Source organism: Tiliqua scincoides, chromosome 2 (genome assembly GCF_035046505.1).
Source record: "Tiliqua scincoides isolate rTilSci1 chromosome 2, rTilSci1.hap2, whole genome shotgun sequence".
NCBI classification, from domain to species: Eukaryota; Metazoa; Chordata; class Lepidosauria; order Squamata; family Scincidae; genus Tiliqua; species Tiliqua scincoides.
Genome location: NC_089822.1, coordinates 6218043 through 6361191, shown reverse-complemented (window position 1 = coordinate 6361191; position 143149 = coordinate 6218043). Strand labels below are relative to the sequence as shown.

Genomic DNA, 143149 nt, shown 5'->3' with positions numbered 1-143149 from the left:
GCTGTTTTGGGAGAGCACCCAAGGCCCCTAAGACTATTGGTATTACTATTGGTATTACCCTGGGTCCCGTTAGGGAGAAGGGCGGGATAAAAATAAAGTTTTATTATTATTATTATTTCTTTTTTGTGCCACAGTCTTTATTATTTCACACATTTATCACAGCTGCATATTACATATCACAGCTTGCATATCACAGCTGCTCGGACTTGGCGTTGATCGCTAGTAGGGCCCCACCCAGGGGCCTAAGAGGTAGCGTATTTAAGAATAATGTGTGCTGAACCAAACAGGAGAGCTTTTTGAATTTGACCAATAGTAATTTTGTCAATGTTCCAATGCTTTAAATGCAGCTCAAGCATTTTTGGGACTGCACAGTGTACCAATCACAACTGGGATGACTACTGCTGGTTTGCGCCATTATTATTATCATTATCGCCACCACTGTCATCGTCATCAATATAGCAATACCAGGTGATAGCAGAGTAGAAGAAAAAGAACTGAAAAAATGACAAAATTCAAAGACAAATAGAAATTGAGAGGCGGTGGCAGAAGAAGGCCAAAGTGATCCCAGTGGTGATTGGCATCCTCAGCACCATTCCAAAACACTATGAAAAGCACCTGAAGAGCCGAGGGCCCACAGAAATTCCCATCCACCAACTGCTAAAAGCAGCTTTACTGGGAACAACTTACATTTTGTGGCAGTATTTATAATATTGTTGTTGGCAGCCTTCAGTCTTGGAAGACTCTGGTATCGCGCTCTGAATGGTGGTTCTGGAACAGCGTCTAGTGTGGCTGAAAAGGCCGATTCAGGAGTGACAATCTCTTCCACACTGGGAGCAAGTGCAGTCTGTCCCTGGTCTGTCTCCCTGGCTATGGGCCTTCCTTCTTTGCCTCGGTCTGTTGGGCAAGTGTCTCTTCAAACCGGGAGAGGCCATGCTGCACAGCCTGCCTCCAAGTGGGCTGCTCAGAGGCCAGGGTTTCCCATCTGTTGAGGTCCATTCCTAAGGCCTTCAGATCCCTCTTGCAGATGTCCTTGTATCACAGCTGTGGTCTACCTGTAGGGCGCTTTCCCTCCACGAATTCTCCATAGAGGAGATCCTTTGGGATCTGGCCATCGCCCATTCTCTGTTTCAGCAGTGCATACATGCTGGGGATTCCAGCTCATTCCAAGACTGTGTTGTTTGGAACTTTGTCCTGCCAGGTGATGCCGAGGATGCATCGGAGGCAGCGCATGTGGAAAGCATTCAGTTTCCTCTCCTGTTGTGTGTGAAGAGTCCATGACTCACTGCAGTACAGAAGTGTACTCAAGACGCAAGCTCTTGATCAATATTACCATAATAATATTATGTAATATTATGTAATTATGTAATATTATGTAGTGTAATATTATATAATAATTACAATATTATAATATATTATATTATTGTAATAGAAATAAAAGCCAGCCATCCCAGGCCCTAGTGAAGGACTCGCTGTCTGGATAAAACAAACCAGTCAATAACACCTACCTGACTGTGAAAAATCTCATTAAATGCATATCTTGCTGCCCAGTTCATCCTTCTGGGTACCCTGGCACAACTGTAAAGGTTTGGCGAAACAGTCCTTGAACTCCATTTGTAGGGAGAGTCTAATAAATGTCTACGCACACATACTATATGTAAGGGTTCTAGCAGCCTCAGGTGCACAGGACCACAATTGTTACTATTATTAACCCATTTTTGCCTAGTCCACAGACGTATACATTTGGCCCCTGTTGCATATATGCAATGTTGGGCAGAAATGGCTTAATAAATAAAATATTTCTTTCTAGATCTCTTGTTTTGTTTAGTGGGTTGTGATAGATTGTCATTTTTAGAAGTGGGTCCTGGTGCTAAAACGTTTGGGGAGCCCTGCTCTCTTGCCTTTTGTCCATTTCTCCTTGGTGTGGAGACCTGCCCTCATAGTCTGCAATCAGAGACACACTACCTGGGAGTAAATCTCATTGAATTTAGTGGGGCTTCCTTCTAAGTAGACTTGCATAGGCTAGTGCTGTCAGTGTCACTTGAATGTCTCTGATCTGTTTATATTTCTGTCTTTAAAAAATTATGTATATATATGCGCAGTTGCATATAAACAGATTTGGGTCCCCACCCCTGTGTAGGTGCACCAAGAAACTTGCACCAGTGGGAGTTGCAGCAAAATTAGCAGAGCCTCCCTCTGATAGGCTACCCGCATCTCAGAACAACTAGAAATAGCTATCATATCCCACTTCTGGTTTAATGATAGGAAACTCTGGGAGAGTTTGGGAATTACTGCTGTAAATTATTATCTTGAGATGTGGTATAAGACAGACAACTCATCAAGAAGTAGAATGTTTGTCCCAGTTTAACTCTTGGCACATCCCTCTTCCGTGTGCTCTTCCAGTCTTGAAGATGTATTGGCTTTTAAAGTATGCAAGATTTCTATGGAAAATTGAAATAGTCAGCCCAATCTTTGATCTTTTTTCCTATCTTCAAATAATTACTTAACATAATTTTAGTTTTGTAGAACCTTTCCTTTGTAACTGGTATCCATCTCAATTCATTTTTAAATGGATAATCTGATTCTCAAATAAGATGTAACAGTTTTTGGACCTCACATGATTTCTCTTTATCAAGGCACATTGCTCATTCATATGACTGGTGCATCATAATGAAAATTATCTGCATATTTACTTAAATAAAACTTATGTGTTATACAGTTGGCTGGGGAACCGACCAAGGGATTGGAGGATTTGGAGAAGACCCAGGCATTAAAGCACAATTAATGAATCTTATCCGATCTGTAAGAACTGTAATGAGAGGTAAGTTAAACATATTTTTCAAAAAAGAAAGTGTTAAAGTACTTTTCTCATAAAGCGTCTGTTATTGCAGGTATTACTGACACCCTTAAAAGCATTGTAAACTCATTTGAATTGTCTCATGTTGCTGCATCTGTGTAATTTCCTAGGTGTGCAACTGCAACACTATGATGCATGGCATTGCAGCAGAACAAGGGCCCTTACATCTATGTAATCTTCAACAGACCATAGGATCAGGCTGCAGTCCTATGAACTTAGCCCCATTGAACATAAGAACATAAGAAAAGCCCCACTGGATCAGGCCATAGGCCCATCTAGCCTAGCTTCCTGTATCTCAAAGCGGCCCACCAAATGTCCCAGGGAGCACACCAGATAACAAGAGACCTCATCCTGGTGCCCTCCCTTGCATCTGGCATTCTGACAGAGCCCATTTCTAAAATCAGGAGGTTGCACATACACATCATGGCTTGTAACCCATAATGGATTTTTCCTCCAGAAACCTGTCCAATCCCCTTTTAAAGGCTTCCAGGCCAGATGCCATCACCACATCCTGAGGCAAGGAGTTCCATAGACCAACCACATGCTGAGTAAAGAAATATTTTCTTTTGTCTGTTCTAACTCTCTCAACACGCAATTTTATTGGATGTCCCCTGGTTCTGGTGTTATGTGAGAGTGTAAAGAGCATCTCTCTATCCACTTTGTCCATCCCCTGCATAATTTTGTATGTCTCAATCATGTCCCCCCTGAGGCGCCTCTTTTCTAGGCTGAAGAGGCCCAAACGCCGTAGCCTTTCCTCATAAGGAAGGTGCCCCAGCCCCGTAATCATCTTAGTCGCTCTCTTTTGCACCTTTTCCATTTCCACTATGTCTTTTTTGAGATGCGGCGACCAGAACTGGACACAATACTCCAGGTGTGGCCTTACCATCGATTTGTACAACGGCATTATAATATTAGCCTTTTCTAATGATCCCAAGCATGATCCCTGGTCTGTCTCCCTGGCTATGGGCCTTCCTTCTTTGCCTCTTTGCCTCAGACTGTTGGCAAAGTGTCTCTTCAAACTGGGAAAGGCCATGCTGCACAGCCTGCCTCCAAGCGGGCCGCTCAGAGGCCAGGGTTTCCCACTTGTTGAGGTCCATCCCTAAGGCCTTCAGATCCCTCTTGCAGATGTCCTTGCATCGCAGCTGTGGTCTACCTGTAGGGCGCTTTCCTTGCACGAGTTCTCCATAGAGGAGATCCTTTGGGATCCGGCCATCATCCATTCTCACGACATGACCGAGCCAACGCAGGCGTCTCTGTTTCAGCAGTGCATACATGCTAGGGATTCCAGCACGTTCCAGGACGTTCCAGGATCCCAAGCATAGAATTGGCGAATTCTATGAATTCGAACATAGAACACAATAGGACTTCTGAGTAGAGACATCCTTATGATCAGGGTGCTAATTGTTCACAAGCATGGGGGTGACCACATGGAAGGAATGTAGTGGTAATGTGTGTGAACCAGTTCTAAGCCTTTGCCTATTCTTCATCATTTCTGTTCTCTCTGCTGCCTGTATGACCGGATTATCTGTTGAACTTCTTTGCTTTTCTTTGACCCCAGATTCATCACCTACCCCAGTTCTTTCTTTTCTTTGTGTAATGTGAGCCTTTCTAAATGACCCTTCATGACAAATTGATAATGAAAAACTGCATTTTTAAAAACATATTGTTTTTTCCCCTTTGTCAATAATGAAACATTCCTTACATTTAATCAAGTTACATGTTGCAGGAATTTTTAAAAAAAATTGTGCCTGCATGTGGCATGGTGCGTTTGACATACTTTACAGATGATGGCTGTTACTAGAGTGTTTAATTGTGAAAGAGGAGGCGGGAGGACAAAAATGGTTTCCAGATGTGAAGTATTTTATGGACAGGCCCTTCAAAAGTCTTTTTTACTGATGCTATTGTCCCTTAAACGTACATACTGAAATGCATCAAAATCCTCTGTTCTTACAACCCAGTCCTGCACTCCCATGGCACACAGCTGTGGCAGTACTGAAAACGGCCCCCACCACATCCAACACGCCCACGGCAGCCGCGAGCGGCACCTTGGGAGAAGGGGACTTTTATCCCCCGAAATGAGGCTACTGGATTCACCGCTGACCAAAAGGTTAGCAGTGAGGGAAGAGTGTTCGTGGAAGGCGCCAAGCCCCGCATGAATGCTCTGGATCTGGTGGAGAGGAGCTCCACCGGACCTGCCTCCCTCCCTCCCTGCTTCCTCCCCCCAGCACGCCTCCCACTTTCCTCATCATGCCTCTCCTCCACCCCCACTTACCTTACCATGGCTCGGCTGTCCGTGCGACCACCGAGTGGCAGAGGCTGGGCACCTGGCCAGCGCTGAACCAGCATGGGCACTCGCCCAGCAGTAAGCCTCAGTGCACGCCAGCGGTAAGCTGGAATGTTGAGCCCAGAATTGGACTCAGGTTGCAATTCTGTCCACACTTATCTGGAATTAAGCTCCATTGACTGTAATTGGACTTATTTCTGAGTAGACATGCCTAGGATTGGGCTCTTGATTTTATAATGAAATGTTCTGTTTGTCATTTGTGAGAAAGAATAATGCTCTTTTTGTTTTTCTTTGCAGTTCCGTTAATTGCCTTGAACTCAATTACCATTGTGTTGCTTTTGTTGTTTGGTTGAAGACAGCCTCTTCAGAACAACCTGCACAGCATCTGGAACAAATTGTAGACCAATTTGCATTATGTTTGTTGAGATCCAATCTGGCTCAGCTATCAAAGCCACACGCTGTCTCAATAAAGACGCCATTTCTATTTATTGTATTATTAGTATCTATTTCCATTTAATTACACCAGGGGATGGAATCAGTGCAAAAGCATTATAGCTACACCGACCGCAGAAAGGATTTTCTCACTTGACCATTAAAAGCATCACATGTTTACAGTATGTGTTGTAACATATTGTAATTGCTTAAAGGTGCTGTTGAATACCTTTTTGCTCAGGGCTGCATTTCCTAACAGTACAGTTTTGAGTTGAACTGTGCTTCACTAATGACCATGTTGACAAATAGACTAATGTTAAAGACTTTGCAGACAGTGAAATCTGGCTTGTGGGATTTACCATACCATAGAAATGTAAATGTTGAATATTGTAGCATGTGAGTGGATTTTGAGTAGACTTTTGCAGCTGAGTAAATGATTGATATTTTTACATGCTGATAACATTTTAAGCTGTCAGATAAGAAGAGTGGTTTGAAAATTAATTACACCTTGCAACTGTATGCAAAACGTACGAGGAATTAGACCTAAAGAACTAGAAACACATGACTTCTGAAAACTTCCTTTAGCAAGTAAAGTTCTTATTAGTAAATCTTACAGTTAATCTTTTTTATTTCTTGGGATTTCCAAGTGTAAAATGTTTGTATAAAATGAACTGTGGATACTGTGTGTAAACTAATGTTTTGATGAATGGATTTTTTTTTAAAAGTGGACAAAAATACCTTGCAACTTCCAAAAAAAACTCTCAACCCTGGCTATGCTCTGCTTCATTTTTTCAGAAATGATTTCAGCTCCACACAGACTGTCAGCCATAGACTTCGTGGAAGTTATGAGAGTAAATTATGTTGTTTTGAAGCAACATATTTAAGACTATAGGAGTATGTCAGTGCAGAGACATCACTAGGGTTCGTGTCACCCCCATGATGGACCTAGACCATATGGAATAAATTACAATATCCTACGCACAGGCCAAATGCAGTGGCATCACTAGGGTTGGTGTAACCCCCATGTACTTTGTTTATTTCAATATATAACAGTACAAGTCACCCAGCAAATCAGTAACCTGCAGAAAAACCAGTGACCAACTTGATGACACTCATACAGCTGAATAAAAGTTCTAGTATTAGCTCTTAGACATGGGAATGAGAGCCGATTCATACAAACACCTTGTTGGTTCCCTACTGTGTCATAACAACATCTCAGTGGCTCTTGAAGTCTCATTGGCTAGTTTTGAGTAATGAAAAATCTACTTTTTGTTACATAAGGCAGTTGCGTTTTCCTTTTCTAGTAATTTGGTCATAACATTTGATTAAAATATCTGTATTCTATGTGGTTTGTTTCATGGCATTCTGTATGCCTCAATTGATATATAACATGATGGTATTTGCAATTCCCAACATTTTTTACCATTTTGGCCAGTAGTGGTGTCACACACACCCCTGAGTGTGCCACCCAGGGTGGTTTGCACCCCTGTAATGACACCACTGGTCAAGTGAACTGTACTTTATTGTTTCTGTTTTTCTTACATAAGAACTAGCAAAAATATGAATTCTGTTCATACCCTATGCATATAAAGGCTGGGAGGCTGGCAAACAAGAGAGTCAGAAAGGAGGAGGAATTTATCCACCCCCTTCCTTCACAGGTCCTGTGTAAACTACTATTAGAAAGGCATTATGATAACTGCTCATATAAACTGCTGAATGTGTGAAGGATTCAAAAGGTCTTAACTATGCTACACATAGATGAAATACCTTATTGCACCAACTTCTGTTTGTACTGTTGACGATTTTGCAAATGTTAATTACGCACACAGTTTCACCTTGCTCAATGTAAAAATATGTTATATGGGAGTACAGTACAAAGTACTGTAGGTCATGAATGGAAACATGTTGAGGTCTGGGATATGTGCAGAGGGCTTTGCTGAACATGGTCCATAAACATTGCAAACAGCAGCCGGCTGTTTACAGGTGTGTAATTTTTGCAAGCTGTTTTGTGAATAATACCAAGTATGTGATAAAGGGGAAGAATTCTGTTAGAAGAGAAAAACAAGAAAGCATAGGCTTCCTAATTTGAACAATGCCTTTATAACATTTCCAATATGCCTGTTCTCTGCAAGTCACCTGTACCCTGCTGCTATTCCCCTTGTACCTGGCATTCAGAGATAGGCTACCTCTAAAACTAGGATGTTGTGTATAATCATTGCTTGTAACCTTGGATAGAGTTTTCCTCCATAAATCCATCCACTTATCTTTTAAAAGCATCTAGACTATGTGCCACCTCAACTTCCTGTGGCAAGGAGTTCAGATTCATTATATGCTGGATAAGACATAAGCTGCACCTTACCACCAGCTCACTGCTACTGCAGCCATCTCTGCTTCGAAGAACATAAGAACAGCCCCGCTGAATCAGGCCATAGGCCCATCTAGTCCAGCTTCCTGTAACTCCCAGTGGCCCACCAAATGCCTCAGAGAGCACACAAGACAACAAGAGACCTGAATCCTGATGCTCTCCCTTGCTTCTGGCACTCTGAGGTAACCCATTTCTCATGTCAGGAGGTTGCACATACCTATTACGGCTTCATAGAGCTTTCCTCCAGAAAAATGTCCAATCCCCTTTCAAAGCATCTAGGCAAGTGCCATCACCACATCCTGTGGCAAGGAGTTCTACAGACTAGTTACATGCTGGGTAAAGAAATATTTTCTTTTGTCTGTCCTAACTCTCCTGACACTCAGTTTGAGTGGATGTCCCCTGGTTCTGATGTTATGTGAAGACATCCAGGCCGGATGCCATCACCACATCCTGTGGCAGAGTTCCACCAACTACCTACATGCTGGGCAAAGAGTTTCACAAACTACCTGCATGACAAAAGAAACATTTTCTATTGTCTGTCCTGACTCTCCCAATACTCAATGTTAGTGGATGTCCCCTTGTTCAAGTTTTGTGTGTAGGGAAAAGAGCATCTTTATCCCACTGGTGACCAACCTGTGTGTGGACCAAAGGTGGTCTGCAAGACCCTGAGAAGTGGTCTGTGAGATCTTTGGGGGGGGAGGGGAATCACCTTTGATTACTTTTAGTGTCAGACCACCAGAGAGGGCAGAGAACAGCCCACCTGCAGCCACACACACTGAAGTGTCTGCTGTGGCTGTGGCTGTGGGTGGTCCATTCTCTATCTTTGACAGTCTGTGGGTGAGCACTCTGGGGACAGACTACCATAGAGGACAGAGATCAGACCGCCCACAGCCTTGTGGTCTGTGACAATTCCACTTTTTGCCCTAGTGCAAGAGTATGCAGGGGGTGGATAGAGTGGATAGAAAAGAGCATCCCTCCATCCACCTCCTACATAATGTTTTCTCCCATATGTGGCAAGGAGTTCCACGGATTAATATTTTCTTTTGTCTGTCCCAGCTCTCCTGACACTGAGTGGATGTCCCCTGGTTCTGGTGTTGTGGGAGAGGAAAAAGAGCATCCTATCCACTTCCTGCCTAACGTCTTCCCCCTTATCATGCGGCAAAAAGTTTCACTAATATTTTCCTTTGTCCTAACTCTGCCAACATTCAGTTTGAGTGGATGTCCCCTGGTTCTGGTGTGTGAAAGCAGCGAGACCAGGTGCCATCACTACATCCTGTGGCAAGGAGTTCCACAGACTGACTACATGCTGAGTAATGAAATATTTTCTTCTGTCTGTCCTAACTCTCCCAGTACTCAGGTTGAGTGGGTGTCCCCTGGTTCAGGTGTTGTGTGAGAGGGAAAGAGCATCCCTCCATCCACCTTCTGCCTAATGTCTTCCAACATATCATGTGGCAAGGAGTTCCACCGGTTAACATTTCCCTCTGTCTGTGCTGACCCTTCCAACACTCAGTGTGGGCGGCTGTCTCTAGTGGTCCTCTCTGCCCACCCGACACGGACACCTTCCTGGGAGGAAGCCCCACTGAACTCAACGGAACTGAGCCTCTGGGCGGACATGCCTGGGCCCTGCTTGGGCTGCCACTCACGCCCATGAAGCCTCTGGAGGAGGCCAGAGCAGAAGCCGCTCCCCTCACAGTCCCAGAGACGGGACTGGCCCTCTTCGGCGACGCCCCCAGCACTCGCCCGGGACGCGCATGCGCCGTTCCTCGCCGTTGGCCCCTCAGGCTGACGTCACAGGGGTGTGTACCCAAGTGCCTGCCCAACCGGGCCTCTACCTGGACGCCGCCAGAAGCGAGCTCAGGCCTAGAGCATCACACAGAGACAGTCGCACATTTTATGCCTCCATAAAATATTTTTGTGACAGTCTGAGGTATGGGTTTTTTTCAGGCATCCGCTATGGCCACCCTGGAGGCCTTCGCTCCTCCTCAAGCTCTCCAGAGGACCTGTTCCGCTAAGCCCCGCCTCCCGGACTGGCGCGTTGCTGGAGCGACCTGCAGGTTAGTCCCGCAGAGGGAGGATCCCCTTTTCTTCGTAATGGTACAGGCCGACTTGTTGGGGCGAGGGCAGTACCAAGTGTGTAAACAAGGGAGAACATGCAGTCCTCCTTACTTCGCAGTACAGGACGCAGTGGACCGGTCCATGACAGTTCTGGGGGGGAGGGCGAGACCATCTCTGCGGGGGGAGGTTCTCCCCTCCACGTAGCTCCTTCCTTCCCTGCTGGGGGAGTGATCTATACAGGCAGTGAGTGGCAGCTGCCTGGCTGGTGGGGAAGCTGCAAACCCCTAAAGCACTGTTTCTCAAACTGTGGGTCGGGACCCACTAGGTGGGTCCCCGTTCATTTCAATATTTTGTTTTTAATCTTGATGCTCCCATGGTCTATGACTGTATGTAGGCTGTGCTTTGAACAGGCTACCCTGTATATGAGTATTTCTCAAACTGTCGCTCAACTCAAAGGTGGGTCGCGAGCCAATTCCAGGTGGGTCCCCATTCATTTCAATATTTTGTTTTTAATCTTGATGCCCCCATGGTCTGTGACTGCATTTCGGCTGTGCTTTGGTTGCAAGGCAACTCGAGAATTACTCGGTACTCAGGAGTGAAGGTTCACAAGCTTTATTTGAACTGCATGCAGTTGGTCCATGGGACTCATGTCCAAAGCATGAACCCCTTCTGAATGCTGGTCCTTAACCTTTATACCTCTCACTGCTCTTTGTCCTCAATCTAGACTTCTCATTCGCTGAAGATTTGGCATCATAGATGGGGCTAATTCCTAATAGGATGCAGATAAGGCATACCATACCTGACAGGTACATTTCAGAGTTCATTTGCATTAAAGATGGGAAATAGGTGGGCAACAAGTGATTGGGTGGGATTTCACCTTAAAACTTAGCCAAAACTACACAATTTCCAAAAGTTTTCAAAAACCAGTAGGGTATGCTATAATTCCATTTACCCAGTACTTGTTCTCAATCCCCTCATTCATTTCAATTAAGAATCACTTTGACATGTCCCTTTGTTAAAAGAGAACACAAAAACACTTAAACCCAGGTGTGAAGACCTCTTTTTTGGCAGAACTTCAGACCCATTTCTTGGCATACATCCCCTTCAGCCTAATTAGGATGGCCTTGCTTGAGCTGCCTATCTTATCTCTTCTGCATTTCTTCTCCTGGGTTTAGTAAAACACTTTGGGGCCCTCTGCAAACCTCTGTGAAGCAAAGACCTTTAAACTTCCTTTAACAGTTTCACTAAAATCAAACATTTTGACTTCTGTGTCTTAATTCTATATAACTATTGTGACCGCCTGCGTTGGCTTCAAACAAAGTTCCAAACAACACAGTCCTGGAACGTGCTGGAATCCCTAGCATATATGCACTGCTGAAACAGAGATACCTGCGTTGGCTCGGTCATGTCGTGAGAATGGATGATGGCCGGATCCCAAAGGATCTCCTCTATGGAGAACTCGTGCAAGGAAAGCGCCCTACAGGTAGACCACAGCTTCGATAAAAGGACATCTGCAAGAGGGATCTGAAGGCCTTAGGGATGGACCTCAACAAGTGGGAAACCCTGGCCTCTGAGCGGCCCGCTTTGAGGCAGGCTGTGCAGCATGGCCTTTCCCAGTTTGAAGAGACACTTTGCCAACAGTCTGAGGCTAAGAGGCAAAGAAGGAAGGCCCATAGCCAGGGAGACAGACCAGGGACAGACTGCACTTGCTCCTGGTGTGGAAGGGATTGTCACTCCCGGATTGGCCTTTTCAGATATATATATATATATATATATATATATATATATATATATATATATATATATATATATATATATATATATATATATATATATATTGTGACCTTCTACTTTGGGTACCATAGCCAGGGAGACAGACCAGGGACAGACTGCACTTGCTCCTGGTGTGGAAGGGATTGTCACTCCCGGATTGGCCTTTTCAGATATATATATATATATATATATATATATATATATATATATATATATATATATATATATATTGTGACCTTCTACTTTGGGTACATACTTTGGTTTGGTATCAAAGGTTACTTGGTCTCCATATGTATACCTTTGCTCCTAAAGCATAAGAGAATAGTTATGTTTTCCTGGTGAACACAGGTGTGTTTTCTATCAAGTCATACATCTCCAGCCTGGTACTGTTTTCTAGGCTAAATTCCAACGTGTATAACACAGCCTTTGAGGCCCCAAAGTTCCAGCCTCAGTCAGACTGACCTTATTGCCTTTAATAAAATCAAGCAGCTTTTACTATTCTCTGTGCTTCAGACTTGCAAAATGATTCTTTCTAAACACCAAGCAGCTTTTTCACTTTCCCATGTGATGCTTATACTGGGGCTATCTAGTGACTTTACAGTCTAGGATCAAAGGTCACCGTGCCTCACTTTGAACAGGCTACTCTGTATATCAGTGTTTATCAAACTGTGGGTCGGGACCCACTAGGTGAGTCACAAGCCAATTCCAGGTGGGTCCCCATTCATTTCAATATTTTATTTTTAGGCCAAGGGTAAATGTCTGCTATAAAAAAGTTGATAAGCTTAATGACTGTATCGGAATATGTTATCAGAGCTTATCAGCTTTTGATACAGCAAATGTTTAACCTTGGTCTACCTGAAGATAAGTTGATTTTTCTTTGACAACGGACAAAAGTTAAATTGTCTGCAGTTATATCTTGTACCTTGGTACAGGTTTTAGTGACTGGTTTTATCTATGGAAGATGAGTGCTCTTTTATTCCTGGTGTCCTGATTAGATTAAAACATGCAATGGCAGCAGATTTTCTGGCAGCAGAAAAGTACTTGATATGCAAAATTGATAAAATGATGACTTCAAAATTTCTGAAAGCAGTTTGGTGCCCTTATAGTGTGTGCGCCTCTCTCGCTTTCATACACGCAAACAAATGGAATTTAAGTTTGCAAAGGACATTTGTCACTCCCTGCATCGTGTGACTTCCAGTGTGGGCATGCTGCAGCTGGGAATATAGAAGTGATCCCAGAAGCATGATATGGACTGTGTTCTTCCACCTGCTGTGTTCTGCGTGGTGGATGGAACAGAGAATTGGACTCGAGGGCCCTATTGCTGGTTTTATCATATCACGTGGCTCTGAGCAGGTTCCTTTTACCATCTGTGCATCCAAGTGGCCACCTTTAAAACTAGAACACTGTTCTGCTTGGAATGCACTGTAAAGAACTCCCAGTGAAAAGTCTGGCTTAATTGCTTTTTAATTGTTTCGGCAGTTGGCACAACTCTTTCCATTTTAGCAGGTAAAAGATGAAAGATTCAGAGCTTAAGTTAAGCTGTGCCCTGCCTCTTCAACCAAGTTTCAACTGGCATTCAGTTTCTCTCTCCGGGTTTTTGGTAAAATGTTTAGGCCTTTGTCAAACTAAAGCACTTGATGACTTCCGTGCAGAGGCAAGTTGGAGAAAATACCACTCTATCAATTATGTATATATTTTTAATGTTTCCTTTTATTTCTCTGTCTAAAGGGGCTCATTTCACTCAGTGGATAATGCTCTGACTACTCTTTGGCACAAATGAAGTGTGTAGCAGCACTGCTTTAATAGTCTATTGTTATCTAACCATTTTGTTGTTTGATCTTTTCTTTCTTCTCCCTCCCCTCCTGTTCTCCCAACATGAAGAATGGCATCTCGTCGTGCATTAAAAGCTGTCTTGGTGGATCTCAGTGGCACACTTCATATTGAAGATTCAGCTGTGCCTGGTGCCCAGGAAGCACTTAAAAGGCAAGTTGTCTCTTCTAGCTGCTTCTGAAAGCACCCATGTAAAAGGGCCATTGCCACAAAAACAGTTTATCAGCAGGGAAGGGCGTGAATGCACCTGAGGTGTATGGTCACATCTCAAATCAGAGAATTTAGCTCTTAGTGCTGAAAGCAGCAGACTCCTGGGAATCCAGTTGCTGGCAGGGAACCTCTGAAGACTGCCTGGGTGGATAGATTGATGCTGATTTGTGCCGCTTATCTCAGATTAACTATTGCCACACCTGCAGAGTGAATTTAGTCTAAAACAGTCTTGTATGTTTGCTTGGCATACTACTGAAAGCATTGTTTGATTTATTGTGTCTTTTTAGTGCTATTTTAGTATTGTTTATCATCTTGGGTGGTTTTTTTTCTGAAAGGTGGTTTGTAATTCTTTCAATAAATAAAATGTGCATAATGAAGAATTAATTTATGGAACTAACCATTGCAAGTTGTGGTATGGCTCATAGATTTGAAATACGCGGTGTGGTGATGACCATGGCTTCTGTGGCTTTAAAACAGGATTAGTTATATTCATGGAGGAAGACACGATCTTTCTGTGGCTGTGAACTATGATAGCTCTGTCAAATCTCCAAATTCAAGGGGCAAGCACTGCTTGGGGGCATCCTGGAGGCATGTGGTTGGCCGCTGTGGGAAAAAGGATGCTGGACTTGGTGACCCTTTTGTCTGATCCAGCAGACCCTTCTGGTATTCTTGTGTGATTTGTACAAGTTGCTTAACTTACCCTGCGTGCACAGAACTTGGGGAAATCATCCTTTGTAGTTTTGGACATTTTGATTTTGGTTCCAGCCAGTTTTTCGCCTGCTAATTTGTGCAAATGTATTTGCACATAAAGTGGCAGGGGACGCATGCATTCATGTATCTGCTGCGTTGTGTGTGTGGTGTTTTTTTTTTTTAAATCCTGCCTTACAGTCCAGACAAGAATGTCAGAAAGCCTTGCAAAGTAAACAGAATTCTTGGAAGTCAAAGAAAATAAGTAATCCTTTCAAGAAGAGCATTGAGGCCTTTCAGTCCAGTACCTTGAGTTAATATGAATTCCAGCTTGGCATGAGTCTGGTTTAGCATCTAGATTAATCAGATTGTCCTATGCATATATCCTTGGCTTGAATCTTACAACAAATGTTTGTTTGGGCCTTTTTTGAAAAAAAAAATAGTATGGATGGGAGGTGGGATGCAAAACGGTCTAAAACGGGGCATGTGGAAGAGTATAACTGGGCAGTGTATAGCAAGGGCTTTGACTTGTAGCCCCTACCACAATTCCTATTTTATTGTTTAACAAGGAGGAGGGGTTTCTATAAACTTTCAATAGCAGGTCTTTAAAACCAAAACAGGAGAAAAGGTGTTCTCATCTGAACCTGGCAACCCTACTAGCGCAGTTAATGTGCTCCTGTAATCTTTCAGTGAAGGTAGTCATTGGACTTGAGAGAACAAGAATGTATTTTTCTGTGTAAAATGACACTGTGCTAATCTAGCTGACTGTTTCTCCTGGCCAAGGTTACGCAGTGCTCCAGTTACCATCAGATTTGTGACAAACACCACCAAGGAATGCAAGAGGGATTTGTTGGAGAGACTCAAGAAACTTGAATTTGACATTAAGGAAGACGAGATCTTCACATCTCTAACTGCAGCCAGAAATCTTCTGGAACAGAAGCAGGTCAGGCCCCTGCTGCTGGTAGAAGACAATGCACTGCACGATTTCAAAGGTATAGGAAGATCAGAAAGAACGTAGTGACTGTGTCTGGGATCCAAAGAACTGCGGCCTGGAGCAGGCCTACTCAACTTGTGATCCACCAAGCCAAACACAATTCAGTCACCATACAGTGGCAGCTCATCAAGGGCTTGATGAACTGAGTTGGTTTTGCTACCTGGCTGAGACAAATTCTGTATTAGGGAATTTATGAAAGGGTCTGAAGATAGAACAGCAGGTATCATCACGCCTTTACTTAAAGCCATGATGTGGCCGCATATGCTTCTGATCGCCCTATCTCCTGAGAAGGCTATTGTAGAGTAGCAGAAGGTGCAGAAGAGGTTGGCCAAAAAAGAGGTGGGCCCCATATCCATTGATCCCATATCCATGGATTCAGTTATCCATGGATTGGGTCCAGGCCCCCCAGCACACACTCCCCTTGCCTCCAAAGGGGGAGTGGTCCCCAGACTGTGGGGACAGGAGTGTGCCCACATCCGCGGTTTCAGGTATCCGCGGGAGGTTCCGGAACAGAACCCCTGTGAATAAGGGGGCACACCTGTAGTAAGTTTACCGTGTTGTGGTGGTGGGGCTTTTTAGTTTAGAAAATAGTGACCAGATGATACAAGTGTATGAAAGTATGGATGGTGCAAAGAAAGCTGGCTGAGAGATGTTTTTCTTCCTCTTCCAAAACACCACCTTCTAGTGTTATCCAAGGAAACTGTTTGGCAGGACATTTCAGGATGTAGGCGCTTTCTTCATATATGCTTAATTAACATATGGACTATGAACGTGGTGATAGCCAGCAGCCTAGAGGGCTTCAAAAGAGGATGAGGCAAATTCATAGAGAGGAACAGGTCTACCTGGCTGGCTCTGTGATATTTCCAGGTTCAGAGGCAGTGTGCCATTGAATACCAAGTGCTGGGGAGCAACAACAGGAGAGCTTTGATCTAGCTGAGCTTATGTTCTTAAGTCTGCAAAAATCAGAAGGATTGGCAAGTAGCTAACATAATACATGACTGACAGGCTTTGTGGAAGTGGGTGTGTGTATATATCATAAACTGTGTAGACTAGCCCTCTAAGCACTTGTTTCGCTAGTAGTGCTATGTCCTGGGTTTCACGATTGAACCCAGAGTGTCAGGGACAATTTGAGGAACGTAAAGACCTATCAGGATGTAAACCACACTTCTTGCCAACCTCAGTTCTACTTAATCCTCCACTTAAACCCAGTGGAGGGATGAGGGTTCCCTCCACTGCTTGTTGTTTCACATCTGTGATGCAGTAGCAGCAGCAAAGGAAAGGCCAGCCTTGCTTTGTGCAAGGCCTTTTATAGGCCTTGAGCTATTGCAAGACCTTCATTCATTCATATAAATTCCATCTTTAATATATTCATTTATGTAAACTTATGTAAATTTATTCAAATTTTAACTGTAAATTAATTCTTTTTTTCCCCAGCCCCCGACACAGTGTCAGAGAGACCATGTGGCCCTCCTGCCAAAAACTTTGGAAACTCCTGCTCTATGCCAATGTGGTCCACTTACAAAACCATAAGCAACAAAGTTGAGCATAACCATAAGCAAACGATTTGTTCAACAAAGTTAGATACGATACGATAAGTTAAATCGATACGATTTTAAAATCCATATTTTAAATCCCCATATATGAGTCCAAAGGGGGTGCGCACAGGTGGCGTGTGGGGAAGCCCGCAAACCCGATTTGCAGATAAGTGACTTCATGGATAGGGGATCCATAGATATGGTCCCTCCCGTACAGGGTCTTGGTTCCATGCTCTTTGATGTTATAGAATTTTTGATGGGGGGTGTGGGTTGATGGCCTTTAACTGTGTTGGGTAAACTATCTCAAGTGCTTTGTTAAAGTGGAACAGAAAGTTTTCTTTTAAGAATATGCTCCTGCTACAGTTCTAGATCCATGGAGCTTGCCCAGTACCTACTTCCAGCAATGGTATTTGTTTTGACAGATCATCTCCTATCTCCTGCTTCTGTAACCCCGTGTAGTCTTCTTATTCCTTTCCCAAACCAGTATGTTTCACACAAAAGCATCTCAATACAACACAGAAATTCAGAAGTGTAGGTAAGCCATTTCTGCCCAACATTGCATATACACAACAGGAATCAAATGTGTACACCTGTGGATTGGGTAAAAATGGGTTAAATCAGTTTGGTTCCGATCTTTAAATCAAGTCTGATACTGACTTTAGTGAATCATGACCTCCATATATTTTTCAGTACTTTAAGTATGATAAAAGACATTTAAGCTCCTGTTAGTAACTACTCTTGAATTATTCTTCCATAATCTTTATATAAGAGTGCTTGCAAAGAGATGAATATAATCCCTTCTTCGGCTAATGTGCCCAGAAATCCTAGGGAATGTTGCAAAACCCACACAGTATCTTCAGCGTCTGCCCTGTTTGTGTTTCATTGGAAACGTCATTGTGAGCTAGCGTATTAACTGAGGCTTCTGCCCTGTCACCTGGATAGGTTATTTTCATCATCCCTGAAGGTGGAGTGCTGTCACTTACATCTTGGCAGTAACTTACAGTGGAAGGTTGATGGAGGCCTTACAGGGTTTTTGCTTCCGCCCCCCCCCCTCCTGAACACACTTGTAGTTTCAGAGGTGGTTGAGAAAAAACTCTTTTTTTTTAAATAATGGGGGGGGGCACACTTGTAGGTAAGAATTGGTGGGTGGCAGAAGTGTTAAGTAACCCTCATCATCTGCTGATTCTCTCCTGATGGACCCTTCACCTAGCCAGCCACAGCAGTAACATTACATGTGAGATTCCTGACAGGGAGACCTGCAGTTTTTTCATGGTGTCTAGTTTGGCCTCAGTAGATTATGACTAAGAATATTCACAGACTGCTTTATCAACAAAAGAAATAGTTCACAAAATGGTTTACACAGCAAAATAAATCAGTAAATGGTTCCTTGTCCCCAAGGGGCTCACAATCTAAAGAGACACTAGCCACAGTCACTGGAGAAGATGCCATGCTGGGTTGAAGAGGGACAGTTTCTCTCTCCCTGCTAATATGAGGACACTGCTTTGAAAGGTGTCTCTTTGCCCAGTTAGCAGGGACTCCCATTTGCCTATATTTGAATAAATTTGGTTAAAGCTGTCTTTTAGTTGTTTCCAAAGCCAGGAAGTGGCTTTTCACTCATTGAGAAGCAACCACTGCTTTTTTTCTTTTTTAGCAGTCAAAACTACTGGCGGCAGCAGTTAACAGTGCTCAGCTGAAATTGCTATCGGTATTCCTTTTAAGCTGGGATCTGTCACAGTACTGATGGGATTCTGAACTTGCTTATTTTTGGAAGCCACTTTTATTATGATGTTGCAGATGGAATATTATGACATGGATGACAAGTGATGATAGTTAAAACTTTCATCACTAGCATATGTGGGGGGGGGCCAAGGGGGTCCTGTGTCCCCGGGGCCACTTGCTCAGGAGGTGGTGGCCCTGCCATCCTCTGCCCCCGTAGTTCTATTCATCCATGTGACTGGCTGACCTGCCTGCTGTGACTTCCTGCCTGCTTCCTTGTCCTGATTGTCTGTATCACTGAAGGGATTGTCAGGGAAAGCTCCTGCCTGTTGCCCTGCGCTGTTCCCTCGCCTTCCCCAAAGCCCGGCCAGGCTCCCTTCCTCTTGCCCTGTCCTCTGCTTGCCACTTCCTCCCAGCAGTCCTTCCCACTCTGTAATGTAAACACAGAGCTTGAATCCGACTCCATAAAGGCAGCAAGTGGTATTAACAAGAATAAAGGGAAGATCATCAGGGAACATCAACCCCAAGAGATGCCACAGAGTCTGTGCCACACATGGTGTAGCAGATGCTGTATCACTTCTGGGGGGGAGGGATTTATACCACCAGGATGTTGGAGGGTTGAGACTTGGATCCTCTGCAGAGTTTTTCCTATCAGCTGACAGGCATTCTAAGGGTTAAAAGGAGAGACTGGTTCCTAGAGCAGTCAATGGGGGGGGGGGGAGGAAGCCACCCTTTGCCTCCCCACTCACTTTGTGGGGCCCCCAGCGTCTCTTGGTGAGTCTTCAGCTCTTTGGAGCTGAAGGTTAGTCCCAGAACTGGTGGTGGAAAGGAATAGAGAGGTGAGGGAGATGAGCCCCTTGTGGGGCAGAGGCAGCCAGGCTCAGAGCCCAGTTGGTGAAGCAAAATGGGCTGAGAAACTGTGTCTTCTCCTCCTCCCCCCAGCTGTAAGCAAATGGTCTTCAATTGTTTTATTTCTATACCGGTTTTTTTGGACAGGAACCGTGTAAAAACCAGAACAGAGAAGGCCAGGAGTGGTCGAACCTAAACCCCGTCCCTGGTTTGGCGCTCAACTTGCTCTGAGCCAATTGCCTTTGGTTAGAAGAATTCAAATCCTTGAGCACACCAGGGTTAATTGGAATCCACTGCCCCCAGCATCACTAATTATATCATAATGTATATTAATATATTTTTAAAGAAAAGGTCAACATACATGAAAAGGAAAAAAATTTATGCTCATAACTATTGTGATTGATTGATTGATTGATTAAATTCCATTTGGTCGTACTGGGGCACTAGAATTTTCTGTGACCCCAGGCCGCAGATGACTTAAGTATGCCACTGCCTTTCCTTCTAAACATGAGAGGTGGATTGCATTGATTAAATTGTAAATGGACTCATACTCTAGGCAGAGAATCATTAAAGTGCACCATCACTGAGGTTTAGTAACACAGAAATTAGATTTGTTTTAAATTGATAGTTTCTTCAGCTCAGCCATGTCTACTACTATAGTGGTGTGATCCTGTTTTGGTGGATGTGCAGTTTCTGGGGGCCCAATTTAAAGTACAGGTGTGCACCACTTAACGTTCTCCTATCCCTGTTGTTATGCAGTTGGGTCATTAAGAGAACACTCAGTCCAATCTACTACCATTGTTGTGCAAACAGACACTCTCTGCCAGACAGGAGCTGCTTGCACAGTCTACTGGAGATAGATTGCCTTCTTTGCATTAAGAGCCTCTCTGTTGTGTAAACCAACTCTCTGCTGCAGGCTATGGGAGATGCGATTGTCTCATTAAGAGCATCTTTATTGTGCTTTGACCATATATGCGGTCCATTATTAAGTGAATGGTTGTTAAGTGGTGCACGCTGTAATTGTTCCAGACTGAAAGCTGCAGGGACAGACTGGTCATGTGTAGAAAGAGTCCAGGAGAGGCTGCAGTTGATCAGGACCACAGACAGCTCCATCTGAGAGCTGACTATGAAGTTAAGCTGGATGCAACGCAAATCAACAAGCAGATACCTTCTATTGTTGATCCAGCAGTAGTCCTGTGCTCTGTGTTGAATGCAGTAGCCCTGGATCTCAAGCGCTGTCTCCTCAAAGGAAACTGTTTGACTTGAAGAGGCTATGCCCCTATTCTGAAAGTGATGCCTTCAGTGGAGCTGGGAAGCCTCTTGCTCCTGGACATGCATACAGATTCCCTTCCAAGCTTCACCTGGTCCTGGAGGCAAGTCTTCTGAGTTAGGAGGGGTTTAGGATCATGCCTTGAGGCTTGGAGAAAGAAGAACCAGTGGTCTCTGCGATGGTTCTAAACCCCATCCCATTGGACTCCTGATAGTATGGAGTCTGAGCCCTGGGGCATAGCACATGGGGAACTAGGAGTTATAACCCCCTCCCTTCATTTTCAGTAGCATCCACCTTTAACAAAACTGATCCTCACAGATGTGACAATGCTGATGCTATTAAAGAAAGGGGAAAGGGGACCTGATATCATGAGTGTGAGTATACTTTTGGTCTGTGCAAGTGTGCACATTTATTTCTAGGTGCAGCCCACTGGCAGTGGGAGCTTAAGCAAAATCTATTCTTATGGTCAATTTCTTTAAGGTGGATTGGTTTTTTTGATACCATCTTTTCCAGGGATTGATACAAATGAGCCCAATGCTGTGGTGATAGGACTGGCTCCAGATCACTTCAACTATAAAACGATGAACAAAGCATTTCAGTAAGTAAGAAGAATTTAATAATAGTTTTTATAACACTCCTTCTTAAAACCCAATCAGGATGATGATGTCTGTTAGATGCTTTAATGATACGTTTCTTTCCTGAAAAATCAAAGCTGAGAACTCAAGAACAAGAGAAAGGCCTGTCAGTGCTGTGATTCTGGTTTCTCTTACTTAATCTGTTGCTTCCTCCGATCCCTTCTTTAAGCTGTTTTGCCCTGGATTCCCTGTCCCTTTGCTTTCCTGTATCTCAGAACCTCTTCCCAGACCCCAGCCATCTCCAATCCCCGAGAATTCTCTTTTCCAGGGACTGTGAGCCTAGTGATGTCCTTTGCGCCTTAGCCACTACCAGGCTGGACTACTGCAATTTTCATGGGGCTGCAAGTTACATGGGGCTGCCTTTTATGATATTTAAGAAACTACAATTGATCCAAAATTTGAGTATTACCTGGGGTCCAACAATTGGAGCACTTAACTCCATTCTTATTCCATTTCTATGGACTTACCTATTTCTTTTGGGGGTTCAATTTAATGTGCTGGTATTAGCCTTGAAAGCCCTTAAAGTTCTAAGACCAGGTACTTCAAGAACTGTCCCATACAAACCTGCCTGAAATTTGTGATCAACACAGATGTGCTGTCTCTTTCATAAGAAGAGGCTTGCCGGATCAGACCACAGGCTTATCTAGTCCTACATCCTGATTTTTTGCAGTGGCCAAGAAGACATTTTTAGATTAGATCAGATGGCCAGCCATAGAGCCTTTTCAGTAGGGACATCAGCTCCTTGTGGATGTCCACTATACTCCCTCTGTTTTTTCGATACCTGTTAATGACCTTTTTATTTCAACATGTCGTGTTTAGGTTTTTCAGACTACTGCTTTTAAATTGGTTTGTATTTCCTGCTTCTTGTTTTTAAGATGTTATGCATTGTTTTTTACTGCATTTCTGCAGTGTGGAACTTTGTGGAACTCCTGGTGATGGCACCTAGATACCTTTAAAAGAGGTTTGGACCCATTTCTGGAGGAAAAGTCCATCACAGGTTACAAGCCATGATGAGTATGTGCAACCTTCTAGTTTTAGAAATAGGCGACCTCAGAATGCCAGGTGCAAGGGAATGGCAACAGGATGCGGGTCTCTTGTTGTCTTCTGTGCTCCCTGAGGCACCAAGTGGGTTACTATGAGATACAGACTAAATGGGCCTTTGGACTGATCAAGCCGGGCTCTTCATATGTTCTGTTTTCTTGATTTTTTTTGTTTTGTTACTATTTTTGTAAGCTACTTTGAGTGGTTTGCAAGGTGGGAGTCACCTCTGGCTTTAGCTAGCTGTGCTGAGTTCTGGTAAGTTAGCCCCGAGTTACCTACCTCTCCTGCCAGTTGTTCAAAGCACTGATAGACTGGCCATATTGGCAATCATGTAGTCACTTTCCTCTTTCCTACGTAAAACAGAGTTTTAAACTTAAAGAAGAAGAAATGCATTGAGCTTCTTAAGGATGCTGAAGAAACTTTCAACTCTGCACTTCTAGAATTTCATAGTTAATCATGTGGCTCTTTCCCCCCCCCCTTCTTTTCACCAGACTGATCCTTGATGGTGCTCCCCTGGTAGCCGTACACAAAGCTCGATACTACAAGAAGAAAGAAGGCCTAGCCCTCGGCCCTGGACCTTTCGTTACTGGATTGGAATATGCCACTGACACAAAAGCCATTGTGGTGGGCAAGCCAGAGCGAACATTCTTCCTGGAAGCCTTACGTGGTACTAACTGTGCACCAGAGGAAGCTGTCATGATTGGTGATGTGAGTAGCACAGTGGTAGAGTTCCTGTTTTGCATGCAGAAAATCCCAGGTTCAATCCCTGATCTTTCCAGGTAAAGCTGGGAAAGGCCTATCTGAAACCCTGTGGAGCCTTTGTAGACAATCCTGAGCTCAGTGGTCTGTATTAGTGGGCAGTGTTCCCTGTAAGCTGTATGGCCACACAGTTCTGAGCTGTGTGCAGCACAGGCTGGGCAACCTGGAAGTTCGGCGATGACATAAGGCATCATCACTGAGCGCCCAGGAATGGCATTGTGATGCAGTTGTGACAGTGTGCACGAAAAGTGGTCTGCACACTGGTGTGGGTCCTTAGAGGGAATGTTAGCAAGCAGTCATTTTTTTTTTTTTTTTTGGGTCACATATAACATCCAAGACATTGTCTTAACCAAGACCAGCTGGGCATGCTCCAAAAGACAAAATAGGCCAGATTTATAGCGGTGAAATTATTTATATTCTACTCACCTTGACCCCAGATCAGGTGACTCAATATTTCAGCCTCAGATGAGTTGTTAGCCTATCTAAGAGCCATCATCTGGTGTTATACTGACAAACTATAAACTAATCTGGATTAATATCTTCTTACTGTGCCTGGCAGGATTGTAGGGATGATGTTGGAGGTGCACAGAACGCTGGCATGCTGGGTATATTAGTAAAGACTGGTAAGTACCTTGTGAAATCGGGCATCGCCCTGCCCCTGAAGGTCCCAAGAGTAATCCAGACCAACTCTTTGTCTTGCTCTGCCTTGTAGAGCTGAAAAAGATATGGAGAAGACCATAGAGTGTGGAGCATTTTTGATGGTGGGGAGGACCTGATATAGGTTTATAAAGTTATTCTTGGGGTAAAGGAGAAGTGTTCTCCCTCAGAGGATCCTCCTGTGAAACTGACTAGTACACACATACAATAAAACAATTAAAATTGTACAAAGCAGCATCATTATGCAGTTATTTTAGATATAAAATTTATTTCACCAAATGTATTTAAGTAGAAGATTTGGACTTTTCCTTAAACTTGAAAGAAACTTCATTTCTAGCTGGAAAACTGATGCTGATCTAGTTTTTTTACAGTAGCATTTTTTTTTTTGGCAGGAAAATACCGAGAAGCTGATGAAGGCAAAATTAATCCACCCCCTTACTTAACCTGTGAGAGCTTCCCCTGTGCAGTAGACCACATCCTCCAGCAACTCTTGTGAAAAATCTAGAAGGATTCAAGTTCCAAATGCCGTGTTAAAAACTGAAGCATCAAAGAGCATCATTCTTAAATCCAAGTTGCCCAAGTAACAGATTTGAGTGGTGCAGCTCTTTCTGGATTGTTCAACTTCAGACAAAAGGGCATGGTTGAAGGCACTCCTTTGTAACAAAAACACCTACAGAAAACGAGTATGTCAGAAAAAAAATGGCCCTAGTCTGGTTTTCACCCTGACATGCCTGTTTTTGTTTTTTTTAATGGACAGGGAACATAGCTCAGTTTTTACTTTGATTCTGTATAGTTATGGAAGGAGGCACAGTGCAGTATGACTCCCAAGGCTTGGTAACACTGTTTAGATCTAATGTGGCCAGCTTACATTGACCCATTGCTACAAGAAGAGGAAGGTTCTCTTTGGGCACCTGAGCTACTTGCACAGCAACAAGACTGGCCTGCTTCTGAGGGCCTTCCATGAGCAATGATAATGCGATTAAATGTCCATCTTTCCAAAGCAGAGATTCCTTTTAGATGTCAGGAAAGTGTGGAAGCTCCTCAAATAGCAATGTTTAAGGCCCAACATGTGTATGTACACAAATTCAATAAAAGGCTGGAAAAAGCATCTTTGGTTTCCTAAGTGTATAAGATTCTGGAGCAGGGGTGCCCAAACCCCGGCCCAGGGGCTACTTGCGGCCCTTGGGGACTCCCAGTCCGGCCCGTGGGGAGCCCCCAGTCTCCAATGAGCTTCTGGCCCTCCAGAGATTTGCTGGAGCCCATGCTGGTCCAACTCAACTGCTCTCAGTGTGAAGGTGACTGTGACCTCTTGCATGAGCTGTGGGACAAGGCCTCCACTGTTTGCTGTTTCAGGTATGTGATGCAGCAGTGGCAGTGAAGGAAAGGCCGGCCTTGCTTTGTGCAAGGCCTTTTATAGGCCTTGAGGTATTTAAAGACCTTCATTCATTCATATAAGTTCCATCTCTAATATATTCATTTATGTATATTTATTCAAATTTGAAATGTAAATTAATTCTTTTTTCCTGGCCCCTGACAGTGTCAGAGAGATGACGTGGCCCTCCTGCCAAAAAGTTTGGACACCCCTGTTCTGGAGGCTCAAATTCTGGAACTTAGACCAAAGCAATAAGAAAACATATTTACCGTCTCTTTCATTGTTCAGAGGGTTTTTCATCCTTGCAACAGCCCCATGAGGCAGACTTGGAGAGATCTGCCTGAGGCTATCCAGCTAAACAGGTCCTTAAAACCAATTATGCCATGTCCAACCCAACTGCACTGCCTCCCCAGAGCAGACCTATACCAACACAAGACTTCCCCCAGCTGGTAGTACAAATGTCAACAGTGGGGTTCTGGGTAGTATTTGAATTTCTATGTACTGACATAGATACGTCTATGTCCACTGTGGCCAGAACAACCTGGGATTCCTGTCCCACTTAAACAAGGTATCTCTGTTCCTGCCAACCCTGTCTCAATAATCACATATCACATCATGTTAAATTTTTTTACAAGCCCCACAACAAACAGGACAAGAAGACATTGTTCACTGTGAGCAGCTATGATATAGCAAGGGTATTGTTTAGATTAGTTAACCTGGGCAGTTGTCTTTCTCTTGATCTAATTTAAATACAGTCATGCTACATCTTAATTTAAAGCAATCCTGCTATGCATAACCATGATCTTGGCTTGAGTTTCTACGAGACCGTTAATACCAGGCATGGTTTTTTTAAAAACATTTTTACGTAAAACTGAGGCTCTCTGGCTTTTACAGATGTTTTAATTAGGTGGTGTTGTTAACAGGAATGGCTCAGAAACAAAGTACCTGATGCATAATGGCTTATAGAGCATGAATGCCTGAAATTTAGGTTTCACCAGGGCCCTATTAGCTTGTCAGTTGCAAGGTTTCATTGGGTTGGGAGGTCCCCCATCCTTTTCCTGACACAAAAGGAAAACATTCTTAGGGAAACCATAGGGACAAATTCCCTATTTTTATGGGGTTTACATAGCACAGCTGTAAAATGAAATTGCAGTTTGAAGTGAGTCCCATCCTTCCTACACATGTTAACAGCACCAAAATGAACAAACTTGTAACAGCAGTAAATGGCTTTTCTATCCATCTGCAAAACTGTAAGAACAGAAGCCCCTTTACAATTATCTGATGGTGCTTGTGTGTGTTAAAATATTAGACTGTAATCGTAGCATTGGATTTATTATTGAAAGTGCAAGCTTGTTAAACTACACTCTTTTGCAAAGGAAATACATCAGCATTACCATGAATCAGTTGAGCAAAACAAAATTATGGTTGCTGAGCAGCAATAAGCAAAAAGGCAACGGTTCAGCCAATGTTAAAGGTGCTTAATTCCCAAAGGGAGAAGTAAGTAAATGCTGAAATCTTTACTATTGATAATCAATAAGACTGGATAATAACAGAATGGATTAACTTTGCCTGGATTTTGGCCAGACATTCTATTATTTGAACCATGACTTTTAAGCTGCTTTGGAGGTCTCTTGAGACCAAAAGCACAGGATACAAATACAGTAAAATAAATATTTTTTCATGTCATGTGTTAAGTCATAATCCAGCTAAAAAGGTATTGTTTTCAGTGCTGTCTAGTCTTATGCATCTTTACTCAAAAAATAAATTGCAAGGGGTTAAGTAGGACTATCAAGCCCCTTTCTATCAAGCCCCTTTATCTGGCCACCTAATGAAGATGCAGTTTTTCAGTACACATTTCCAGAAGACCTCTGATCTCACTCCCACATTGTACTGTGTTGCCTTCCTTTCACCTACTAAAATGTTCTATAAAAATCATAGTTTCTATTACACTCTTAACACTAACAACTGATGAAGAAGATAAGTTGAAAGGTGGAATATAAGTGTACAGTTTTTATTTTGACCTCGGGATACTGTGCTAATTTTAAAAATTGTAGTAATAGTTTAAAAACTTTATTCTGCTTCTTTTTACTATTCTTACTTATTTCACTGTTTTAAATATAGATTAACCGCCTTGGAGCTTTATCATGAAGAAGGTGGGATATAATTTTTGAAATAGCCAGCCCTTTCCCCGAGTCAATGGTTGTATACTTAAGACTCCAGTGAGCTGTCCACTAAAGGAAAATCAGCTGGGAAGGTCTACCTTGACTGCTCAGTTATCCTGGGAACAGTGGCAGGAGAGCCACTGCAATCACACAAAATAAATGATACCAAAATCCATTCCTGAGAGACGACCACATAGTTTATTCTTCACTGTGTCATGCCCAAGAGGGAGATGCTAATTTAATATAAGGATCCCTGAGACATTAAATTGTACATTATGGTCTGTATTCTGAGGAGAACTTCAGCAGCAAAATACTAACACATTCTCTATGATAGGACCTAGGTGACAGCTGAATGACACATGGGTATATTAAAAGTACGAATGGGTTGTAGGGATAACATTCAATGGAAAAATGTTTTCCAGGCATATTAATGAAGGACTACCAGCTGGAGAGGGGGGTAGAGAGATTCCACAAAGAATGATTGGCAACCATCCCCTCTCATAAAATAAAATAAAAAATAGCATGCACCTTTGAGAAAGACAGGTTGGCTAATTCAGTTTCTCCTGAAGTTCTTGAAAGGAAAAATAATAATAATAAACTCCGTTAGTATAATTACTCAGCCTCTTAGCAGCAGAACTTTGCCAGAGCTGCATTATTTTGGATGGCTGAAGTCATTGATTAATGTTTCAAAAAACCTCTAAAACCAGCTCAGACAGACTCAAATTCTCTTTGCCAATCAGCGTATTTTTGGCTTAAATTCTTTGCTGAGGGCTTGGTGTGTGTGATCACATCTAGGAAGTCTTCTGTGGTGACTGTGTCCAGGTGGATGACAGGCAAGTTCCCTTTGTCTAAAAAAGAAACAAAACATGGATTGCAAATTCATGTTTGCCAATAGCTGCCCAGTTAAGATGGGGTATGCAAACTGCAAAACCATGGAGTATGCAAACTGCTTTACAGTACAATCCTATAAGTCAAAATCCTGCCACATTAAATGGGGCTTACTCCCAGGTAAGTATGTATAGGATTGCAGCCTGAGTCTTCCCCTAAATATTATGGATAGTTGGTTGGACCACCAGGACAAAAGGCTTGGGACAAGGATAGTTAAAGGCTCATCTTCTACAATATGAACCTGTTCAATTTTTAAAGATATGCTTTGGAGGCTTTGTCCCTAACTTCAGAGGTTTGGCAGCTTGTGACTAGGAGACAGCCTTTGTAGCGGTAGCACCCTTCTGGGGTCTTCCCTCCCAGACAGATTAGCAAGGCACCTACATTGCGAAAACCCCTACAGCTATTTATATAGCATCCTCTGCGTATAGTGCTTTACACAGTGAATAGGCAGATCGGTCTCTTTCTTCTTTCAGGCACTTAAATTCCAATAAAATGTTTTTACTTAGAAGTTAGTCCCACTGTGATCAATGGGGCTTACTCCCCAAGAAAGATGCATAGGATTGCAGTCTTCACAGGGGTCCTGTGGCTTTTATGTAACTGAGGTTCAGTGGATTTTTTTAATGGCTCCACCATCTCAGGTTGCTGCTGTGTTGTTCATTTCAATAGTCTCTTCTTTTTGTTAATAGGGTGGCTTTTGCTGTAAGCACCTTTGAACATTTTAAATAGAAATGTGGACTATAATAAAGAAAACCCATTTACAATGGGATCTTCTGAATAGCACAATGACTGCAAACAGCCCATGGCATTATTAAGTGTACTGTATTTATATACTACTTTTCAACAAAAAGAAGCTCACAAAGTGGCTTACACAGCAAAATAAATCAAAGCATAATTAAATAAGTAATAACATTATTAATATATTATAATATATTGTTGTAATAACATTAACAACAACCTATATTAAGCAACACATAAGCACATTCTAGCCATTTTATTAATAAAAGTGAACAGAAAAAGTATGCTGAATCCTGATATCTTACCCCAGTAATGGTGGTCAAGAGGGCAGAGCTTTGGAGATCTGGATAGTTCAGAGATCTGGATAGTCCTTACAACTATTTCTACTCTGCTTTTTGTAGGAATATGCCACGTGCAAATGCCCTATAATTCTCATTGTACATGTCTGCATGACAATTCTAGGAGACAGGCTGTGATGCTCCAGTTTTACTAAGGTAAAACTGAAGTAAAGGGAGGATGGCTTTGCCTGCTGCAACTTTTGAGATGTTTAAGGAAGTACAAGATATGTTGATAGTCCACTGCTCATTGCTGGAAGGAAAGACCATTTTCGGTTTCAGTCCTCAGTTCAATAACTCAGTAGTAGTCCTCTACTACTGAACTGAGTAGTCCTCAGTTCAATAACACATACTAATCTCAACAAAGAAGTATGTGAGTTTTTAATTCTCAGTCCTACTGATTAAGCAACTAAAGACTTTATAGCCCTAGTAGAACATAAGAACATAAGAAGAGCCCTGTTGGATCAGGCCAAAGGCCCATCTAGTTCAGCTTCCTGTATCTTACAGTGACCCACCAAATGCCCCAGGGAGCACACAAGACAACAGGCACAACCTGCGTCCTAGTGCCCTCCCCTGCATCTGGCAAATAGAGGCAGCCTGCCTCTAAAACCAAGAGCTTGCACATACCTACTATGACTTGTAACCCGTAATGAACTTCTCCTCCAGAAATTTGTCCAGTTCCCCCTTTAAAGGCATCCAGGTAAGATGCCATAACTACTTCTTGTGGCAAGGAGTTCCACAAACTAATTACACACTGGGTAAAGAAATATTTTCTTCTGTCTGTCCTAACTGTCCCAACACTCAGCTTTCGTGGATGTCCCCTGGTTCTGGTGTTATGCAAGAGGGAAAAGAGCGTCTCTATCCACTCTGTCCATCCCCTGCATGATTCTGTATGTCTCAATCATGTCCCCCCTCAGGCGCCTCTTTTCTAGACTGAAGAGGGCTGAACACTGTAGCCTTTCCTCATAGGGAAGGTGCCCTAGCCCAGTAATCATTTTGGTTGCTCTCTTTTGCACCTTTTCCATTTTCACTATATCATTTTTGAGATGTGGCAACCAGAACTGGACACAATACTCCAGGTGTGGCCATACCAACGATTTGTTCAATGGCATTACAAAAGTAGCTGTCTTATTCTCAATGCCTTTCCTAATGATCCCAAGTGTGGAATTAGCCCTCTTCACTGCTGGGTCGACATTGGGTCGACACTTTCATCGAGCTGTCCACAAGGACCCCAAGATCCCTGTCCTGATCTGTCTTAGACAGATTAGAACCAATTAGCCTATATGTAAAATTTTGATTCTTTGCCCCAATGTGCATGACTTTACACTTACACTGAAAAGCATCTGCCATTTTACTGCCCATTCTGTCAGTTTGGAGAGATCCTTCTGGAGCTCTTCATAGTCTCTCCTGGTCTTCACCACACAGAAAAGTTTTGTGTCATCTGCTAACTTAGCCACCTCACTGCTTAGCCCTGGCTCCAGGTCATTTATGAACAGGTTGAAAAGTACAGGTCCAAGGACAGATTCTTGGGGCACTCCACTTTCCACCTCTCTATTGTGAAAATTGCCCATTGACACCCATTCTCTGCTTCCTGGACCTCAACCAGTTCCTAATTCAGGAGAGGACCTGCCCTCTAATTCTAATGACTGTGGAGTTTTCTCAGCAGGCTTTGGTAAGGGACCATGTCAAATGCCTTCTGAAAGTCCAGATATATAATGTCCATGGGTTCTCCTGCATCCACATGCCTGTTGACCTTTACAAAGAATTCTAAAAGGTTTGTGAGGCAAGACTTACCCTTACAGAAGCCATGCTAAACAAGCTCATTTGAGGCAAGTCCACCCTTTGGAAGTCAAGGGCTTTTGTGTTAGATTTTTTTGGCACTCTTCCCCCGACGTGCATGGTGAAACTAATTGCAGCATGGTCACTGTTCCCCAATGGCTCAGTAACAATTACCTCTCTAACCAGGTCCTGTGTGTCACACAATACTAAATCCAGAGTCACCTGTCTTCTGGTGGGCTCCATGACTAGTTGCTCTAAAGCACAGTCATTTAGAATGTCAAGAAAACCAGTTTCTCTTTCATGACCAGAGCATGAATTGACCCAGTCGACGTGAGGATATTTGAAGTCCCCCATGATTACAACCCTGTCCCTCCTCGACACCTCCCTGATCTGTTTCCTCATTTCAAGATCCCCTTCTGGTTTCTGGTCCGGAGGACGGTAGCATGCCCCCACTATTACATTGCTCCTTTAACCTGGTAATTTAACTCACAGCAATTCTATGGTGGAGTTGGACCCACCTTCAATCTCTACTTTGCTGGATTCTACCCCTTCTTTAATCTAAATGGCCACCCCACCACCAACATGCCCTTCTCTGCCCCTCCTATTGAGTTTATAGCCCAGGATTGTGGTATCCCACTGGTTCTCTGCATTCCACCATTTTTCTGTTATGCCCACTATGTCAATGTTTTCCCTAGTCACCAGACATTCCAGTTCTCCAATCTTTGCTCGGAGACTTTGGGCATTCGCATAAAAGCACTTGTATAAAAAGTCTCCCAAGATGGGCTGCTTATTCTCTCCTTTATCCTTGCAGTCTCTCATTTTGCTGGATGGGCTATCACTTCCCATCAGGTTTCAGTTCTCAATTCCTACTCTTATTCTGTCCCTGCCTTGTTGTTCTCTAACCTCCCCATCCTCATCCCATAGGGATGAGAAGTCACGAACTGGATGCCCCTGGGCTCCTGTCGGCTTTCCCCCAGGGATCAGTTTAAAAGCTGATCTGCCACCTTTTTAATATTATGCACCAGCAGTCTGGTTCCATTCTGGTTCAAGTGAAGCCCGTCCCTCTTGTACAGGCCCCGCTTGTCCCAAAACATTCCCCAGTGCCTAACGAATCTAAACCCCTCCTCCCTACACCACCATCTCATCCTCGCATTGAGACCCCTGATCTCCGCCTGCCTAGCTGGCCCTGCGCGTGGAACAGGCAGCACTTCCAAGAACACTACCTTTGGGGTCCTGGTTTTCAGCTTCCTACCCAATAGCCTAAACTTGGCCTCCAGGACCTGGCAGCCGCACTTCCCCACGTCGTTGGTGCCGACAAGCACCACAACAGCTACCTCCTCTCCAGAACTCTCTATCAGCCTATCTAGATGAGAAGTGATGTCCACAACCTTTGCACTAGGCAAATATTTCTTGCTGCTCCCTGTCAGCGAATACCATTATTTACCATTAAAAACAAATTGTCGTGGGCTGCAATTACTACACCCACTTTCCTGGAAGTAAGCCCCACTGAACACAATAGAACCTACATCTGGGTAGACATGCATAGGATTGAGCTGAAAGGAGTGGCACCCAAACTAGTGTTTCTGCCATGGGGAACTGTCTGTAAACAAAAGTTTCCTCTGTGAAAGGCAGGAGTGTTCCACTTGCAGAGACCCCTTCTGCAGATGAAATGCTTCTTTTCACAAAGGAAGCTTCTTACAGAGGGAACGCCCAAGGGTGGAAGCACTAGTCAGAGTCTGTGCTATAAGCAAAGATGTTTCCCATTCAGATCTCTCACTTAGTCTTCAATATTCATTTGCTCAGTCCTCCACCTGTAATATGGGGCCAAAAATCTAGCCTGCTGCTGGAGAAACACTAACAACATCTGTGAAGAGGTTTGAATGTTAGATATGTACTATATATATATATATATATATATATATATATATATGCTGTCATTATGATAAACATGAAAAGCCTGGGTTAGGGATGGGGGGGAAGGGAGGCTCCGTATTTGAATGACAAGTTTTGACAAATGCCAGCCAACTAGCCAAGCAAATAAGCTTCTAGTGGAACCTTATAAGGCATAGAAAAATTATTGCCAGTATTGTGCCATAATAAATTGACAAGAGGAGGGCTGAAGAGGCATTCTTTAGTGTAATAGACCTCATGGACTGTCTATTCCAGAAAGGTGGGCAGATAACGACTGTTCTTCACAAATAAAACATTAATAGGTCTTGCAAGGAAATAGAACACTGCCACCTGCTGGTGTGTGTATACATCTACAGTTTGTCACTTGCCCCTAGAAGCTAGCTGGTTAGCACCTCACAATGGACTGTCTTTCCATAATACAGAGTCCAGCATGAACACTGAGGATTGTGCCTCTACCTGGCTGATGGTTTTCAAGGGCGCTGAAGATTTTTCTCACGGGGCGCATAGCAGCTTCCTTGCAGACCAACTTAATGTCCGAGCCAGAGTAGCCTTCCATCTCCTAGTAAATAATCAGACAGACACGACTTAGTCTAGGAAGACTTGTTATTGCAAAGGGTTGAAAAGGCAGCATTTAACAGAATGCAAGTGTTGAGAAAGTGATTAAACACTGAAGGGGTTGCAAGGATCACACTTTCCACAACCTCTGTGTCCACTCAGGAACCATAGGACAGGTTATTTAGAATAGAGGTTGGCAACCTACAGCCCACAGGCCAGATTCAGCCTGCCACCCAAGGTCACCCTGCTTGTGCAGAGCTCAGCTTGGGAGGCTTTTGCTGCCTGCCCAGGCTCATGGAGTCCCTGTAGTGTGCAGTAGGCCACTCTGCTGTTCCTGTCCAGTGCATGGCAAATTGGGCAGGAGATGCCTCCCAAGCTGAGCTCTGCATGAGCCAGATGACCATGCCAGAAGCATTTGAAACACACTACTGCCAAGCATGGAGGTTCCATTTTGCCAGCTTTAGTAACAGCTATTACTAGGCGTATCCTTCAAAAATTGGTCTTATCTCTTTTTAAATGTAAGAGCCTTTGCCATTTGCAAGGCACTGCTTTTTCTCCTCCTCACCTGGCTGAGTAAGGTATAGTCTAACTCTGTCCTCAGCTCCACTCCTCCGCTGTTGCTCACAGGAGGAAGCCAATGCTGGACCATTGCCTGTCTTGCCTCTTTATTTGGGAGGTCAACCAGAATCCTCTTCTCTAGCCGGCGCAACATGGCGCAATCCAGTTCCCTAAAGAGAAGACAGGGAAATAACTTCTTGGGCAATAATAAACCAGTCCAAAGGCCTGCCTGCAATGAGATTTCCAGGCTCCCAGCTTCTGAAGTGGGTGCTGCAATCCCACGAGAATCACCGAACAAGAGAAGTTCATGAATCCGAGGCTGGTGCAGACCACCTTAAGTAAGGGCATGTTCATCACTTAGGTCACAATCCTAACCAGGTCTACTCAGAAGTAAGTCCTATTTTGTTCAGTCGGGCTTACACTTAGGAAAGTGTGGTTAGGATTGCAGCCTTAGTGACCGTGGTATGAAGAAGTGACTTGTATGTGTGAATAAACCATCACAGACAGAAATCAAACCTCACACATGACGCTCAACAATTGAGACAATTCATTCAGTTTTGAACACCCGAGTACACAGGAACTCAAACAATGTATGAATGTATGTTCAGCTCCTCAGCTAGAGCTGATAAAGGATGAAGATGGGCTTACAACAGTTGTTGTTTTTCCTATACTGCAGGCAAGAAGCTGAAGTTAAGGAAGTCTTTCCTCAAGACACCTAGCGACTCCATGACAGGGTTGGGATTTGAACTCGCAGATAAATCACTTAACCACGATGTTCTACTAGTCTCCCAACCTTATTGCTTCTCTATAAAAATGCATGAAGAAACTAAATGGAATAAAAACACATAACACCGCTTTCTGCACTTTTTCCTTGGGGGAAAAAGGAGATCTGTGAAAAAAAATAAAAACGTTTAAGAATACCTCAATCTATTGCAGGCCATTTATTCCGTTTGATGAATGCAAACTAAACTGAGGTTTTTTCATCCTCAAACTTTTAACAGTCACCTTTTAAAACCAATAAAATCCAACCTTCCTATTTATAGAGCATCTCTTTCCTGAGCCCTAGATATTTTAAGCACCTTACAGTTCTCTGCTGAAACCCTTCTTCGGCTTAACCATAGTAAATAACTTGGCTATCAAGTCAAATACTCCCTTTTTAAATATTAGCAGCTGGCTTGGGCTGGCATATGTTGACTTTAGAGAGGATTATGTACTCCTGTAGCACAAACAAGCAAGAACTGCAGAAGCAAAAAGTAAAAAGCTCCCAATTAATCTTTGAAGGTTTTAACCAAATATCAAGGCTTTTGCTACTCTGAGATCAAGTAAAATCTTTATCTGTGTTTAGAGGCTCACGCAAATGTATTCAAAATGTACTCTCCGGATCTCTTACCATGGCAGGTTGGAAGCTGCTAAAACAAAGACAAGATCATCCGATCGAGCCAGGCCGTCCATCTGCACCAATAATTCCGTTTTCATCCGCCGGCTTCCTTCATGTTCTCCGCTACCAAAATGTATAGGGAAGGGGGAGGAAGTGTTACTCCCTTCCCAAGTCAAAACAGCCCCCTTTACAGGGCCAAGCTCAGAAACTGAAACCCAGTCATGAGCTCTGCCCCACCCACCCACCCACCCCATATCAAGTAGTTAAGTTCCATTAGCTGAAATCCAAGCATTATGTCAAACTTTATGACGATTAACTTCAGGGCATTAATTCCACAATGAATCCACTCTTAAGAATACTAGAATGAAAGAAAATACACATGTTGGAATTTATCATTGCATGCAGATTAATATGAAAGGCACTGAGCAAATACCAGAGAGGACATTTAGCGAGAAGGCTATTAAGCCCACAGTTGGATCTTGTGGGATAATTACAGAGAACAGAAAGCAGGCCATAGTTCAGGGGCAGGACACAGATTGTGCACGTCCCCGGCAGCACTAGGCAAGATGGGCTACTGGTCCAGTTCAGTGTATGGCCCATTCTCTAGCCCTCCATGGTCTTGGACATCCTTTTATCAAGCTGTGATACAAGAGCTGTCTTGTGAAGGTTTGACTGTAATGAATGGGAGAGGTACAAGAACACACTTATACCCCTATGTTGCTCCCATCCAACCAAATGGGATAGGCAAGGGCAGCAGTTTTCAAACTCTCATGGAGTTTGAAAACTGCTGTAAGTCCTTGCAGGGGTGGGGAGAGCGGGGGCTGGGGTGGGGGGAAGGCAGCAGCGCAATCCCCCGAATGCCAGGAGCCCTGCACGACCTTCTGCAGGGCTCCCTGAAACTGCAAATGTGAGTGATCACGCTCCACTTCCAATTTAGCGGAAGTGGAGCGTGATCTCTCCACTTTCACTTCTAAAGCATTGGAGCCCTGCAGATGGTTGCGCAGGGTTGCACCCCTGGGAGACTGCAGGAGGCTCTGGTAAGTGCACCCAAGCCCCTGCAGCCCCCTGAGCAGCTCGATCCTGGAGATCGTGCCGCTGCCTCCTCCCTGCCTCCTGGCTGCCCCCGCCCCTTAGGAGCATCACAATGCCCCAGTTTGAAAAGCCCTGGGCAAAGGGATATGAGGGTAGCAAAGTCTTGTGCCAATGTCTGGTAAACAGGTAAAGGTACTGCCTGCATTCTACTCTTATTATTAACAGCATTTATACATCACTTTTCAATGAAAAGCGCACAAAGCGGTTTACAGAGAAAATCCAATAACTAATGGGTCCCTGTCCCAAAAGGGCTCATGATCTGAAAAGATGCAAAAGCACACCAGCAGACAGCCACTAGAAAAGACCCTGCTGGGGTGAGGAGGGCTAAATAATAATAATAATAATAATAATAATAATAATAATAATAATAATAATAATAATAATAATAATAAATAACTCTTCCCCTGCTAAATAAAAGAGGAGCACTCACATGAAAAGTGCCAGTTAGTATCCACACTTTCCTAGGAGTAAGTCCCAATGAACAAAATTGGACTTATTGCTGAGTAGAGATACATAGGAATGGGCCCTCAAAGTAAGATTTGTCCTGCCTTTCTCTCTTCAGGAACTCCATTACTAAGAACATAAGAAGAGCCCCACTGGATCAGGCCATAGGCCCATCTAGTCCAGCTTCCTGTATCTCACAGCGGCCCACCAAATGCCCCAGGGAGCACACCAGATAAGAAGAGACCTCATCCTGGTGCCCTCCCTTGCGTCTGGCATTCTGACATAACCCATTTCTAAAATCAGGAGGTTGCGCATACACATCATGGCTTGTACCCCATAATGGATTTTTCCTCCAGAAACTTGTCCAATCCCCTTTTAAAGGCGTCTAGGCTAGGAGTGGCATCCTGTGGCAAGGAGTTCCACAGACCGACCACACGCTGAGTAAAGAAATATTTTCTTTTGTCTGTCCTAACCCGCCCAACACTCAATTTTAGTGGATGTCCCCTGGTTCTGGTATTATGTGAGAGTGTAAAGAGCATCTCCCTATCCACTCTGTCCATCCCCTGCATAATTTTGTATGTCTCAATCATGTCCCCCCTCAGGCGTCTCTTTTCTAGGCTGAAGAGGCCCAAACGCCGTAGCCTTTCCTCATAAGGAAGGTGCCCCAGCCCCGTAATCATCTTAGTCGCTCTCTTTTGCACCTTTTCCATTTCCTCTATGTCTTTTTGGAGATGCAGCGACCAGAACGGGACACAATACTCCAGGTGTGGCCTTACCATCGATTTGTACAACGGCATTATAATACTAGCCGTTTTGTTCTCAATACCCTTCCTAATGATCCCAAGCATAGAATTGGCCTTCTTCACTGCCGCCGCACATTGGGTCGACACTTTCATCGACCTGTCCACCCTCTCTCCTGATCTGTCACAGACAGCTCAGAATCCATCAGCCTATATCTAAGTTTTGATTTTTTGCCCCAATGTGCATGACTTTACACTTACTGACATTGAAGCGCATCTGCCATTTTGCTGCCCATTCTGCCAGTCTGGAGAGATCCTTCTGGAGCTCCTCACAATCACTTCTGGTCTTCACCACTCGGAAAAGTGGTTCCTATTTAGAAGAATTTAGAACTTCTATTTAGAAGAATTACTATTCTTCTGGCCCAATTCTATAGATCTGCTGCATTGCCTGAACTCATTCCAGCAGCACAGCACACTTTACGGCTATTGCAAAATGCAATGCGCCACAGAGTGCAGCCGGGCCACCACCGCATCGGGGAGGGGGGGGGAGAAAGGGATATGTAGAGGATTGGATGGTCAACTACTACAGCCTAAAGCCAACTGACCCACAGCCAATTGCACAGCCTGCTCTAGTGAGCTCCTGCCCCCTGCCTGATCAAAGTTCATGGCATCTTCTTACAGCCCTGCAAAGCCTATCAATCCTGAACTTGAATATGATTCTGTACAACCAGTATCAAGAGGAAGCATGAGAGATAAAATTTAAAAAGGAAACATATCAGCAATTAAATGTGTTGGCATCCTTCAGTCTTGGAAGACTATGGTATCGGGCTCTGAATAGTAGTTCTGGAACAGTGTCCTCTCCAGAGCGCGAAGCCTGGGTAAGGTAGATATGGAGGATAGACTGTTACCCATGCAGCAAATCCCCCCTCTCCACGTCGCTGGAATGGTCCAATGGAAAGGCAGAAGTCAAAAAGGTTGGTTCCAGTGGGGTCGCAGGAGTTGCCAGAACGTGACTGCGTTCAGCCATGAACTGCCTCAGGGACTCTGGCTCAGCCAATTCTATGCTTGGGATCATTAGAAAAGGTATTGAGAACAAAACGGCTATTATTATAATGCCATTGTACAAATCGATGGTAAGGCCACACCTGGAGTATTGTGTCCAGTTCTGGTTGCCACATCCCAAAAAGGACATAGTGGAAATGGAAAAGGTGCAAAAGAGAGCGACTAAGATAATTACTGGGCTGGGGGGCACCTTTCTTATGAGGAAAGGCTACAGTGTTTGGGCCTCTTCAGCCTAGAAAAGAGACGCCTGGGGGGGGGGACATGATTGAGACATACAAAATTATGCAGGGGATGGACAGAGTGGATAGAGAGATGCTCTTTACACTCTCACATAACACCAGAACCAGGGGACGTCCACTAAAATTGAATGTTGGGTGAGTTAGGACAGACAAAAGAAAATATTTCTTTACTCAGTGTGTGGTCGGTCTGTGGAACTCCTTGCCGCAGGGTGTGGTGACGGCATCTGGCCTGGATGCCTTTAAAAGGGCATTGGACAAGTTTCTGGAGGAAAAATCCATTATGGGTTACAAGCCATGATGCGTATGTGCAACCTCCTGATTTTAGAAATGGGCTATGTCAGAATGCCAGATGCAAGGGAGGGCATCAGGATGCAGGTCTCTGGTTATCTGGTGTGCTCCCTGGGGCATTTGGTGGGCCGCTGTGAGATACAGGAAGCTGGACTAGATGGGCCTATGGCCTGATCCAGTGGAAAAATCCATTATGGGTTACAAGCCATGATGCGTATGTGCAACCTCCTGATTTTAGAAATGGGCTATGTCAGAATGCCAATGCAAGGAAGGGCACCAGGATGCAGGACTCTCGTTATTAGGTGTGCTCCCTGGGCCATTTGGTGGGGCCGCTGTGAGATACAGGAAGCTGGACTAGATGGGCCTATGGCCTGATCCAGTGGGGCTGTTCTTATGTTCCTGAAGCCTTTTCCATAACTGGATGTAGCCACAAGGCAGTGGAGGTTTAGGATCAGAGTTTTCCTTCTCTCAGATAAGCTGCCTGCCCAGGCTAAGGTGTCCCATCTACCTGGTGGCTGTTTAGTCTCCTCTTAGGACAAGTACAGCCAAACTGAGGGCCTATTCTTATCCCCAGCACCCAGGGGAAAATTTAATGTAGTGCTTTGCAAAACCAACAATCCAAGATACAACACATGCTTGTTATCAGAGCCCTGGTGATCCCAAACCCCTACCTGTTTGAATTTGCTGAGTTATACCAACTTGGAAACCTACATTAATGGGCCTTCTGTTTCTTGGAATGTTTTGACCATCCTCCTGGGTCATTCAATGATGAAAGTGTGTCTTCTATATCTTTCTTCCTCAGAGGGAATGCTTTAGAAGGAAAGCTAAAAGCTGGGAAATACTCTGTTCTCCAGCTCAAAGTATGCAGTAGTTTGAAGGACTAATCAAAGTGTCACAGAACCGAAGTAATAAAATGGAGAGCCAATCCAGAATGGTCAGAAACATAAAACCAATGCAATCTTTTTGTCCAATCCCTTCAGTGTGCCACAAGAAAAAAGCAGAAAGGATGGTGTTATCTCAGATGCCTTCAAATCCTTACTTCTGTTTAATAGGCAGGTGCTCTGTGTCTTTAGTATTTGCATAACTGTCAGAAATCAACAGATGACGCTCATCTTCATGGCAAGAAATGATTAACCTGTTGATTTTTGCATGTTATGTAGCTGTTAAAGACCCAGAGTCACTGTAAAGAAAAAAAGAAAGGAGGCAACTTTAATGCTGCCCATTTACTGCAGGGATGCCTTACTGCTCCCTTAAACAGAAAAAAAGATCTGAATTATCCTCCAACAACTCAGGGGTGCCCAAGTCCCGGCCTGGGGGCCATTTTCGGCCCTCAAGACCCCTAATCTGGACCATGAGGAGCTCCCAGTCTGCAATGAGCCTCTGGAGACATGCTGAAGCCCATGCTGGTCTGATACAACTGCTCTCAGTGTGAGGGCGACTGTTCGACCTGTTGCGTGAGCTGCGGGCCGAGGATTAGCTCCACTGCTCGCTATTTCATGTGAAGCAGCAGTGGCAGAAAAGGAAAGGCCTGCCTTGCTTTGTGCAAGGTCCTTCATAGGCCTTGAACTATTGTGAGACCTTCATTCATTCATATCATTGCCATCTCTAATATATTCTTTTATGCAAATTTGAAATGTAAATGAATTCTTTTTTCCTGGCCCCCAACACAGTGTCAGAGAGATGATGTCACCCTCCTGCCAAAAAGTTTGGACACCCCTGCTCTAACCTGTGGAAGATGCACCTTCCCATTTCTGAGAGGGGAGGAACACCTACCTGGTGGTCAACCATTCCCCAAGGTGATCAGGCCTGGACCATCCCCATGCCATCATGTCTATCCTGTAGGGAGGGTACGAACCTCCACATTGTCTCTTTGCTGAATCCAATAAAAAGGGAGCTGGTCCCACACTCAAAATTGCTGAATGCTACAAAACCTGCTCTGTCTAACACAGAAAGGATGTCTATCACTGGCTTCCAGTTAAGTGTGATCATCAACAGCATTATTCTGCAAGTGCTTTTACAAGCACAACTGAAGACTGCAGAAAGATCTGTAAGTCCTTTTCTTTGGAAACTCAACCAGTTTCCTGCCTCAACCAGGCATGAAGTTAAAAGGGAAAAAAGCAGCAGCTGCCAATTACTATCCAGGCAACCAATATTCTACTGCTGTCTGCTTTATCTGGGCACCTTACCCTACAGGAATAATGCTTTCACTCATCCCAGTTGCTGAAGGCTCTGCTACCCTTCAGCCACTTCCTGCTCAGCGTCCAACACCTCCAGCAATCCATCTAACAGAGAAGCTCAAAATAATCTCTTGCCATTATTTTGGTTCCCTCTATTAATTCATTGAGCAGTGGCTCTGGGTTCCCAACAGCACCCAATTCTGAAGGAGATGAGGGATGGGGAGAGGGAAACTCTTCCTTTGCTGGGCACTCAGTCACAACCTCCTTCAGCAATTTAGCACAGTGTTCAATTATATTACTCCTGCAATGACTTTTGGTCTGTGGTAGCCAGCAGACCAAACTGGGAAGCAATATGAGGGACTCTGTGATGGGGTCACATTTATAAAGTAAGCACAGAATAAATATTGACAGTGGTTTCTCACTTGATGGCAAGATTTCCCTGCAACTAAATGAATTCTCATATTTCTTAGTTACATTTTATCCCATCTTGCTCCTGGGGAGCTCACAGGAGGGTCTCCAAATCAGATACTGACCAGACCCCAAACTGCCTTCACTCCAGTAAAGTTGCTTCCTCATTTGCTTTTAAGATCTTGCTTTGGGCAAAGTAGCAGAGATCATCACCCTACTGGCACAATGTATTTGGTTGCAGGCCTAGTAATTTATGTGTTTGTGTTCAGGGATGCTGAAAGAGAGAAAAAGGACAGGTGGGAAATGTGGAAGGTGCAACAGATTTAGGGGGAACAGATTCTTTTACAGTCCCAGTCCTACCCACACTTCGATGGAAAAGGGTGGGTTTATTTCAAAGTCATTTGACAAGAGGATCACCTTACAGAAAGAAAGAAACCAGCAAAGGACAGGCCACTGGAAAGTTATTACCCTGGAGCTGTGCCTCGTTGACTCATGACTGACTCCAGCTCATCCAGGAAGATGGTGGAGGGGGCATGGTAGCGGGCAAGTTCAAACAGCACCTGTTCAGGGAAAAGAACCCAAGGAGGGACAGGTCAGTTGCCTGGCTTGGATAGGGCCTCTCTCTAATGACGCAAAGTGGAGGGGTGCCACGCTGCAAGGGCAAGCTACGAAAGCCTGTCAAGCAAAGCTGGAGCATCGGTCATTCTGGTTCAGTATTTCCAGCTGTAATTGGCAAAGCTCTCCAGCTCTTTGTCAGGCAAAGGTCTTCCCTGGCCCTACTACTGGAGATGCCAGTGACTGAATCTGGGACCTTCTGCATGCAAGGTACATACTCTCCCACTACTGTACCCATGCATAGCTCCCATTCCTTTCAAGAGGGCTTGTGCAAGAGAACTTCTCAGTAGACACTGCCCCTTGCAAGCCAATACTGGTGAAAGATTAACAAGTCAACAGTTGCAAACTAGAACTGTATTATCTAAAAATAATTTATAATTTAAAAAAAAAAATCCTTACACTGACAGTGAAGTCAGATAGTTGAGCACCTATCAGTTTGTATGTGTAATAGGGGCCATCATAGACAAGGTAATGGTTTCTACATACATGCAAGACTTCCCTAGATATACAAAAGAAGATAGGTTGGTGAATTAAAAGGAGGGGGCGCTCAAACAGCCTGAAGCAGATTGAGCAAGTTCAGTGGCTCCCAAGAGCCACAGACTGCTGAGGAGGCCTTAGGGAAAAAGCAAATGGCAGAACACTGCAGGGGTGGGAGGGAATCAGCCTGCTTCAATGCCTAAACATTTGGCATTAAGGTTTAAGAAACTTGACTTTTGTAGCAGGTCCTACTTGCAGAAGTCAATTTTCCAACTCCACCAATACCCATAATTGGTATGCTTTCTTGGCAGCAGACTGTACAACCTCATGTACGCAACATTCCTGTTCCACAGTATTTCCAACTATTCCACTATTTGGGGTACTTTGTCATGCCATTTAATAGTATGTACACACAGTAACAATATTTATATAAAATATCCAGGGTTCCCCAAAAGCACCTTCTTTTGCTTTAACTGAAGCAAAACATTAGCTTCTGTGCTACTGAAGAACTTCATGCTCCTGAAAGAGCAGCCAGTCACTTATAAACAAAAATTTTAAAAAAAGTAGAAAGCAACCCAATCAAATTAGCCAGCAGCACAACAAGCAGTAAAAGCAAATACTAAACCACAGAAGTCCCAACAGATTTTTTTTAAGGGGTGATGAGGGAAACACACACACCCTAGAGATATGTCTTAGAGCAGGGGTGTCAAACATAAGTCCCGGGGGCCGGATGCGGCCCGCAGAAGCTTTTATATGGCCCCCGGGCTCTCAGCCGCTGAGCAATGCTGAGATGACACTGCTTGAAAGGGTGGCCCACATGATAATTGGGCTCTCCCATATCTTGAAATATGATCAAGATTTGTGTATTTTCCTCTCCTGTCATTAGCAGCCAGTGAGTTCCTACATGAGAACAGAGTATTTCTGGTTTTGACCTGTTTAATTACATCACTTCCTGTGTAATGACATCACCTCCGGCCCTCAGCAGGCATCATGAATGGCCCTCTGAATGACATGAGTTTGACACCCCTGTCTTAGAGCAACAAGGGTGGGGGGCCAGGGAGTCTTTCCCAGGGACAGTATTCTACAGAGCTGGCACCATGACCAAAAAGGACCTGTTTGTCATGCACATTTGCCACATTTCAACTGGCTGAAGAATCCAGCACAAGGGTTCAAATGTAGAGCAGAGCATAGAACAGCAAGCCTTCAGAAGTGCTCAGGGAGGAACGTACAGAAGGGAAGACAGTACTCAAAAATCCCAGTCTGTTTAGGATTTGAAAGGTCAACACCAGCACCTTAAAAGGAGTCTGAAAGTGAATATGATTGACGGTGCAGTCTGAACAGCAGATCAGAGAGAGACGAAATTGACAGAAGCTGTACAGAACTGTAGCCAATTGCTATACAATACATAGCTGCTGCTGTTCAATGCAATTTGACTGAGCAGATTAGCTACATTTGCTTGTCCTGTCATGTGACAGTCCAGCCAAGGATGGCTCCTGATATAATTGCTGTAAACCTCCCTGAAGTCATGGGGTAGGATGAGATACAAACACAATGAATACTGAAGAAATAACATATTTTACTATTTATGTGCTAAGTATTTTGTTTTGTGCTATGATCTCTAGTTGATACAGTTGCTTAGTCTGGGGAAGAAGCAATGCATTTGCCACAGAAATATTGGGGAAAATATCTGAGATAATAATAATAAATAATAATAAACTTTATTTATATCCTGCCCTTCTTCCCAAAGGGACCCAGGGCGGCTAACAACATATGAAAAACACATTTAAAAACATAAATTAAGACAAAATAGCAGATAAAAACATTAAAATGGTGTTGGCATGGGAGTGAAAACCATTTCTTACATCTGCATGGCTTATAGAAGAGGAGAGAAAGAGCAAACATATACAAATAATCCTGTCTTTACGGTTTAAAGCTTTTCTTCTAAATCCTACCCAAGTACATGGAGAATAATAGGATAGAAGAAAGTGATTCCAGAAAGGGATTCTGGGCAAATCCTAAAGTAGCACCAGGGATTAAAACACTTCTCTTATTTTATTGTTGCCCCATTTGTAGGTTTTTAAATAAGGATTAATATATATGATAGAAACACATATAAAATTACATTGGGGTCTTGGCGAATGGGGAGGAGGGTTTCTGATCAAACACTAATATTGATAATTCCACGCAGTGAAAAATAAAATATACAGTAGAGGGATAGTGTTGACTGGAGTTTTCCTCCTCTACAAAAAGAACTTTTATACAGTTAAAATCTAAGGTTCTGTAACTTTCAAGATGTGTTGCTTTTCATGTTTAAATACGATTCCTGTTCAGTCACTGACCAGCCACTAAGAATCCTACTTGGTTTCAGCAAGCTTGTGCCATTGTGTGCCCTTTAGACCATACCCTGGCATAAGTGTTAGGAATCTGTTCTCAGAATTACTTAGCACCAATTAGTTGTGACTTCATTGTCAAGCAAGCCTAAATACCTGTTCTTGATTTGCTAATTTAACACATTAGATTTGCACATTTAACACACTGATGGATGAGTATCACTGATGGGCATCTGAGGGCCCAATCCTAGCCAACTTTCCAGCACCGATGTAGCCATGCCAATGCGGCATGCGCTGTCTCCTGCAGTGGGGGGGCAGTCACGGAGGCCTTCTCAAAGTAGGAGAACATTTGTTCCCATACTGTGGGGCTGCATTATGGCTGCATCAGTGCTGGAAATTTGGACAGGATTGGGCCCTTAGAGGGGAAAAAAACAACAACTGCAGCATACATTACTGAAACCAGCCCACTCCGCCTTAGATTTCTGCTCTAGAAACTCCCTATCAACCACTGTTAAATTTCTTTTATTATACAGGGAACAGAAAGCTGTTCTTACTCTGACAAGCTTCTCTGAATCGCCTCTCCATTTGCTGACAATGGTAGAGGCCGAGATATTGAAGAAGGTTGTATTGCATTCGGTGGCAACTGCTTTAGCCAGCAAAGTTTTTCCAGTCCCTACAAAGAGTGGAAAAGAATGTCATAGGTGTAGACAGAACCATTTCCTTTAGATTCCTCCCCACAGGCAGATGTACACACATTATATACTCACAACAAATACATTTTCCTGAGCTTGTTGGTCAAAACAAGCTTATTTTTGTTAAATGTCTCACAGGTGGCATCGTTGTGAGAATTTCTTCTAATTATTTCTTCTAATTTCATAAGAAATTATGAAATAAAAAATGGCCCATAAGTTTCCAGAACAATAGTATAATCAGAATACAGGCAACACTACTAACCAGGGACTTTTGGTGAGGACGGAGTACTGGGGAAACAGCGCATAGTGGAAGGGGACGTGTCCAGCAGCCAAGTCACCCTTGTGCATTTTTTGTAAAATAAAACTCACATTTTAAAGAAAGCAATCATATCATTGCATCCAAAGAAAGCAAATCCTGACTAAGAGCCACTGAAACCAAATCAGTCCATTTAGTCCATGGTGCTTATTCAAAATACAGTGTTTTTTTTGTTACAACCTACAGTTTCTAGACTGGACAGTGCCTGCTTTCTGGAAATGATAGATTGTGATAGATTTTTAGATTGTGAGCCCTTTTGGGACAGGGAGCCATTAGTTGTTTGTTTGATTTTCTCTGTAAACCGCCTTGGGAACTTTCCGTTGAAAAGCAGTATATAAATACTGTTAATAATAACAATGATAGGCAGTGGACAATAATGGACACTATCAGTATGGCCAAATGGATTGAATGCACTTCAACTGTTTTGTAAAACATGCACATTCTTATATTCCGGTCTGCACTCTGGGAACTAAACCGTTCTGCCAGTTTTCAGAACTGGGGGTATTAAGGGGGTTCATGGTCAGGAGCTGATCTAGCATTCATCTTGTAAAGCTCACAAGTGTGCAAGAGACACTGGGAAGCTATACCATGGATGAAGAACTAGCTATGACTGCTAATAAAAACATTACCCCGTCTTCAGCCAGTAGGTAAGAAACAAGATCAATACCTAAGTAAGGCAGGACTGGATTCATAAGCTGCAAGTATACAGATTGTACCTGGAGGTCCATACAGTAATAGTCCTTTCCATGGTGAAAGAATCCCTGTAAACAGCTGTGGATACTACGGAAAAAGGAGAAGCGGCCTGAGAATTAAAAAGTTAATTATTGGTGCTAGAGAGCAATTTCTGAAAAACCTGTGAGCATCGAACCCCTACATCAAATACATGCACCCAATTTTAAGTAGCAAAAGGGACATAAAGGAAAAAATGTGCTGCTCTCCTGCAGCCTGTTGTTACCAGGACTGCTTTTCAAAACATGTGCACATGGGCAAAATTTATTTATGTTCCAGGACCCTGTGCAGTGGCCAATGGCACAGTAAATGGTTCAGCAGACAAGGAAGGAGGCAAGCGTGAAGGTGCAACAACAACAACAACTTCAATGTGGGGATAATTTTGTATAATTATAGAGTAGGGGAATAAGAAATTAAAGAAATGCAATGTTTCTTAGCCATTAATATGATGAGACCCTAAACATAAGCAGTTACTATGTATAAAGAAGAGAATGGGGGGAAATTCTGAAAAGGGCAATGGCACATAAAAGTGCAAGCATGGAGGGAGAAAGAAAAAGGACAGGGGAGAAGTACGGAGGGAAATTAAGAGGGTTACCTGGGCTTCAAAAACCAGGTGTTTGCGGTAGCAGAAAGTGAAAAGAGAAGGAGAAGAGCTGGGGGAGAGAAGGAAAAGAAATGACAGAAGTTCCTAAGGTTTGAGCCATAGTGAAAGTCTGAAGCTGAATTATAGTCCTTTGCAGCCTGAACCAAGGGTGACAGGCAAGGATTCTTCCCCTAAGCAGACCAGGAAATCAGTACACTTGCTTGTGATGAGAGAACTAGTCTCTCTCACCAAGTGATCACTCCTAACCAATGTTTCAAATCTCTGAAACAATGACAGAGCACTCAAGAGATGCGAGAACCCCGCCAAACTAGTTTCAAAAATATGCCAAAAGTAAATCCACACACACAAACACACAGCTCTCACACACAGGAGGAACAAAGGCACTAAGTATGTCAACGATTTGACTGCATATGAGACACAAAATTTATCCCTGTGATGTCACAAAGTGCTTTACGGCTTTTTTGCGACAGTGTGCACCTGCCAAACTAGCGTTCTGCCAGCACAGGCACACCGTAGGATAGGGCCATAAGTCTTAAGTACATGTAAATGCAACAATCACATACTCTTTCACTGTTTATAACTGCCTCCATGTCCCTCTCCTTACTTTGTTGCCTCCCTTGTGCCTGTTTTTGGGACTGTAAGCCCGTAACAGAGATCTGTATTAACCTTAAGAACATAAGAACAGCTCCACTGGATCAGGCCATAGGCCCATCTAGTCCAGCTTCCTGTATCTCACAGCGGCCCCACCAAATGGCCCAGGGAGCACACCTAATAACGAGAGTCCTGCATCCTGGTGCCCTTCCTTGCATTGGCATTCTGACGTAGCCCATTTCTAAAATCAGGAAGTTGCACATACACATCATGGCCTGTAACCCGTAATGGATTTTTCCTCCAGAAACTTGTCCAATCCCCTTTTAAAGGCATCCAGGTCAGATGCCGTCACCACATCCTGTGGCACACCATGCACATGCACACACAAATTACATAGTGCTAGTAGTAGTCATTAACTTCCCCAAGGTGCAGTCTGTAGGTGCATGAGGCAATCAGGACTGGGTCTGGGTGAAAGCTCTTCTGGAAACTGTGCATACTGCCTTAAAGGCCATCATGTATGAAAGGCAAGGACATACAGGAATCACCTGCTTTCTTCTATTTTTGACAATACGTTCTTTCAACACATTTCAGTTATACCTGGAAGTCATTCACTTAAATGCTCCACTCTTTCAAGCTCTCTCTGCTGTTCTAAAGGCTAAAATTACCCCCCCCCCCATGTTGATTTGCATGACATGGTGATTCAAACTATTTTGGGGTGTGTGTGTGTGTGTGTGTGTGTGTGTGTGTCAGAGAGCGAGAGAGAGAGCACACACCAACTTTAGCTCTGGGTCTATTCTCATTTCCACAAGCATAAATGAGAGTCCATCTGCAGAAATCTTTGTGTGACAGAAGGAATTTGCAAGATAAAAAAGCTATTTGCAGTTTACTCACTAAAAAAACATTGGAAACAACATTCATAAACTTAAAAAAAAAAAACACCGGTTCCGCTTTTCAACCATTTCCACTTTTCACCATGGCTCCAGTCCCTACCCTGCCAGGAGTGGGGAATGGCTGTAAACATTAAGGAGGAAACAAGCAAAGGGCCTGTCAGTTTCAGAAGTGGCCCAAAGAAGGTCTCTTAGTACTGGCTCCACCTTATGTTCTTCACCAGTAGGACACCAGACCCACCATATTCTGCCTCAGCTCTACTCCTTAGTTTCACCCAAATACTAAAAATAACTTTGGACCAGGAACATGTGGTGCAGCGATGGCAGGTGAAGCAGAATCGCCCCACCAGAGTCCTTCGAAAAACACTGCCACCACTGCTGTCATGTGGGGCATGCAAATACAAACCACACATTCTGAATGAACAGTGTGGGTCACATGTAGGTTGCACACATGCAGCAGGGGGGTGGTTCTGCCTCACCTGCTACCCCCACACCACATGTCCCTGCTTTGAACTCCAAGTTGATGACAAACCTAAACAAAAATTTTAAAAGCAGACAATATTTTAACCAGAAGCCTTTACTGAAGGACAGGCCAGTGCAAAGATATTCCAATCATTCCTTGGTGCTTCCTTACCTTTATGGGATAAACGACAGCTTCCTTGACCAGCCGTTTAGCTGCTTCAAGGCCGATAATGTCACCCCACTTTACGTCTGGGTTGTGAAGATAGATATCCTGAAAGACGTTATGTAGACTTTAAAAAAATTAAAAGACGCCTCCTTCCGGAAAAGAAAAGCGGTGCATTATCTGAAATATTTGCACATTGCTTCGCAACAAAAACAAAAAAAGTTCAAAGTGGTTTACAGGACTTGGAGGTTTACAGGACAAAAGAAATTTTTAAAAAGGATCAATGTGGTTATGGGAGGATATAAAGTAAAAACAATTGTATTAAGGTGGCAATCCTACTCCTTCCAGGGAGTAAGCCCCACTGCAGACTGTGTGGGTACTTTTGAGTAATTGTGCATAGGATGCATTGTAAGAGTTGTGTCACATAAAAAGCGTAAGCTCTTTGTTACTGGAACAAACAACTGAAAAGGAATCCTTAACGAAGTAACCTCAAAGTAAATCCCACTGAAACTTATGGAGCTTTCTGCTGAGCAAGTAGGCTTAGGATTGCAGCACAAGAGCCTTCTGATATTAGCCAGGAACATGAGCTGCTCAGGGTTACACCAGTATCGCATCAAGCTGATTATTTCCCTTTTGTCAGCAACCAGTTCCCAGGGGAAAAACAGAGGGCATAATATAGTTAGTAGGAAGTTTTCTTACACAGACCCAACTGAATAGGAGCTATGTAAGAATGAGGGCTCACTCCAAAGGGTTCACACAGGAGACCTTCCTTTCCTCTGGATTCCCCATGTCTTCAGGTACATCAGCCTCTGGTGTGCCAGAGGCGCAAGCCTTTGGCGTGAGCTGAAGGGAAAGACTCAAAGGACTCTTTGCCTGTGGGTCTTCACCGGTGGATCAAGACAGTGGATCAGGAGATCATATGACTCTTTGCCGTGGCCCTTGTTGCTGAGAGGCTCATCATCTTGGATCCCTGATCACCAGCTCTAAAATTTATAATTTATAATGTATAAGTAGCTGCCTTGAGTGCTCTTTTCTGGAGTGGAAAGGCGGGGTATAAATTATGCAAATAAATAAATATAAATAAACCTGGATTTGGGTACTGAGAAATGGAAGACACCTTGACCAATTACTTGGAAGGGAGAATTGCATGATCAACTAGTACTCATACTGCTTGCCAGGACTGAAAAGAAATGGGTCAATCTTACCCTGCTTACAACTGCTGCAAGTTCTCTCATTTCACCTGTCATCCCAATAAAAGCACCCAGAGGTTTTAATAATCGTTCCTGCGAAGACAATAAATAAATAAATAAATAAATAAATAAATAGAATAGAATATACGCAGTATGCAAAAATATTCTGCTATTTTTGTTTCTGGTATTTTCAGGTGCTGTCAAGTGTTATTACACATCACAATTTTGAGTCTTGCATTAGGGCGTGTTTGGACATTTGCTCACTTTTCCCCACTGGCTCTTACATGTGGCAAGATCCTCAGACCCATGGATGGCCTGCCTCCTGCTCCTTTTACCACATACACAAGGTCATGCCTCAATCAGAGAACCTTGGACTACTTGAATGAGTTTTTCCTTACTCCTGGTTACTGCATTCAGTCCAAGGTCAAAGAGGTCCTCTGTGTTAACAATCCTTGGTATTTCCTGACTTTTATCATCCTGACACCTTTTATGCAGGGTGAGGAGAGAAGAGAAAGCATGTGGGCAAGACTGCATCTGATCTCATGGCATGCACCCTTGGAAGCATAGCACCTGAAAGGGCCCACGGCTCTTTCCAACTTCATCAGAAATGGTAAAGCATTGCTGAAAGTTCTCTCATTCTCTAATCAGGAGAGGAGAAGTTTGCCATCCTTATAATGAGCAAATCATGAGATTTCTCCACGTGCATCTTCAATAAAGTGAGAATCTGGTTGTAACTAGAAAACCATATCACAAACCCCATTTCACTGGACATTTCTTTGAGACAAAAGAATTGGTACCTTGACTATAAGAATAGAAAGACACAATCCAGCCAAAGGTGAACTTCCATTGGTTTCAATTGGAGAATTAAGCAAATGTTTTAAATTCTCCTGATGAAATCAATCAGACTTCAAAATGCTTAACTTATGGCTGAATCATATCCAAGAGTTTTACCCCAAGATTTTGTTGGTGGGAAAAAACTGGGGCAGGTGGGATTCCAGGTCTTATTTCTAAGGGCAAGAGCGAAGGAAGTGTTTACACTTTAGAATTCCAGGTCCATTCTTGTCCCTTCATCTCACATTAGGCTTTTCCCCCAAGGCCTCTAATTATTCAAAAACTTCATCTCTTGCCACTTAATTCAGGACAAGCAAGCAAATACACACATATTTCCCTAGTTTGCACATTTCAAGAATCTGGTTTTCCTGAATACAAAATATATACGCTTTAGGTATAGAAAGTCAAAACCATCAACTTAGCACACGATTCTCATCTGTCCATTGGGGATCTCCCAGGCACCCATGCTTTGTCAAACTTATCATACAGAAACTGCAACAAATTACCGAAGGATCTGGATTGCAATTAAAGCTGTGCAAGGCTATTTCACTTGATGCTCCTTTGATAGCATCTTGGATCATCCCACGAAAATCAATAATTTGGCCCTGTAGAAGATAAACAATGTTCATTAAAGAAAAAAAGTTACACCTGGATTTGTTCACAGTGTGTTTTGAACCTGGAACCTGATGGATGTCAGACAAGGACTTATCCTAGACAGGGTCTTATCCTAGACTTATCTCTTAAAAATTGGCTGAATCAGGGAGGTGCGATATCAGACCAGCAGGAAAGCCTCTGAGACAGCAATAGGCCAAGGCAAGTCATATGGTAAGACCTAACTTCTAGAAAAGCTTCCAGGTCATTTGCTGGTCTGACCAACTGTGGAGCAATATCTCTGCCTCTCTGTAAGCAGTCTTGTCCAGCTCTAAGGAATATGCACCTTGACCTGGAAGAAGCCAAGACTGATATGGATCAGGTCTGAGAGTCCCATCTCTAAAAGATACCCTCTGAACTATCCTCAAGATATCCAAAATTCCCCCTTCGATATCCAAAATTCCCCCTTCAGATACCCAAAATCTCATAACATGCCTCATGGATATGCCATTGACTAATTCTTTTTGGATATAATTGACTAACCCTTCGTGGATGAGTTCTTTCACCACCACCTCCTTTGTGGACTGCAGATATACTTAAACCAAAGTCAGATGATACTGGACCTAAAGCACCTTCACTTTCCTACAAAGGGAGACACACACACACATTTTAAAATTACAGGTAGTGAGGTTTCTAAGCAGTTTCCCTAGTTCTCCATGTCTGGCCTCCTCAGCACTATCTATGCATTTCTAAGAAACTAATACACAGTGATACTAATCCCTGCAGGCTTTTCTTCTGCAAACAAGGAGAATGTAGGAAAAAAGGAAAGCAGCAATTTTCTCAGTCTACAGAGACAACGCTGAAAAATAGGAAGCAAGTTGCACTTCAGGGAGGTGAAGAAGCCATTGTGGTAAGGATGTTTCAACTGCCTCCATTCTTCACATTGACCCAGTTCAGATAATCATCTAATCCAGAAGTTCCCAAACTGTGGATCTCAAGCCCACGCGAGGTGGGTTGCAGGTTGTTCCCACCCACCCGATCTTGCTCCTGAATGCCTCCAAATAGGAGCCATTCTGGAAGATGAACAACTTACCAAGAGCCTCTGGGGAGCTCCTCCAGGCTGCGATGGGCTGCAAACCCACTCTTATCTGCTTCCGCAGGCCTCAGAATAGCCGCAGAAGCTTCCAGAAGCCACTTCTGGTTTTCAGAAGCAAACCGGAAACGGCTTCCCAAAAACCAGAAGTGCTTCTGGAAGCTTTTGTGGGCCATTATGAGACCCACAGAGGTCAAAGAATGGGTCTGCAACCCAGCACAATCCAGAGGAGCCCCCTGGTGGAGCCCCCAGAGGCTCCCTCCTGCACCATCAGGAGCATCACAATCCACCACAGAGAACAAGGTGGGTCACGGTGCTGAAGCGTTTGGGAATCGCCGACCTAATCTAAATGACCTCAGCCATTCTCAACAGAAGCCAGACAGCTCCCTGCGTATTACAGCATGTTGAAATGTTCAAGTTTTCTTGGTGTTCAATAATAAATGTTTATCTGTGTTGTATCCCTGTTTGAGAGGGGGGCCCTGAAACCTGAGAAGAGTGCCTAGGGGGCTGAAACCCCTCACCCAAAAAAAGTTTGAGAATGGCTGGTTTAGATTACTATGAATGAACCATGGCAAGCCTTGAACTTGTACACTCCCTGTTCCCCTGCTTCCTCCTTTGAACTACATTGACCAACGGTCTGATTCAATGTAAGGAAGTTTCATACGACCATAGGTATCCTCCTACTGAACAATCCTGTCTAGGGCCAACGTGATGCAACTGGACAGATTTGAGACACCTGCCTACTGAACTAACAGCTAAGCCAGTGAACACACACTGCTACTTTCACTGATTGAATTCCTCAATATTTTTCAAATCTAAAAACCCACCAGTTATCTACTGATTGATACTACTGCCATTTCTAAATTATGTACTTATAAATGTAAAAGGGTAAAAAGAAATGTCAACCTCTTTAGGGCTCTCCTTGCTGGACAGCTTGGCCTCAACTGTCCTATTAGATGAAGTTTTCGATACTGCCCTCTGCAACGTTTGATGTGGATTAATTTTAGGAAGATTACGGCATGTGCTGCTAGCTGCCCTAAGACACAAAAAAGGCTTTTAGAAAGCATCAGACTTACATCAGATGTTGAAATGTCAAAGCGCTGAGGTTAGAACAGTATGCTATAACAAGAGAAAGAGCATCACCATAAACCCTGTGGAGTCCCTTCTGAACTCCATTCCACTCTTCTGCCGCCAGTTCCTTTGCTCCTGCAGCCCATTCCTCAAGGCTAGTTCTTCTACCACCTTTCCTTCAATGCCCCCTTTCTCATGGCAACTTTTCATTGTGTCCTGATGAGCACACTAAGAAGAGACCCAGCTTGCTCCTGTGGAGGGAACTGGGAGATTGACACTGCAGTTGTGTAGTGCTCAGAAGTCCAGTGCAACCTCAGGGAAGATCCCCCCTTCAGGCTGGAAAGGAATGCTTGAGGTTACTGTTTTGACACTAGGCTTCTGAGGGGCCCCAATAGGACTCAAAAGCCCACCCCCACAATGAGCCTCTGTTCCCCTCTACATCTGAAGTCCAGGGCAACTTCTGAAGATCAACACAACTGCAATCCCTTGCCCACAACCAAACTTTAAACTTGGAAAGAGAGGAGAAAGTTGACCTCACAGAAAGAAGCATCAAAATGGTTAGAGGCAAAGAGAGGGGCTAGAGTCCTAGTGACCACCAGTATTGGCTTGGCTGCCAAGGTCAGTCAAAAATTGTACCCCCCTCCCCTGCTCAATCCACTGCCAACTTTGCATTCTTTTTTCATGTATTCATATCTTTACTCCAGCTTCTCAAACAGCAGCTTTGGCGTATGTTCTTTTTAAAGAGAAAATGATAGAGGGGAGTAATTAATCCCCACCCCATGCTGCAGCCTCAGTCCAGTTCAGGGGATTTTACAGTTGCTTTTAAGGAAAAATAATTCCTTAACCCATTTTTGCCATGCCCACAGGTGTACACATTTGGGCCGTGTTGTGTATGTGCTACGTTGGGCAGAAATGGCTTAAGGCTGGTTCCCCTGCATCTTGTGTAGGTTGAACATTATCTACTAATCTATTTTGCTACACAAAGTTCTTTGCTATATTTTTTCGCAGTAAATAAAGATTTTTTAAAAACAACAACAATACTAAATGTGTTTTTTGTGTGTATATGAACATTATCAGCTGTGTTGTCATTTTGATGTGAATAAAATAAATAATAATAATAATACTCTTGCTCTTTGTCAGGCCTTTGGCATCCCAGGCCCTGAACTGTTATAAGCCAGGATGTGGCAGGAGGGGCCTTGATGTCCAGGCCTGGTCTGAAATGTAATTAAAGGAACAGCAGCACTGTATATGTGTGTGATTAGTAATCAGCTGCACCTGTTGCAGGTGGGAGCCATGTGACCTGGGGAGATGCGTGCACAGTCACGTAGGCTATGGTGGAGTGGTGCAATGCACCACTGGACAGCCAATCAGAGTGGGTCACAAGACTATCTTGTGACTATGAAGTCGCCCTAGTCTGATTGGCTGGCCCCGGTATATAAGGGGGCAAGAGCAGACACCAAATGTGGGTTGCTGTGGTGGTCTTTCTGTGTGTTGTGCTGCTGGTTTGCTCTGTGACTTGGACTGCTTATCGTGACTGTGCCTCTCTGTATCCCTGATTCCTGAATCATTTGACTGACTACTCTTCTGCCTGCTCCTTTACCAATACATGCTTCTACAACAAACAGGCCTGTGTTTGCTCCTTTGGCTCTGTTTGGGATTGCTTACTCCTTGTGCTGTCTTCCTACGCTCCTGTGCCACTCTGCTATCGGGAAAGCAAGGGCTATCCTCCCCTGCTGCCCTGACAGCTTCCTTCAGCTTCCTTTTCTCTGGGCTCCCTTAGCATCTCTACATCCCAGGACCACCTCCCATTCCTCCATCATTCACCGTGTTTAATCCAAGTCAAACTAACATTTTTGTTTTCGTTCCTCACAGAAGCTGGATTGAAAGCTGTTTACTTCCTCAAGCATTTGAATATTCCAAGGCATTGCATTCATTCAGCCAATCAATGCCAGCAGTTTCATTGCACTGTACCTGTAGCTATGTATATCTATCATATCAGGAGAGTCACTGCTCCTGAAGATGTCTGAAATGTCAGAGGGGCACAGGACACAGCTATTTGGAAAGACAGCAGAGATTCAGCTAACTTCCAAAAGCAAATCAGGTGATGAAAAGTCATCTCTCTGATGTGATTCAAAATGCTACCTTTTAAGTATTATGTCTGTACACATCTTTTAAAAATAAAGGATTATTTTGCAAGGATACCTGTGGCTCCTGAAAACATTGGGAGCAGTTTTATTAAGCCTGTTCTTTCAAGTGTCACTAAGGTTGCCTTTTAGACTGGAATAACCTACTTGTTAAAACAGTTATTGCAAGACAAAAAGTGGGAGTCTTTTTCAAACTGAATGCAAGCTGCAGTGGCAATGCAGGTTTTACCTCAGAATTACAAACGTGGGACAAGAAAAAGCCACCATAAGCATCATTGGTTGACAATGACCTACAGATGGTAAAAATGCAGAGGCCGCTGTGCTTGTGTGCTGTCTACATCTAGCATACCATAGAAATGAAGAAAAGCAAATAAAGAAATAAATGTTGTTGGTCTCACAGCTGACATTTCTCTTACCTTTTTGTTTTTCCACCACTTTTTGATTTATTATCTGCTGAGGAGGGAAAAGGAAAAAAGAGAAAAGAAAAACCAAGAACTTGTCACTCTATTTTGTTTTAGTTTTAAAAAGGTACAAAATTTAAGGTCACAACCCAACACCATGTTAAGCATATTTAAGCCACAACCCTTATAGTCCACCATATTTATACATTGCTGGTGCTAAAAAAAATTTAAATACTAGTGGCAGTAACAAAACTCAATTTAAAAAAACATAATAAAAATTCTTCCTAGATGGAAGTCACGTACTGGTGTCTAAAACTTTTTTTGTAATCTTCGGGTACTTCTGGAATTTGACATAGTAGTAACTCTCATATTCCATCAAAATCGTCTCTAGATCAACATTGTCACATACTTCAAACCGGCGCAAGCCCAGCTTTGTTTCTTGTTCCAACGCATTTGCAGCATCAACATACCTGAAAAAAACAGAGTCAGAGTTAAATAATAATAATATAATATACAGTATTTATATACCGCCTTTCTTGGTCTTTATTCAAGACTTTATTCAAGGCGGTTTACACAGGCAGGCTTATTAAATCCACGCAGGGATTTTTACAAATTGAAAGAAGGTTCTCTCTTTCAAGAACCACCACATTCAAGGTGTTACACTCCGATCTGGTTTTAACATTCTGGCCTCCATCCTCCCACGCTCCGAGCAGATGGAACAGCTCAGCTGCAGCTTGTCAGCTGCTTCAAGGTCGCATGGTGCCGGTGGCCTCGAACTGGCGACCTTGTGGATGTTAATCTTCAGGCAAATGGAGGCTCTACCCTCTAGACCAGACCTCCTGCCCACATGGTGCTCCACAGTTGTCTGAACTGCGGGGTGGTGGAGAGAGGTAGGTGAGGGTGTTGGGGAAGATGGAGGAAGGGGGAGAGGGCAGGGAGGAGGGATGTCGGGGGGGGGAGCAGGGCAGGAGTGAGGCGGGACCAGTGTTGCAGGCCTGATATGGAGGCTCTTGATTCTATGGCAGCCCAAAGGTTTCCGCAGAATTGAGTAGCCCCATTCTGGGGCTACTTGCCTTACCTGGGGGAAGGGGATGAAAGTCCCCTTCCTCTGAAGAGCTGGCTGCCCTGTTGTGCATAGGATGCTGTGGCAGCCGTTTTGGCGCTGCAGCAGGCCTAGTGCAATAGGCAGCAAGAGCCCGATCCTATCCAAATTTCCAGCACCTGTGCAGCCACAATGCAGCTCCAAGATAAGGGAACAAATGTTCCCTTACCTTGAGGAGGCCTCTGTTACTGCCTCCCCACCACAGGATGCAGTGCACGCCCCAGTGGCATAGCTGCCCTGATACTGGAAAACTGGACAGGATTGGGCCCTAAGACAAGGTGAAGACAAGTTAAACTTTTGAGGATTTAGTTGCAAGGCTGAAAATAGCAAGAATAGAACTATACGAATAGAATAGAGAATAGACCAGAATAGAACTGGGTAACACTTTTGATTCCTTTTTTTAAGCAAGGAAAAGAATGTATAAAGCAAACTGTTAAAGAGGAAATAACATACCCTTCCTCAGTTAAATAATGTAAAATCAGAATAAGAAGGTTTTTTCGACGGGCTTCTGTTCGCAGCTCTTCCTGTAAATAAAGCGGGAAATTTTAGAATGCGACTTTTTTTTTTAGAGTAAACATAACCATTCTCAATTGTAGACTGTAAGTTTCTTGGAACAGAGACCTGTCTGTTCTTTGACGCTTATGAAACTCAGGGCCCAATCCGATCCAACTTTACAGCACTGATACAACCAAACCAATAGGGTGTGCACTGCATCCTGTGGTAGAAATCAATCATGGAAGTAACCTCAAAATAAGGGAATGATGTTTAGGGCTTCACTGCAGCTTCTTTGGCACTGGAAACTTGCATAGGAGTGGGCCCTCAGACAAATACCAACACACACACCAACAGCACTGTAAAAAATTATAATAATAATCTCATATTCTATACCTCATTTTATGATCTGTCATCTGTACGAGCTTTTGAAGCGTGAAACAGGTTTTGCATTTCCTCTAAATATAGCTGAGAATTGACTGTCCCTTTATTTTCCCCAAGGGACATCTCAAATTACCAGGGATTCTGTGTAACTCAAAAGCCTACATGCTACTACACTTAGAGAAGTTGGATATGAAACGGTATTGTTTGAACACTTTAGTTTCCTCTTCAGTTAGATCAATTCAGCCGGGTCAGTTAGGTGGCAAGGGGTGCATTTACCCAGCCTTGACTGTGCAGCAGCTGTGGCCATACTTGAGTACCATCGAACCTGAACACGGTGGTCCATGCCCTAGTGCAGGGGTGTCAAACGTAAGGCCCAGGGACCGGATGTGGCCTGTGGAAGCTTTTTATTAAGCCCTCAGGCTCTTAGCTGCTGAGCAGTGCTGAGGTGTTACTGCTGAAAGGGCAGCCCATATGAAAATTGGGCTCTCCCATATCTTGAAATATGATCAAGATTTATGTATTTTCTCTTCTGTCATTTTCAGCAAATGAGTTCCTAAGTGGGAAAAAAGTGCTTAATTTTTATTATGACCTGTTTAATGACATCACTTCCTGTCTAATGACATCACTTCTGATCCTCCTCAAGCATGATGAATGCTATTCAGTCCTCTGACTGAAACACATTTGACACCCCTGCCCTTGTGACTTCAGAATTGGGTTACTTAACACACTCAATGTGGGGTTGCACTTGAAGATGCTTTGGAAGCTGCAGCTAGTGCAGAATGAGGCAGCTAGGGTGGTTTCCAGAGCAAGGTAGTTTGATTCTGTTGAACCACTGCTTTGGCAACTGTACTGGCTGCCCATTCCTTTCTGGAACCAATTCAAGGTGCTGGTACTGACCTTGAAAGCCCTTCACAGTTTGGGGCCAAGTTACCTGATGGATTATCTTTTCCCATATATTCCAGCCTGCCCTCTTAGGTTATCTGAGGGGGCTTTCCTGCAAGTGCCACCTTTCTTGAAAGTTAGGGAGTTGGCACAGGAGCAAGACTTCTCAGTAGTAGCACCACAGTTATGGAACTCCCTACATGGGGAATTAAGATCTACCCCCTCCCTCATGGGATTTCAGTGAGGGCTCAAAATGTTTTTCTGCTTTCTGGTGTTTGGGTGACAGGTTGTCTGCCTCCTGTGGCTCTGTAGCAGTAACTTGGTTGTAAATAGTTTACCCTCCTCTAATTGGTTTTGCTTATTTTTGTGATTTTATCTGTTATTTTTATATATTGTATGTTTTTAGATGGAAATTGTAAGCCACCCTGGACTTCTGCTCCAGCAGAGGAAAGGTGAGGCAAAAATCTTTTAAATATAAATAAATAAATTCTGAAAAATTTTTGCTCATAGGAAGGAAAACGCTCACTAATGCTAGTTTCCTACCAGTAGACTCCAGCAAGATTGCTGAACAGAGATAGGCAGCGCCAGAAGAACACAGAATGTGGAACCCTTGAAAGAGCAGGAAGGAAGCTGCTTCTGGATAGAGAGTGCCTAAAGAAGTTGAATTTCTTCTCACATTTTACTGATTCAACTAAATATCCAACGTCTAACAGTAGTGTATTTTAAACACAGAAATGTTTGCTCATAAAGAATGTATCCAGTACTGCAGGTACTGTATACAGTCTGCATAAATTCCATAGAACAACTTAGGAATGCCACATATGATGGGACTTTTGTGGATTTGTTCCCTGTTGAGATTTTAATATTATTGCCATTGATGGGTTTCACGGTTCAGTGATTTAGGAGTTCCCCTGCTGTAACCAAGCTCAAAGCATGTAACATTTGCTCACTTTCTTCTCTTCTCCTCTGTTTCCCCTTCCCCTCCTTCTGCTGTCTTCCCCATTGACTACTTTAGCTTGTACGTTCCTTGGAGCAAAGGTCTGACTTTTTTCATTGATAAAACTCTTGAATTTGTTTATGTGTTCACTGATGCTGCTTGCTGTAATAATAATATACACTGAAGAGATTCATAAGACGCTGTATACTGGTTGGACCTCAGTATCCATGGGGGATCCTTTCCCTGACCCCCACACAGACTGAAACCCATGGATAATGGAAGCAGTGGGTGGGATCCAATAGGACCACTGGACATGACAAGAAACGCCTTCCAATTGAATTCAGCAGAGGTGTTCTGAGGCCCCAAAGGGTCAGAAGTGCACTTCTGGTTTTTGTGACAACCAGAAGTGCTTTTCTGACACCTCCGGGAGGTTTCTGAAACCTCCATGTATGGCCACCCCAGGCCTCAGAAAGTGTTGCAGTAAGCAGCCAAATTGCACTGAATCTGCGGCTCAAGGCCAGGCAACACACACCCGGGAATGAAGACAACACACGGCAGATGTCCACCACCAGATGCCCTTTTACAGATCCAAGCAGACTTGAAAGCAAACAGTTCTGATAGTACACAAATCACGATCCTCACCGACGTAGCTTCCCACACACAATTCACTTCTGCATCTCCCACATTGCAGCTTGCACAGGCTGCAGTATATACTGGCGTTAACCAATCAGGGCGAGCTACTGTCTGGTGATGTGCTGAGTCACCATCGGGTGATACATGGGGTGACACACCAGGTGACAATATCAGGTGACCAGGTATTGCATCAGCCACTCCCATGAAGCTATGCCTTGTGTCAGGCCTAGACATCAGGGCCTTGTTCTATCCAGCCTGCAAATTCCCAGCAGGCCTGGGGCTGATACCACAACAGAAAGCCTACTGCATGTGACCAGAAGGTGCTTCCAGTTACATCCAGGAGAACCTCTGTGGTTCCTCCAGACAAGAGTTTGGAACCGGCGGTGGGTCAATCTGTAGATAAAGTAGACCTACTTTATACACAGTTTCCTTTCAACACATAATGCTAGGGGTGTTTGTTTCCAATTAGTAAGATAGGATTACAGTCTACATCTTACTGAACACAATGGGCTTACTTCTGAGTAAAATCACACCATTTTCAAACACTTCTATATATGCTTTATTCACAAAGTAGCCAAGTGTATGGGTGCAATCCTTATCAGTACAAAGTGAATAGTCACTCTTTATTTGATAGTAGAACTACAGGTAATGATCTTTTTGAATAACTTTCTATAATCTGACTTTTTTCCTAAGAAATGGAGAGCCATCTGGTGGTACAAAAAGGAAAGTTTTCATTTCTATGTGCCCTTAAAGACAAATGATGGTGTTGTACTGTTATGAATAACTTGTGCAACAATTCCCAGATATTTTTATATAGCACACTGGTGCGTCACAGGACTGCAGAACAAGACAAAATTAAAGGCTGCTATGGGCCCACCCACAGAGGAGGATGCTTCCAGCCACTCTTGCATGATTCAATATGTATCTCTGCATGAGTCACTGCTCTAGGCTTCCTCCTGCCAATCTGGAGGCAGACTGAGAAAAGTGACTCAAGCAGGGACACAAGACTTAGGCCCCTCTATGAGTAGGCATTACTAACTCTTTCACTTCTGAATTGTTCTTAGAATTAAGAGTAATGAACACTCCCTGGGTCCCGTTAGGGAGAAGGGCGGGATAAAAATAAAGTTTTATTATTATTATTATTATTATTACTCCCAATTCTAAAATCTAAAGAAATATGCTTCAGCTTTGTTCAGGATTACTAGACCAACATACTAGGGCTGATCCAGGAAACAGTTCCTCCCCTTCAAATTTTACCACTGATGCACCCTCTTTAAAAGGTGCCATTTCCCCAGGAGTATAGGAACAGAGATGCAAGTCATAATGTATGTGTGTGGGTGATTGATATATATCACAGGGTCAGTGGTGTACTGGTAAGTTTTAAAGTGCAAGACTTGTCATGACTCCCTCACAGCCACACTCCACTAAGACTATAACAAAAACTTTAACTTTAACATTTCCTCATTAGTAAGTTTTCCTCTGCCACCATTTATCACTGTACTGGAGCATTATATGTCATTGAAAGATCAAATTTCATCCTACACTCTTGGCATGGATTACAAGTTTTAACACAAATGTATAAAACTTTAAAGATAGGATTACAAAATATGCCAAAATATAAAAGGTGTATTAAAGTACTAGCCCACACATGTTTAATCAGATATTTAGATCCCCTATGTTTAGGAGGACATGCTCACAGTAAATTTGCATAAGACCGTAACTATAACATGAGCTACATCCCATGTCTCAGGTAGATCTTGAGAAAGACAATTACCTAGATCAGAAGTTGGCAACCTACAACCTAAACAGACAAAAAAAATTTTTTACCCCCTAGTCTGTGGAACTCCTGGACATAGAATGTGATGATGGCATCTGATCTTAGATGCTTTTAAAAGGGAATTGGACAGATTTCTGTGCTTTCACTTTTAGAAGACTGGGGTGCCCTTCAGACGGTCGCGCAGGGCTCCCCACACTCAGGGGAGGCTGCTGCAGGGACTGGTGAGTACATGCCAACCCCTACAACCCCCTTAGCCAGAATGTGATACCAGATCAGCAAAGATCCATCTGAAATGTTGTGGTTCTTGAAAGATAGAACCTTTCTTCAATTGTAAAAATCCCTACAGGGATTTAGAACAGCTGGCCTATGTAAACTGCCTTGAATTAAAGTCTGAGGAGAAATCTGACAACCAAGAAAGGCGGTATATAAATACCTGTATTATTATTATTAGCAACGCAATACTGGGGATCGTATCGCTGCCTCCCCCCGCCCCGCAAGAACTTACTCGGCTCAAACTAGAGAGTTTGAGAACCATTGGCATAACCCCTCCTGCAATGAGAGAAGTACTGAAACCCTGTTCCCTCTGCCTACATCCCTAGAGATGATCACTTCAACCAACTTGCCTCTCTCCCCCTTCAAGCTGAATCACTCTGAGCTTCAAGAACAGGTTACACCAGGGGTGTCAAATGTAAGACCCAGGGACCGGATGTGGCCTGTGGAAGCTTTTTATCCAGCCCTCAGGCTCTTAGCTGCTGAGCAGTGCTGAGGTGTTACTGCTGAAAGGGCAGCCCATATGAAATTTGGGCTCCCATATCCTGAAATATGATCAAGATTTATGTATTTTCTCTTCTGTCATTTTCAGCTAATGAGTTCCTAAGTGAGAAAAACGTGCTTATTTTTTATTATGACCTGTTTAATGACAGCACTTCCTGTATAATGACATCACTTCTGGCCCTCCACAAGCATGATGAATGCTATTCAGCCCTCTGACTGAAACACATTTGACACCCCATGCTCAACTCTGAGCCACTCTGGTTTTTTTCCTTTCTTCTTTACCCCTTTCCATCAGGCATTTCCTGGAAAGAGTTTCATTTGTAAATTTAATAAGCATCTTTCTAGTTCTTTCATTTTTTTCTGCCCATTCATATTTGTACTGAAATCGCTGAAGATATGGCAAGGAGGTAGATGTGGTGTCAGTAGTGGCCCCTTTAAGAGTTAAGGTCTGGGCTCTCAGCAAAGGCTGCGCTACTCAGCTGCAGCCACTAGAGGCAATAGAGACCTTAGAGCAGGGGTGTTCACACTTTTTTGGCTCGAGAGCTACTTTGAAACCCAGCAAGGCCTGGAGATCTACCAGAGTTTTTTTTATAATGTTCGCACCATCATAACATATAACATTTATGTGTATAATGTATGTTGGTGTACCTTGCATAACCACATGAGCCAATATTGCACAACACAACATAACTATAAACATTTTTTGTAATTACTTGAGTTTACTTTGATGACTTGCACTGAAGTGAATCAGCCAAGGATGCATAGTCCAGACAGTAGCTGCTGACAGCCAGCCTCAAGCACACTTCCAAATGTTCATCAGTCATGGTGGAATGGTACTTGGACTTAATGATCTTCATGTAGGAAAAGGCTGACTCACATAAATAAGTGGAGCCCTTCCTGCCTCAGGTGCTCTTATATCCCTGAGGGCCCTATTGCCTTCAAGTGGCTGCAGCTGTGCAGCACACTCTGCTGGATGCCCAGGCCTTACCCTTAAAGGGGCCACTGCTGACACCACATCTACCTCCTCACCAGATCTTCCTCGATTCCAATACAAGTGGGAGGGAAGCAGATCTCTATACAGACCAGTGCAAAAACAGGGGAAAGGTGTGGGGGAGGGAAGATCTCTATATAGACATCACAGCAAGACCAGTGCAAAACCCCTTGCACACAGAACCAACAGATGGAAGTTGGGGGGGGGGGTGGCAGATCTCCATACATACCAGTGCAAAAACAGGGGAAAGGTAAGTCAGCCCCAGTAGAGTCAACGGGCTCACTCCCAGGGATGTGTGGACGGGAGAGAAGCCTGCCAACCGCTCCTCTCCAGGTCTACTCACAAGTCAGCCCCAGTAGAGTCAAGGGGGCTCACTCCCAGGGATGCACGGACAGGAGAGAAGTCTGCCAGCGGCTCCCTCCCAGGGAGAAGCCTGCCAGGGGCTTATTCCCTGGGCTCCCTCCCTGGGCTCGCAAGCCTGCCAGGGGCTCACTCCCAGGGATGCATGGACGGAAGAGAAGCCTGTGATCGACTCATTTTGCCTCGTGATCAACCGGTGGATCGCGATCCACGTATTGAGCACCCCTGCCTTAGAGATATAAGGAGCACCTGAGGCAGGAAGGGTTTGTGGGTTGTAGTGGAGAGTGGTGGAAGGAGAGACTTGCTGGCTGATGAAATGGACTGACTTTGTGGCTAACAAACCTATTGGACTGTTGACTTATGGCTCTGCCTTGTGGACTGACCTTCTAGCTAATTGACTGGCTATTGACTCACGGACTGACCCACGACTCTGCTGACCAATTAATGGACTGGCTAATGACTTATTGGACTGATTATCTGGCTCACTGACTAGCGGACTACTTGAACAGGCTGTGAAGTACTGGAGAACTGAGGTGTGCTATTATACCTGGAAGGACTGCTGCCTTAGGAACTGGGAAGAGGGGTCCCTGCAGTTTGAACAGGCAAGCTACCCTGGTGGTGGAGTCTAGCAGTGTTGCTGTAGAGAACTGGGACCATTTCTGGGGAGCAAAAGTGGAGCTAATTAGCTTAGAGTGGGCATAAGTTCTCTAAGTGAGGCTTGGATTGGGAATCTGGCAGAACAATATTTCATTCATTTATACATATGCATGTTTAGCCTTATGTAATCACTACTGATTTTTCTGTTCCAGTTAACCATTACTAACTATGCTCACCCTTACAAGCAGTAATTCCTTATAGTGATCAAACAGTATTTTATGAATATGCTCTTCTGTTCACTGTTTCATTTTAAACTTCCTCGGATGTTTGGGTTTGAGTTACTCTCTACTCTGCTTTCTTTTTATGGAATCAGTCTCAAAGATGCATGCACAGTGACCCTAGACATATAGGTTTTGTGAAACATACTGAGTGCATGCAAATGTGTCATTGAAGCATCCATGGTAACACCTCAAAGCTCTCCCATCCTTGCCAAACATTCTGCATGCTGTCAAAAAACAAACACAAACACATATGACAATAAATTATGGTTCCCTGTGCTGATTTGCATGATAGATTTCCATAATTTATTCTGAGTACAGCATTTATATATTTTTCCATAGTCAAAGTACACCCAGGCCTGCCAAAAAAAAGCAATTGCCAGTGGTTTCCATAGAACTGGTAGCTCTTGTACATGTGCAAACAATAGAAGCACTTAACAAGCAAAACATTACTTAAAATTCAGTTTAGGTTTATAGTGATTTACACTCATTTCTTTAATTGGCATGCAGAGTGCCACATTCTTACAGCCACTGGTATTTCAATAGATGTTTAAGTGTTTAAAGTTTAATAAGCTCCCATTCCTAGAACAAAAAAAACTGGTGTAATTAAATTTTCAATTACTATAAGGGGTTTTTGGTCCATACAATTAATAAAAGCTTAAGGCACTTAAACAGGAGCTAGTTTTAAAAGCTAAAAGTGCTTCCCTAATTAGTTCCAATGCTTACAGAGCACATTATTCATTTCTTAAAATGCCAGACATTGTTTTCTTTGCAGCTGACAAAAGATGAATTAGCATGCAATCAAGATTTAATATTACAACCGGATAACTCCTCAAGGTTCTCTTTTTTTCTTTCCTAAAAAGGTGCTGATGTTGCTGTTAATTTTAATGAAACTGAAGCTGGGATGATCAGACTTGTTTCGTTCTGCATTATTGCAGTCCTAGGACAATTTGGTGGGCCTGCTCTGCAAAAGTGCATACAAGGCCTATCAAATATTTATTAGTGAGTCCAGGCGAACAGACCTCTCTGCAAAGAGTTTTAAATACAGAGCATTAACGTTACAGAAGTACACTACTATTCAACTATGCAGGTTGGCAGACAGGTTCCTGACCTTTTTTTTTTTTTAGTATTGTAGGGGCTACCCTCCCAATTGCTCAGGGCCTGTATCCAAAACACACATTTCTCATTGCTCTCTTTCACACACTAACTACATATTCTCTCTTGTTCCTTTGCTGTTTCATCATATACATGTTAACGTTAACATAAGCTGACTTGTGATTCACCAGCGATTGTGCACGCTCACATAAAGGTTTAGAGAAAGTGAACAAAAGCAGAGTACAGTACAGGCATACCCCCTGTATCCACAGCGGGTCTGTTCCAGGGCCCCCCCCCCCCACAGATATGGAAACAAGGGAACCCTGTCTGTACTGTATAGAGGAGGCTCCTCCAAATCCTAGCTCAGGGGCTGGATTCAGGGTTTGGGGAAAATCTTCTACTCCATAAGTGGAGCTTACCATTCCACCTCCACGTGGCTCTTCCGAGTAAATCTGGGCAGTGGGATGCTCTGGCAGTTGTCTGTCCAGATGTCCTACTGCACAGCCCTCTCGGCCATTGGGCAACAGACATGACTTCCTGTCTGTTCTGATGCTTCCTGATGCCCAGAAAGCTTCCTGATGCCCAGATCTACTCAGAAGACAAGCCATGTGGAGGCAGAATGGTAAGCTGGAGTCCAAACGGGTACCGCATTTTCATTACACAGAGGTCACAAGTTTGGCAACTGCTGGTATAGCATAGTACTCTGGTCCCCTGCCCCCATTTACTTTTGCTTTCTTCATTAGCAAACAGGCACATTTCTTGCTTTTACAGAGTCTAGAACAGGAAACCAACAAGCAGACAGGCAGCCTGCACGCTAGAGCAGGAGTGTCAAACTCGTTTCATACAGAGGACTGAAGTTAGCTTTCAGGGCTCCTGCTAAGGGGTGGAAGTGATGTCATTAAGCAGAAAGTGACATCATTAAGCAGCTAATGGCCAGAAGCCAGACCTTGTTCTCATATAGAAACTCATTAACTGCAAATGACAAGAAGAGAAAATATGCAGATCTTGATATTTCAAGATTTGGGAAAGCCCAATTTTCAATTTGGCTGCCATTTTAGCGGTAACATCTCAGCAGCTGAGAGCCTGAAGTCCAGATAAAAAGCTTCTGGGGCCGCATCCGGCCCCCAGGCCTTATGTTTGACACCCCTGCACTAGAGGGACACAGTCAGAACATTAACAGGGAACTTCCTGCAATTTTGTAACTAGAAAAAATAAGGAAGTGACATTTGCAGCATGCTGCTAGCATGCTTCCAGCACAGTTATTTTAAAAACAGCAAAATGGCACCCCCCTCATTGAAATCTTGTGCATGAAAGTCACCATGTTGTAACCATACCCTGCACACAGAGAAGGCTTGCCCCCAAGCAGCCACCCCCTGACTTGGGACAATGGTGGTACTTGTATATATTATAAAAGGTGAATATCATATATATCAGTGTTTTAAATTTTGTTTTATTTCTAAGTTGCCTTGAGTGCCCTTAGTGGGGTATGTATGTTTGCATGCATACATGCATAAATAAATATGGAATCCCTAGCATGTATACACTGCTGAAACAGAGACGCCTGCATTGGCTTGGTCATGTCCTGAGAATGGATGATGGCCGGATCCCAAAGGATCTCCTCTATGGAGAACTTGTGCAGGGGAAGCACCCTACAGGTAGACCACAGCTGCAATACAAGGACATCTGCAAGAGGGATCTGAAGGCCTTAGGAATTGACCTCAACAGGTGGGAAACCCTGGCCTCTGAGTGTCCCGCTTGGAGGCAGGCTGTGCAGCATGGCCTCTCCCAGTTTGAAGAGACACCTGCCCAACAGACTGAGGCAAAGAAGGAAGGCTCGTAGCCAGGGAGACACACCAGGGACAGACTACATTTGCTCCCAGTGTGGAAGGGATTGTCACTCCCAAATTGGCCTTTTCAGCCACACTAGACACTGTTCCAGAACCACCATTCAGAGCGTGATACCAGAGTCTTTCGAGACTGAAGGTTGCCAACAACATAAATCCAGTGAATGCTCTTCTGCATTATTGCCACTGCCTCCCTCTCTTACTTTTTTCCCCTCTTGGCTTTTATTAGAGACTTAAAGAAACAATTTAAAAAGCGAATTTACAAACACTTTAATTTATAAGTATAAAATTTATATAATTGCAGGTTATATAGTAATATAATATATTGTGTGTATATATAGTATATAATATACAATTTATATTCAATTGTATATTTAAAAATATATATTTTTGGAGATGTTTGAAAATGGTGTTCTTTACCTTACTCATAAGCAAGCCTTGGAGCCTTAAAGGACCCTCTATATATTACATTTGCAATCTGGCTTTTTAATAATTGTTGCTTTTAAATTATTATTATATAATTTGTAGTATATTATATCATCTAGTCGCATGAGAACAAAAAACATGGAGCGAGTGTGGGCCACATTGGAAACATTGCCAATGAGGATGAACCATCAATGTATGTATCAATGTATATAATATCATATGGTATATAATATAATTTTTAACATATACATTATACATTTAATATGGGTGTATATATTATATAATATACATGAGTATTTTTAAATATTTATATTTAATGTATATACATATTTAAAAACGCATATACATTTTCACAACATACATTTTACAATGTACAAAAATGTACATTAAAATTTTAATGTATATATTAAAAATGTACATTTAATGTATAATGTGTATATGTATATTTAATATATGAATATGTATAAATGTATATTTAATATATGTAGTTTTTAGAGGTGCTTGGAAATTGTCCTTCCCTTACTCACAAGTAAGCTCAGTGGGTTCAGCAGGACTGAGGCTGACACTGAACAAGCAACCCCAATGCTAAAGCAGCTCTGCAGGCAGCTGCCGCCCTCTGCGACTGCGCATGCGCGCAAAGCTCAGCCGCCTCCCCTACGGAGCACGCGCAAAGGGACTCCGCAGAGGGCGTTACCATAGCAACGGGAAACACGACCCGAGTCCCCCCTCACTCCCTCACCGCCTCCTTGGCCTGATAGGTCGTCCTTAACGTTTGGTAGGTCAGCTCCATCGGCGCAGGGGGGCCCGAAGAAGCGCCGCCCGGACTTCCTCTCGCGGGTCCACCTCGCGCCGCTCCTGCCGCCGGGCCCCCGTGCTGTGAAGCGGCACCCGCCGTAGGTTTCGCCGCTGTAGACGGTGGACCAATCACAAAGCCGAAGTCCGCAAAGCCTACCCAATCACCGTAGAAGAGGGGTGGGACCAGAAACCAACCAATCCTGCAGCGGGACAGGTTGAACGCTGGAGCAATGACGATTAGGTCGGGTGGGAGGCAGGGAGATTTGAGGAATTCACCATTCATTGGAGGGAGGGGTGGGAAGACCACCCAATCAGAGCACAGAAAGGGTGTTTTCCACGCCCACCACGTGTCTCCCTTTAAATAGGCTTGGAGAGGAAGTGACGTGTCAGGAAGCCTGCTGGCAGGTTTACAGAGGAGCGGTCCTGTGGGTGCAGCTGGTCAGGGCTCTGCTCCTTGTTCCTCCAGGCAGGGCTCAGGCTACAGAACGCCTGGGAGCTGCCTTGAAGGTGCCCCTTGGCCAGGGCAGGCTAAGTGCAGGGAGGGAGTCTCAGGAGGAGACACAGCCCAAACTGATGCATGTCTACTCAGAAGCAAGTTCCACTGCAGTCAATGGGGCTTTCTCCCAGGAAAGTGTGGATAGCTTGGGCTGACAAATGGCTGCACACTGTGCAGCAGGGGTCCTTATTAGTATTATTATTCCAAACTACATGAGACACACAGCCCACTCCTTTGCATGTCTACTCAGAAGTAAGTCTCATTAGAGTCAGTGGGGCTTACTCCCAGGAAAGTGTGGATCAGCTTGACTGTGGCTTAGATCAGCTAGTCACGGAGCCCACCAGAGGACTGGTGACTCTGGATTTAATTTTGTGCGGTACGCAGGACCTGGTTAGAGATGTAAACGTTACTGAGCCATTGGGGAACAGTGATCATGCTGCGATCCGTTTTGACGTGCACGTTGGGGGAAGAATACCAGGCAAATCTCTAACAAAAACCCTTGACTTCCGACGGGCGGACTTCCCTCAAATGAGGAGGCTGGTTAGAAGGAGGTTGAAAGGGAGGGTAAAAAGAGTCCAGTCTCTCCAGAGTGCATGGAGGCTGCTTAAAACAACAGTAATAGAGGCCCAGCAGAGGTGTATACCGCAAAGAAAGAAGGGTTCCACTAAATCCAGGAGAGTGCCCGCATGGCTAACCAGCCAAGTTAGAGAGGCTGTGAAGGGCAAGGAAGCTTCCTTCCGTAAATGGAAGTCTTGCCCTAATGAAGAGAATAAAAAGGAACATAAACTGTGGCAAAAGAAATGTAAGAAGGTGATAGGGGAGGCCAAGCGAGACTATGAGGAACGCATGGCCAGCAACATTAAGGGGAATAATAAAAGCTTCTTCAAATATGTTAGAAGCAGGAAACCCGCCAGAGAAGCGGTTGGCCCTCTGGATGGTGAGGGAGGGAAAGGGGAGATAAAAGGAGACTTAGAGATGGCAGAGAAATTAAATGAGTTCTTTGCATCTGTCTTCACGGCAGAAGACCTCGGGCAGATACCGCTGCCCGAACGGCCCCTCCTAACCGAGGAGTTAAGTCAGATAGAGGTTAAAAGAGAAGATGTTTCAGACCTGATTGATAAATTAAAGATCAATAAGTCACCGGGCCCTGATGGCATACACCCAAGGGTTATTAAGGAATTGAAGAATGAAGTTGCAGATCTCTTGACTAAGGTATGCAACTTGTCCCTCAAAACGGCCACGGTACCAGAAGATTGGAGGATAGCAAATGTCACGCCTATTTTTAAAAAGGGAAAGAGGGGGGACCCGGGAAACTATAGGCCGGTCAGCCTAACATCTATACCGGGTAAGATGGTGGAATGCCTCATCAAAGATAGGATCTCAAAACACATAGACGAACAGGCCTTGCTGAGGGAGAGTCAGCATGGCTTCTGTAAGGGTAAGTCTTGCCTCACGAACCTTATAGAATTCTTTGAAAAGGTCAACAGGCATGTGGATGCTGGAGAACCCGTGGACATTATATATCTGGACTTTCAGAAGGCGTTTGACACGGTCCCTCACCAAAGGCTACTGAAAAAACTCCACAGTCAGGGAATTAGAGGACAGGTCCTCTCGTGGATTGAGAACTGGTTGGAGGCCAGGAAGCAGAGAGTGGGTGTCAATGGGCAATTTTCACAGTGGAGAGAGGTGAAAAGCGGTGTGCCCCAAGGATCTGTCCTGGGACCGGTGCTTTTCAACCTCTTCATAAATGACCTGGAGACAGGGTTGAGCAGTGAAGTGGCTAAGTTTGCAGACGACACCAAACTTTTCCGAGTGGTAAAGACCAGAAGTGATTGTGAGGAGCTCCAGAAGGATCTCTCCAGACTGGCAGAATGGGCAGCAAAATGGCAGATGCGCTTCAATGTCAGTAAGTGTAAAGTCATGCACATTGGGGCAAAAAATCAAAACTTTAGATATAGGCTGATGGGTTCTGAGCTGTCTGTGACAGATCAGGAGAGAGATCTTGGGGTGGTGGTGGACAGGTCGATGAAAGTGTCGACCCAATGTGCGGCGGCAGTGAAGAAGGCCAATTCTATGCTTGGGATCATTAGGAAGGGTATTGAGAACAAAACGGTTAGTATTATAATGCCGTTGTACAAATCGATGGTAAGGCCACACCTGGAGTATTGTGTCCAGTTCTGGTCGCCGCATCTCAAAAAAGACATAGTGGAAATGGAAAAGGTGCAAAAGAGAGCGACTAAGATGATTACGGGGCTGGGGCACCTTCCTTATGAGGAAAGGCTACGGCGTTTGGGCCTCTTCAGCCTAGAAAAGAGACGCTTGAGGGGGGACATGATTGAGACATACAAAATTATGCAGGGGATGGACAGAGTGGATAGGGAGATGCTCTTTACACTCTCACATAATACCAGAACCAGGGGACATCCACTAAAATTGAGTGTTGGGCGGGTTAGGACAGACAAAAGAAAATATTTCTTTACTCAGCGCGTGGTCGGTCTGTGGAACTCCTTGCCACAGGGTGTGGTGCTGGCGTCTAGCCTAGACGCCTTTAAAAGGGGATTGGACGAGTTTCTGGAGGAAAAATCCATTATGGGGTACAAGCCATGATGTGTATGCGCAACCTCCTGATTTTAGGAATGGGTTAAGTCAGAATGCCAGATGTAGGGGAGAGCACCAGGATGAGGTCTCTTGTTATCTGGTGTGCTCCCTGGGGCATTTGGTAGGCCGCTGTGAGATACAGGAAGCTGGACTAGATGGGCCTATGGCCTGATCCAGTGGGGCTGTTCTTATGTTCTTATGTGGATAGGATTGGGCTGACAGTTGTTAACGGGGGCTCAGCTATTGGTACAAGTCTCAGTGTGAGACCTCAGTATTTATTTATTTATATAATTTATACCCCTCCTTTCTGTCCCAGCAAAGGACACTCAAGTCGGCTGACAAAGAAATCATATAAAAACATAAAATATATAAATGGGTATAAAAATAAAACATTTAAAAAACAATAAAACACAATAAAACTTGGAACCCAAAATTAAAATAAATGTTTTTTAAAAATCCAATCACTCTATTAATGGTGTCTGCACTCCCACCCCCCAACTTCCTTGAGATGTCACATGACCCTTCTGCAGGGTTGACCCATAAACCACACAACATGGACCACATACTCCACTCAGCATTCAGTCACTTTCACTTCACTATTAAATACAGCATCCCCTCTTACTGAACTCTCTTACCCCCTGTCCTTTCTCACGGAGCCAGAGGTCCCCACCTTCTCCCCTGTCCCCCTCTCACAGAGGCAGAGGTTTCCACTTTCTCCAGTTCCTCTCGCACCAAGACAGAGGACACCAGCTTCTCCCTGAATATCAATTAGCTATTGGCGCAGTATGTATGATGCTCACAAAAGCACCACTTTTTGCAGGTCTGATGGTGCTATTTCAGTGAGCTACAGTTAAAATTTTGTTGTTGTTATATTTTCACATAAGAAGATAAGAACATAAGAACAGCCCCACTGGATCAGGCCATAGGCCCATCTAGTCCAGCTTCCTGTATCTCACAGCGGCCCACCAAATGCCCCAGGGAGCACACCAGATAACAAATAATATCCTCACATAGTCAGGTAGATGTTATTGACTGTTTTATCCAGACATCGAGTCCTTCCCAAGGACCTGGGATGCCTGGTTTTTGTCCTATTTTGCTGTTATAAATATCCTTGCAAGATGTAAGCTGCTCCCTGTAAAGCTGCTTTCTGTAGCTGGTGGATGGCAATTTCTGTGGCCCCAATGCTGTTCAGGTGCTCTTCAATGCAGAGGTGTTCCTGGGGGTCCCCGCGCCTGGGTCACCCCCAGTTTTCTGCCCCCCACACCCCATTTAACCCCCCCTTCTCTGCCCCCCACACCTGACCCAGAAATATTTGCGGTGACGTCATCCTCATGGCTATTACTTCCACACAGCTGCCTCCTCCGTTCCCCCTTTGAAAACAAGGGAGAACGGAAGAGGTAGCTGAGGCCCCCACGGAGCCTTCCGCACCCCTTGCAAGCAGCGTGGAAGGCTCCTTGGGGACCTGGGAAGAGACATGTGTCTCCTCCGAACGGAGGAGGCGCGTGCCGGTTCCGCTCCGCCTCGGAGGGATGCCCTCAGAGGCAGAGCAGGGGCACCCCGGGCCAGGAAGCGGCACGCGTCTCCTCCGAATTCAGAGCAGGTGCGCGCCAGTTCCACTCTGCCTCTGAGTGACGCCCTCAGATGCGGAGCAGGGGCGCCCAGGAGCGCTCCTGGGAGGCAGCGGGATGCTGCCTCTCAGGCAACGTCTCAGTGCCGACTGGGCCACCTATCCCCTCCCCTCGTCCTTTATAGAAGGACACAAGATGGGTGCCCTAGAGTGTCAGTGCCTCTCTAGGGCACCTGTCTCCTATCCTCCTATAAAGGAGGAGGGGAGGGGGTGGCTCAGTCGGCACCGAAGCGCTGACAGAGCTGCCTCTCTGCAGCGCTCCTGGGCGGGGGCCCGGGCCTGAGAGGTGCCCCTGGAGGGTTAGCGCTCAGGGCATTTGCCCTGTTTGCCCCCCTCTAGGTATGCCAGTGCTTCAAGGCCTCTCAATTTCTACTTGTAAATCTCTGTACTTTTTTATTTTTTCCAGTTCTTTTTCTTCCATTCTGCTATTCCCTGGGATGGCTATACCAGTTATATTGACCTGTTTTTCTTTCTTCTAGACTGCAGTTCAAGGCCTCTTTTTTTTTTCTTCCTGTACTGATGGACTTGCAGCATCCCTCTTCCACTTGCGCTGCATTCCACCTCTTCCATCTGAGCTGCAAGTTTAACCATTAAACATGAGAGCCAAATCACGTCAGGAAAAACATATGCTTTGGCCAGTTCTTTTCCAAAGTTTTCTTAAAATAGCATGTTGGAGAAGGGCACAATCTGGATCAAAACAACATCAGGGCAAAAAAAAATAATCTCCCCCTCCCGCCCGCTGTGGTTTTGCTGTACTCCATGTACGGTTTAAGTAAGACTTTAGAACAGTGGTTCCCAAACTATGGGTCAGTACCTACTAGTAGGTCATGATAATGACTGTGCCTTTGTCCACTTTGAAGGGCAGATCTAAGGGAATGCACCAGAATGGTCCCAATTTAATGGATGCAGGGCCCCACAAACTCTCAAGAAGGAAGTTCCCCTCAACTCACAAGGAAAATGAATTGAGCCTTATGAAAGGCCTTATGACCCACATATGTGCATTTACTCATGAGTAGGTGACCATGGCTTGGATCTTACTGAAAGCCAGGTGAAGGGGAACACAAGGCCATCAGAATGATCCTGATCCGATAAACCTCGTGTAAAGTTGGGTGGGTCCCGATAGAGTGTCATTTTAAAAAGTGGGTCCCAGTGCTAAAAAGTTTGGGAATCACTGCTTTAGAAGAACTGGCCCAAATGTGTGTTTCTTATAATGCGTAGTCTGGCACTGAACTGGGGCCACTCAGGGCCCAGTCCTATCCAACTTTCCAGCATCAGTGCAGCCGCAATGCAACCCTGAGGTAAGGGAACAAATGTTCCCATACCTTGAGGAGGCCTCTGTGACTGCCTTCCCAACACAGGAAGCAGTGCATACCCCATTGGCACAGCAGCACCAGCACTGGAAATTTGGATAGGATTGGGCCGTTAATTAGCACAAATGAAAAACTGTTTCCATTTGGAAAAGACCTTTACATTTAGAGGTGGGACAGCTTCAGAATGCTACATTATAAGCCATGTAGTAATTATGCATTAATTAGCATGGCCTTGTTTTTCCCCTCTATTTCTTGTTTTTATACCTTGTTTTTATACCTCTATACCTTGTTTTTCCCCTCTATTTCTTACCTAATTTTCCTTATTTTTGAATGCTGCTAATCCCCAAGAACTTTCTATGCAGTTCAGCAGCCTAAAAGCTGTGGGGACATCCTGCTTCAGTAACATCCTCCTTCTTTGTTTGAAAGAGAGCCATGTGCTGATGTGCCTTTGGTCCTCCTTCATGGCTGCAGTAGCCAAGCTACCTATTGAGGTTGACATGAGTGTACTGACTGGGCAGGGAAACCTGTCTGTCTTAGGCTGAGATGCAGTGGCCAGGTGGGCTCCACTCCTCTAATCAGGTAATTCAATGACATCATCAAATCTAGGGTACTTAAGTTCAAGCACAGGGAGATGCTTATCTATGTCTGCCATGAAATCTAATGCTGTTTTGCAAAAGTGGAAGCCACTTACTAAGAAGTTCAGGAATTGGGATTCCTGGGACAACATAAGTAGCTACAGCAAGGACTATTTCTTGCTGGATTCATTTCTGGAAATGATTTGGTTCTGTTTTCTCTTTTTGTTTAGCTAAGCCAAGGTTAGGGGTGTTCAGTGCTTTCTGTTGTGTAGTATTGAGGCTCTCTTTGCTAGGAATTACTGCAAGTAGCTACTCCATCCAGTTTAGTCAAGCTATTTCTAGAGGTGTTTGAAAATGGTGTTATTTACCTTACTCAGAAGTAAGCTCATTTAGTAACACTTAAGCTGTAGGCCTATCTCTTACTCACTGGAATCAAGCACCTCTAACTGTTTCTCTATGTCCATGCAGACAGTCAGGCATTTTCTATCCACCAGCTTCTTGTATTTTTTTACCCTTCCCCATTGGTTTAATTTCTTTTTCTTTTGAGCATTTAGTAAAACCAGGGCTTTTTTTGTTATGGAATGCACCGGAACTCAAAGCCTGCCTGGGATTGAACTTTGAGGAGTTTTGCAGCCTCAACTGGCCCCCCTTTTGGCAACTGGCAACCAACCTTTATATTTTGCAGCCATGGAGCACCTCCCCTCCTAAAAAAGGAAAAAAATTTATTCCTCATAGGGATTTGAATTCCTAGCCTCTGGCTCCACAGACCAGCACTTTAGCAATTGAGCCATAGGAAGTCTTAGGCTCAAAGTGTTTGGAACTAATACTTGAGGTGCTGATGGCCACCAGCTGGGCTCAAGACCTTATATATTAGTTCTGAACACTTTAACTATAGGCTTTCCTATAGCCCAATGGAGAACCTCCCCACCTAAAAAAAAAAGGGGTGTTTCACTCCAGCTGTGGCAGGAGTGCTTTTGCTATCAGGGAGCTCACACGGGGTGTGTGTGTGTTTAGTCCTACGTCTAGTTGTATCTTATTACTTATTTCTCTGATAATAAATGGTTTAAAAATAAATAAATAAATAAAAGATTAAGTTGTCAGTTCCTGCACTTTTTTTTTTTTTTTTACAAAAAAAGCACTGAGTAAAACTAATACATTTTGACTCTTTGCCTGTGTTCAGTGGGTTGTTTCATCTGATCACTTGTAGGAGCTACTGTATTTTGACTGTAAATAAGGACCCCTGTTCTATGCTTTCCTGATTTGGGTAGTTTTCCCAGATGACCCCCTCTGCCCTGGTCTCCTTAGGTGGTGGCAGCAGATAGACTTACCAGTTCCTCCTCTCCCCTTCAGCTGCTGAACTAAAGAGAAAAAGTGGAGAGGAGGAAGGGGTATGTGAGTATTAACCATTAGGTGCTATTCTCCTTCAGGTGGCTCTCTGCTGGCTCCTTCCCTGACAATGAGGCACAAAAATGTTCTTTTCTGTTTCTATTTTAAGTTGGGAAGTGTTGCATTACGTACCCAAGTGCACACACAGTTATGCTTCATAATAATCAATCAAGAATAATGCTTGCACACTCTAGTTTCCTTACTCATTAACATATAAAATCCCTGTTAGTGCAAATGTCTTATTGCTTCAACCCTGCTTTCAGGCAGGAAATGATTGCACTAGTAATACCTTGGACTAGTCTTGTGACCCTATAGAAACATTTGTTTTCTGTATGTCTGGCTCCTCCCAAATCCAGCTGTATAGTCAGGGCTGCACATAGCTGTGAGAAAGTCCCAACTTTTCTATTGTGACCCAGTGGCTCCAACACATTTGCTCACTCTCTCTTTCTCTCCCCCCCCCTCCAGTCTTTTATTAAAACAGCATTGTACATAGAACAATAGCTGTTTGGAGAGGTATGTGCTCCTTGGAGGTATTGGGGCTACAAATGATCATTTTACTAAACTGTGTTTTTTAAGTGTTCCTGTCAAGAGTGTCAGAAGAAAACTCTTCAACTGCAAGGGTAGATAAGCTGGTTCCCCAAGGGACCAACCCAGTCCTTCTCTGCTTCCTTTTCATCATAGCAGCTGTCATGAGCAAGCATCCGATACCTGAGAAAACTCCTCTTCCACCTCCACCCCCCACAGCTGTCTTTGTAGAAGAGGCTGATCCAGGAAACAGCCTCTCACAGTCTTCTTTCTGACCAGAGCTCTAGTCAAGTATCCCACATCACCTTCCTCTTTCAGATGTAAATTGGAGTCCCTAGATTGCCTGGTATCACCAGAGAGCAATAGCCTTAACCAAAACTAGCTTACATGTCATTGGCCCAGTTTTGCTAACCTGATGGGAGTAAAAAATTTGAATGTCAGTTACTGTAAAACCAGCCTATCAGAGCAGGCTCCCAAAAACAGGATAAGAGGGGGTTACCTAGTTGGGTTGCTGAGTCTGAGAATGCTAAGCCAGAGCAAACAAGATGTGAGCTGGGCTTTGCCTGCCAGGCCAAGATGCTGACCAGCTAGGAAGGAGTTAACTCCTAGCAAACTCTTTCCCTCCAGGGCCAGGAGGATGCTGCAATTGTAAGTGGTGGATGCCTCAAGTCAAGGAAGCCTTAGCTACACTCTGTTTTTTACTTTATTTTGGAATGTTTATATACTACTAACATGGCAGCAAGCCTAAAACAGGTCCAAGAAAAGTCACCTAGATTTAGCACGTTTCCTGGCCTGAATGGTCAGTGTTCAGGTTTTGGTGGTGTTTCCCTGGAGAGAGTGTAATTGGGACAGAAATGGTTTCCAGATCCTATGAACAGAACTGTTAAGCAAGATTTGGATGTTTGTATAGAGCAGGGGTCTCCAAACTTCATGGCCAGAGGGCCACATTATTATTATTATTTTATTAATTTGTACCCTGCCTTTTTTGCCCAACGGGCAAAAATCAAATATCTGGCACGGTGTTGGGGGCTGAAAAAAATTTAAATATAAAATTTATATAAATAAATTAGAGATGGAACTTAAATGAGTGAATAAATGAATGGGCTCATTCCTTCAAACTCTCTGGCCCTTAGAACACCCTTCAGACACAACCAGAGCAGAGTTCCAGTCATATTTGGCCAAGTGGGCCAGGGGCTTTCAGGGGACAAGAGGCTGGCTGTGGGCCAAATAGAGGCTTGCCATGGGCCGCATCTGGCCCCCAAGTTGGGGTTTAGAGAACAGAAGTGCAATTGCTTTTCAACAAAGAAATCCACATTGGGATAAGGCACTTGCAGGCATTAATTTAAAGTTGGGGCAAAAGTCACCCATTTAACCATTGAGGAAAACAAACCAAGGGATCATGGGGACCAAGGGCCCAATCCTATCCAACTTTCCAGTGATGATACAGCTGCAGTGCAGCCCTGAAGTAAGTGAACAAATGTTCTCCTACCTTGAACAGTCCTCCTTGACTTCCCCTGCAGCACACAGCTCATGTCAAGGCTGCATCAGTGCTGGAAAGTGGGATAAGATTGGCCCTTAATTAGGTAGGGGTTCATCCAATCTATTTAGAGGAGAAAAGACCACTTATAGAGGTGTAAAGGGATTTAATTTCCTTTTTGCCTTCCAATCAGCCCCTCCTTGCTGGATACAGACTGCCTGCTTTCGGCTTGGCTGTGCTGGGGGGGAAGGATAGGATTGGGCTGCAAGTTGCCTTTTCAGATTAAGTGGACCTTTGACCCCTGCTTATTTTTTTTTTAAAAAAACAAGGCACCTATGATAATGATGTGGCTTCTGAAATGAGGCCAAGACAAGCAGTATGATGGAACTCCCCTTGTGTTTGTATTCTAATTTACAGGGCCAAGAATTACAAAGTTGGCAAGAAAGGGAATCCTAGCCCTATACTAATAGCTTCAAAATAAAGGGTGTTACACCCCTTGCTGTCTTGTCTGTACTTCTGTGTTGTCTTACACAACAATTGTGTACAACATAACAATTGTTATGGCCTTCTGTGAAGTGAATTCAGAATTGGGAATGTCCCTTGAAAAGGACATCTGGCAAAATTGGCAGGACCACTAGGCAACCCCCCCCCCCCACGCTGGATTTGGCCACTATTAAAAAGAAGCAAATGGTCTATTATTTTAGCCACACAGATAGAATGTAGATTTTTCTTGTTGTAGGGCCCAATCCTATCCAATTTTCCAGTGCTGGTGCTGCTATGCCAATGGGTTATGAACTGCTTCCTGTGATGGGGAGGGAGTCTCAGAGGCCTCCACAAAGTATGGGAATATTTGTTCCCTTACCTCTGGGTTGCTTTGAGGGTGCTGGAAAGTTGGAGAGTTTTCCAGTGCTGGGGCAGTTGTGCCAGTGCAGTGTTGTTTGCTGCATCCTGTCCTGGAGAGGCAGTCACTGGGGCCTTCTCAAGGTATGGGTGTTCCCTTACCATGGGACTGTATTGTGGCTACACTGGAGCTGGAAAGTTGGATAGGACTGAGCCCTTACAGCCCTATCCTATCCACACTTTCTTGGGAGTAAGCCCCATTGGCTCTAATGGGACTTGCTTCTGAGTAGACATGCATAGGATTGGGCTGTTAAGTTCATTCATTTTATTAGGTTTTTTAAAATAGCAATAAATTCAATTTATCAACTAATTTTAATAAACTAATAATTAATTTAAGTTTATTATCAAATAATTTTATTAAGTTGAACATCTAATAACAATTAAATATTTATCAATATTGTTAAGTTATATTATTTTATATTAATACTATATATTACTAATGTAACATTATCAATATTGTTAATATTATTTATATTTAAATATTGTTATATTTATATTAATCCTGTTATGACAATATTATCAATATTCTGAATATTATTTGTTAATTATTAAACATTAATTAATATTAATTAAATGGTTTATTTTATACATATTTAATGATTAACAAAGAATCGCTTAATGCAGCTTGTTCTTGTTGACAGCTTTATTTTGTTTGTTTCATGAGCCATTTAACAGCCCGCTTCCATGCAGGTCTACTCAGAAGTAAGTCCCATTAGAGTCAATGGGGCCTACTCCCAGGAAAGTGTGGATGGGCATGGGCTGCAGTGCTGTGCACTTTCCTGGGAACAGGCCCCATTGCGTGTAATGGGACTGACTTCCGAGTAGACCTGCACAGGCTGCGGCTGCACTTTCCTGGGAGGAAGCCCCGCTGAGCGCCACGGGGTTGAGCTCTGAGTAGACAGGCGAGGCCTGGGCTGTGGTGCGGCGCCCGCGAGCGCCCCCTGCCGGCCGGCCTGCTCAGAAGCAGGAGCCCTTGGAGTCAACCGGGCTGGGCCAGGACCACAGCCCGCCTCCTCCCTCAGAGGGAAGGCGGGAAGGAGTCCGGCTGAGGCAGGCGAGCGCCCCGCCCCTCCGGCAGCGCTGGGGGCGTGGCATGTGCCGGCCCCGCCCCCGACGTCACTGGGCTGGCGGCGTCCGTGGGGGAGGGGGCGGCGGCGGCGGAGGGGCGCGGGGAGCGTGCAGGATGGTGGCGGCGGCGGCTGGAAGATGGCGGACTTCGAGGAGCTCAGGGTGAGGGTCCCCCTCCCCTTCTTTGGTCGGCGGGAGCGCGTCCCTCAGCCCCTCGCGCGGGAGCCGGTCTTCTCAGGGCTGGCCCTGAGGCGCGGGGCCTCCTCGCGCCCCTCCCCGCTGGCCGCTCAAAGAAAGGCAGCCCTGCTGCTGGCCGGCGGAGGGGCCGGTGGCCCCGCAATAGCCTCTGGGGGCGTGGCCATGGGGCCCCGCCCTCTCAGGGGTCCTCCTCTTTGTCCTCCCGCACCGCCCTGCGCTCTCCTGCTGCTCAATGGCGTAGCCGGGGGGGGGGCGAGCAGCTGCAGCTGCAGCTGGTCCCTGGCCACCCTTCCTGGGAGTTGCCCCCTTGCCTCCGAGCAGACACGCGTGGCCTGGGGCTGTGTGTCTCAGGGAGACGCCCCACGGCGTGCACACAGCCCCTCCCCTACGGAGCCACCCTGGGGAGCGAGAGCAAAGCACTGAGGCCTGCTGGGAGCTTCCCCACAGCATGCAAGCAGCCCCTCCCCTTCGCAGCCCCTCCGGGCGGTGGGACCACAGGGGGTGCACAGCATTAGCTAGAGGGGGTGTGGGGGTCCCCACCGCATGCAAGCAGCCCCTCCCCTTCGGAGCCTTTCTGGGCAGGGGGTGCAAAGCACTCGGTTCTGCAGGGAGCCTCCCCACAGCGCACAAGTACCCCCCTTCCCTTCAGAGCCACTCCAGGTGGTGGGAGGCACATGCCAGAGAAGAGGCTCATGCCAGCTCTTCCTGGCTGGTGGGGGGGCTGCTTGCACACCAAGGGGAGGCTCCCTGCAAAACTTAGTGCTTTGCACCCCCTCCATCGATACCACTGCAGTGGTCTTCAACCTTTTTCATGCCACAACCCCAGCATATAAAGCATGAGACTGGGGACCCCATGGTCAATTCCCAACCCCCGTCCAGCCCCCTGTCTTCCTACTCCCGTTTCTTTCCACCCACCATAACACCCACCTATCATTGTTCACTGTAACCTAGCCATTTTCAACCACTGTGCTGTGGCATACTGGTGTGTCGCAAGTGGTCCACAGGTGTGCCACAGGAATTTGGGGGAAGGTCATTTATTAATAGGGCCAATGGGAGATGGCAGCATGGTGTGCCTTGTCGATTGTCAAAAACCTGGTGGTGTTCCTTGACCATTTTAGTGCCTTGTCAGTGTGCTGTGAGATGAAAAAGGTTTAAAATCACTGCTGTAACCAAATCTTTTTAGAGAGGACAGAAAAGGTTAACTATGAAGGTTAACTGGCTCTAGTGAAAGCCATGTCTGCACTATTGCTGAAAACCTGAGGAGGACTGGGACACAATCTCCTACCTGAAGGGGTACATCAGATGCCTTCCCCTTTGCCTGGTGATGCTCAAGTTCAGTGGTCTTCAACCTTTTCATTTCTGTAAGTTGCTGCAACCCCACAACTGAGGCTTTGCGACCTCATTTGGGTCCTGACCCCAAGGTTGAAGAACACTGAGCTATCTCATTCCTGGCCATCCTCCCACCATCCCCCTCCAGTCCCCATGCCAGCCCATGGGCTGGCATTTCTGGTTTTCTCCTGGCAGTTAGTGTTTCCCTTCTCACACCTTCCATCCCCTTCTTGCATCTTTTCCTGCTAAACTTCCCAAGGTGGATGCCCCATTCAAGGGCTGTCTTCCCCCATTGCCACATTCCTCATCCTCTTCACTCTGCAGCTCTCCATCCCTTACTTGGTATCTCTGCTTTTACATGTTGCAAAGCTGGGCCCCTGCTCTGCTTTCAGCAGTGCTCTCACATGTGGTCATCCTTCTTCTTTCACCTTGCAAGGCTCAACTAGAAAGTCTGTTTCTCTGGCTCCCTCATCCTGTATTTGAGGGTCCTGCCAATTTTTTCTGTTCATCTCTCCTGCTTTCTGTATCCCCTCTTCTAAATTTTCTCCCCTCTTGATCACTTCCAAGTATGATAGCTCTGGTAGCACATCCTCACCTCTGCTCTCCCTTTCACCTTATTGTTCAATTTTCTTCTCCCTCCCCCTGCCCCATGCAGTTCTTTCAATATGTCCCATTTACTGCGTCTTCCAAAGCAGTAAATTTGTGTGCTGCTTTTCCCCTTGCACTGACACCATAGATCACTCAGTCCTTTGCAAGTTGTAGTCTACCTTCCTGTGTATTCTTACTTACACAAGAGACCCATCAAATGAAGTGGGACTTCTGAGGAAGCATGCCTAGGATCAGATTGTTGGTATATGTGTGAATCTGGCAAGCCTGAAGCAAAGATATTTTCCTCCAAACCTAAGAGCCTTAATAAATAATGTGGTTATTTGAGCTGGTTGCTGTCTAACACTCATTTGCTGCTGGAAGGAGAAGCTACCATACTACTTGTGCATTCAACAACTACGTACAAGTAATTGTCACATCTCCATTAAGTTGCTTTATGGTTTACATTAGATGCAATTACACTCTCTGTGTTACTTAATATTGTCCTGTTATAACTTTGAATAACTTGCATTTGGTCATGTTTGTTTTGATGGAGTAGACTGGCTTAGTGGGGAATGTGCGGGTTCTAATTTCCCTTTATTTGGATTTACCAAAAAAATCACCTTGTGTGACCAGAAATAGTTTGTATTGTGTGGTGTACAAGAGAGAGATTGTGATGTAAAATAATTATTTAAAAGTGCTATTCTTGTATGTGGTGATGGTTCTCTCCCCCCCCCCCCCATTTTTCATTGTCTTTTTGAACTTATGTTAACTTAAGAAATGGCAGAGAATGAATGTTAAAGGTTATAGATTAACATTCACTTTCGAGCAATCCTAAGCATGATGGCAATGTACACCAAAAGTAAGTCTTTCTGAATTCAATGGGACTTACTCCCAGGTAAGTGTGTATAGGATTGCAATCTATGTGTGTGTTCCATTTACAGCCTCTTGTTGTTTGTTTATGAGAAGCTTGTCTTTCACTTTTTAATCTCTGAAATATTTTATATTGAGGATTAATACATGAAATAACTTGGTACTGTTCTGTTGCCTGTTGAGAGTTTATTGACCCTAGCTTATTTTCACACAATATGTTAGTAAAAATAGGAGGAGGATCTGATGCTTCTGTATCTCATCACTTGTGCTGTCATCTCCATTGCCTGGTTTCTTTGTGTGAACTTAATGCCTTTACGAAGATGTACTACTTTCTGTGACATCCTTTATGCTGGGCAATTCTGCTTGGAATATCTTTCCTCCATTATGAAAGCTTTCTTCCTGGGCAGAAAAAAATACTAGTTTTTGGCATATCCACTGCTGACTAACCATATATTTCACTAATTTATGTTTGATAGGTGGAGTAAGGATGTGTCCATGTTGTATATGCAAAATAAAAACCTTCATGGATATTTCTCAGGTTTTCCACTTGCCACCTTTTTGCCCATTACAGTCAGCCTGCATCTTACACATGGCTGACTTGTGCAAATATAAGCACTGTAAAAGGCAGAGCAAAGCGACAGTGTAAATGGTACTGTAGGCAATTCACTTACTGTCTTTATGCCCTGGAACAAACCTGAAATGGGAGAAAGAAGCTGCTGTTCCCTCAGTCCTCTCAGTTGTGATGTCTCTTTCACATTGTTCTTTTAGTTCTTAAAGAGAGAGAATGTTTTTGTTTTATTCAAAGGAGTTCTGACTATATGCACAATTTTGACTTTAGGCCCAAACTTGGAACATAACCGTCACATAAGATGTGGCCAGACTATACAACAAATTGCATTGCCTGTCTTCATATACATTGGAATGATAACTGGACCTACAGTAGAATTTCACAGGAAATTGACATGCCTCTTTAAAAGGTACTTGTCAACAATAAGCTTGTGCAATCCTGGAATCTACCAGATGCCTTTGTTGGCTACTATAGCTGGCTGCTGTTATGTAATTTGGTTAAACATTTATCTTCTAAAACTTAGGACTGGTTCAAGTGATCAAACAAAGCATGGTTTCTTGCCTTCCCGAGTCCAAGCATTGCTGCCTCTTACTTTCTAGCTTATGCACTGGAGGAAATTGTGTTCTCTTAAACAGTTTGGGTTTGGACACATTTCAGGATGTGAGGTTCAACTCTGATTTTACATTTGGTTTAGTAATGTTTTGTACACCATTGTCAGACCTCCGCCCTGCGTTTGGTTGCCTGCTCTGAGTAGAGGGTTGATTACTTCCAGGATCCCTTTCAGCTCTAATATTCTCTGCAACACACAGCATCATAGCTCTAGTAGTCTAACAAACGATGTCAGTGTTGTAACTCTTGCCGGTGGGAAGGGGGGTGTGGGTTTATAAGGAAGGAGCATTTGTGTTCACAACCAGCAGTGGTTTGTTGCTTGTATGAACCATCCTGTTGTTGGAGGAGATCATTGAAACAGCAAGCTTGTATTAACTTGGGAGAGTTTAAATACTATGCAGGTATTTGTTGTTGTATAAAAACAAATTTGTTTTATTTTATAAAAATAATAAAACCATTGTTATCTGCATTGGAACATTTGCAGTTTTCTGCAGATATGTTTTACCTGACTTTGTAACTGCATCAGTTTTGATAATTTTGTGAGCACAGAGAGGCTAAACTTTATAGGATAGTCTAACACTCAAATGGCTTTTGGAAAATTAACTTCATCCATGACTCCTTCAGTTTGTACCAATTTGTTCTATCTGGTCACATGAATTTAGACATCCACCGTTTTCATTAACCTAGGAACAGGGTGTGCAGAATACATTTATGACATTTTCTCTGCACTTTTTTATTTGTACTAGTACCTAGTAACATACACCTTTGCTAACAATACAATGTTTTGTGGAACTGCTGGGTAGGAATGTGCACCAAAGTATTTAAGGCAGAGTTTTAAAATCCATATTGCAGCAAATTTGGCTGTTGGAGAATCTTTCTTAGTCAAACCTCATGATCAAACTGTGCATCAGTGTCTCTGAGCCTCTAACCCAATTTTTGTGATTATCTAAGCATTCCTGATTTCCGAAAGGAATTTGAATCAGTGGTGGTGTACTGGGTCTGTATAAAGAAGTCTCTTATTTGCCTTCACTTGAGGCTGCAGAACTGGACCCTGAGCTGACTTTTTCTTTCATCTTAAGCCATTTCTGCCCAACGCTGCATATATGCATCAGGGACCAATTGTGTACGCCTGTGGACCAGGCAAAAATGGATTAAGGAATTTTTTTATTCCTAGTTCATGTTTTTCCATATTCTGTCGAATACATTCTGGCCTTATGTAGCACTGTGTTTGAACTTTTGTGTTTTTGGACTGGCTAAGTATTGGGAAGTAAAACCAGAGTTAGTAGAATACTCTAATTCCAGGTTAAGGGCAAAAGCTTGAATTCCAAATTTTGTTGGATATAACTGATTTTTAAAACATTACTTGAAATGGCCCAGAAAAAAAACTATTTAAATGTTCCATTGGTGCTGCATAGATCTAACTGCATATGTTAATTTACAGCTGAAAGTGTAAAAATTGGAGAGTGCGGAAGGTCATCTAGGTGGACACAGGATAATCTGATGGAGCAAGGGGTTAGGTGAGGGCTAGTTCCACAGGTAGGGCGTGGAGGTACATAATTTTGTACCACCAAGCCCCAGGAGCTGTTGTGCATGTCCTAAAGCCTAAACAGAGTTGTGCAGTGATTCTGTCTGGGTACCTATCCCAACTCAACGTGTTACTTCCTTCCCATCAGATCTCCCCCCCCCCCCCGGCTTCTGTGTTAACATAGGAGGCTGCAAGAGAACCTGCTTGGCAGTGGGTGGTATGAGAGGAGGAGCAGGAAATGCTGAGCTAGTTGAGACTTGTGGGCATTTCTTTCTCTTTTTGCCCTGCCCATGTGCCAATTACCAAAGCCCATTGACAAGGTGGGCTTGTCCCTGTCTTCCCACCTGCTTGGTAACCTGGGGACCTGGTGTGAGACTGGCCTATACCATGGGTCAGTTGTAGTGGGAGAGGCTGTGCTGTGCTGTGGAGGGGCTCACTTCTCCCTAAGACCTGGCTTGATACTGAACTGTATTGCCATGCTGACTTGTGGTTCCCAGTATCAAGCCTATAATATAAATACTGTATGCTGCAACAGGTCATATACTGCAGTGCTTGACATAAAATGCACCTCTTATTATCAGTCCTCATTTACACAGAAAAGCACTCTTTAGCTTGGTGCAGTTAATGCACCGATTCCATTATAAGACAATAGGAGTATGTTTTTTGTATGTCTAGTTTTTAAACAATCCAGTTTTTAAAAAATCATCAGCTTCAATCTTCGTTGCAGGGAAATGACTTAATCAAACTAGCAATGGTTTTTGAGAGCTTTCTATAGAGCAGTGTTGTATTTGCAAAGAGTGGTTACATAAGTGATAGGTAAAGCCTTTAAATGGGAGAATTTCAATGGCAGTTGAGATCAAACTACTTTTTTGAAAGATTTCTTATAACCTTTGGTTTTAATGAGATGCATGTCTATGACTAAAAGAGGCTTAATTGCACAGGTGACTTCTACAAGTTTAAATTGATATCTTGAAACATACATCCTGTGCCTGTTAGAGTCAAACAATCTCTGTTTCTTCCCTAAATACATAATGGTAACTTCCTGCCCACTGGATCCTTGCCCAGCAGAGCTGATGAGATCTGTCTGCAAGGGGCTGGCCAAGTGGACAGAAGGAGTAGTAAATTCATCTTTGAGGGAGGGGTGCTGCTGTTGGCATTAAAGCAGGTAGGGGTTCGTCCTGTCCAGAAGAAGCCCTCATTCTGCTGTGTTGGATTACTGGCAGGTCTTGAACCTCTCATTTTTGGGCAAGGGAATGGATGGCGTCTCAGCTACAGAGGACCCAAGATGAAGCAGATTATTTGAATCACTTTCAATTGGTCTTCAGGTCATCCTTGGTGGCTGACCTACCCTGGGGACTAGATAGCGGGAGTGCATCCCTGAAGGTCCTGCTGGACAGCTTAGCTACTTCTGACATCATCAGTCAGGGTGTCCTTCTGGGGTGTTTGGCTGAGATGGGGGGGTGGAGGCACTATTTTGTGGTGGTCCCCCTCCTTCTTGGCTGATAGGCCCCAGATGGAGGACATCTGTACAATGCCCTACTCTGTGGGGTGCCACAGGGTTCAATTTTGATCCCTATGTTGTTTATTATACAGGCCTATACACATTTTACTGTCTTAAAAGTTAGATATATTCTTGGGTATATTTGGGATTCTGAATCCAAAAATGGCATCTGTTTTACCTGATTCTAGTTTTGGAGGTTTGGCATAGCTACCTTCTATGCTGATTCAAGCAGCTTCTGAGTGAGGAAGCCGATGCCACCTCACAAGGAAGCTGCTTGAATCAGCATATGGTAGTTATGCTGGACCCTGTAAACTACAGCCAGTTGGGCAAAACAGATGCCATTTTTGGATTTAGCACCTCAAAAATATCCTAAATTTATTCAAACATCCTTGACAACTTAAATAAAGTTGTTGCTTTTGTCGGCCTGTGTTATCTACATGAACGCTCTAGTAGAGGTCATCTTGGGATTTTGGAGTGGGGTGCCATCAGTATGCTGATCATCCTTAGCTTCGTCTCTCCTTCCCACTGGATACCAGGATGACCATGGATGTCATGGAGCACTGCCTAGAGGTGGTTGGAGTCTGGATGAGGGCTAACGAGATGAAATTAAATCTGAACCAGACAGAAGTTCTGCTAGTTCGGAAATCTATGATTCAGGAACTGGATTGTCATTCTGCTCTAAATGGGGTTACACTCCCTCTGAAAGAGCAGGTCTGCAGCTTGGGGATTCTCCTGGATTTATGGATGGTCTTGATGCCCAGGTGTCACCTGTGGCTAGGGATGTCTTTGCCCAGCTCTGGTTGCTGTGCAAACTGTGGCCATACCTGTATCAGTCAGGTCTGACAGTCCATGCCATGGTAAACTCGAGAATAGACTATTGTAACTCTATACGTGGGGCTGCCCTTGAAGACCGTTCGGAAGGTGCAGAGACTATGGCATTGGTGATTGACTCTGCTAGACTGCTGCTTCAGCAGCAGCACTGGCTGCCGGTTTGTTTCCAGCATCAATTCAAGGTGCTGGTCTTTATCTTTAAAGCCCTTTATGGCTAGGACAAGAATATTTGAGAGAGATCACCTTCTGTGTATAATCCAACCTGTCCTGTTTGGTAATTTGAGAAAGGCTCTTCTGGATATGCCTCTCCTGACAGAAGTTAGGGGGCTAATGACGAGAAACAGAGCCTTCTTGGTAGTGGCACCTGTCCTATAGAATTCTCTCTCCTTTGGGTTAAGAACTGCTACCTCCTTAGAAGTGTATTGGGGGAGGGTCTAAAGATGTTCTTCTTTAAGAAGCCTTCTGACCTCAATAAGGTGCTTTTAGTGTTATGGCTGCTGGTTTTATTGGTGGCTTCTGTTACTGATGGTTTGTATTGCTGCTGCTGTTCTGATTTTTGATTGCTGTTGTCTGGTTTTTTTAACAATGTTTAAGATTTTGTATTTTAATTATTATGTTGATTTATTTATATGTATTTTTAACACTATTGTAAGTCACTTTGGAAGCCATTTCAGGAGAAAGGTGACAAAAAATAAAATGAAAGAATAAATAATAACATAGAAACCATGTTGTAAATTTTCTTGGATCACTGTTTGCTTTGGGGGGGGGAGCCAGTGTGTACAGGACAATGTACCATGAAATTAAATCATAATAAAGGCAAGTACTTCCTAAGAAATATGTATTGGTACTATGACTTGAAGGTGATGAGCAACCAAAGTATAAACAACTGGTTCAAGCTGAAGCTGCTTCTGACTGTTTTGAAAGTGGACAGAAGGCTGGATGGAGATGTCTCTATTCCTCTGTTGTTCTGTGTACCCAAGCAGGGCATCTAGGGATGTGATTGTTATCCCAGCCATATGCCAAAAGGACTACTGCATGTTCCAAGAATACAAGCTTCTTGCGCAGGTTTGCTTTGAGGATGGTGAGAAACTCTTAAGCATGGTGGAAATGATGCCTTCGGGTATATACAGGTTGGGCATCCCTTATCTGAAGTGCCTGGGACCAGAAGCATCTTGGATACTGGATTTTCCCCTATTTTGACATACTTGCATATATATAATGAGAGTTCTTGGGGATGGGGCCCAAGTCTAAACACAAAATTCATTTTTGTTTCATATGCACCTTATAAACATAACCTGAAGGTAATTTTATACAATATTTTTTAATTTTGTGCATGAAACACAGTTTGTAATTTTATTTCTTTAGACAAAAAAGTAAAAAAAAAAAGTCACGTTGGTGCTCAAAAAGGTTCTGTATTTCTGAATTCCAGATAAGGGATGTCCTATAAGGGATGCCCAAAGTAGGTTATATAGTATAGTAGTTTTCAAACTCTGTAGGAGAGTTTGCTCTGCTGTAAGTCCTTGTGGGGGTGGGGGAGGAGGCAGCGGGGGTGAGGGGAAGGCAGCGACATGACCCACAGGATCACACCGCTCAGGAGGGCTGCAGGGACTGGGATGCACTCACCAGTCCCTGCAGCAGCCGTCCTGGGGTGCTGGGAGCCCTGCGCGAATGTCTACAGGGCTCCCCAGCTTGTTAGAAGTGAAAGTGGAGTGATCATGCTCCACTTCTGGTTTTGCAGTGTAGGAAAGCAATCCAAATAAGTTCTACAGAAATCTTATCCCACATCTACTTCAGCTGAAAAGCTAACCAGAATAGGAAAGTTGTTCAGTGCTTCTGGAAGGCATTTCAAGTCTATGACTTTCTAGGGAAAGTTCCACATTTGTGGGGGAGCTCCTAATAATTTCTCCTTGTATGTCTTTGCTATTGGAACTTACCACACAAATGGAGCAGTGTAGAATAACTTCTTGGTGGTTCCTAAAAGATTATGATGGAACAGAGAAGGCCAATCATGGGTACTAATTCAGGTTAACTAGTTTAAAAGCTGCTCATATGATTTGCTTTTCTCTCACTTTTTCTGAAAACGGATCCATGTGCTTGAAAACATGGATCCCTTTTAATTCTACCATTGTATGTTTAGATCCAACTAAGAATGAGACCTCCCTCTTGTTTAATGGCCTAATTTTTCTTTAATGTTTCAACTAGGCTGCTTGTGAACTTCACCTTCTGCTTGTGCTCTAGCAGTTGCGGAAGTGTGTGTGTCAGGGGTGGGTGGGCTTAGCCAATTCCCTCTTCACCTCATATCCCTTCCATCTACTTCAGATGGCTCCTGCAGTCCCCATGGGCAGATTTGCAGGGGACCAGGGGGCTGATGAGCAAAGAGAACCGCTGAAAATTGTGCCATGTCCCTTGCACAAGTGCTAGATAGCATGAGAAGCTCGTGTTCAAGCAAGCTGGGATTTGGATACAGTCCATGATGTGTTGATCATAACTTTAATGACATGTATAGGAAATGAAGAGGAAATGCTTGAATAGAAGTTTCCTTGGGAATTGTCAGCATCTTATTGTAAATGCCTGTTTATTTTTTTAATTTCCTAATAGACTCAAACTGATGGGTTAACAAACATAGCTTTGATTGACTGTGTGTGAATGGGGCTGTATCCATATGAGCAAAGCAGTGCAATCTGTGCTATCGTGTAGTGACTGCGGTGCATTGGATGGATCAAATAAGGCTAGAGCATGGAGATTTGGCTTGTAGTTCTGCCAATATGTGGCATGACATGATTATCATATGGTGTATATGAGCTTTGCAGAGAGGGGAGGGAAGTGGTTTTCCAAGAACGTCTGCAACCCTTTTATACTTGCAATATATGTTTCTGCCACAAACTATGTAATGCGTGTCTGACATACTGTTAATCTGTTTTTTCTCTTAGAATATGGTATCAAGTTTTCGGGTCTCTGAACTACAAGTGCTGTTGGGTTTTGCGGGACGTAACAAAAGCGGGCGCAAACATGACCTCCTGATGAGGGCATTGCACTTGCTGAAGAGTGGCTGTAGCCCAGCAGTTCAGATAAAGATCAGGGAACTCTACAGGCGCCGATATCCCAGGACAATAGAAGGTCTTTCTGACTTATCTGCTATAAAACCTGCAGTCTTCAATTTGGACAGTAGCTCCTCTTCTGTGGAGCCGGACTTGGCTGTGGCTGGACTCCACCCAATACCATCTACTTCCATTGCTCCTCAATCCCCTTCCTCTCCCCTTGCTTCGGTGCTACTTCAGGACACTAAGCCTCGCTTTGAGATGCAGCAGCCGTCCCCTCCAGTTCCACCGGTGCATCCTGATGTTCAGCTGAAGAGCCTCCCTTTTTATGATGTCCTTGATGTTCTCATCAAACCTACAAGCTTAGGTAAGTGTTAGAAGGTCACAGCTTTACTTGTTTGATTTCAGCAGAGATGTGGGCAAGTAAATCTTTATTCATACTTATGATGTTCCCCATGGGGAGAGGTTTATTCAAAGGACCCAAGTACTGGGTGCTGCAGCCACTGCCAGCCCATGCTTACACACCCAGCTGTTCCCCCTCCCCACCATGGTCTGCTTTGGCGAACATACTGCCAAGTGCCTCCCCCTCTTTCCTGCATGCACCTTTCCACTGTTCAAGGCTCTGGTGATGGGCAGAAGGAGGGAAAGAAGCTCAGTCAACTGGGCCCTACTTTTTGCTGAGGTGTAATCTGCCCACCGTTACCAGGACACACACTCCATCCCCCAGGTGTCTGACATGGTTTCATATGATGGCTTGTAATCTGTGTCCTTGCATCACAGCAGCCCATCAGGTAACAATCACCTGGAGAGTGACTCCCTGTTTCTCACAGGGCAGTACCTCTCTTAAGTTTTGGCACCAGGCATCTCTAAATTGCCAGCTTATCTTATTGGGGTAAAAAAGACTTACGACCATCGATTCCACTTTCAGAAAGGGAAATGGTGTTTACACTCACCCTGATGTAACATTCATTGCTCATCTTCCAGAGGCAGAGAATCTCCACTGCATAGCGCCCCTTCTGCCACAATCAACTTCAAATGCCTTTCAGTTCCCCCAGCGATGAATGTAATAGATAAGGAAGTAGGCGACTCCATTACAATACTGGAGTTTCTCAAGGAGAGGACTTCAGCATTTCTTACCATGTGTGCAATTTCTATATAACTTGGAATCAGCAGCCCAGTTGCATGTGCTGAAGTTTGCACACATATTAGGAAGCTTTAAACATTATCCCTACTTGTGTTACAGCATGACTAATGTCTTTCCCATGTCTTGCACTCAGTGATCTGTTCAGGTGCAGTAACTAGAGTGTGTGCAAGCTACCATGATCCCTCCCCCCATTTCTCTACTCTGTCTTTCACGTGCTGAGGAGGAGATCAGAAGCTTCTATTTAAAGCTTGCCACAAACCTGTTTCCCATTACTTCCAAGTAAAGGAAACACTGGTTTGTCCAAATGTACCCCTTGCTAATTGGGTAAGAGGCACTTTTTCAAGTGGGTGCTCCTCTTCTATTTAGCAGGGGGAGAGTAACTGGCCCTCCTCACCCCAGCAGTGTCTTTTTTGTGGCTGCCTGCTGGTGTTTTGCATCTTTTAGATTGTGAGCCCTTTTGGGACAGGGAGCCATTAGTTATTTGATTTTTCTCTGTAAATTGCTTTGTAAACTTTTGTTGAAAGTGGTATATAAATACTGTTAATAATAATAATAATAATTAACAATAATAATAATAATACCCAGAAACCCAGAAGTTAAATCATGGTTTATAGTTAAATCTAAACTGGTCAATTGTGTGTAATGTCTGTCATTCCATTGTAATGGCTGAACTGTGTTCCTTCGCTTAATTCTATAAGGGAGTAAAGAAAGGCACCCATTTTGCATATATAGACTAGAAAAACACTGATGCATAGCATACTCTGCCTAAAAGAATAAAGGTAAATGAAGAAATTCTGAAGTGTAGAAGAACTTATGGACAGCCTTACAAAAGGAGACAAAACTAGAACACTTTAGATACTGGCGTGTAAAACATACCACAGATGATAGTTTTGTGAAAAGACTAGACATAGAGAACTTTACCTGGCATTTGCCAAGCTGTTGGTTCTTAGGCATCATGTTGTAACAGAAGCCTCTTAGCAGCAGTAAAAGCTGCACAGAGGTTTGGTTTTGCTTGATGTTCATCCATTAAGAACTAGAAGGGAAAGTCTGTCCCTTTTACTGTTTCAAGCACACTCAAATGTGACGAGAGCCATTGAATATCCTCTTTTCTTTTTTTGTTGTTATCCTAGCAGCAACAAAAAAGTAAAGTTTTGTGTACTCCATGTTTAAATGAATTGGATTTAAAGGTGCTAACATGAATAGTTCATGAATGGTGCCTTTCCTTTACACCAGGGGTCTCCAAACCCTGGCCCGGGGGCCAGATGTGGCCCACAGCAAGCCTCTGTCTGGCCCGCAGCCAGCCTCTTGTCCCCTGATAGCCTCTGGCCCACTCGACTGTACATGACCAGAGTTGTACTCTGATTGCATCTGGAGGGTGTTCTGAGGGCCGGAGAGGCTGAGTGAATGAGCCCACTCATTCATTTATTCATTCAACTAAGTTCCATCTCTTATTTATTTAAATTTTATATTTAAATTTTTTTCCGGCCCTCAGCACTGTGCCAGATATTTCATGCGGCCCTCTGGCCAAAAGGTTTGGAGACCCCTGCTTTACACCAATTTCATCTTTTGCCCCCCATCCTGTGTCTGGTCCCCCAGGGTCTCCTAATTCCCAAGCAAATTTGGGGGTGAGTAGGTGGGTATATATTAGGAATTATGATAGGGAGGAAAGCGTAGGAAAACCCCACTGTGTCAGCAAAACTTCCCTTGTGCTTCTCTGGAGCCAACTGATTATACAGTTTGGCTGTGCTGAATGTGCCACAGTTACTGAATTTTTCTACCTGGGGTTGCATCTGTCAGCACTGTGACCTCTAGAGGCAGAGCAGTAGCTGGCTTGATGGTTTAACATGCCAAACTATGGGGAAACTTCCTTAACTGTTTGCTGTTGTATAAATAAGCAGAATAAAATAGGTTACACAATTAGTTTTGAAAAACAAGTCTTAAATATAGGTCCTGTTAGCTTTCATTTTTGTAAATATAGTCTTGATTATCTGTTTATTACTAAACGTACATCCCACATGCTTGACCATTTTAATTGACCATCCAGTGACCAGTTCAGCCAGATAGTTCGGTTCAACCAGATAGACCAGTTATAGTCTATCTTCCTTGACTGATTCTGGTTACAAGTGCACTGACTTGAAAAGCACCACAACTATCTGTTACCAGATAGCATTGTGGCAATTAGCTGCCAGATGCAAGGAAGTGGCAACAGTATGCAGTATGTTGTCTTGTGTGCTCTCTGAGGCATCTGGTGGGCCTCTGTGAGATACAGGAAAGAGCTAGAACTAGATGGTCCCTTGGCCTGATCCAGCATGGCTCTGACATTCTTAAGTGCCTAAAGCAGTGATTTTCAACCTTTTTCATCTCGTGCCACACTGGCAAGGTACTAAAATGGTCAAGGCACACCATCAGTTTTTTGACAATTGACAAGGCACACTGTGCTGTCAATGGGGGGCTCACATCCCCTAATGGCCCTACTAATAAATGACCCTTTCCCAAATTCCCATGGCACACCTGGGGACCATTCGCAGCACACCAGTGTGCCACGGCACAGTGGTTGAAAATGACTGGAAGAGTGAAAAATTGAATCGCTTCAGATTTTGTTCTTATGTTCTTATGTTTCTAAAGCCACCTGAACTTCTAAAGCCACCTGAACACAGCTGGCAATTGTGCATTTAATCTGCTTAAAGGGTTTGAAAACAATGCTGCAGCAGCCAGTTTAGTTTATATGCTTGCCAAATTCAAAAAATTTGCAACCCTCTTTTTCTGTTGCATTCTTTGGACTCTTTTGATGGACAGTCGTCATTAAAAGTTCTTTTGTATGTGTCTTTTCAGTACAAAGCAGTATTCAGAGGTTCCAAGAGAAGTTCTTTATCTTTGCTTTAACACCTCAACAAGTCAGAGAAATCTGCATTTCCAGGTAATAGCAAAACTTTTGGTCTGGGTTTTCTCATGCAAAATTTGGTTAACTCTCTTTGAGAAAATTGCAGGGAATTGGAACAGTGGGGGAATCTCTGGATCTGCCTCTGGGCCTTTTCTTTGCCTTCTATTTAAATGACAATGCATGTTGGGTATGCAGCATCCCCTCTCTGAGCAGAATTGTTCACTGTCCTACACATAACAATCTCACATTTTCATATGATGGGGGGATGGTAGGACTCTGTTACAAAGCTCTTTTCTATAGTATGAGCATATTTTGCCAGGATGCAGGGTGGTTGTTAAAAAACAAGAATCCTCTTGAAAATGTGTGAGGCACCAGCAAACTTGGAAGTTCAGCTGCATATAAGTTTTGTTCATTTGGTGAATGACAATCCATGGCAAGTAGATATACAGCACTTACACTGCAGTCTGTCAGCCCCTCAAATACATTGCATGGACTCGGCAATCATGGCACTTGGAAGTGCTAGTGAATTTGATTGATCTTTCTCTGATACTTCAAGAATGTTATTATAGGGAAGCTGGCAGGTTTATTTCTGTAACTGATGGCTGGCCATATGACAAAGCTTTGTTTGTTCTGTGGAAAATGGTGGCATTCACCCTTCTGTCTTTTATAAATAGCTGATCATTGTAAAACACCTGCAGGTTATATGCAAAGTACACTTGCAGTAAGGTAATGGCATAAATTGGAAGCTGGAAGATACTCATTCCAAATCCTTCCTGTGTGATGGGTTGACTTGTTGAGTGATACAACATCCTTAGAATTGACTGAATAACTGCTACTTTCCTTGCAACAGGGACTTTTTGCCGGGAGGCAGACGGGATTATACTGTACAAGTTCAGCTGAGGTGACCTCAATCTTTTTTACATAACTATCTATGTCTTTTAATTTAAGCGCTTTTTAAGGTAGATTGTTCATATTGTCATTTAACAAGACTCTCTTCTTGAAACAGGTTATGCCTGGCAGAGACCAGCTGCCCTCAAGAAGATAACTATCCAAGTAGTTTGTGTATAAAAGTAAATGGAAAACTCTTTCCATTGCCAGTAAGTTAATAAAACAAAATGTGCTGTAAGTCTATGTTTGTCCTACTGCACCACATACCAAGGTGCCCCCGCCAGCATTCTGTTTAAGCTGCATGAGTGTGCAGCTCTAACGAAAGCCCTTTGTAGCCTTTTCATGCTCCTGAGCTTGGCAATGGCTTCATCGCTGAGTGCTCTGGAGCTGCCCCTTCACAGCTATAGTAGGGCCCTGCAAGCTTGGGGTGAAGGTCAGAGGGAACACTAGCCCCAGCTGAGTTGCCTTCCAGTCTGTGGCTTTTGGAGTCTAGTAGGTTCAAAGAAGGAAGAGGGGACATCTCACAAATGATGGTGCCTTAGTGACTGCTTCAACATGGAGCAGTTTAGCATGGCATAACCGAGCTGCTTTGACAGTGAGGAAGTGGTTTGGCTTTTGCTTGTACCCAGAAGTCTTACAAGAGGCAAATGGCCTGGTGTACATTATATGATACATTATGTGAAATGGAGAAGGATGGTGCCAATTAAAAGAACAGACAGCTGGTGGCCTTACTCCTTGAGTCACTTGTAGAAAAGTGGAGGAATGGAGAGGAACGGAAACTTGATGCCAAGGAACACAATCTCTGAAGATAACCAGTAGCAGGCACCTTGCAGGAGGGAACAACATACATGATAGTATGGGGAAAGGGGTGTTCTCCCTTATACCATACAGTTTGGCACCTGATTGTCCCTGGGATTACAGTTATGGCTATTATATATTGTTCATGGGATTACAGCTATGGGTATTTCCCTAGGTAAATGTATATAGGATTGCAAATTTACTTGAAAGTAAGTCTCGCTGAGCAGGTGAGGACTGTCTGAAGTACATGCATGTGTTATTAGGCTGTATATCTTTATGATCAAGCCACATTTAGTAGCCTCATTGAAATTCCTCAGTATGTGATATGTGTTTAACTCTTCCATTGACAAGTGTTTAATTTTGGTGTTTAATTTTGTCATTTTGCAGCTTAACTTGATAGACTCCAAAAAGTTAAATCTCATCCAACCAAAATTAAGCACTTTAGAATCCAGAGTTTGCAGCTGCTTCATCTAGCCCTAAAGAAGAAATCCATAAAAATGCAAAAAAAAAAAAGAAAGAAAGAAAGAGAAAAAGGGAGGGTTACGTTTTTCTTTTGTTTTCCAGGGATATGCTCCACCCCCCAAAAATGGGATTGAGCAAAAGAGACCTGGGCGCCCCTTGAATATTACATCTTTAGTTAGGCTATCTTCTGCAGTTCCAAATCAGATTTCTATTTCCTGGGCATCTGAAATTGGAAAGGTATGTTGAAAGTTGTTTGAAGTCACTGTGTAACACAAATGTAAAATACATAATTGTTTAAAATGCAGATGTGTGAAAGACACTGGAATGGGTGTGCACATGAATTTGTCTAATTTGTTATGATTGTTTCTCTGTTAATATACCTCTGTGTAATGTCAGCACAGATGGAATGTGTTTTTCTCCATAATGTTGTATGTAGGACCTTCTCATCCTGACATAAATTATTTTTTTCCAATAGAGTTACTCGATGTCTGTTTATCTTGTACGACAGCTCACTTCAGCCATGTTGTTACAGAGGCTAAGAATGAAAGGCATTCGAAATCCTGATCATTCTAGGGCACTAAGTGAGTAGCATGACTCTGTTGCTTTTAATTTTAGTAGTCTGTTTGTACCTGGCTCTTGGTTTCTCCAGTGTATGTGTTTCACATTTGTATACCACCCTTTGTTCAAGAAACTCAGGGCAGTGAGTGTGGGTCTTTCCTCCTTTTATCCTCACAAAGGCCCTGTGAGATAAGTAGGTTGAAAGTTAATGTCCTAAGGTCACCTGGCTGTGGACATTGGCCTAGAAGTGGTCTGGATTGGAAGAAATGCATAAATTCAGGTATCCACAGTTTTGGCTTGGTCTTTATTGCAAAGACAAAATTGTGGTGGTCCTCAACTTTCTTGTCTTATGGACAAGAGGGAACAGCTCCAGAGCATGGAAGAGAACTGTGGTCAAGCAATCTCTCCCTGGGACTTGTGTGCTTAATCCTGCTTGGAGGTGGCAGTTTGGGGAGCAACCAAACAAGCCTAGCCTTTCTTGCAGTATAGGAGCTGAGGCCAGGGTGGGGATCACCACCAGCTGTGAGTACTCTGCAGCTGCTTCTCATGCATCAGGTTTAAAAGAATATCTGTGGTTTGTCCTGCTTGACAGATGGTGGCACCACAGTTACCTTGCCAAGCAGGGTAAATGTAATTGTGGAAATTTGCCCAAGTTTGTCTTGTGCTACTTTAGGTCTGACTGCTGCCATCTGGGGAGTTCTGGGGCACTTCTTCTCTTTGCCCATTCCTCCTCCTCCTGGACAGAAGAGAAGACGCGACTGGACTTTTTACTATGGCACAGGCACCTGTTTGGGGGGGGGGGCGGCACAGTCAGCCTGCAAACTGCCTGTTGCTATCCACTACTATACATAAGTACATCTAGTCATTTACTTTATAGCGGTGGTTCCCAAAGTTTGCGCCAGGATCCCATTTTTAGGTATGACAACCTGTCAAACCCCCCCCCCCCAACATCTAGGATCCAAAGTGATGTTATTGACCAGGAAACAGGAAGTGACTTTGTGCTGGCAGGGCCAGAAGTGATGATATCAAACAGAAAGTGATTGGTTTTTAATAAATCACACTTTTTGAAAGTTGAAAGAGCTCCAAATCCTTTTTGGAGTGTTCTGAGTGCTTTGTTTCTAAGTGATGTTTCAGTCTTGGGTTTAGTGATTTCAGCGCTGAGAGTGACATTGCACAGAATGCATTTTGGCTTCTCTACACTGTTGCTGATCAAGGTAGTGTAGCCAAATTTTAGCTCATCTTCAGAGTATTTACTTTCCTCATCTCCGCACACTGAGACTCGCCTGGGCATGCACAGGGAAGGCGACATGCGCACTTGGAGAAAAACCCTGGAGAGACTTCACCGCAGGCATGCATACACAGCAAGACAAGTCGAAAGCAAGGCTAGTTTCCCCTGCAGCCAGAAGCATTGAGGAAGTGGAGGCTTAATGGGGAAGGCTGTTCCCTAACCAGAAATGTCCACTGTTTTCAGCTCTGAGTTTTGCAACACTAGTTTGCTAAGGGGCTCCAACAGGCTCAGTATCTTTTGTAAAGATAGTAAAGAAAGCATACACACCATCAAATGATCACAAATTAACAACTGCTAACGCTTAGGCTCCCGCTGTGTTTTCTGTCCCACTTCACATTCTCACTAACCATGTTCTTAAGTTCTGCCTTTCAAGATGGCAGCAGATGGTTGTTCAAACGAAGCTTCCAAGATGGTGGTTTCCAGCTTTTAAAGATGGCGGTGCCAAGCTCTGCGTGACCCCCTGAAAATTGTCTCACAATTCCCTTATGGATCCCAACCCCCAGGTTGGGAACCACTGCCTTATAGACTTGGTGTAATAATTAGCATTTGTATAGTGCTTTTGAAGGTTCAAAGTGCTTCACAGGTATCACTTTGCTATTCTCCCACCAACAACATAATAAGGTGCAAATTATCACCATACTGGTATTGAGGAACTGAGGCTGAAAGGGAGTGGCTTGCCAAGGATCATTTAGGGCGCAATCCCATCTGACTTTTCACTGCCAATGCAGCTGCAGTGCAACTCTCAGGCAGGGGAACAAACATTCCCTTATCTTGAGGAGGCTTCTGAGGCTGCCGACCTCCCAGATGCAGTGCATGCCCATTGGTGCAGCTGCATAGGTGCTAGAAAATTGGATATGGAAAAGGTGCAAAAGAGAGCAACTAAGATGATTACGGGGCTGGGGCACCTTCCTTATGAGGAAAGGCTACAGCGTTTGGGCCTCTTCAGCCTAGAAAAGAGACGCTTGAGGGGGGACATGATTGAGACATACAAAATTATGCAGGGGATGGACAGAGTGGATAGGGAGATGCTCTTTACACTCTCACATAATACCAGAACCAGGGGACATCCACTAAAATTGAGTGTTGGGCGAGTTAGGACAGACAAAAGAAAATATTTCTTTACTCAGCGCGTGGTCGGTCTGTGGAACTCCTTGCCACAGGATGTGGTGCTGGCGTCTAGCCTAGACGCCTTTAAAAGGGGATTGGACAAGTTTCTGGAGGAAAAATCCATTATGGGGTACAAGCCATGATGTGTATGCGCAACCTCCTGATTTTAGAAATGGGTTAAGTCAGAATGCCAGATGTAGGGGAGAGCACCAGGATGAGGTCTCTTGTTATCTGGTGTGCTCCCTGGGGCATTTGGTGGGCCGCTGTGAGATACAGGAAGCTGGACTAGATGGGCCTATGGCCTGATCCAGTGGGGCTGTTCTTATGTTCTTATGTTCTTATGATAGGATTGGGCCCTTAGTTTACAGCAGAGTCAGGATTCAACTAGAGCAGGTCCTGATTTGCAGCTCACCTACTTAACCATTACAGGGAAACCAGTACTAGCTGTGTAAGACAGGGCTTTAAAAATGACATATATTAGTCCTAGGATAATCTAGCACAGGGGTGCTCAATAGGTGGATCGCGATCTACCAGTAGATCGCGAGGCAAAATGAGTAGATCACGGAGTGCCGACCCCCCCCCCCTTCAGGTGCCTCTGGGAGGAAACGCCGGGAGTAAGGCCCATTGTACTCAGTGGGGCTTACTCCCAGGTAAGTGTGGCTAGGATTGCAGCCTCACAGCCTAATCCTAGGCATGTCTACTCAGGAGTAAGTCCTGTTATACTCAGTTGGGCTCAAGGTACACCAAGATACATTGTACACATAAATGTTATATGTTATGATGGCGTGAACATTGTAAAAAAAAAAAAACTCTGGTAGATCTCCGGGCCTTGCTGGGTTTCAAAGTAGCTCTCGAGCCAAAAAAGTGTGAGCACCCCTGATCTAGCACAATGGTTCCAACCTGGGGGTTGTCAGGTAATTTTCAGGGAGTCGCAGAGAGCTTCTTTAGTACAGTAGATGTGTTTGTGCAACATTTAAAAAGTTGCATTTTTGTGTCACTTTCAGGGAACCTCCAAACAGAGAAATATGTTTTGGAAAAAATTTCAGGGTGTTTCCACATACCTGAAAACAACTGTTGCATTTGGTAACCTATGATAATCTGCATGCATGTTTTTGCAGGCACTGTCCTGGGTGCTGAGAATTTCTTTGCTGAACAAAAAAGCTGAACTCACCCCAGAAAAATCTTAATAAAAAAAGATTTTACTGATCACACAGCCTAGCTATTGAAAAAATTTCAAGCTCTTTCCAAATACTGATTCATCTATGAGTACAACATGTTATTTATTTAAAGTGTGATTAATTAAAACATCACTTTCTGCTTAATGACATTTCCAGCCCAACCATGTCACTTCCTTGTTAATGACATCACTTCTGGTCTTAGGGGGATCCCAACATGTTGTTGTTCCTAAAAAGTGGGTCCTGGTGCTAAAAAGTTTAGGAACCACTGATCTAGTACTTTCTGGACCTGGATGGTGCCAGACCTACTGGGAGGTGTATATACACCTCTTATGCATGTTCCCCTGGTCCTCTTTTCCTCCTCCTCTTGATGATCCCCAGATTTAGCAAAGGTATCTTTATTTGCATTACTCCAAGCTGCTTGGATTGTCCTTGAGCAGCTTCCATTACCTGCCTGGGAGCCAGCAATGTTGGGAGTCCACTCCAGAGCTTGGGAGCACTTCTGTCTAGATTTTGGTGCTGGGTTTTCAGGACAACCAGGTGCCAGACTATTGGTGTTATGCTGTAGTGTGAAACTTCTTGGTTTGATCAAATGCATTGATTTCTATCCTATTTCTTCCAATTGGTGAACTTTTCTCTCAAGCATTTGAGCAACGAATGGCTAAGTACTGCTAATTATTTTGGCCTATGCAAATTCAGTGTTTGATTACCAGGCAATACTTTGGTGATCATAAGTGCTCTTTGAGTTTTCATGTGCTTCCCCTCTTGTGGGGATTTTTCTATTACCCAAGTATGGAGATAACTACAGGTTTACATTATGTTTGCACTCGTGTTCTTCCTGAGTAGAGTTAGGCTACCCACCGTCTCAGACCTGCTTCTGGTTATGCTTTGTGAGAACGTTGTTGCACATACAGAAAGCTCACAATTGAAGTTGTTAATAGATTCTTGGAAACTGCAACTTTAAGCAAAATGACTTAGAACCAATTTAAACAAGAATTAAATTCCTACAACATATTTTTGAGGTTACAGAAACATCACCAAACTTCTAAATAAAGGCCCCAAACGCTCTTGATATTAAGCATTGAAATAAATGTGAGCTTTCTGGGCTGGAGAAAACCTGCGCAAACTTGGGAAGCAGGTGCAAACGCCACACAGGCAGGTCCCAGCCAGGAATTGAATTGGGGGGGGGGGGGCTCAGCTCAATCAGCTTAAAATGAAACAATTTGAAAGGAAACTACTTTTAAGTGAGGCTGTAGAATGCCAATAATTTCCAAAAAGGAAGTGCTGGGGGAGGCTCAATTCCATTTGTGCCATAGCTTGTGAGTAGTTGTAGTCACTTTATTCTAGCAAGGCAGTAATCTTTTAAAATATATTTTTTTCAAATAATAGTTAAAGAGAAACTCACTGCTGACCCAGATAGTGAAATTGCCACTACCAGTTTGCGGGTGTCGCTGATGTGTCCTGTAAGTAGATCTGGATAAATGCTTGAATTATCATTTATGGGGTAATATTGTTTTGGTTGACCTTAATTTGGAGGTGGCTTATACAACTAGCATGTCAGCAGTTAAATAAGCAAGTTACTATGTGAAATTTTTGTTTTTAGCATGAAATTCAAAACCTCCCAAAAATATTGAGAAGGATGGTAAAGTACTCTGATCTTTTAAAGATGTCTAGGACAACCCTTCACAAGTATTGTAGCAAACCTCTGCAGGGATTCCAGAAGGGAGGAGGCACAGCCCAGTGGTAGTCACCAGCTTTTCATGCCTGAGCTCCTAGGTTTGTTCCCTGGTGTCTTCAACTAAAAGGGATCTTGGGTAGCAGGACCAAAAACAATTCGGAGAGCCTGGATTGCTACTGCAAGCAAGAGTGCACAATAATGCGCTAGATGAACCAGTGGCCTGACTCCACATAAGCAACTTCCTCTCCTCCAAAGGCTGAACTGTTGATGGGGAGGACCAGGCGTCTCGGCCATGGTCCATACAGGACTTCCTAAATCAAGAAAATGGATTTATACCTCTCAAATATCATATAGCAAGCTGGAGGGATTGAGTTTGTTGGCAAAAATAGCTTGCATGCACACGTCTAGGTTTTTATCACAGCTGCCGGTGACAATTAGGTCTGTGCAGTATACAAGTTTTAGTTCCATGCAAACACCTTTTCATTTTATAATGATTGTTTTAAGGTAACAAAGATTGCACTACTCTTTCCAGTTTGGGGGAGGAAAATGGGAGATTTATGACTTAAACCTTCTTTGCGCTGGTTGTCATGGATTTTTATAGAAATCCTGTGCCTTGGGTGGGGGTAGATAGGGAGTTTGTGTCCCCTCTAGAGAGGACCACCTGTATTGGCGTTATTTTGGTCATGCATTGTTGTCTTAACAGAATTAGATATCCTACAGTGATTTCCCCTGTCTCTCTCATCACTAGCTGGGGAAAATGAGGCTGACAATTCCCTGCCGAGCTGTTACTTGTACTCACCTACAGTGCTTTGATGCTGCTCTCTATCTCCAAATGAATGAGAAGAAGCCCACCTGGATATGTCCTGTGTGTGACAAGAAGGCTGCCTATGAGAGTCTCATTTTAGATGGGTAAGAAGTCTTTGAAGAAAGCAGTGAAATTTTTCTTTTTTGGAACGTCTGTGCTCTTAGCATTCTAATGCATTGGCTGCGTTTAGTGAATGAATATTTGAAGTAGCTGCTTTATTCAAGAAACTCACTTTGGTAATCTCCAGAAACTTTCTCTTAATCTTGAAACCTCAAGTGGCTGCTGTAGATGCAATGCTGTTGTTCTCTCAAGGAGAAGCCTTGCAAATAGTTCACAAAAGTTTTTGTTGTGCAAAAAGTTGACTGGTCTTCCAGGGCTGTCCACCAGCAATTACTAACTAAGCATGCATATTTAGTAATTTGTGGCACACTGGTAGCCCAAAGGTTTAGTAATCCAGAAGATCCTCTAGCTTCAGATCACTTTTTTAAAAGGTAGAATTTGCTGTTCTTTGCTTTTCTCTCTTTTTTTAATATTATCATCCCCCAGAATGAGAGAACTCTGGAATGTCTTTTCCCACTCTTGGGGAGAATTTCAACAGGGTGTCCTTTTCCTTGTTACCTTTTTAGGAGTCTGCATTATGGGAAAAATCTGCAACCTACACATACTTGGGATAGCAGTGGCGTAGCTAAGGGGGTGCAGGGGGTAGCAGTTGCACCGGGCATCCAGCTTTAGGGGGGCAACAAACTGAGCTTGACACTAGTGACCAAAATTGTGAAAATCTTGGTATGTATGAACAATACCATCATGTTATATATCATTGGAAAGGTAATTTAATGCTGAATGCAGTGTAATGAACTGCACTGGAATATTTGTATTCTATCAAAGGTTATGACCAATTAACCAGAAAATGAAAACGCAACTACTTTTTGTGGAACAAAAAGTGGATTTGCTTAACTCTAAACTCACCTGTGAGACTGATTGTTCTGAGTGCCAATGAGATGTTGCTATGATACAGCATGGAACCAATAACTATTTATTTATTTATTTTATTTAAATTTGATTTTGTCATGCGGGGGCCTTCAAAATCTTTGACCTCAGGTAGCAGATATATGCCTTAGCTATGCCACTGACTGGGGGGGAGGCAGCAGAGCAAGTGGGTGGTGAGCTGCTGGGGGGAGGAGGTGGGTTCCTCCCAATTTTCACTTTTTAAAAAGCCCAGGCGTGATGTCACTTCCGGTTGTAACATCACTTCCGGGGCAACATTTTGCACTTGACACCGGGCTACACAATCATTAGCTATGCCACTAGTTAGGGGGGTTAGTGTTCACGGAGATGCCATTGTGGCACTAACATTATAGAAATGAACTCGGACCAACCATGGGATCATTTTTTAATTTGGAAGGACAGGTTTGCACTGCGGGGACCCCCTCCGCCCCCCACCAAGTCCATAAAACTGAAAACCAGAGCAGGAAAGAATTTTTTTTAATGGAATGGCAACATACAAGTTAAAACCACATCTAATAACTATTGCTATTCCATTAAAAAATGGTACTCTCAACAGCCTCCAATATGGAAATGCAGCGATATCAATTCAGACAGAAAATGTTGATAAATATGTCATCAGTGTATATCTATTGGCCTTGTAGTTTAAGATTTTTTTTTATTCCAGCTTGCTTTCTCCCTTTAAAAATTACTGTTGGCTGTTTTTATAGTTGTTTTGTGTTTATTGTATCTCTTTTACTCTATGTCTTGGTTGCTTTATGATATTTAAATACTTGTTAGTCATCTTCATCTGATTGTCCAGACAGAAAGGTGTGATACAAACATGTTTAAATAAAGAAATATCAGCTTCTGAGAGGATGGAAAATAAGTAGTGAGTGGGCAGCGTGTTGAGAAGGAGATGCACCTGCTTGCCTTCAAACTGAGGTGCATTTCTGAGGTGCCACCAGCACAGCTAATGGAAGCAACTGTTTAATATTGTTTTCCAGACTCTTTATGGAAATTCTGAATGACTGTTCGGATGTAGATGAGATCAAATTTCAGGAGGATGGCTCCTGGTGCCCTATGAGGCCAAAGAAGGAGGCTCTGAAAGTAGCTGGCACCCAGTGCACCAAAATAGAAAGTAAGTAACTTGGAATCTAATCCATGCAGTGCATTTCTCAATCTCACTGGCATGTCATATCCCACAAGTACAAAGACAGGGGATGCTATAGGAGGAACAGAGCCTCTGAAAGGAGTTATTTGATTTTTCTCTGTAAACCGCTTTGTGAACTTTTAGTTGAAAAGTGGTATATAAATACTGTTAATAATAACAATCCTAAAAGTGTTTGGATCACTGAAAAGTGCAATTAGAGATGCTACTAAGAGTATGCCAGTCTTTTCTCCCGTACAGGAATTGCTGTTGCAGTCTTCCACACTTAGTTCTGCTCTTCCTTTCCAGGTTCCAGCATGGTCAGTAAGCCATGCTCCACACCTGTGGCCCCTGGTGAGGTCAGCAAGAAGAAAGTTGATGTCATTGACCTCACCGTGGAGAGTTCATCAGAAGAAGAGGAAGAGATGCCTCCTAAAAGGAAGTGCATCTATATGTCTGACACACAAGCAAGTCCCACCAAGGGGTTTGTTAATTTTTAAGTGAATAATATTATGGTTCTGTCCTGGTTCCAGGGGCGTTTATTTCTTCAGAATACCAAGGGAGAATTTCTAGTAGGATTTGGCAAAACTCCATAATTTAAAATATTTCTTGCAACAGTCAAGGAAGAAGGGAAGAAAGGTAATTTAATCCCTAATCAACAGGAACTCTGGGGCTGTTCTAGGAGTAGTTTTGGATACAACAGAAAACTGGGAGGATGCGTCTTCCCCGTATCTCAGTCACACTGATGTCTCAAATAGAAGGGCAATAGCTTGATGGTGAAGCACACACTTTGCCTGCAGAAAGTCCCAGGCTAAATTCCCTTTTATTTGTAAGAAGAGTCCTATAGGTTATAGGGCCAAAGGCCGCCTAGTCCCAGTTTCCTCAGTGCCCAACTCAGTGCCTCTGAGAAGTCCACAGTAAGGTATGAACAGCACAGCCCTCTCTGGCTCCTGGTTCCTTGCAGCTGTTATTGATTGGCAGCCTCCCCCCCCCTTAAAAGAATGTGGGTATTTGCAAGAGGGAGATGGGTTCTGACTAGATGGTTCCACTAGAGTATACAGCTAGGCCTCAAAAATACTAGGACCTTGGTTTGTAGCAATGGCTGCAGACTCCTTATCAGTGGTATTCCTGAGGCCTTTCAGTTGAACCATCTAGGGCTGATATGGAAGAGATGCTATCTAACCCCTCAAGAGGATGGAGTAGAACTTCCCTGTTTACACACCTGGACAAAATTGGATCAATTTAAGAAAAGATTTATTGATATACAGCTTTAATGCAACACAACAAGGTCTTTAAATGGCAGCTTTAGTAATGGCTTTATAGTTCTGTCTTCTGGATGCCTCAGCAAAGCATCAGTTCTGTGGCTGGCATCAGTTATCTTCAATGAGATTTGCAGACAAGGAATTCTGGCCCTGTGGAATTGCAGTATGTACACAGTCCTGTCTAATATGGGTTATAAATGTACAGTGAATGCCTGAAGGGGAAATTGTATAAGGAAGGAATACGGTGTGGTGAAGCCCTCAGAGGAAACCAGACCAGGTGGTGATTAAAACGGAACTTTAATGGGCAAGATTTGTAGCAGCCCCATCAGTGCTTGGGTGGCCATGTGTTAGCACAATCCAGTGCTGGAGCCCTAGCTCACTTTTAAAAGCCAGGATATGCTCATATTCTTAGCTAAGCTGGAGGCGTTGGCCTGCTGTGTGTTTTACAAATAATTGGAGTCCATGTTCTATATTAGAACTTTGATTTTAGGATATAATTATTTTTAAAAATCACATAAAAGAGATAAAGGCTATTATTGAATTATGTAGTGCTGACTTCTTCCTCTGTTGATTTCGAACAACTACAGAGTGCTCATGTATCAGCCATCCACTGTAAGAGTTCCTGGGGTAAGCGCAGTGGATTCTGCTGCTATTCCACCATCATTAACAGACTACTCAGTACCATTCCACCATTCGCCAATATCAAGCATGTCATCTGACTTGCCAGGTAGGTAGCTTCCCCTAATTTGATTCTGGTAATGGGCAAATGTGTGGCGAAAATTGCTTGAAGGCTCAATTCTTCCCCAGTTATGAAAAACTGGTTTTGTAGTTTATTCAAGCCTTTAATGTCCAAGTTTGAATGTGTGTTGAGAAGATCACTTTGTTGAAGACTCAGCAATAACTTTGTGTGTGTGTGTGTGTTCCTTCTAGGTTTGGACTTTCTTTCTTTAATCCCTGTTGATCCACAGGTAAGTCTCTTGACCATTAATGAATAAATTCTAATTCAATTTGTGTTGCTAATACCCTTATCAAAGAGTGCATTAAGCTGAAATAGTATGGAAATTAGTGAAGGATCACAAAAGTAGCTTATTTTGCAATGCAGGGATTGTCAACTGCAGCTATCCATACCCCTTTGGAATATGCATATCAAGTGATGGGGGTATAGAACTCAATTTCTGAAGAATTAAAAAAGTATTGTTTGACTATCACCATTATCAATACAGATTGAGACATTCCGTTCTAGCTATCCATATGCAAAGTAAAACCAAGCACATGGCATCTTCTGAAGTCGTATGATAATAGGACTGATGATGGTGATGATGATGATGATGATTTTGATAGGCTGGAGAAGGGGATATGGACATATTGGGCAATGGGGGGGGTTTCCTTATAATGGTAAAAAAAGTTAAGAACCCCTTTTCAATTATGATGTGGTTTTTTAACATTCTTTTCAAAGCTGGTAGGAGACCCTCCTCCTTGCTTTTCCAAGGAAGGGAGCAGGTGGCTAGGGAAAAAAGGGTTCATCTCCACTGTCCTCAGACTGAATTGGGAGTAGGTGGGAATTTTAGAAAGCTGGAAAGGGTTCTGAGCCAGCCTCTATCCTTGGAGGGTGGATGAGTGGTTGTTTCATTTGTTTGCTCTGCCTGAGCTGTTGGCGAAGGCTGTACCTTCCTCCTCAGTGAAGAAGAGGAGAAACTGCAGAGCCACAGTTGGTTGTCAAGTAGCACCATTTGCTGGGGGCGTACATGAAGCTCTGTCAGTTCTTCTAGCATAATCGGAATCGGGTTGGCAACCTACACCCTGTGATCTGACTCTGGCCCACCAAACAAAGTCATCCAGCCCACCTGGAGCTCAGCTTGGGAGGCAAAGTCTCCGGCACCGCATGCCTGACAAGGCATGGCAGAGCCACCTGCCCAGGTTCTCAGAATGCCTGTGCCGTACAGCACAGGTGCGATGACATCCGTGCAAAAGTCTGGTTGGCCTTTGCTGAAAAAAACTTGTCAAGCCTGAGCTTAAGTGAAGTTAAAAATACACGTGAGAAATCACAATTTAGATTTGTTTGAATGTTGAACTCTAAACTGTGTTCCAAGAAATTCCCTTGGTTGTCTGTACCATTCTCATGTTAAATTTGTAGTTGAAACCCTTAATATTCATTGTTATAGTGTTTTGACTTAAACGTGAAGTTCTAAGAATTATTTGGCTCTTCAAAAATGGAAGAACACTTTTTCATTTTAACTTGCATCCTGCCTCCTGACCCTTAATTGGCCCTTAAGGCAGCTTACTGAGTGCTTTGGACAGATTGCTCCCCTGGGCAGAGTATGACAAGTGTACACTGTGCGGACAGGCATCTCACACATTGTCTAACAAAGCACCTTCAAATCACTTTCCTTCCATGGGCCATTTTTGGCTTGCTTGACAGTATTGTGCCTGTGTTGGTGGATGTCTGGCATTGTCTGCTTGCTCTAGTAGTTTGGATGCTTGTGTGCTTTTTTCCCCGTGTGCTTCTAGTCTCTTCCTTATATGCATCATTGTTTGTTTCAAGCAGTACTGTCCTCCTATGTTTTTGGATAGTCTCACCTCGACGTTGCCAACAAGCACCACCCCTGGCAACATCATAACCTCCACCAGCCACCACGAGAGCAGCACTCGCGTTAGCTCCTCAGGCAGGAGTGAGACGGCTGTCATCACCAGCAGTGGGAGCAGCGTGCCTGACATCATCTCCCTGGACTGAGAGCCTGCAAAATCTGCTGGCCTGGAACTGCACAGAGCTGCCTGCTTGCTTGTGTAAATCATGGAGCTTCTGCAGCCTGGAACATAATTTGGGTATTTATTTAAAAAGTTGGATTCTGTTCCCCTCTACGAGTGGATTAACAATACTGCCTCAAAAGGCTGACTGGAAGGGGCATTTTTTGTTTTTTAATTTTTTCCCCCTCTGCTTGGGAGGAATATAATCTGTTTGGGAACAAGTCAGCCCAGCAAGCTTGTTGCAGAGACAGATGGCTTTCTTGCTGCCTGGATTCCAGGATGGATTTCCTATTCAAATTTTTAATTTTTTGTTACACCAGCAATAATGTAAAAAGATTTTTTAAAATAATAAAGCACTTAATTATTCTAGAATGACAGGCGCCTATGTTTATCCCAGATGCAAGTACAAGAGAGAAAGGAGCTGCATTATTTGAATTCTTGTCCTCTCTCAAGGGGCCTGGACTTAAAGCTTCAGTGGAAAGAATGAAGCTCTGTGAAAAAATAGTTGGATATACGTTATACTTCTTCCTTTTCATTGTCCATTTTGCCAAATCTGGATTTTTTTCATATTTGAAGTTCATGTTGCTCTGATATTGCTCAATCACAAGTGCAAAAAAAAAAAAAAAAAAAAAGCAAAGCTTGAAAAGTGACATTTTTCCCTCTTACAGAATTTAGGGGAAGAGAATGCTATGCAAAGTCAGCTTCATGCATCTAACCCGTGTTCCTAAAAATATGACTGCAGAGCTCAGCCATCAGCTTTCAGGACGGGGTGTTTGTTCAAGGAAAGGGGCAAAGAAGAGAGATTTTGCCTCTGCAAAATGTCTGGGGGTTTTAGCATCTGCTGATCGAGCTTACAGTGTGCCACATCTCACATCTGCAAAAGGACTTTTGTACCGACCATGAAGTAGAAACTGTTTTTACAAAAAGATTCCTGTGTCAGACAAGCCTCCGATGGGAACTGGTCTTTGTTCCTCTTTAGAGTAGCTGTGAGAATTGCATACTTGAGTCTTTTGGATAGGTTTTCACACAATTTTCTTTGCCAAATCTCTGGTTTACTTAAAAACCTTTTCCCATTGAAGTGGCTACAACTGCTTGAGTGCCACACACTGATCTAGCCATTCTTGGTTCAGCTGAGGCCACTGTGAAACCACCTCTAGGGTGTGGAGCTATGCTTAAAATGTTTTCTCAATGGAGGATTCCTGAACAGTCCACGAATGGAAACTCTGAACTCTAGCTGGTGTGCAGATTTTTCATCTGCAGTGTTCTTGCCACACTTCCTCTGGAAGTGTCCATAACTGACAAATGTATGAATGGGTCCTTTTGTTGCAATTTAGCCATTGACTGTTTTTCCATAGCCAAACTGTACATGAAAGCATCAAGCTTGGCCTGTTTAACTAAGGGTTGCTGTCTCTGTAAGGGTGCATATGAAAGCAGGAGCAGCATGCTGGGTACTACCATGACCTTTTAGTACTGGTACCTTTGGGGGAAATTCTAGGCTTGTGTGTACAGTGTCAGACATCTTTTAAAGGTCATTACGGGTATTGAATATGAAAGGGGTTATTTCCTGACTTTAAGAGAAATCATGCAAGACATTTTCATCTTGGAGCCCTGCAAATCTTTTAGCAAAAGGCCTTCTGTACTTTAGTAATGTTTCAGAGGGACTTTGAGTAGGTGCAACATGTCATGTGCCAGCAACGAATGGGTCTGAAAAGTTGTACAATCAGTCTCTTATGTAATTTGAACACAGGAATCCTGTTGGCGAAAAATCAGCTGTGCTGTAAGATTTTCTTCCGCATCAGCTTTTACTTCAGTCTTGGCCTGTTTTAAAGTATTTGTCTTTTCTCAAGCTGTATTGTTTAAAATACTCAACTGCAATTTCTTGCACTACATGGTAATGTTTGTGTTCTTTCTAATAAGCAAGACTTAAGTATGTTCAACTGAAGTACACAGAGATCTGAATTGACTAAAGCTATGACTTTCCTCTTTTGTTCTACCCCATAACAAACCACCTTTTCCTGCAAGACCTTCTACACCACTTGTCAGCTCCTATGATGGGTCTTGCATTACATCCGATTCCCATGTGTCTAGTTTTGTACCTATTACAGTACTTTGACATCTTGGGCTTTTATTCTCAATAAAGCCATGCTGCTTGCTGGTTTCTGGTATTTCTTGGGTGCATATATCTACCTTTTTTGTTCATAAAAGATGCCAGGTAACTTTCTACAGTGTTGTACTGCAGCCCCAAAGATGTGTCACCTAATTGAACCTTTCTCGCATTAGTGGAACTGTGTCTTCACAGAGCTATACCACAGCTTTGGAAAACAGTGAGTCAACTTCTGTTATTCAATATGAGAATATGGATGAGAAAAACAGTTGCAAAATGGAGACATTGACTTACAAGGATTCTTTGAAATCATCATCCCTACACTGCAGGAGCACCATTTACTATGCCAAATTACTAATCTTAAGAGGGCAATGGGCATGAAAGGGTGGAGGTAGGAATGACTGGTAGGTTCCATACAAAGATATCTTACAATAGAACTAGACCCTAAGACAATCATTTTCATCCACTGCTGTGACTGGTCTACAGGTGTGCCACAGGAATTTGGAAGAAGGTCATCTATTAGTAGGGCTAATGGGGATGTGAGCCCCCCCCCCCACTGGCAGCATGGTGTACTTTGACAATTTTAGTGCCTTGTTAGTGTGTTGTGAGATGAAAGGCTGAAAATCTCTAGCCTAGGAAATATCCATGAACCCCATTAGCTCTAACACACAGGCCTCATGCACCCCAAGGCTGTTTTTGCCACCCATCCCCCACTCTGGAAGCTTTTTGGTCTTCCCTACCATGCCATTCCAGCTTCTCCTTTTGGAGAAGGCAGAACAGTGCAGCAGGAAGATCATAAAGCCTCACCGCAGCTACCTCTGTTCTGAGCCTGTCAAATGGCTCAAAATGCGGAAATATTTTGTAGTGACATCACGTCACTGCCAATAACTTCTGGCTTAGCCTAGTTGGGGCTCTCACACTGATCAAGCATACCCCACACCTCCAGGTTGCTGGAAGTTGAACTGCCCTGGTCTAGGGCAATTCCAAGTGTTCTTGGAATAGTATCAAGGCAGTGAGGCAGCCAGCATACTAAAGAAATACACATTTTAAGCAGTTTAACACATACTTTTATTTCTCTTCAGGTGAACATGACATAATGGCTGACTGCTGGCTTTTTTTCAGTTCCCCTTTCCCTGCCTGGCTTTGTGAAGCAATCCAATTCTGTGAGGAAGTTGGGCACTGTCATAGACAGCCCTAACCTGGCTGAGGCTGTAGTTACAGTTTGTCTAGGAAGTTGTCCAGAGGTGGAATACCTTCCTTCAAACCTTTACGTTTACGTGTTTCCGCCACAACTTGGAAGGGGCGTGTACTGGCATCATAAGGGTCTCCAGGCAAAATCTGCCAGTGATCAAAGACACACTGTGGGAAAGCCTGGCCACCAGTGTTGGATCGCAAGTCAGCAGTGAAACCTAGAAGCAAGAACAAAAGAGGAGGAATTAAGTGGACTTTTATATTTGAGGCTACTGTTTGCTACCTCCTGCCATAACAGGACACTTCAAGCACCTTTTACATTCATTTTTTAATATACTATTGAACCTTACAAGCTTAACGGGAAACTGAACCTGACCCACAGCAATAAGGAAAAACAACTCCCAACAAAACAGCAGTACAACCAGAATCAAATCAATTAACCCAAAGCCTAGTGGAACAGAAATTTATGTGAGCTGGGTTGCTAATTTTTAAGCTGGGGGGGGGGGGGTGTATAGCCTGGTTGCTACAACAGAAAAAGCCCTGTCATGATTACTGCCAACCCTTCAGTGTTTCTCAAACTGGGTCAGGACCCACTGGGTTGTGAACCAATTTCAGGTGGGTCCCGTTCTTTCCTATATTTTATTTCTATTAGACTTGATTAGATTTGACAGTCAGTGGGGCTTACTCCTGGGTACGTGCGGGTAGGATTGCAGCCTAGGATTTTAAAAAATTTTACTGCTTGATGATATCACTTGGTGGACCCTGACAGATTCTCATTATAAAAAGGGGGTCCTACTGCTAAAAATTTGAGAACCACTGCTTTAGCTAATGGTAATAGCAGCTACAACAGAGCCAGCTAGGGTGACTTCATGAGAAACAATCCAACTACTTAGGGTCCAAATCATTCAGGTCATTTAGGCAGCTGGGATTAGATGTCACCCCATCTGTCTGTCCGTCTTTTCTTCACTGACCAAGGACAGTATGGAAGTCCTGAAAGATGAAAGCTAAGAAATTAAATCTGGACAAGACAAAGTTATGAGGAGATCTGTGATCCAGGAAGTATCACCTTGACCCTTCAAGGGAAGGGCAACCTTATCCAGGTTTGGGGCTTCTTAGTCTAGAACAGGGGTATCCAAACTCTTCAGCAGGACAGCCACATCGTATGTTTTATACATTTCTGCAGGCCAAAAATAATCTGTTTTATACAGGGCAAAGGCTAGTGTTGCATGGCACACTGTCCTTTTCCAATCCATTGCAAAACCCAGTTTATTTGTTTACACATGTGCAAAAATGATGCAGTTGCCTCACTGCAATCATTTTATGGCATTGTTGAAAAGTCAACATGTGAACAGTCTAATTTTATTGACAGGTGAGGTTAATGTTGAATAATGATTTGAGGGTCTTAAAGCATATGGCCCAAGTGACTGAAAATGAGAGTTAGGCAGGCTGACACCACTCTAGCCCTATGGAAAGGAGTGCGGAGGACAGAACTGTACATGTTAACTCCAACTATGTCATTGGGGAAAAATATTTTAAGTTGCTGAGGGCTGGATGTCCCATAGTCTGGAGATACCTTCTTTCTAGACCAGGTATCTATGGGGGGGACATGACAAAGACATAAAATTATGCATGAAATGGATAGTTCTTTTCCCTCTGACAATACCAGAACCAGAGGACACCCTCAATTGACTGGTGAAAGAGTCAAGGAAATATTTATCTATCTAGCATGTAAAACTAATCTGTAGAACTCCTGGCTACAGAATGTTGTGATAGTACCTGGTCTGGATGCCTTTAAACGGGGTTTGGACAGATTTATGGAGGAAAAGCTGATCACAGGTTACAAGTCATGATTATTGTATGCACTCTGAATGCCAGATGCAAGGAAGTGGCAAGAAGATTGGGAATATTTCCCCTAGTGTTCCTAGAGGCATCCGTTGGACCACTGTGAGATGCAGGAGCTGGACTCCTGCATCTTGCCCTTGGCCTGATCCGGTGAGGCTCTTTTTATGTTAACAAGTTTGCAGCACTGGTAGCATCTAGGTTGTTTGTCTGGAAATGATAATGGATACAACATATGGCTGCTTGCTAGAGCTAGGGGCTATGACTATACCATAGTCCTGTAAATTCATCTACGCTGGCTGCCTCTTTCTGAGCATTATTCAATGTCCTGGTGAAGACCTATGGCCTGGCAACCAAACAGCTGGATTCTCCCATCGAATCATCACTGCTGGCTCTGTTGTAACTGCTGGACTAGACATGTCCTTGGTCCACTCCAGCAGGATTCTTCTTATATTCTTATCAGTCTGATAATGTTTATGTAGGAAAACACCAAAGAATTCAAGTGTGTTAGATTTCAAGGCCACCTTCCAACAAAACTGATAGGATCATGAGGTGTCAAAAGAAATCTTACCAAAAGACTCGTTGACAGGAAGATATGCTTTGACCACAAACATAGGGGTCCCAGCTACTTGCGACTCTTCAAAAACATGGCCACGCTTCCGGTTCAGCACCCCATAGATGCCTCCAACCACTTGTTCTGGGCACTAAGAAGAAAAAGTGCCAGCTGAGATACACACACACACACACACAGTGTTCTGAACACCCTGTTACATAATTTAGCTAAGGCATAGTGAGTTACCCAGAAGCAATCCAGTTAGCTTCATGGCTGAAAAGTATTTCAACTGGGCTCTCCCTCCCAACTACAATGAGAGCATGTCATTCAATGACACTGGGTGTCAAATTAGATGGGCAAGTAATTCTGAATTTTGTGCTGCTACATCCTTACCAGAGTAAGCAATATGAAGTGTAATTTGAAATCTGGATTTCTTTCTATAAATTAGAAGACAGAAGTATGGAAAATTTGGGTAAGGAATAAGGTGACCACACCTGGGTCCTAGAGATTAACACTAAGCATCCAAAAATGAAAAAACCTGACACAGCTGTCAGATAAGGCTCTTCATGTCCCCATTTGTATAGACCTACTTTGGAAATTCATTCAGTGTCTTACTGTTGAGAAATAATAACAGCCCAGCATTTTCTATGCTGCTCTTCAATCTTGACTTCTTTCTTACCTATTTGTACTTGTAACATCTTGCGGTTCAATGTAATTTTATGTTACTGCTTAATATGATCTATACAGGTCGAGCCTATTTATCTGCTGATTTTTTTCGGACCCCAAGTGAGCCACCTTCAGCCCAGCCTGAAGCCTCTGGTGGCTCTTCTGAGGAAGAGCCCTTCTAGGACCTCCAGAGGCTATTCTTAGGCCCATGGAAGCTGTGTGCAGCCTCCACGGGTCTCAGAACAGCTCAGGATGCAACCAGAGCAAGATTTCAGTTGCATTTGGAGCTCAGTGGAGCCTGAAATCCACATGATTTGATATCACATGGAATTTAGTATCTGTGAGGGGTTCAGGAATGGAACCCTTGCATATAACAAGGGTCCACCTGTAATTTGGAATGGTTTTGCATTTTCAAAAATATAGAAAGCATAAGCAAAGGAGGCATAATGGTTCATTCCCTACAGAGATTGATGCTGAGCTGAAATTGAAAAATCACTTAATCAAGAACCTAGTGGTAGGGTCAGCAATCCTGTCAGCATAGGCAAGCTGCTTACTCCCCTAGGCAGAGATAGGAGAACTGAGAGAACTACTGTTAATACGTATTACTAGCAATTTATACAGAATGTTTACTGCAAAGCATTTTATAAGGTTTGTTTGCCCTGAAAGGGAATGTCACTACAGTGGGCCCTCAATATCTGTGGGGGATCCATTCTAGGGCCACCGCCGTACAGATACTGAATTCCTCAGATAATGAAATAGATAGGGAGGGGGCATGCCGGCAAACTGGAAGTGCCTTTTGGAAGTGTCTAGTAGGCACTCCAGCCACAGGGTCAGCATTTACAGATATTCAAATCTGGAGATAAAGAAGGTCCTATGTATTATCCCCTTTTCAAAATAAGTAGCCAAGACTGAGAGTTTACTTTGGATCTAACACAATGCAGCCTTGGTTGAGGTAGCACTTGAATGCTGGTATTCTACATCTATATTCGGTTATATTTGGTTAGGTGCAAAAGAGAGCAACTAAGATGATTACTGGGCTGGGGAACCTTCCTTACGAGGAAAGGCTACGGCATTTGGGCCTCTTCAGCCTAGAAAAGAGACGCCTGAGGGGGGACATGATTGAGACATACAAAATTATGCAGGGGATGGACAGAGAGATGCTCTTTACACTCTCACATAACACCAGAACCAGGGGACATCCACTAAAATTAAGTGTTGGGAGAATTAGAACAGACATAAGAAAATATTTCTTTACTCAGCATGTGGTTGGTCTGTGGAACTCCTTGCCACAGGATGTGGTGATGGCGTCTGGCCTGGGCGCCTTTAAAAGGGGATTGGACAAGTTTCTGGAGGAAAAATCCATTACGGGTTACAAGCCATGATGTGTATGTGCAACCTCCTGATTTTAGAAATGGGTTATGTCAGAATGCCAGATGCAAGGGAGGGCACCAGGATGCAGGTCTCTTGTTATCTGGTGTGCTCCCTGGGGCATTTGGTGGGCCGCTGTGAGATACAGGAAGCTGGATTAGATAGGCCTTCGGCCTGATCCAGTGGGGCTGTTCTTATCTGACATAAAAGAGGAGTGCTGACTTACAGGAAGATGTGCAAAAATCCCTTTTTAGTTCCTGCATCCTGGTGCAGGAAAGGTTCTAAATGCCTGAAGAATGGCAAGAGGTATAATGGACAGAAAGCATTAGAGAAACCACCACCACCACCGCAAAGGTTAAAGGCCTGAGGTCTTCATCAAACCCAAGGTTATCATTCCATCAGGTATATCAGAGCAGCCCGAGGTGGGACTCGAGGCTGAGAGGATGTTCCCAGAAAGTAAGCAACACTATTTTTGCTCCCTTCCCACTGAATTGAACACAATTATAGCAGAGCCTGAGGGATGGTGAACTCTGAGGACCAGGAGTGATGATCCTCAACACCTGCCTCTACTTCCGAAAAAGGATCATCGGTTCCTACTGCTACCTGTCCTTGAAGGCAACCCATGACATACCTGGATCTCTACAAGATAAATGGGCTCCATCAGTCGGGGCTGGGCTGTGAGGGCGGAGGCATACAGGACCCTCCTTGCAGTTGGGATGATTTGCCCACCACCTCGATGGATGGCATCAGCATGAAGAGTAACATCATGAATGTCAAAGCGAACCCCTCGCATGTTCTCCTCGCACAGAACACCCTGCAAGAGGAATAATCAAAATGGGAAGAAAAATACCATGTTTGTGATACTGTAAAATTGTAATACTTGTAAAGCATTTGTAAATTCATTTGGCAAGATAATCATCATGTGCAGCTGATGAAGTTGCCAACAGTGCATAAATACAGAAGAATGAAAAAAGATAGTTTAACTTTTGTGAGGGGGCTCTCCGTGTTACTGCATAGACTTCACAAACAGTCGTGGTTCTCATAAAACAACTGCAGTGAAATGTCAATTCGCATATTCATAATAAAGTGAGAATTGCAGGTAAAATTGCTCAAGGCAACATTTAATTAATCTAAGTCAATGCAAATTTATTATTATTATTATTAACAGTATTTATATACCACTTTTCAACTAAAAGTTCACAAAGCGGTTTACAGAGAAAAATCAAATAACTAATGGCTCCCTGTCCCAAAAGGGCTCACAATCTAAAAGATGCAAAAGAATGCCAGCAGACAGGCACTAGAAAAGCCACTGCTGGGGTGAGGTGGGCCAGTTACTCTCCCCCTGCTAAAAAGAGGAGCACCCACTTGAAAAAGTGCCTCTTACCCAATTAGCAGGGGTTAGAGTTTATTTAGAGTTTAAGACCTTGTTTAGAGTTTAAGACCTTATTATCAATTACAGATGGAAAAAATGCCTTAATATTGATCACACAAAGCTGTCTTATGCTGCATTAGATCATTTGTGTATATCTATCCAGAGGTCTTTTGCAGACTTGCTACCTCGGATCCTCTTTTAAACTGTAGTTACTGGGGACAAACCAGGGGCCTTCTGCATACAAAGTATCTACCCTACCAAAGAACCACCCCCAATCTTCACAGAGGAAGTTGGGGATAGCATTTAGCCTTTAGGAAACAGCAGGTGGATAATACCTCATTAAAAGTCAGTCTGGTTAATTTGCTTCACAGGACATTTGAAATGTTGTCTTGGGCATGAATTCTGGCTCAGACCTACCTCTTTGGTTGCCCACTGGAATCCTGCCACCACACTGTCTTTGATTTCATTGAGATACTGGACACCTTTGGTGATGTCAACCAAAATATTGGGGCCTGTCCCATCAGGTCCAAAGCACCAGATCTTCCGGGCTTCAGATACATCCCACTCATACTTCTCTGCCAGGTATCGAGCTCGTTGCTTCAGCTCTTGGCGGGCACTGACATCGCCTTTGTCGATATCTTCCGCTAGCCCATCAGGGAAAGGTCGGGCTTTCATGTACAGGCGATTGTGCTTATTGGGGGATTTGGACAAGCACATCTGGTTAGACTCTTCACAGACTGTCTCTCGATAAGATACTACAGGGTCCGATTTCTGCAAAATGGCAACACCAGTCAAATAAATACAGTCTGACATCCCAGTGATGCCTACCTTATGCTAAAATCAATCTATACTACTCAGCTGCACAATCTACATTTCTCATTTCAATCTGGAATGAAAGAAGAGAAAGTGTCCCAATGTATCATCAACTCCCCCTCTTCCCCACTACACATACGGTACCAAAATCAGACATTCCATATCAAAAGCAGAACCTTCTGGGTGGCCTTAAAGTCAGGCATCTCCCAACAAAAACAGAAATCTCACTTTAGTTACATTTCATTCACTGTGTCATTCTTGTATATAAAGCAAGCAAGCTCAAGATCTAATACCTAATGTTGAGATTAAATGTTGAAAATCTCCAACTTAGTATAAAAAAAAACAAGAGTTTAGTAAATAATCGAAGGGTGGATGGGTAGGTAGGGCTTCCCTACCTCCCACAACCCCTTCTTACCCTCTACCTGATGTTTATACCTTTTACTTCCTTGCCAAAAGAAATAAGGCTCCAGAACCCACCAAATTCTTTGGAAGCAACATTAATCTTGCACAACGATGCTCAATGTTCATAATGCATTACTGGGTTTACTAAATTATCCGGCACACAGGTAGATTTCCCTCACTGACTGCTTGAAAAGGCACCTTGCTAATGATCAGTCAATTACATTCCAAACTGCCCATCCAGTAGTGTGTATTTGTATACCTTGATTGGAATACAGGCATGGTCCTCTTCCAAATCTTTGAGGCAGATTTCTAGATGCAGCTCACCAGCTCCCGCAATGATGTGCTCTCCAGATTCCTCAATAATGCACTAAAGAACACAAAAGACTAGTTGTGAGGTTATTCAGATTTCAAGAGAAGGCTTTACAAGAATCTGATCACATGAAAGCATTTCTTTACACTTATAGGTTCAGACTATGCAACAGAACACATCCCTGAACAACATTTTGATGAGAACTAAACGTAGGCATTTCTGAAATGGCTGCACAGAAATTACTAGAGTAATTACCAGAAATTACCAGCCTAGAAAGAGTTAGGCTGTAATGCGACTATCACCCAGGAATTCCAGCAAAACACCTATCTGTGAAATGCACAGTGCTAGCATGCAAAGGCCTGCAACAAAAATGCTTGTGCCACTTACTAAGGAACTCAAACTAGTGCCTTAATAAATGACCTGAGCTTGCATTTCAGTCAGGACTACACAAATCAGAAAGAGGCAAGTTCTTCATCTTGTAGAACACACACTAATTTATATAGTGGAAAAGCTCATCTAAAATTTGGGTCTAATATGCTTACCATTATTATTATTATTATTATTATTATTATTATTAACAGTATTTATATACCGCTTTTCAACTAAAAGTTCACAAAGCGGTTTACAGAGAAAAATCAAATAACCAAATGGCTTATTTATTTAGGATTAGCATCCTGACCCTTCCCAAGGGCTTGGGAGAGACCACAAGATCCCCTAAAAATACATTTTTAAAATAAAAATGTAAAAATTCCATCCAGGAATTATCAGGATTCAAGCAGAGCTCATGGACTGTTCAGAAGTGACAAAAGGCAGAGATGCACACAAGGCTTGGAGTAGAGCTATTGCTGCCTCTGCCCTACACAGAGAATATAACCTGTCACCATACTCAAGCGCACTTTTCCCTTCCAGTCAGGATTTTCCCATTAGCCACTGCCTTTCCCACTGATATTCTTTCAGCCACACTTGTGGTACATCAGGAAATCCAAGGCAGCTGACAGCGATGAGCAGCAATTAAACACTTTTTCATGTTGCTGTAGAATGGTAAATACAAATACCTTATGAAAAGCACACCAATACCTCTAATAGTGCAGAGGATTCATTCTCTAAAAGTCAGAGTGCTGGGCAAAATGACACTAGGGAATCATAGTTAAATTAACAGTTACTGCCCTGCTCCTATTGGCTAGAATGGCTGTCAATTACACTGGGCAAAGAGTGATGTAATACATCAGCACTAAAAGAAGCTTCGTTATGGGAAGTGTGACTATAGTTCAGCCTGGTTGATCAAGTTACTTTTGTTGGTAGCTAAGTAACAACAACTACTTTCATCTACTAGGAAATGAACCTTTTTAATTTAAATAATAGTTCTATTAACATACTGAAAACTTGGTATAAATACCAACAGGAATTCCAAATCATTCACTAAGAGGACAGGCATGGTTGAAGGTGTGGAAACGCTGCTAGGCACAAGTTCTGTGCATAGCCCTTCTCAGAACTAATGGCTGCATGCAGCATATTCTAGCAGTTCAGCCTGGCCCAGGAAGAAAGCACCCACCAGAGGGGTGGAAGGGTCTACAGAGGTTTTGCTGTTTATAGGCCTGCTTTGACTATCTGCAGGACAAAAAAAAGAACAGGAACTACAATTACCTGAATAAAGTAAAATATTTGAGTTTTTAAAAACATTTAAAATCTCTAAATTTCAGTCAATGGATTTTTGACCTATTTAACCATTTCTTTAAAATGTTTTCATTTTTAACTCTTGGGAAAGGAAAGGGAAAGTAATGCTGAGACAGTCACTGAAACTCCTTTATGTCAAAGAAGTTCCAAAACAATTCTAACTGTAGTTAACTACTAATTAAAACTACTTTTTAGGTAACAATAAACGGTATTTAAAATTGCTGGAGCCCATCAGTGACAGGTGCAATTTCTATCACAGTTGATGAGAAAGGCAGAAATTAACTGCAGGACACTTGGATTTCCATGTTTCCTTGAATGTTTCAGAAAACGTTTTTCCTCAAGGGACACTAATTATCAAAACAATATTCTCACCTCATTTACTATTTCTTACATTTTTATTTCCAAAGAGCTTCCTTTGTTTTGCAAAGTATATGGTCTATTTTCTTATATCATAAATAATCTGTTTCAACTGTTGAAGACTGCAAGCTCCAATGCACCGGAAAAGTGATATAAACAGGTTTCCAAGTAAAATAAAGTGAGAATTTCCTTCAGCTTGAAGACAGCCGTTTCTTATGATCAGCAAATCTGGGTAGAAAGTTGCTTTTCTACAATTGCATAAATTGTTGAGTAAGTTCAGTTAATCTGGGGTGAGCTAGGGGAGACTGAATTAATTGGAAATGTATTTATTCAATTTATATTCCATATTTTTTTTCTATTGTGAAACTCAAGGCAGTATAGATTGTATTTCCAGGCAGTTTCCCACCCAAGACACACTGACCAAATCGGTCCTCAGCAGCACTGCTGCATCAGAGCATATCCTAGAAAACTGGTTTGGTAATAAATCCTTCCTTCACTCATTCTGCTGTGTGATGCGACCTTCTTTCTGAATACAATATACTCCATGGTGCTCATGTATCAGCTGCCTTCTCTCCTGCAACATTCCTGTTCTTGAAAAAGTGTAATGGTTATGTGTGCGGCTCAGGCTTATGCTCTTCCCCACCACCTCTTTTCACAATGAGGCACTAATGAGTAGCTCAATTCTAAAGGCGCCGCCACCACTGGGTGCAGCTGCCAGAGGTCTCTTCGGGAAGACCCAAGCCCTGCAATGCAGCTTATCAAGTAGGCACCGGCTATTTTGCCAACAGAGACCAGAGATTCTGTGCTGGGCCTTCCAGCCCAACACAGAGTTCATGATCCAGTGGAGCTCTCCCGCCTCAGTGCCTCCCCCAGGCCTCCCCTTCCCCTGCCCTGGAACATCTCCTGCCCCAACCCTCAAGGCCCTCACCGCCACCTGGAGCTCTTACCTAGCTCCAGGCAGCGTCTGGCTGGCGCTGGACTGGCACTGGTACTGACTCGGTGCAGGGTGCAGCAGGTGTGCCTTATGGCAAGTTTGCGACACCCAGCACCAGCAGTATGCTCATACTGCCAGCGCTAAAGAGCTCAGGATTGGTCTTTCAGTTCTTAGCTGGAAGGAACAGCATGACCAACTTGAAGGAACACTGATTATAGATTTTAATGGCTGGATTACTCATATAGGAGATATGTAATCAAGTTCTGGACAACTCTACAGAGGCTTCCATGAAGCAGCATGCTTTCAAACGCTATCAGGAAATTATCCAAAGAAAACTCTCTTTCAACCAAGCTTCGTTGCAGCGCAGCAATTCTAAGTCACGAACATACAGCTAACACTCACCTGGACCATAGGGTCAGACTTGGCAAGACGCTTTAGACCTTCCACTAGTTTTGGTAGGTCCGCGGGGTTTTTTGCTTCAACAGCAACACGCACAACTGGACTAACACTAAATTTCATCACTCTCATGTTGTGGGCATGTTCAAAGGTGGTAATGGTGCCCGTCTTCACCAAAAACTGGTCAACACCAACTAGACCAACAATGTTGCCACAAGGAACATCCTCAATGGGCTCAACATAACGACCCATCATCAAAATGGTTCTACAAAGACAGAGGATGGGTAACAATCCTTGAATATCTATTTTATCATTGGAAGTATTTTAAAAAATCTCAACCTTTTTACATAGAAGGTATTCTCTATCATTGCTTTTTTATACTCATCCATACCTTTCAGTTATTATTTTTCTGTTGGATATGCACTGAAAAAGGTATGAAGGAAAGGCAAATAAAAAAAAGATGGTACCTCATCCTATCAAGATTCCCCCCATAATACAAAAGGCATTTCAAAACAGTGATTTCTTTGCATGCACTCATCTTCAAAAGAAGCAAAATGAGTCTGCATTTACCTTTGAATGGGCTTCAGGTAGAGATCTTCCTTCTTTCCTGGAGTATAGTTTGGTCCCATGATTCGAACTTTCTGGCCTGTAGAAACAATGCCAGAGAAGACTCGCCCAAAGGCATAGAAACGACCTTTGTCAGATGTGGGGACCATTTTGGAGATGTACATCATCAGGGGGCCCTTTGGATCACAGCTCTTAACACCTGTGGCAAAACAAGGCATAAATGGTGAGCTCTTGTATAGTATTTAAGATGATATAGTGGGATTTTTATAATGAAAAATAAATCCAAGTAGAAGTTCATTTCTCAATCAGGGTAGGAGGCTATCTGGACAAACATCAGGTCAGCCCAAGTGGGTGACACCAAAAGGTGCTTGGTAAATGCCTGCTTGCTTATATAAAGATTTATGATGATGATTCAGCTGAAGACTGTTGAGCGTGTCAAGCCTGCCTCTATCAGGACTTGCTCTCTATTATTAAAGCTTTATATGGTCTCTGCAAAGAGGAGGCCAGCATCTTGCTAAAGCACTGGTTCCCAACCTGTGGTCCAGGGATCACAGGTGGTCCTTGAGACCCTGAGAAGTGGTCCATGAAGTCTCAGGAAATGAAAAGATTGCCTTAGATTGCTTCAAAGGGCAGAGAGGCAGAAAATGAACTTCCCACAGCCAGCAACAAAAGCAGTAATCCACAAATCTCACTCTAAACAATATATCTCTAATAAATCTTCTCTAATTTTTACGAATTTAATTTTTATGTGTGTTTGAAGGGGTGATGGTTGGATGCAAGGCCCATGAGAGGGAGTGCAGGGGGTAATTTGCATCTGGGCCCAGGGTCATAAAGGGGCCCAGTATCTAAAGGAGGGTCCCCAGAAATTTATGGGATCTTATATTTTCCAATCTTACCCAGACATGCTGCCCACATGGGATGCTAGGTGCACGGTGGCTGCTGCTGCTGCAAGCCATATGTGCTGGGCCAAGGAATGCATACCTGACACCCCTGAACACTGTCAAATCATTTCTGTATTACTGTATCCTAGCTGCTGACACTAGCTGCTGGCAGGTAGACCTGGGCTCCAAATTGGGAAGCAAGGTAGACCTGGGCTCCAAAGATTTTTCCTGCTGTTGCCACTTTCCCCTTGCCTTGTTTTACCCCCTCTCCACCCCTCTCCCTTTGGAAAGGGGCTCAAAAGAAACATTGTATGCCCCAATAAAATTCCTCTTGGAGGCCCTGGATGCATGTGGTCCATGCCATTTTCAATTTTTGTCTCGGTGGTCCTCGGGCTCCTAAAGGTTGAGAACCACTGTGCGAAAGGATCATGAATCGAATAAGGAAAGTGTGGGTAATGTCTCAAAAAGATATAATTAGCAGGACTGAGACAGTTGATGGGACTCACAGATCCATCACATTTTTGCCTTTGATAGCTTTATGTTCCTACCCATTGCAGCTTCATCATCTGGTGGTCCCTCATATAGAAGTTCACAGCGATACTTCTGTGCAGTGACAGGGGAAGGCAGATGGATAGTGATCATCTGTAGTAAGGCTTCTCCAGCAGGCAGCCAGCGACGCATTACAGCCTGGGAAGCATACATTTGGATAGTTCAAAAAATCCCGTTTGAGCTTCTGAGCATCCTTTCATTTCCTTGTTCAATTACTTCAAATATGAAACATTCTCTTTTGAGTAATGCATGTTATTCCAAAGCCCTTACGTGATGAATGCCCCCCTTGCCTTTTAGTATGGGACATTTTTAACCTCCCTGAAGGTTCGGCAGGACCTCACACCTGCCCCCTCCTTGGACAGCAACCCAAGAACTCTACTGCACCCAAGACAAAGCTCCGAGGTCTTTTTTTTTAATTAAAATGTCATTTTGAGTTCATCTGGCTTCTTTTAATCCCCTAAACCACTTTTCTTTAAGACTTTTAGCCCTTTGGGTGCAGGACTGCTAACATATAGCGAAAAAAAAATATTGTAAGCTGCACTGAGCCCGTGGAATACAGTGGGTTATAAATTGAAACAGATAAAATAAAACACGTTCTCTACTACTCAACCAAGGGCCCAATCCTATCCAATTTTTCAGTGCTGTTGCAGTTGTACCAGTGGGGTGGGTGCTGTATCCTGTGGTGGAGGGGCAGTCACTGGGGCCTTCTCAAGGTATAGGAACATGTGTTCCCTTATCACGGGGCTGCATTGGGGCTCCCTTATCACTGGAGCTGGAAAGTTGGATAGGATTGGGCCCTAAGTACATTGTGCTATATAAAGGGAAAACACAACCCACACACCAGTCTATTTCAAAGTACCTTGAGAAGTGGCTTCCCTTCCTTTTCTCGATCTTCAGCATCCAGCTTGATGTCCAGTTTCTCTATCAGCTTGGATGCTTCTTCCTTCTTAAAGTTCATAATGGCATCAAAGACCTGCACCGCAAAAATAGGTTGAATAGGATAGTTTGTTTGCCATCAGATAACCGGAACAGAGGAGCGAACTGCTGCCAAGAAATGACTCTTGAAAGTCAAGCTGAGTAAGACTTTTCTCTCAGTGACTTCAAGAGCCATATTCCATTCAGTGACTGCAGCTCTACTGAACACACTTGATCTTATTCTACAGGCAACAAAACCATTTTCTTCAAAATACTGGAGAACAGCACCCACGCACATCTTATTGCCTGCTCTTGTTGCAGCCTTTAATTAAGGATGCCTATCACAAATGATATTCAAGGGCTCTTTGCATTCTGCCTGCCCTGTGAGGTTCATAATGCTTGGGCCATGGCATTTTGTCAGAGAACTACAGTATCAGATATTAAATACCTGTACAGTAAGACTCAGGGCTGGGTATAAACCACTTTAAATCCCAGAACTCTGACTTAAGTCATCTGTGAAAATCAGGCTGCTTGGCAGCAAGCTTCAAAATACAGGCTCCAGAACATTTATACTCATGCTAGGAAAGTCTGTTGGTAAAAGGTGGTATCAGATTTTTTTCCCCACTCTTACAAATAGTTATGCAAAATTAGAAATAGTTTCTGCTGGAGTTCCTACACTCTACTCAGCACTCTTTAAATTAGCCAACTATTGAAGAACAAATGTGGTAGCTGAGTTCTCCTAAGAGTTAAAGAGAAAAATAATTCACTATCATAACAACATAACATAAGAACAGCCCCACTGGATCAGGCCATAGGCCCATCTAGTCCAGCTTCCTGTATCTCACAGCGGCCCACCAAATGCCCCAGGGAGCACACCAGATAACAAGAGACCTCATCCTGGTGCCCTCCCTTGCATCTGGCATTCTGACATAACCCATTTCTAAAATCAGGAGGTTGCGCATACACATCATGGCTTGTACCCCATAATGGATTTTTCCTCCAGAAACTTGTCCAATCCCCTTTTAAAGGCGTCTAGGCTAGACGCCATCACCACATCCTGTGGCAAGGAGTTCCACAGACCGACCACACGCTGAGTAAAGAAATATTTTCTTTTGTCTGTCCTAACCCGCCCAACACTCAATTTGAGTGATGTCCCCTGGTTCTGGTATTATGTGAGAGTGCAAAGAGCATCTCCCTATCCACTCTGTCCATCCCCTGCATAATTTTGTATGTCTTGATCATGTCCCCCCTCAGGCGTCTCTTTTCTAGGCTGAAGAGGCCCAAACGCCGTAGCCTTTCCTCATAAGGAAGGTGCTTCAGCCCCATAATCATCTTAGTCGCTCTCTTTTGCACCTTTTCCATTTCCACTATGTCTTTTTGGAGATGCGGCGACCAGAACTGGACACAATACTCCAGGTGTGGCCTTACCATAGATTTGTACAACGGCATTATAATATTAGCCGTTTTGTTCTCAATACCCTTCCTAATGATCCCAAGCATAGAATTGGCTTTCTTCACTGCCGCCGCACATTGGGTCGACACTTTCATCGACCTGTCCACCACCACCCCAAGATATGGTTGGTTGGCAACCTTCAGTCTCGAGAGACTATGGTATAAGCCTACAGCACCCAGTATTCCCAGGTGGTCTCCCATCCAAGTACTAACCAGGCCTGACCCTGCTTAGCTTCCAAGATCAGATGACATTGGGCATGTGCAGGGTAACAGTTCCCCAAGATATATCAAGTTTATATTGTAATATATCAAGTTTATATTGTAATATTTTCTTCTTCAACATAATTTCACCTTAAAAATGGGATCCAGGATGAGCTGGCAGAATGTTCGGGGCAATTTCTTTCCATCAGGGCTAGTTGCTGATTTACTGAATTTACCATTTGCTGGATCAAAATACCTATATAAAAATAAGATGTATGTTACGTACTGCGGAGTGTTGAGATACTGAACAAGAGACAGACTCTAATGTTAGCTTCTTTGTTTGAACCCAGTCTATTCATTTGTTGAAGAAACCAGCTGCTCCCCTCCCACACTCTTATCACTCTATCAACCAGTGTAATGTGCTGAACATGGGGCTGCTTTGAAGACTTTGTACAAAATGAAACCGACAAGGTTACTCTTTACTTATTTTAAATACAGAGGATAACAATGCATCTGATGAAGTGGGGTGAGAGCCACAAAAACTTATGCCACAGTAACTGCAAACCTATGCGTGTCTACTTAAAAGTAAGCCCTACTGAGGGCTTACTGCCTGGTAAATATGCACAGAATTGCAGCCAGGCAGCCTAATTCTGAGCTGCCCAGCATGCGAGCTGCCGCAGCACCAAAATGGCAACCATGGCATTCAACACACACCAGACAGCCAATGGCAGCTCCTCGGGGAAAAGTACTTTTGTCACCTTCCCCCAGATAAGGGAAGTAGCCTCACAATGGGCTACTCAATTCTGCAGTGGCTCTTGAGCCAGCACAGAATCAAGGACTCCCCTGCTGCCACAAGGCCAGACATGGGGCTCAGGATCCAGTGGATCCGAGCTCCACCGGTCTCACCCCTCTGTCCTGCTCCCTCCCCCCACATTGGAACACCTCCCCCTGCCCCCACTCACCTCTCTGCTGCCCGGCAGTTCAGGCAAGCTGCTGGGTTGCGGGCCCAGTGCAGGCTTGCGATGGGCTAGCTCCAGCGCTGGGCTCACGGTAATGGTTGCAGATGTGCCTTATGGCATGTTTGCAACAGTACGTGCCAGCAAGCCAGCGTGCAGGGCTCTGGATCGGGCCCTAAAAGTGACAGTCTTTGAAGTACTATAATTTTTTTTGTTTTTTGTGATGGTTCAATCAAAACCAGTACAGGTGAGCATTAAATATGCAAGCACACACCTGTGTTCTAGTCAAATTTAAATTGTACCATTTCACCAAAAAATCACAACAAAATGACCACTCCATTGAAAATATTGCTTTAAGTGACTGCCATGCACAACACCAAAGGTTACACATAAATATTATGCTCCAACTTACTTGTCTCCCCATAGCTTTTTCATCATGTCTTCCACCTTCTTCGCCCTCTCTGCTGCTGAGAGCTGTGCCTTTTCACCTTTGGCAGCAAATTTAGCTACATACATCTCAGCAAACTGTTTCAGAGTGAAAGCCCAACCATGTAAGCCAGAGCCAAAGCCAACAGTACCAATGACAGGATCAATCTACAAACAGAAGGAAAATTCATTTATTACAAGGAACACATTAAAGGGATAATCCTAATCCAGGTTCTAGGAAAGATGTTCCATTGCTATCCATGAGTTTTACAAACAAATAAACGTATTCAGAACTGAACCCCTTTACAGTGGTTGGTAGGTACTTCTTGAGTGGCAACCAGACAGAAAGCCTAAAACATTTAACATGCATAAATAAAATAAACTCCATACTTCTCCCCACCCAATCTTAGACTGGAGGGGCCAGGGAAGGATAAATGCACTCCCAGGAACATTCTAAATTGTAGTTTAAACAATGGAAAAGGGACCAATGTTTTTGACAAGTTTCACTCTAGCAGACACTGCAATATATACACATCTTTAACCTGTGATGAGGAAGAACCAATAGCATAGCTCTGGAGGCAACCTGGAGTGGAATTATGCCATGGTCAGGTATTATCTTGGGGATACAGAAGACTGGGTCATTTGTGGGACCCATACTGGGTTGGCCATCAAAGCTTTTAAAGATTCTGGGGTCAGCTATATATTGTGAGAACTGGAAGTGTGACTTCTTCACTGAGAAATAGCCAAGAGGCTCTCAGAATCAATACAGATGCCTGCACAAATAACTATTCATATGTTAGCATACCAATGAAATTGCCTTATATGGAGACTGCAGGGCCTTCTACAGTATTGTGTAGTATGACCAGACATGGCTCTCTGGCAGAGAAGCTCTCTCAGCCTTGCAATTTGAGAACTTTTAACTGGAGATGCAATTTGGGACCTTCTGCCTACAATGAATATGGGCTATCTTTGGATCATGGTCCCTCCTGTAAATATGGAGTTACCTCATACCAAAGTCAGACCATTGGTCCATCTATACTGATTCTCAGAGTCTCTTCAAGATCCTAGGCAGAGGTTTTTTCCTTCCCAGCCCTGCTTCTTGCAAACACGGGTGGAACCTGGGGCCTTCTGCATTCACAGCAGAGGCGCTACCACTGGGCTATGGCCATTTCCCCAAGGAGCCAAGTAGTTCTGGAAGAGAGTAGCTTAGAGAGGAGCTGCAGCACTGATTTCAATGAGCAGCTCCACTGGTGCCAAATAGAATGACTTAACGGATCAGTTTCTGAATCTGAACACAAGCTTTCTTTACCATAATATTACCCATGGGTCCAGTTTCACCCTCTCCATAAGTGGAGATTATAACATTGACGTTTTCCACAATGCGCTGAAAGGTTTGGTAAAGCTCCTCTGGGTCTAGCTGCAGCTCCAGCAGAGCACGATCCATCTTGTTCATCATCAGCACTGGCTTGATACGCTCAGCGATTGCCTGGCGAAGGACAGTCTCAGTCTGCACACAAACCCCTAGGCAAGAAAGAGGATAAACCAGGAGTTCTAGTCTGCTTTGAGAGAAAATTTTGTGGCAGAAATGACTGCTAAAAGGCTTGCCCCCTTGAATTCTCCCTCAACATCAGAGGAAGAGATGGCAGAATGAAACAGTCGGTCACCCAACAGCCTGAAATAGTGAGCAACTCTTAAAGCTGCTGCAGCATCAGTTCTTGCATCCCACGGTTTCAGAGCTATGGCTTGGATGGCGTACATGCTGCTGAAGTTGTGTACGCTATATAAGTTATACAAATTGTAACAGCTCACACTGGCAAATTAGTCTTACTACAGCCTTTGAAAGAGGACAGATTAAAAGTCAGTTTGGCTAGGTCCTCCCAGTGAGTTTCATTGCTGAGGAGGGATCTGAGCCTGGCCAGGTCACATCCTACCACACACTGGCTCACCACACTATATTGCATGCAGAATTCTAACAATGGAAAATTTGAGTTAGTTTTCTTTTTATTGTAACTTGCACATCTAAACAACGGTGCAAATAATCTCAGCTGCAGATCACATTTCTAGTTTCTGCAAAATCTGTTGTTGGAACAGGAAAAAAATGGTACAGGAGCCATGACTGCAATACCACTAACTTTCCCTGTGCTCTGTTGAAATGCAGGTGCTTATTCACAGAAAATTCTTATCTTCTAAATCTCCTACCAAACAGTGGAGTGCTAATGTGCAAATTAAGCTTCCCAGTTTTAAGACACTTACCTGAAACACAATCAACAACTACGAGAGCACCATCAGTGACACGAAGTGCTGCAGTGACTTCAGAGGAGAAGTCTACATGCCCAGGGGAGTCGATTAAATTAATGAGGAAGCCGGAGCCATCTTTGGACTGCTTAATAAAGGCCAAGTCATTTTCTGAGAGCTCATAGTAGAGAGAAATGGCCCTATAAAAGAGAAGGATGGAGGGTTTCCCCAAAATACATTCAATGTACTAAAAGCTTCGAACGTCCCCAAATATTAATGGGTCTAAAGGGTAGAAATGATATTGCAACATGCTCCCCTATACACACTAAGATTTGACAAGGTGGTGGCCCTTTGACTGTACAAGTTCTCAAAGGGGTCCTTCTTTGAGAACCTGCAGAACCAGAACCTGGTCTGCAGAACCAGAACCTGGTCCTTCTTTGTGAAGGTGACACCCTCTTAGAACTGCCACCCCTAGAAAAATGTGTTTGGTCAACTTCCTTGAGAGTTTTGAGAAAGTTTCTAAGTAAGCCGTCATATCATAAGTAGCTGATAGGTTTTTAATTTGTTGCAATATGTTTTTAAATTGATCTGTTGCTATTCTTGTAAATCTGTTATGCTGCTGCAAGAGCTGCATAAAGACTATGCAAGCAGAAAAATAAACACTAGCGCCCCCCCCCCAAAGCCAAATTAAATTAGACATGCTGATGTGCAAGAAAGTCTTCATTAACTCAGACAATATATACCCTACTGGGAGGAAGACAAACTGAAATATTAGGACTTACTTGGGAGTATGTGTGCAGATAATTGCAGCCTTACTTGTAACTGGGCAAGAGACTACAGCCTTCATCTTTGCATACAGTACTTCAAATGCAATATGTTGCCATAATTATTCTCTTGCACAATCTACCATTAATAATGTTGACCCTTTTGCTTGTTGTTGTTTTCATGTTTTTTGAGCCCAATGTACTAGTGTAGGCAACTGCCAAATGAGAACAGCACTTCATGCATATAATGAAGTGGGTTTTATCACAATAAATCTGTTTGCCTTTCAAGTACTACATATCTGTTTTTGCTGCAAGAGTAAGGGCCCAATCCTATCCAGTTTTCCAGCACCGGTGCAGTTGTAATGCAGCCCCAAATGTTCCCATACCTTAAGGAGGCCTCTGTGATTACCTCCCCACCACTGGATACAGTGCATGCCCCACTGGCATAGCCGCACCAACAGTGGAAAATTGGATAGGATTGGGCCCTAAAATGGCTACTCCTCTAGAATCTGAGCCACGTGTAGCTTCTTACAAAAACAGTTATTTCAATGTGTGCAATTATAGATAAGAAACTTGGGAGTTTTGGGTTGCTGGACTCAGACAGCCTGATCCAAAAATAATTTAAGCTGGAATATGTGAAATAAACTCAGTAATGATGTAAAACATTCCATTTTCAATTGGCTTGTAGCTTGCACCAAAAGCAATTACACACAACATTAATGAGACTCACGTAGACTTGATTGTGATACATCTTTCCTGTTCATCTTTTCGTGTATCAGTAAACCGAGTTTCACCTGCTCTGGCTGAAGCTATGATACCTGCTTTACACACCAATGAGTCTGTAAGTGTTGACTTGCCATGGTCAACATGAGCAATCACAGACATGTTCCTGATGTTGGACTTTTTGTCCATGATCGCTCGGATCTGGTCTACTGTGAAATTCACCTGTGAAAAAGAAAGCAAAAAAAGCTAGCTTTCCCCCCCGAAGAGATTTATATATATACACTTTCCTCCAAAAGGTTTTCAAACCACACATATCAAAACAGCTGGTTTCCATGGTATTAATGTGAGGAGGAAGAAGCTGCGATACTCCAAAATTCCACATACTTGCGTCACCAAAGCAAACATCAGTTTATGTTCTGATGTAGTTTATTTTCCTCTTCCCTCTGTATCCCTCTTGTATCCAATCTAGTAAACTGTATGCCATTACTGTATTTTGCCAGCCCCCTTAAAAGCGCATGCAGAGAGGCGGTATATAAATGTACACTAGTAATAAATTAAGAACATGCTACCAAAGTGACATCCAACCTTTCAACAAAAAGGCTCTATTAATAGTTGTACAGATGAGGGGATTTTAGCAAGTGCTACTTGATACGTCAAAAGCTGCAGGGAGATGAAAAACTGCACCTGTCAAAAATTCCTCAGCTATACAGTTATTGAAGGTACAGAGTTCCCAATGCTGAAAGGTTGCCCATTGATAAAAAGGACTCTTCAGAATCTCACCCTCTGGCAACTTTCATTTTTGACTAGGATTTTCAGTTATTATAGAGTTGTTTACCATGAGGAATTACAAAGGCAGGCAAGCTTATAGAATAAACCTAGTTTGCCAATTCAGTATTGTCCTAGTAGGGGAATTTGCAGGAAACTGCTTCCTGGAAGAAATATTATGAATTGCGGATGGCAGGAAGCTGGCAGAAAGGCAGCCTGCTGAGCAATTCAGAAATTATTTTTTTCCCTACGACTCAAGCTAAAAAACACTGAATTTTGAGAGCAAGACAATATAAGTTAGAGAGACAAAAAAACCTGCAGAAATACACTAGTCAGGAAAGACTACCAACCTCCCAATCTCTATGGGATACTTTGCATGAGAGAACAATGCAGTAATACAGTATTGTACTGTTTCTTCTAACCCATTTCTGCCCATCCTACAGGTGTACATAAATACACCTGTGGGCAGAAATAGCTTAACTCAGGCTTTGGTGAGGGCTGAATATGCTCAGGCAAAGTCATCCAACATTGCCTTCTTGTGGATTATTTCCAGGCATCAGTGTAACCCCCCCCCCCCAATTACCCCTACCATAATGTCTCTGGACAATTTTCAGGGTTAGGAACTTATGCCCTTACTAGGGCAAAGAGACTGTCATATATACTTCATGTTCCAACTTCACTCTCTTCCCTCATTCCACAAACCAGCACAGTTAATTAACTAAATTAATTAAAAATTAATTACTCAAAATTTAGTTAATTTTTTTAGTTAATTTTTAAGTGTTTTAGTTTAAAAGTCACATCTTCCCTAAAAAATGCAACAAATGGCAAATCATCATCAGCACAAAATCAAACAAGGTCACTGGATGAAGACTCAAGTCCTACGCAGTCTATGCTGACTGTAACAACTGCAGAGAACAATATAAAATGTTGCCACAAGATAATCTGGGGTCTGATAGCTTAAAAAGAACAAAACAAGCCTGTGCCCAGGCCCCGTTTCCCCCACAGATGGTTTGATGCTATAGAGCAGTGGTGTCAAACTCATTTCATACAGAGGGCCAAACTTAGAATTCAGAGCACCTGCTGAGGGTCGGAAATGATGTCATCAAGCAGAAAGTGACATCATTAAGCAACTGATGGTCAGAAATCAGCACCTTGTTCTCATATAGTTTATTAACTGCAAATGACAGAAGAGAAAATATGCAAATCTTGATCATATTTCAAGATATGGGAAAGCCCAATTTTCATGTGGGCTGCTGTTTCAGTGGTAACACCTCAGAACTGTTCAGCAGTTGAGAGCCTGAGGGCCAGATAAAAAGGGAAGGCATCCGGCCCCCGGGCCTTATGTCTGACACTCCTGCTGTAGAGCTAAACTAGAAGCAGAAGGAAGGTACCACATCAAGAATGCTACAGGTCCTTTTGTACTGTCATCCCTGCCAGCAGCACTTGACCTGCTGTTTGGAGTAGCAGCAATCACTTTAAACCAGTAGTGCTTCACAGTATGGCATGTGAACATGAAATGCCACCACTGCCACAGGCCATCATGAAGCACTGCCCTCTCTGGCACTACCACTGCACTCTGGAAGTGGAGATGGTTGGTGTGGTAGTGCACCTCCAGGAAGATGCAGCTGCGAGGCAGCCTGGACCCTGCCCTTTAAAACTGGACAGTTTAGACACAGAGGACACAGTGGAAGACATATCAGGAGCCAAGCAGCAACTGGAGAAGCCTCTCCCTTGCTGCGGGAATGACTGTATGACAAGCTGCTTACTCTGGCACACAGCAGCTGTCCTGGAAGTCATAGTACTCAAAAAAGAAAAAGAAAAAAAGCTAAAAAGCATTGAACAATGGGGATCAGCATAATTCCCATACCCTCATGCCTTGGCAGGTATGAAAACACCTTAACAAATTAACCAGGGATCAGATTTCTTCTGTAGGGGTACGCCTTTACATACAAAACAAATTAGCAAGCCCTGTTGTGGCATACTGACTGCACTTACTTGGACTTATGCCCCACAGCTCAGAGTAAACACACAAAAGATTAGGCTGCACAAGCAGAAAGGTTCTGGTTCAAATGCAACCTCAGCCATGATTGCCATGGGCCCTAAGACAAGCCAACAGCTTCTTAGTTCCATTCCTTTTTCTCCAGCAGCAGTATAGAGATCATACTACTAGCCCATATATTTAATGTAAGCACATACATTTATTTTAAGTACAACTGAGACAGCATGTGAAGAGCACTGTAAAAATGTCAATATATTACTCTTAAAAACATCAAGAGAACTGCCATGATTCACACTCCCCTTTGACAGAGGAAGAATTGCAGTTGTGCATCTTTAAAAATGCCTGCAACATTCTTCCACTATTTAAAGCTGGGAGGGGGGGGGGAATGCTAGCCCCTCTCCAAAAGAAATTCACCCAATTACACATTCTCTTGCAGTGCCTGCAGCACATGATTGACCCCTGGAAGCACAGCTGACAAGGCACAAAATTAACATAGGAGAGAACCAATTTAGATATTTATTGAACAAAAAGATATCCTTTCCTTCCAATGACTCTAATTCTGCCTCTCTTTAATTACCTTGCACACAGTTTTATTTGATTCTGAAAGCACTGCAATGAATATGCACTGCTGTATTTACCACTGATATAGGGGAATGCGGCACATGTCCCTTTTCCACCAGAACCACAGAGGAAGAACAAAAGCAATTTGTACATTTCAGAAGATTTAAAATAAAGGGAAGAAATGAGCTACAAGATGTACTCATTCTCTACAGCAATGAGAACTGACAGAGATCTGGAATAGACGGCTGGACAGATATAAACAGAAGAGCCAGCTCTCCTCTTTCACTGATCACAGATTTTAAAAGAGCCCCACTGGATCAGGCCAAAGGCCCACCTAGTCCAGCTTTCTGTATCTCACAGTGGCCCACCAGATGCCTCTGGGAGCATTCAAGACAGCAAGCTACCTGTATACGATTGCCTTGCCCTTGCATCTGGCATTCAGAGGTAGCCTAGCTCCAAAACCAGGAGGTTGCACATACCCATCATGGCTTCTAAGCTGCGATGGACTTTTCCTCCAGAAATTATTATTATTATTAACAGTATTTATAAACTGCTTTTCAACAAAATGTTCACAAAGCGGTTTACAGAGAAAATCAAACAAAGACCTAATGGCTCCCTGTCCCAAAAGGGCTCACAATCTAAAAAGATGCAAAAGAACACCAGCAGACAAGCACTAGGAAAAGACACTGCTGGGGTGAGGAGGGCCAGTTACTGTTCCCCTGCGAAATAAAAGAGCAGAAGTCTGTACAATTCCCTTTTTTAAAGGCATCTAGACCAAATGCCATCACCATATCCTGTGGCAAGGAGTTCCACAGACTAAGTACATGCTGGGTAAAGAAATATTTTCTGACTCTTCCAACACTCAATTTTTGTGGATGCCAAGAAACAGAAATGTTATGAATGACTTGAGAGGCCAGGTAGAAAGGCAGGCTTTCCTAGGGGAACAAGAGGACAATTACTCAATAGTATCAAACCTCTGGTGAGGCTGAACACATTGATCCACACACATACACACACACCCCATGGGGGGGGGATTTCACTTTCAGATTTATGACTGCTGCAAACCTGAATGGTAGGACTTTAAAAAGGGTCTCCCAATCTCTTAGCTTTATGGTTCACACCAGGAATGAGTAGTAGGTGGGGAGACAGGGGAGGCTCTGCCTCCCCACTAGTGTCCTTTGAAAAGCGCCACCACCACGGGAGGTGTGCCAGCACACACAAATCCACAGCGGTGGCATTTTTCAAAGGACTCCAGTGGGGAGGCAGAGCCTCCCCTGCCTCCCTGCCCACTACACATCCCTGGTACACACACAGTCTGGTGCACACAGCTTTTCAAAGGACTCCAGAGGGGAAACAGAGCCTCCCCACCCACCACATGTCCCTGGTACACACGGTGGCAGTGCTTTTTGAAGGACACCAGTGGGGAGGCAGAGCCTCCCCTATCTCCCCACCCACTGCACGTCACTGGTACACACAACGGCAGTGCTTCTTGAAGGACTCCTGGGGAGGCAGAGCCTCCCCGCGTCCCTGGTCCACACATAACCTCCAAGATCAGCATTAGTATTATTAATGTCAATGTCAATCCACCATAATGGAGAAGGGGGTGGGAGGCCATACCCATAAGCCTTCAGTGGTTTATGGGGCAGAGGGTGACCACTAGGGCTTCCTTCTGCCCCCCTTAGCCCGCACCGCAGACTCAGCCCCCCTTCTGTGGGGCAGCTGACGTGGACCCCCACTTGACAGGTGCCAAGACCCTACCAGAGCCCTGCCAGGGTAAAATGGCGCCGCCCCCCGTCCAAGAGCCACTGCCCTGAAAATGGTTGTTGCTGCGGGCGGAGGAGGCGGGCGGGGGACGCGCAAAGAAGGGGTCGCGTCCAGGCAGCGCGCGTCTGCGGCACAAAATAGGGCCGCGGGCGGGTAGCGCGGGCCCCCCTCTCGGGGTATTGAGCCCCTCTCCCGGGGAGTCGCTCACCATTTTGGCGGATGGCTCTGGATGCGTCCGACCCCCTGCCCGACAACCACCTCCGCCACCACAGCCGAGCCCGAAGAGGACGACGGAGAGCCGAGAGGGAATGGCAAGGACCACAGAGGGGGGACGCGTCCTAGAGCGGACCCCTCCGAAGACGGGCGAAGGGCGCTCTAGCCCCGAGAACACGGTCTATAGTCTGCAGCCTCTGACAGGCGGGAGGAGTCTGGGTTGCTATGACAACAGAGCTGCGCCCCCCCCGCCCTCTGTGACATCCTAGCACAGGCAATGCACGCGCCCTCCCGCAGCTCGCGTAGCCTGTTCTCACTCCAGGCAGCGCCGCCTCAGCAGCATCTCTCTGCTCTGTGTCAGTTTAGGCTGCAGCCCCGTCCACACTTACCTGGGAGTGAGGCCCACTGACTGCAATGGGACATGCTTCTGAGTAGGCATGCACACGAGTGGGCTCTTGAGGCACATGTCTGTGCATGTCTACTCAGGGAAGTAAGTCCCATTGTCTTCAATGGGGCTTACTTTCAGGAAAGCGTGCATTGGATTGCAGCCTTTGGGCACAATCCTATGCAGGTCTACTCAGAAGTAAATCCTGTTGTGTTCAATGGAACTTCCAGGAACCTGAGGATAGGACTGCAGCCTTTCAGCCCAATCCTATCCACATTTTCCTGGGAGTAAACCCCATCAACTCAAATGGGACTGACTTTTGAGTAGACATGCATAGGATTGGGCTGTATGTTAGCAATACCCTGTCCTGTGCAGAGAGGTTTTTGGAGAAAGTGTAACACAAATACACAACACAACACAAGCCACAGAACACACACATCACACAACACACACCACAGAGCACACACACAATCATGTAGCATCTGAAAATCTTACCAATGTACTGTCTGCAGCAGACACACTTCATGGGCCAGGATTCACCTTGCCAGGTACATGAAATGGTCCCAGAAAAGCTTGTGATTAAAAGCAATACTGTACTTTAACTTGCACAAGAGCATAAGAAGATCCCTGCTGGATCAGGCCATAGGCCCACCTAGCCCAGCTTCCTGTATCTTACAGTGGCCCCCCAGATGCCGCAGGAAGCATACAAGACAAGAGACCTGCACCCAGTGCTCTTCCTTGCACCTGGCATTCTGAAGTAGCCTACTCAGGAGTTTGCAGATATCCATCATGGCTTGTCACCTGGGATGGACTTCTCCTCCAGAAATTTGTCCAATCCCCTCTTAAAGGCCTCTAGGCAAGATACCATCACCACTTTTTGTGGCAAGGAGTTCCACAGACTAGTTACATGCTGGATAAAGAAATATTTTCTTTTCTCGGTCCTAACTCTCCCAATGCTTAATTTTAGTGAATGTCCCCTGGTTCTGGTATTGCATGAGAGGGAAAAGAGCATCTCTCTATCCACTCTATCCATCCCCTGCATACTTTTGTATGTCTCAATCATGTCCCCCCTCAGGCATCTCTTTTCTAGACTGAAGAGCCCCAAATGCTGTAGCCTTTCCTCATATGGAAGGTGCCCCACCCCAATAATCGTTTTGGTTGCTCTCTTCTGCACCTTTTCCATTTCTGCTTTTCAGAGGCAGCTTTTCAGATGCCACAGGACTCTTTCAGATGCCACAGGCAGCTTTGTG

At 43.8% G+C, this 143149-nt stretch overlaps 5 protein-coding genes and 1 pseudogene across 13 annotated transcripts in view; 3 read left to right on the top strand and 3 right to left on the bottom strand.

Moving 5' to 3' along the window:
- IER3IP1 (immediate early response 3 interacting protein 1) overlaps window positions 1-5631 on the top strand; it is an 8939-nt gene extending 3308 nt beyond the window's left edge. Inside the window, exons 2-3 of the mRNA XM_066617225.1 lie at window positions 2717-2818; window positions 5436-5631. Of these exons, the coding sequence (XP_066473322.1) occupies window positions 2717-2818; window positions 5436-5491 (158 nt within the window). The 3' untranslated portion in view covers window positions 5492-5631. The remainder of the gene's footprint in view (window positions 1-2716; window positions 2819-5435) is intronic.
- A 4321-nt stretch (window positions 5632-9952) lies between these two features.
- On the top strand, window positions 9953-25054 carry HDHD2 (haloacid dehalogenase like hydrolase domain containing 2). 4 transcript variants are annotated; one of them, XM_066617222.1, is made up of 8 exons: window positions 9957-9989; window positions 10715-10796; window positions 13645-13746; window positions 15274-15482; window positions 21368-21452; window positions 23022-23238; window positions 23849-23912; window positions 24339-25054. In XM_066617222.1, exons 2-8 carry the CDS (start codon window positions 10747-10749, stop codon window positions 24440-24442), a joined length of 831 nt encoding a protein of 276 aa, XP_066473319.1. In that variant the 5' UTR covers window positions 9957-9989; window positions 10715-10746; the 3' UTR covers window positions 24443-25054. The 4 variants fall into 4 exon arrangements, with proteins under 4 accessions (XP_066473321.1, XP_066473319.1, XP_066473320.1 ...); XM_066617223.1 differs by lacking the exon at window positions 9957-9989 and adding an exon at window positions 10228-10315; XM_066617224.1 differs by lacking the exon at window positions 10715-10796 and having other exon boundaries at window positions 9953-9989.
- Window positions 25055-27429: 2375 nt separating this feature from the next.
- KATNAL2 (katanin catalytic subunit A1 like 2) lies at window positions 27430-70692 on the bottom strand. Of its 3 annotated transcripts, none has more exons than XM_066615186.1 (16): window positions 70568-70692; window positions 58812-58882; window positions 57560-57726; window positions 57272-57308; window positions 54547-54676; window positions 53091-53189; window positions 52463-52561; window positions 51141-51218; window positions 49945-50043; window positions 47216-47279; window positions 46046-46164; window positions 42538-42629; window positions 35632-35742; window positions 34249-34411; window positions 33585-33687; window positions 27430-28328 (listed from the first exon to the last, which is right to left on the bottom strand). In XM_066615186.1, the coding sequence occupies exons 1-16, from the start codon at window positions 70616-70618 to the stop codon at window positions 28189-28191; spliced, it is 1623 nt and encodes a 540-aa protein (XP_066471283.1). In that variant the 5' UTR covers window positions 70619-70692; the 3' UTR covers window positions 27430-28188. The 3 variants fall into 3 exon arrangements, with proteins under 3 accessions (XP_066471283.1, XP_066471284.1, XP_066471285.1); XM_066615187.1 differs by having other exon boundaries at window positions 57272-57305; XM_066615188.1 differs by lacking the exon at window positions 70568-70692 and adding an exon at window positions 70356-70413.
- Window positions 70693-82684: 11992 nt separating this feature from the next.
- On the top strand, window positions 82685-114714 carry PIAS2 (protein inhibitor of activated STAT 2). 4 transcript variants are annotated; one of them, XM_066614991.1, is made up of 14 exons: window positions 82685-82747; window positions 93535-94009; window positions 97619-97703; window positions 98518-98568; window positions 98674-98764; window positions 99918-100052; window positions 100324-100396; window positions 105333-105406; window positions 106370-106530; window positions 108415-108548; window positions 108867-109041; window positions 110407-110546; window positions 110750-110787; window positions 112362-114714. In XM_066614991.1, exons 1-14 carry the CDS (start codon window positions 82724-82726, stop codon window positions 112548-112550), a joined length of 1845 nt encoding a protein of 614 aa, XP_066471088.1. In that variant the 5' UTR covers window positions 82685-82723; the 3' UTR covers window positions 112551-114714. The 4 variants fall into 4 exon arrangements, with proteins under 4 accessions (XP_066471088.1, XP_066471089.1, XP_066471087.1 ...); XM_066614992.1 differs by having other exon boundaries at window positions 100291-100396; window positions 112391-114714; XM_066614990.1 differs by having other exon boundaries at window positions 100291-100396; window positions 112365-114714.
- A 998-nt stretch (window positions 114715-115712) lies between these two features.
- On the bottom strand, window positions 115713-141695 carry LOC136639527 (elongation factor 2-like). Its single transcript, XM_066613794.1, has 15 exons — window positions 141510-141695; window positions 136220-136434; window positions 134744-134925; window positions 133800-134011; window positions 132477-132658; window positions 131259-131364; window positions 129400-129513; window positions 128540-128678; window positions 127114-127309; window positions 126550-126808; window positions 123132-123239; window positions 122075-122428; window positions 120917-121099; window positions 118270-118402; window positions 115713-116077 (listed from the first exon to the last, which is right to left on the bottom strand). Exons 1-15 carry the CDS (start codon window positions 141510-141512, stop codon window positions 115884-115886), a joined length of 2580 nt encoding a protein of 859 aa, XP_066469891.1. The 5' UTR covers window positions 141513-141695; the 3' UTR covers window positions 115713-115883.
- Window positions 131072-131190, bottom strand: LOC136642897 (5S ribosomal RNA; annotated as a pseudogene).
- Window positions 141696-143149: the final 1454 nt, after the last annotated feature.

Coding starts and splice junctions, on each gene's coding strand:
- HDHD2 (XM_066617221.1), top strand. CDS start 10,356: ATGCTCCCATGGTCTATGACTGTATGTAGGCTGTGCTTTGAACAGGCT. Junction 10,469..13,644: donor GGGTCGCGAGCCAATTCCAG/GTGGGTCCCCAT, acceptor CCCAACATGAAG/AATGGCATCTCGTCGTGCAT. Junction 13,747..15,273: donor GCCCAGGAAGCACTTAAAAG/GCAAGTTGTCTC, acceptor CTCCTGGCCAAG/GTTACGCAGTGCTCCAGTTA.
- KATNAL2 (XM_066615186.1), bottom strand. CDS start 70,618: ATGGAGCTGACCTACCAAACGTTAAGGACGACCTATCAGGCCAAGGAG. Junction 51,219..52,462: donor ATTGCAATCCAGATCCTTCG/GTAATTTGTTGC, acceptor TTGTCTTCGCAG/GAACGATTATTAAAACCTCT. Junction 34,412..35,631: donor GCAGCTTCCAACCTGCCATG/GTAAGAGATCCG, acceptor TCTTCTCTTTAG/GGAACTGGATTGCGCCATGT.
- PIAS2 (XM_066614989.1), top strand. CDS start 82,724: ATGGCGGACTTCGAGGAGCTCAGG. Junction 105,407..106,369: donor GGGTGTCGCTGATGTGTCCT/GTAAGTAGATCT, acceptor TCTCATCACTAG/CTGGGGAAAATGAGGCTGAC. Junction 110,547..110,749: donor CATGTCATCTGACTTGCCAG/GTAGGTAGCTTC, acceptor TGTTCCTTCTAG/GTTTGGACTTTCTTTCTTTA.
- LOC136639527 (XM_066613794.1), bottom strand. Junction 129,514..131,258: donor TCCTGGATCCCATTTTTAAG/GTGAAATTATGT, acceptor TTTGCGGTGCAG/GTCTTTGATGCCATTATGAA. Junction 121,100..122,074: donor TCCAGTGGGCAACCAAAGAG/GTAGGTCTGAGC, acceptor TTCCTCTTGCAG/GGTGTTCTGTGCGAGGAGAA.